The sequence below is a fragment of the Stylophora pistillata genome, chromosome 1 (assembly GCF_964205215.1).
Source record: "Stylophora pistillata chromosome 1, jaStyPist1.2, whole genome shotgun sequence".
Taxonomy (NCBI): Eukaryota; Metazoa; Cnidaria; class Anthozoa; order Scleractinia; family Pocilloporidae; genus Stylophora; species Stylophora pistillata.
Window position 1 is genome coordinate 16,307,179 of NC_142519.1, and position 144,179 is coordinate 16,451,357.

The following is a 144,179-nucleotide window of genomic DNA, read 5'->3' on the forward strand; positions in this document are numbered from 1 at the left end:
TTCCAGACTCCTGTCCAAAGTTGCATCGGAGGTAGCAAGGTATCAGTGGATGCCCAAGTTGGCTTCCGAAATTGTACAATTTTATCTCTGGTCTCTTGACTTGCACGTGACTGGTCCTTGGCGAGTGAGAATAGCTTTGTGAGCCATTTATCACCGATAAAATATGTACGCTGTTTGCAATGTTACTTGATACTTCTGCAGCGTTATGCTTGATCTCTCTGGGTAAACGTGTGACGAAAGTTGACCATCTGGCTTCGAACATGTTTCGTTTTGTTCTGTTTTTTCTTTTTTTGATCGATCACTATTTCTCCGTTCTCCGTCATGTTTCGATTCACGAGACCTTTTGATTTCCCACGCTCTTAGTGACATTTTCGTTGAACTGTGGTTTTTTGTATAGGTAGTCATAAGACCTAGTTCGAGGTTACATACAAAAAATAATAAACAAATGAAGGACAGTGATTTTTTACATAGATTTTGAACTGATCGAATCCCCAAACCGTAAGGCTGAAAATATGATGACCGCAATGATAAATTTCATCTAAAGCGGCATATTTTTTCGTGGCATATTTTTCAAAATATTGTTTCAAAGTCCATTAATTCAAAAGTAGTTCGTAACTGGAGTAGAGGGAAAACGTACAATAACAGCGCGACCCGTGCAATCCGCAAGGATGGGGCTGAAAATAAAAATAGTCAACATTGACAGCAACATCAGCAGTGGCGACAACAACAACAACTCGATAGCTGGTAAGAAAGCGATGCTACCGAGCCTTTGCCTATTGAACGCTCGTTCCCTCTTTCCCAAGCTGGCCGAATTAACAGCATTACTGGTAACGAAACCAGTCGACTTAGTCGCTATCACAGAGTCGTGGCTGCGTAGTGATATCGATGACAGCCTCTTGTCAATGAGTGCTTTCAATCTTTTCCGTAAAGATCGTGTAGCTGGCCGAGGTGGCGGAATCTGTGTTTATTTGAACAATGTGATACCTTGTAAGCGGCGCTTGGACTTAAAAAACCCGAATTTTGAATGCCAATGGCTTACTTTGTCCCAGACGCCTGCCAAGACCTCTATCTGGCATAGCTATTTGTGTTGTTTATCATCCTCCAGGTCGACCTGCCGATAGTCACAAAGAACTGAATGACTATTTAATTAATACTACTGACCGTCTGCGTAACGAACACCCTCATCATGGTTTGGTCCTTCTTGGCGATTTCAACGATTTTGATTGCAGTAACTTGATTACTCATCACAATTTAAAGCAAGTCGTCCAACAACCTACCAGAGACTCTGCTATACTAGATCTCATACTAACGAACATGCATAATTTGTATAGCAGTCCAACTACTCGTGCCTCGCTAGGCTCAAGTGATCATAACATCGTACTCTGGCATCCTTGCCAAGTGCAGAGGCGATCCCCTGGGGTTAAATCCACTAAGCGCCTGGTGCGCCACTACCCTCGATCTGGAATCGACGCCTTTGGAAGATGGGCTACTACACATGAATGGTTCATCGACCTTGGACCCAGCCCGTCTGTTGACGATCTAGCATCCTCGTTTACTATCCAACTAACGAACGCCATTAATCGGATCCTCCCCGCAAAGACCATCAAGCTGCATCGCACAGATAAGCCATGGATAACTCCTGAACTCAAGCTCATGATTAAAGACCGACAGAAAACATTTCACAGCGGCAACATCCCAACCTGGCGCTCTTTGAAATACAAAGTCCAGCAAGAAATAGCGAAGAGTAAAAAGTCCTTTTATAAGAACAAAGTACAACACCTAAAGAAAGATGACTGCCGCAAGTGGTGGAACTTTATCAACCAAATGTCTGGCAGATCTGAAAAGCCATCCCTTATTTCACTGGAGCGTGACGGGAAAATCATGAGCCAACAAGAACTCGTCAACAGTTTAAATCGATTTTACGTTTCAGTTAATGCGGACATACCGCCACTTGACAGTAATCTACTACCAGCTTTCCTCCCTGCTGAGGCAGAAGTCCCATTTGTGCAACCCCACGAAGTCTGCAAGAAGTTACTTGCCATAAAAGCCTCCAAGGCCCATGGTCCAGACAACGTACCCTGTCGCATTGTCAAAAGAGTTTGCTTACGAACTAGCTGAACCTATCACCACCATCTTTAACACATCACTCCGATCTGGCATTGTACCAGCAGCCTGGAAAGAATCTAATATAATACCCATCCCAAAAGTACATCCACCTATGGATGAAGGCGACACCAGACCTATTTCGTTGACTCCCTGTCTGTCCAAAGTCCTTGAGGACTTCGTAGTTACATGGTTAATTGACGATGTCAAGGATAAAATCGACCCAAATCAGTTTGGGTGTCTGAAGGGAACTTCAACAACGTATTGTTTACTGGACATGATTCACACCTGGCTTACGTACCTCGACTCACCCGGGCGACACCTCCGCCTTTGCTTTCTAGATTTCTCTGAGGCTTTCATCGTATCGGGTACAACGTACTGATAGAGAAGCTTCTGGGCTTAGGAGTTCGCATATTTTTAATACCGTGGATAATAAGCTTCCTGACTAACCGTCGACAACGCGTTAAGTTACCTGGCTCCATCTCTGACTGGCTTCCAACAACAGCCGGCGTCCCCCAGGGAACAAAACTCGGTCCAATGTTGCTCCTGGTGATGATAAATAACTTGAACATCTCTGATCCTGAATCCTGCACTTGGAAGTTTGTAGATGATGTATCGTTGTCTGAGGGGCTCGTAAGGAACAGCACCTCAACCATCCAAACAAGTCTCGATACTGTCGCCTCTTGGAGCTCCAGTAACTGGATAAAACTCAACGCTAAAAAGTGTAAAGAAATGCGGATATGCTTTCTCAAGGAACCCAAAGAACTCCCTCATTTGAAGATCGGCGACCAACAATTAGAGCTTGTAACTTCGCACAAAGTACTTGGCCTGGTGATTCAGAATAACTTAAAATGGAACAATCACATTGAAGCTACTGTCACCAAGGCTTCTAAACGCCTACACATACTCAGGGTACTCCGTCGAGGGGGTGTGGAGATGAATGATTTAACCACTATCTATATCTCACTGATACGATCTGTTCTTGAATATTGCTGTGTAGTAGAAACTCCGACACTCATAATAGACAAACCCGTTTCTGTAATTTAAACTTAATGTGCCCGCGTTTTAAGAGAAGTTCTGAAGGGGGTCGAGCGTTTGCTGTGCGAGCCACGAAAGAATGGAACAAACTAAGTGTGGACATCAAACGGAGTACCAGTGTAAAACGTTTTAAGCGTTCCCTTTTTAAAATAATTTTAGATAATCAAATTCTTAGCAAATTATTCCTGTAATTTTTTTTTTTATATTTTTAAATATTTTATGATGTATATAGGTTAATTATTTTATTTTAATTATTCCTAATATTGTTACGTTTGTTACAATTCCTTTTTTTTTCGAATTTTAATTTTCGAGGGCCATTAGTTTATCAGTTTCATTACTGTCACATGTTACCCTCGTTAAATAAAGTCTTACTCACTTACTTACTTACTTACAGTATGGCACCACGCCCTCCCATCCTACCTTTCACAAGAGCTAGAACGAATACAGAAGCGTGCTCTTAAAATCATAGTACCTACTTTATCTTACCCAGAAGCTCTGCAATTCCTTAATTTAAGAACATTAGTTGAAAGACGTAGTGAACTTTGTGTTAAAACTCTTGAAAATATCTCAAGAGGAGGGCCACTTTTTAAACATCTCCCGAAAGAAAGAAAGCAAGTGCATCAGTATCAATTGAGGAACGCTAGCAATTTTTCAGGGACTAAATGCAGGACCGAAAGACTGCGCCGCAGCTTTTTCCCAAGGACTATTTTAGCCTTCAACAAATAAGAGTTTCTTTTTATATATATTTGCATACCCACGTAGTTAAATGTTAATTCTTAATTATTTAATCAATTATCTTGTATTTCTAAACCCATTGTAGCCCAGTCCCTATCCACGCATGTAACTTTATATATTTGTTAAATAATTGTAACCACATTGTAATTCAGATTTTCTGTGAAAATGTGAGAAATAAACTTATCTACCTACCTACCTTGATTATCACGGGCTGATGTCAATTTTATCAATCATCGGTTTCGTCAATTTCAAGTTACGCTGAGGGTCTATTATATTTGCCTATCTAGGCTGACAAGAGCAAAATAAACCGAGTCACAATGGGTTTGCTAATTAATCTGCATAATGCTGAACACAAAGTTGTGAAGAGTATGAGAGAAAAGTGCGATAATTTTCGAAGAACGCCCTCTAATTAGAAATAAGCTAAAAAGCTCTCCAGAAAATTCCGTCAAAATAACAGATCGTACCAGGAGCTTTGGCAAAGTGTCTTTTATTCCATTCTATCTAGCATTCTTAACCACAGGAGAGCTGCTGGAGAAAGATGGGCCGTGATTAGTTTAAAATTTTATTTCAGAGCTGAAAGCTTTAAAACAAAATTCAGTTAAATTCCATTTTTCTACAATTTGATTATTGAATGCTCTAAAAAGAAGTGGGAAAATTATCCCAAAACGGCTTTTGAACAAAGCAATATAGAAACCTGGATTAAAATTTAACCCTGGGCTAGCGCTAATCGGCCTTTGAACAGCTATTGGCCATAATGCCCAAATTTTTAATGGGATATATAAAATGTGACCGCACCTAACTTATAATATTATAAATTTAGCAACAATCTAGATCAAATTTTAAATAATAAAAAAAGGAATGACAGATAAGATAAACCATACGATTTCTGGGTGGCAATGCCGGATAACCTAAGCAAAAAACATATTATTTGAATAAAGATTGTCCACAATTAGTTCCTTTGAGCTTGTTGATTATCACCGCTTTTTTTTGCTTTCTCTCCTCAGATTACACTCGCCAAAGTTAATAGTATCGTGCATACTTTTTTTGTTTTTACGTGGTCAAGGTTAAGGCTTTGGAGACCTTTTCATAATTTACGGGTAACACTGAACCTTTCCTTGTCGGCACGGCTCGTTAGAACCCTGATTATTTTATCGTCCTCAAGTATAGGATCTTCGTCTCATTTAAGATACGCCCATTCTATTTGTGACGCGTCTCGTGCAAGCCTTGATAGTCGATACCTTTGCAACGACATAAGAACAAAATGGAGGCGTAAGGCCTCAACGGCATTCCCTTATTCGTCCTTACTGCTGCCATATGTTCCCCGCGGGGTATATTTTTCAGGGTAAGGTGTATAAACACTTGATTGGATTTTAATCTTAAAAGGGCCAGGGTTTAACCATTTTTCCATTTAGATCGAGATAACTACTCCTACCTGATAAGTCTAAACAGTTCTCATTATCTGTTTGTTGGATAATGTGAAGAGATTACAAGGAGAGGAAATATAGATCGCTTTTAGGGTTAAAGAGTTAAAAACCATGTGGCTGCCCGGCCTTCCACCGTCCTTTAAAGTAATACCTCCTTCTCGCTCTTTAAATCATACCCGGAATTTCAAAGCATCCTTCACCCCGCCTTAGCTAAAGATGAAGTGCCAGACCAATGATCTCGACCAAATAGTTCGGCAAGTAGGCACCAAGATCGAAATATCAATTTCAAACTTTTCAAGCACAATCTAAAGGACGTTTTATGCCGATAATCATACGAACCCGAGGAAAGAGGACTGAAACAGTAGAAATAGGACACACCTCTTCAAAGAGATTACTTTTACCAATTTATTTTAGGCACTGAGTGAGTAAACACATCCGTTAAAGCACAATCTACTTGTGAGAATTATCTACTTTATAAATTTGTTTTAACTCGATCAGGCCAAAGAGAAAGAGGCTTTACAGGAAAGAGGACTGAAACAGTGGAAATAAGACACACATCTTCAAAGAGGTTATTTGTATCAATTTATTTTAGGCATAAATAAACACGTCTTCAAATTAGCTTCAAATCTGTTACTTGTGAATGAGCTAAAGCTGTGGAGGAACATCAAGCTGTTTTAACAGTCTTCATTTCTAAACATTTTGAGACAATGCAGTTCGAAAGCAACCTGTGGGATCACTGCAACTAGCATCTCATTCGTTAAACTACGGCAATAGCTACGGTTAGAGTGATGATATATGTTGACTAAAAGGCCTACTCTGGGGCCTTAAGTCGCCGTAACTTTGGGCGACTTTGGGCGATTTAAGGCGACTTAAGCAAATTGGTAGAAAAAACGTTGCGACTTCAGGCGACTTAAAGCGATTTTATTTGATTGAAGTGATAAAATCAAAGTTAGCAACGGTCTCTCCATAAAATTGAAAAAATATTTACAGAATCCCTTGCAACAAACACAATAAGATTAGAGTGGGGTGAATGGGGTCAATTGGGAAGGGTGGAACCCTTATAACATTTCGTAACCAATAGCGACTTAAGGCAACGTAAAGGCGACTTTAGGCGACTTAAGGCGACTTGAGACGACTTGAGAAAACTTAAGGTCCCAGAGTAGGCCTACTAAATTTCTATGTTTCTTGAATATTGTACACGCTCCTTTGGCGAGGGCGAGCAGTGTTCTTCGCTTATAGTCTTAAACTTTTATCAATATTTCTAACAACGTCTTCTCCGATAGGGAACGTGAATATGGTGATTGAATCTCGTCCTCTAAAACTGGGGGTGAAATATAGTTGTTTGTCACACCAAATAAACAAATGTGTCTAAATTGATAATGCGCATGCATTGATTTTCACACTGCACTTGGATTCGCTACCATATAATGCATTAATATTTGTGATTCACAATTATCTCGTTGCAGTACTAATATCACGATGACGTTGCGTTTCTGGAGAGCTGGGGTGAATTAATGGCTCATGAGGTGGATTTTCGGAAACCTAGATTGGGAGAATACATGCAGGACCCCTTCGAGCTTGTGTCTATGCCAGCATCCGTCAGAGGTTTCGTACTGTTCAGGCGACAGGACATCGGCTAGCTCAGGAAAGAGCTTGAACTTTATTACGAATGATGTATTTCTGTTATTAAAATACGATGGAAACTACAATTGGTAAGATTTTCAAACGATAAGAAAAGCACAAATGTAGTAATGTGGAAGGAGAAGAAGTGGGCGGGAGTATATCTCAAGCGCGTGAAGCAAACATCAATAAGAAGCCTACCATTCTTCGCTTGCGAAATGTCAATGAAAGAAAAACTAAAAATCTGAAAGATTTTCATACTGGATTGTTATTTCTCTTGCATAGGATAAGACAATCTCTTTCAGTACAAACTCTTCAAGTGTCTCGCATTTGTACAGTTCACAGAGAGAAAGCCTAACATGCTTGGTAGCAAGAGAAGCCACTGAAAATACAAGACGGCAATCATGTACTATAGCCATTTTAGTTTGAACTGTACCGTACCCAGTGTTGGCCTATAGTCCACTTTTTTTCAGCAATAAGTTCTAGGAAAACCGCAAAGTTGATTGTAGGATATTCTATGATCAATTTAGTTCTACAGTTGTACATTACTTACCTGGGACAGCCATCAAAACAAGGACAGTCAGTGTTAACAGCGAATGATTCATTTTTGTGGCTCCTTTCTTAAGTCAGAATTGAACTTAATATGTTACCTCTGGATATTAAAGTTTCGCAAATATACTCCCACGCCAAATTTATGCAAAGTTATGTATGGTCTGTTATCCACGAAGAAAATGACACAGCTATATGGGTATCCACCATTATTTTTCCAAACGAGGATTGCTCCAAATTCATTTCATATCAGAAAGATAGGATTTGGCCGAAAAAAAATTGAGCTGAAAGCAGAGAACTTTTTCTGTCAGCCGCGCGCAAAAAAGTCTTTCAAGAAGTATACATTGCATACTGTCCACGAGCTAGACATAGAAAACCATAGTTCACAGGTATCAATTCAAACAGGTGAACTCGTCCGCAAATCACCGGATAAAGGCAGTGCTCTGGGGTCAAGTGATTTTCAACATTTGAAAGCTTGATTCATACTTTTGCTAATATGAGTGGTCGCAGGTTCCCTCATAAGTTCGGTCAAAGTTTCGCTCAAAGTTTCGCTCAAAGTTTCGCTAGTAAGATTCACTCGTACAAGGTTCACCTCACTATATAATTATATAAACCCCCTGTGAGCTTGGAAGATCGACAAGCAAACTACTCGAGGAGTCAAAGTCCTTCAAAGAACTTTGAATCGGTCACACATGTGCTGACTGCGACGAGTATTATCGAAACTCTCTCGAAAAAAGTCAAATTATTACTTTGGAAATTCGATAGACGCGTTCTGGTAATATTTCGGAAAATCGATATCAACTGGTCTGCTGCTGACATATCGATTTGTTAACATCTAAAGGAGTAAAAATTTACATATTCTGACCCCTAACAATAGTCTTCCACGCCTCGCGTGTTCATGACTATAGGAGACTTTCTGCCATCTTGGATGTAAGCAAACCACTAAATATGTCTAGCATATTGAACAAAATTAACTTCAGCTTTATAAAGAATAAAACCTCGGGGAAACGATAAATCAGTTTCTATGAATTAGACTTCTTGGATTCAGCTGAAAGGCAATTCTCTTATAAATTCCAAAGATGTCCTTCCAGTCGAGCGGCTTTGACTCAGACCGTCACCCCATAGGATATGAGACCAAAGGCCCGTTTCTCGAAAGTCCCGGTAAATTAACGGGCCCGATGCCATATTTTAAAATCAAAATTTCAAAGATGGAAAAGCAGATTCTGGCACCCAAACCAGTCCTTTTCGTTTCTTTAGCTGATAGTTTTATTACATCATTTTTAAACCTTTTGAAATTCCCATCTTAAATGAAAGCCGTGACAGAACTGCTTTACGGGCCCGTTAAGTTACCGGGACTTTCGAGAAACGGGCCCCTGCTGAACACGGATTTTGGGCCGTTTGTGAAACACATTTACCTCGCAAAATGGTCTCGTCAGAAAATCGCGACTAACAAAAAACTTACAGGACATCAATTGACAGAGACGACCGTGTGACATCTAAATACCCTAAGTTCCTTGAACTGCCATCTATAGCAAAATCATGGCCGTATTTTTAGGTCATGTCTAATTAACATGTGGCTAATGAAGAAACGCACAAGGAATTACCAAAAATTGAAGGCCGTCATCGTAAGCGCATGCGTAACTCAGGGACAATGCCTTGAATTATGATTAAGGATTTCATTTAATTTAATCTATTATTAGCTTCGCCGACAGGCAGGGACCCCGGAACAGCTTACGCCAATTACTGCGGGCCCAGTACCCACCCGTCCCACCCTAGGGGAGGACACCCACCACATAGTGATTTCGTGCGTGGGAAATTAACGTGTCCCACCCCAATCCTGCAGGAGACGGGAACTACGGTTCGTTCGCCCTTATCCGAGACGACTAGAATGTCTATCCATTTCCTGATATTATATAGAAAGGTAGCACATTCTCCTCAGTAGTTTTAAGATCTTGAGTGTTGGTCCGGCCGGGGCTCGAACCCTCAACCTCCCGCTCAACAGTCCGTCGCTCTATCCATTGAGCTAACCGGGAGGAAATGCAAAGGACGTGAAGTCATCTTATCAGAAGCAAACTGGGAATCAAAGTATCATTGCATTGTTGTCTAGGATCATTTTAAAATGTTTATTCAGACTAACAGGCTTACAAATGTTAAGTCACATATCTACAAATCTACTTTTTTGTGTGCAAGTAGTATTGATTCCATCTCGCCCAACAAATCTACTATTAATCAGTGCAGGAAACACATCAGCATCTTTGCTTGGTAAGTAAGTAAGTAAGTAAGCTTTATTTGTTAAAGCAGATCAGTGGTGGCAGCTAAACAGCTGATGTGGACCTGCTATTAATTAAAATACATATTAAAGAATACAGTATACAATTAAAATTAAAATTCTCCTTTATACAACTAAAATTATACCTTATACTATTAACTATTTCAAACTAACAATATATAAAATTAATTATCTAAGTCCTCATTTTAATTTGTAACAGTTCCGCGAATGAAGATAACTTTCCGCAACTGGTTTTTGTTACGTTTTAGTGCTATTTTAAATTTCCGAACTTTTTCTATACATCTAGAAGTTCTGTCAATTAAGTTCCAAATTATCGGGCCTCTAAAATATAAACTGTTCCCCCCTAAATCGGTTTCTGTTCTTCTAAATTCAAGGAGTGGGCCTTTGTACCTTGATTCGGTAAAATTGACGAAAGGCGATAATCTGTCATTCATACCACTGTTTGTCTTGAAAATCTCAATTGGTAGTCTTCTTTTGTATAGATATCCTAGGTCCTCCCAATTTGATGAAATCAAGAACATCACTATCCAGAAATTTTTTCGGTATGAAATTTTTTCGGTATGTGGTGAATGATGCGTCCAGCTTCGATGTGCAAGCTTTCCAGTTCATTAAACATACTAACGGAGCAGCTTTCCCAGACACTGATACAATATTTGACTTGTGGGACTACTGTTTTGAAGTAAATTTCTTCAAAAAGTGACTTCGGGAGGTAGCTCATTTTCCTCAGAAAACGTATTTGGTTAACAAATGACTTTAGTAACTTGTCAACATGATCTCTCCAGAGTAATTTATTGTCTATCAAAACTCCTAAGAGCTTTGTCTTACTGGAAAATTCAATTAGCTTACCGCCACATATGACTGGTAATAAGGGACACACAAAACTATTCTTCTGGATTAACATCACTTCAGTCTTTCCAGTATGTAAAGTAAGTTTGTTTCGCTCACAACCTACTCGTCCAAGAGTAGGTTGAGTTTAACTACGACTTTGTCGGTACTGCTTCCAGTAACAAAAGCTGTAGTATCATCTGCGTACAGGTGTACTTCGCCCGTAATATACTGTCCGAAAAATCGTTTACATAGATGGAAAAAAGTTTCGGGTCTAAAAGTGAACCTTGGGGAACTCTATATCTTACTTCCAATAGAGACGATTTAACACCATTAAGCTCAACAAATTGCCACCGACTTGATAAATAACTCCTCAGCGAACGAAATAGATTTCCGCTGATGCCACAAGCTTGCATTTTATAATGCAAAATATCATAGCTTACTGAGTCGAAGGCTTTTCTAAAATCGATAAAAATGGCTCCTACAGCTTTTCCTTGATCTATTGACAGTTTCCAAGTTTCAGTCAGATACAGGAGTAGAGACTCTAGATAAACCTTTTCTGTAACCCCATTGGTTTCTCTGGAGCACCTCATTTAAATGAGAGTCAATAGTATCGCAGATGATTGATTCAGCAATTTTGCTAGGGATGCTAAACATTGTGAGAGGTCTGTAGTTATCGCACATATCACTATCATCACCCTTGTATAAAACTCTGACTTTACTAGTTTCCCAATCTTGCGGGTACTTTGCCGATTCATAGCTCATTTTGCTTATGTTGGCAATACTGTAGCTGATCTCCCTGGCAACGATTTTTATCTCCCTTGACTGAGTTATTCCATCGCTCCCTTGTGCTTTCCTGATGTTGACTTTTCTCAGCTTGTTGTAATACTCTTCATTGTTAAATACGGCATCAGATATTGTAGGAGTAATTCTTGATATATAAGACTTATCTGCAACAGTTGGAGGAAATTTGGATGCTAATTTCTCGCAAACTGTTGCGAATAAGGTATTCATGGTGGAAGATTTTTCTAAATCACCGTGAATTAGCACGTTATTTTCGTCTTTCAGTGGACCAATTCTCTTGCTGTGACTCTTGTGTTATTTTGTCAGCTGCTTTACAATCTTCCAAAAATCACTTGATCCTCCCTTTGCTTCAGCCAGAGACTTCTTCAAGTAAGCTGCTTCCGCCCTTTTCAGAGCTCTACTTAATACGTTTCTCAGATCTTTGTACACTCTCCAATCATTCGGGTTGCCTGATTTTTGAGCCTTTCTTAACTTCTTATATCTTTGGTTCATACTCTTTCGTATCTCTGCATTCATCCACGGTAAAGTTTTTGAACGAATCTTAACTTTTCTTTCTGGTAAGAATTCTTTCTTGATATCCTGATAGAGAAAATCGGACATCCAACAGTCGTCGTCAATCAGTTTCAAACACATTACAAGCATGCCACGGAACCAATGCGACTTGTTCCTTAAAAACTTCCTGATCGCAGTTTTTCCAGTAAATGATTGTTCTGACGGTTGGGGGAACTCTTGTTCTAAACAGATTCAGCGAGGTGTAAATTAATCTATGGTCGGCTATACCAGTGTCAAGAACTCCAGAATTTACAACTTTATTTCTGTTACTTACAATGGAGAGATCGATTAAAGTTCTAGTGGTCTCAGTTATCCTGGTCGGTTGCTTGATGATATTAGCCAAACTAAACTTCCTGAGTACACTGACAAGTTTGCCCCCATGTTCCTTTGAGTTATTTGCATGTGACGTATTGCCGCTTGCCCTGGTATTTTATAGGTTTGCATTTAAATCACCCACTATTATTGCATTTGTTCTGGTGCTACAAACACTGTCCAACTGTTTCTCCAACATCGAATAGAAATCTGCATCATTAGGAGGCCTGTACATAGTAGAAAACACGAGTCTTTGAGACTGGAAAATTATTTCCACCCATATGGCCTCAAGTGTATTTAGCTTATCTGGGAACAAATTAGGCCTCTCGATGACATCCAGTGTATCGATATACGGTACAACACAATGCCGCCACCGCCGTCTTTGGTAGATCTGTTTCCACGCAGAAATTTATACCCAGGAATGTCTATCTCCTTGTCCTCGTCCCTACTCGTCAATTTACTTTCAGTTATTCCCAAAAGATCGAACTTAGCTGTTTCCAATAGAAGTTGAACTTCTCGAAGCTTAACTTTTGTCAGGAAACCATTTACATTTATATATGTGTGCAAGTCTAAGGTGGCTCTTGTAAGTGGGAATTTGTGTATCCAAGAACGATAGATGACTGCTGTTCTTAGTTTGGGGGTCTGAGTTCGAATCTGTTGTTACAGTTAGATATTCGCTCAAGAAGCTTTGGTCTGTGGCGCTTGAAAAAGGCAACTGAGCAAGTGAGCAGTTAGGGCAGATCCAACTGCGCGCTTTTTTTGCACTGGTGTTCCTGACAAACCAAGAGTTAACATTGGAACAGCGAATGTGGACTAGATCAAAACACATCACACATTCCAGCCGCTTATGATTCCTCTGAACCGGTTTTACACACTTGGGACATTTCGTAGATGTTTGTTTTTAATTTGTTCTATTTTAGCCTTGAAGCATTTATATTATCACATCTTAATTATTGTTCTATCATCTGGAATCATTGCGGCAAAAAGAGTTCTGATAAACTGGAGAAAATTAATGAGAGATGTCTCCGTTTTGTCTTCAATGACTTTCACAACACTTATGATAGATTATTGGATTACATTAACCGCCCTGTTTACAAGACCGCAGAATACATGATATGTTGACTCTTACTTATCGAGCCCTTAATGGTAACACTCCTGTATATATTAAGAATCTACTCAATGAAAGAGATATTTCTTACAACCTACGTGGCCAACGTCTTCTTAATGTCCCCAGGGTTAATATTACAAACTATGGCTTACATTCTTTTATTCGTTATTCAGCCTGTAAACTCTGGAACTCGTTACCAAACTCACTTAGAACCGCTCTTACGACGAAGGCATTTAAACTAGCTGCAAATCGAGTTGAATATAATCGTGATTGTTGTTCTTTCTGTAATTTAGCTTAAAAATTTTAATATCTTATTTTTACACATAATTGTTTGGTCTATTTAAATTTTATTTCTTATCTTCGAAGATATTAGCATAGTTGTTTGCTATCTGTAATTCGAAGTTAAATAAAAGTTTTCACTTCACTTCACTTCACTTCTTGATTGTCGTCCCTTGCCTTGTTGTTGGACCATGGTTACAAGAGATATCACCCCCCAGGAGTAAAATCTGGCGGCACGCAGTAGAGTTTGGATAATACGGACTCCAATCTGCGATCGCTTGGGCTTTCTGTGTTTTTAACTCCACGATCCATTTTTTTCATAAGATTGAGGCTCAAAATTGCGAATTTCATTAATATCGCAACTAAGCGAGACCAGTGACTCCCTGTTGTATCCACGAGACAATAGATCTTGATCACAGAAACCACGGGACAAAGGCTCCTGATTACAAATTCATCGACTGGTGTTAACAATGCATCCAAGCGAGACCAGGTTCTTCGAAGAAATAGATGCAACTGCGAAAAAGACCGGCCTTCCCTCGATGATTACTCCATTTCTCTCGGCAAGAAACAGACGAGAAGTGTGTGGTAGCATTACTAATATCTCTGTTGGGTTGTTATTGTATTCAGGACTTCCTAGCAGCAACAAAATCAGAAGGAAAGCGGAACAATACACAGCGTGGTCACTCTTCATTAGTAACTGTCTGCCGGCTACTTCATTAGTGCCAGTCCCAGAACAGAGGAGACGATCAACAGGAAGAAGCTAAAGGTCACAGGTGAGCCCATGTTACAGGCATCGCTAGTACAGCAACCAACCCCGCACTCGTAGTCCTTGATATTATCTTTAAGCTTGGCACAAAGCTCTTTTGCATAGTTAGAGGTGGATTCGTTGGCGCAGTCGTTCCCCACAGCGTTCACGTCATCTTTCTTAGACCAGCTCCTAGCGCATCTGTCATAGACCGAAGAACATTCCTTCAAATAGATGGCCTGGTTACTTTCCAGTTTGCTCTTGCTGCAAGACAGTATCTTCATAGACCACTTTCCTCTTTCGTTTAAATTTAAATTAGCTCTTCTGGCCTCGCTTGAGATAATGTATTCCTTTGAATTTTGTACTGGAGAACGAGGCCAGAAGGGATAATTTAAATTTAAACAAAGGAATATTAATCCGTCAGCCATTTATGAAAGTCGTGTATGCCCAGTGCCGACACACACATAGCATTTCAAGGCACAACCTGATGACACAGAGAGTAAGATAACAACCTTAAATAAGTTCAGATATTAACTACTAAAGCCTTCGAGACAGGAAGGGACGTCAAAACAGACATTTCTTAACATAACCAAACAAAAGCAGACTACACAATTGACAAAATGAGACAAAGAGGTTTCTGTTTAGGGTAAGACATATTTGCTTATAACGTTCCAAATGAAGTCTGATTGATACATCCAAATGAATAACTCACGAGGGTGCACTAAATATTTGCCGATAGTCTAGGTTTAATGTTGATAGTCACTGATATCCAAATCTCAAGTCTTCCATAAGCTTTGAAACCCTTCTTTCAAATCTCATTAGCATATTGGATGGTTCTGAAAAGTGCGAAAAGGGCGATCGATTGATTTACTGGGGTTTTCTAAGCAAGAAACTACGACAGCACAAATATTATCATTTCATTTTGTATGAGATCCTTTGAACTTGTTCCGGAATTAAACACAACACCGCGGTGTTTGAGATGACCGTGATAGATATCTAAGCATCGCCAAAAAATAAAGGAAATCCCCATGACCCCTCTTCTAACCTACGTTTTGATGCAGAAAAACTTGAAGTAGGCAGAGTGTTTTGTTTTGTTTTTCCTCTTTCTTTAACTCGCTCTAACTGAACAGAGGTTGTGAGCAAACAAAGCTGTGTGGTCGGTTTTCACCATGTTTGTAAGCATTTTCAAACAAATCAGTTCCAAACTAATTTTGTAAGACAACTGCAACTTCTCAGTTCTTAAAACGTGGTAACAGCTTTGGTAGGAGTGATAAAATTTGCAGACTAAATCTCCACTTGTTTTGAAAACTATATGTGCTCCAAGGGAGCGCTGTCCCTTACTTACAATCCTATTCTTTTAGCGGTGAATCCAACAACTTCTCCCCTGATTCTAGGAACGTAATGCTTAGATTTCGTCTTATTTAACTGGGGGTAAAGTATAGTTTTTCCTTAGCATGAGTGGGACTCTACCAAGAATCCTAACTTTGTTTTTAATCATTAATTTCGGGCCGATACGTGGTTGCATACCTAAATCTCTAAGAACAGTTGACGTTAGGATTGAATTATCAGTTCGACACCTAACCACGTTGAGCCTAACTCTAAGCTCCATTTAGTACAAGGAAATCGTTTGCAAAGAAAGAGAACTTCTGTTCCCAAGTTTGCAAGGAACAAGCTCTACAGAACGGTTGGACTAAATTACATTCGTAATAATGGTTCAAGATGAAGCTAGATGATATCATCTTTTTCATTGCAAACAGTATCGAATGCAAGGATTATTGTGCGGCTCACACGCCGGCCTTCTTCCGTGATGGAGACGAGTGCTCAGTGTTTTCTTGGCGAAAATTATGGCCATCATCTTTTACTTTAAAGGAAGCGGAAGGCTAACCGGCCAAACTAAACATGGTGGGTTGAACAAACGATCGCGCGCTTCTTAACATTATTTCGCCCCCTGTGTGCACTGCAGGCTATTTGAAAGAGGGTAGCAAAGGTTTCTACGTGACATGTGACTGAGGCCAAAATTAACATGTAAAAAGTAAATCTTACAGATAGGTGAGCATGATTCGTGAATTTATGAACCAGCGTGTGGCGTGATTTGCCTCCTGTAATATTTGTGACGCGTGAAAACCCTACAATGTCCGTGAAATCTTGAACACGAATTTTCCCTTTGTATACAGTTACGCGTTTCTCTAAACCCTAAAACCCTCCCACCTGTTTGCTACCTTCGTCGTAACGTACCGCAGTAATAATAACCGATCTAGTGTTGTGCTTTGACTGTTTTCAGCAAAGCGATTGTTTATTTCTACTTTAGTAAGTTGTAAGCCCTTGGTTGAAGGATACCAGTCTGTCTTATCATGCCTTTAACTTTTAACACTTTTCTTCGTCCCGCCGCTTTCTGGCAGGTTAAACGCAGAAATATAGAAGTACAGTCAACGAGAAGAAAGTTTTCATATAATTAGGTTTTCACAAAATGTATTTGAATTCGTATTTGTTCACTCTTAAGACACCCAAATCTTAGGTAGGAAACATCGAAATGAATTTCTTGTTAGATAGTACTAAAAATCCTTTATTTGAACGAGATGAATTGTCAAGTTGACAGGAGCGTTGAAAATGTCAACAGAACACCCATGGGGCGGATGACAAAATAATTCTAAAAAATTATGATGTGATTTGGAGATCTTATAAAATTTCCATCGAAACAGACTCAGAGATAAGTTAAATAAGACGTGTACGGAAAGACAAATGCGAGCAAAATAGGAACCAGTATCATTGTTCTCGGCCTGTTATTAAGCCCCTTCATGGTTCTGATAACATTATTACCTTGAAAGTCAATGTCTATAGTTCTTTTCATTCTCGATTGTATTAGTCAAGATCAAACATACACTGATCGTAATTAGCTAGAACCAAACATGGCAAAAAGTATTGCCGAAAGGTACTTTGTACTCAAATGGTACATACAGTTTCTTTTGGATTGTTCAATTCGAAGCTTGTAAACTTTTGTTTTTAAGCTACTCGCTTGTAAAAGTGAACTCTTTACCTTTTTAAAGCCCGTGTATTCCACTGAAAAGACTTGACACTTCCGGTTCAAATTTCCCAACCCACCTAGGCAGGATTCAAGGCGCATTAGGCCTGCAAACTATGGTGTGATGTGTTTCTTGCAAATCTTATTATATCCATTCGAAAGTTGCAACGGGAAGCAGACGAGATGAGGAAGAACAGTTTTTTAACCGTATATATAATGTTTCAATATACGAGGTTTCTTACGTTTTAAAAAATACTTCTTAAAGTTACCTGATAATCAACAGATCATTTATGGTTACTGAAGGATAGAAAATACCCACGTAGCGGAGACTTTTGCATGTTGGAATAAAATGTTTGCTTTTTATAATTTGTGGTTTGAAATTAGAGATCAAACGTAAAATTAACATTCGCTTGGGTTTCAATGTCCGCGAAGATTCCGTTCCCAGAACATCCTGGTAATAAGAAAGAGTTTCAAAGGCTGTTTGCGGTTTGAATCCACTTTAATTTATTGACTACCAAGAACTGAGAAAGGGAAACTAACAACTAGGCAGCCACTAACTAGAAATAAGACTCACAAAGTTTTAATGCAGGTAAACAAATGTGACCATGCAACTAATATATCATAAATTTTAAAGCTATTGACAATAGTATTGTTTAAAAAAAAAGCGCTAAGCGTGTTTTCAAGATTTTTTGCCTCAAAAACTTAAGCCTGGTAAAAGTGTTTCTACGGTTACTTCAGTAGTTCCAGGCCGAGGAAAGTGCACACGGCCAACAGGATGATGTTGAGGGTGAAAAATGAGCCTGCGTTGCATCTGTCATCAGAGCAGCAGGCAACCTCGCACTGGTCGTCCTTCTGAATTTTTTTCGCTTCATCACATATTAGTTTTTCGCTGTCACACTTCGATTGCGACTCGCATCCGCTCACAACTCTGGCATCGTTGCCTTTTTTTCCCCACATTCTGAAGCAGACCTCGCCAGGAGAACACGTATATAAATAAATGGCCTTGTGGTCCTCCATTTTGCTTTTCTCACAGTCGTCTTCAGAACCAACGCAGGCGTAACATTCCAAAGCGACAGCTGACAAATGAGAAAAGAATAATAAGTGATAAATAAAACATTACTTTACACAACTAAGGATAGGACGTCAAAACAACAATTTCAATTAATGCATAAAGAAGTCTAGAATTTTGAAGCACTCCCTCTATAGCCAAAATGAATTCTTGCCGCCCAGTAGGTTATAATTGTTGACCGTTTGGTCTTTAAAAGTGCTAAGGTGTATTCGCCATTTTTACGTAGAATGGGGGAATGGGTCGAGTCAGTAGGCGCAAGGCACGCTGGGGCGGCTTTAGGGGACGCGTTTTAAGATGGCGGCGAAGAAGGACAGCGATGGTGACAACGATCGGTACTTCAACTCTTTCTATTTTTCTTCGTTCCCGGGGAACAGGACTCCAAGGAAATATTGAGGGTAGCTGAGTTCTTGACAATCGCTTTCTAAGAGGTAAATGTGCGCTACAGATGCGAGTACTAGAAGAATTTTTCTAGAGATTTTCGTTCCGTATGAGTTTCTCGTACATTCTTAGCACTTTTGAATCACTTGGAAGACTGTGGAAGCTCAATTTGGGAGAGTTTCTCCAGTTATTAGTGCACTCAGGCACAGAGCAATTCAGTTCTTTAACCATTTTGTATCTCCCAAACAGTAAATTCTGATAATGGCGTCCCCTAAAGTCGTCCCATCATGCTTTGCGCTAACCAACTCGACCCATTCCCCGGCTCAACGTAAAAATGGCGAATAGGAACGCTAGCGGTTCATCTCTTACCACACCGTCCATATAAATTACACCTCTCTCCCCTTTTTTAACCACGCCTTGCTGACTGTGCCTACATTATTTACCAATAAGATTTTTAGGACCAAAACATAATAAGGTCCCATTATTTCCCATTATTTCCTTATTTCCTTTAGATGTAACAGTGCAAAATGTTCTATGGCATTGCTATTGTCTGACAGACCGAAAGAAACTTCACATACCCATTTACCAAGTCACAATTAGTGCACACGAAAACTGAGGATTGTACATGGCCGGGTAGCCCTGAGCATGTTTGTATCTTTTTCACTATCTTTCTCCGCCACATCAAGTAGAAAGACTGAGCTGTGCGAATTTCTTCATGTGAACATGGGCGCGGCCCTGTATTGCTTACATTATACGTCAATGATTTACAAACTATTCCTACATACTGTTTTTGGTGTCTAGTGCTTTAGCGCGTAGACACCAATGGAAGGGCGCAAAAGTACCTCATATACCGCAACATATGACGTCTACAGGTAAGGCCATACTGAAGTGCCACTCCCACTAAGAGCGCGACCAATTTGAGAGCGGGACCAATTTAAAAGAAAAAATTCTCAAAATGCAGGCGTAAATCGGGCTAAAAAAAAAAATATCACAGGATAGTTTATACACCAATGAGGTCACCGATTGCTTCAAACCTGCGGCTTTCTCTCTAGCTTTCATCCACCATCATCTTGAAAACAACGCAAATCATTGTCTTTACTTATCACGTACGCGTCAAAGCTAATTTGCACAAGGTAGTTTTGCGAATAACACCGTAACATACTTGTTTGTGTGTCCTTTAAAGCTACACAATATGTCTACAATGACCAGGATGCCAAACTGGATTCTTTAATATAGATCTTTTCCTCTCTGTACTTGGCTCTAGACCTGATTCAAGGAAAATTATCGAGGAAGCGCCTTCCGATCGCCGTTGTTTATTTTGTAAGGTCTGCAAGTCATGCAAGCGGTACGACTGATCATGTTTATGCAACGTTTTAGGACAACTCGCGATTTATTTACTATTCGACTGTTATGAAAACCTAAAATACTTAACGCAGAAGATGAACAAACGAAGTTTGAACAGTCAAAGACATATCTTGGTCATTCTTCAGAATTATGCAAATTAGCTCAAACACGTGCGTGATTAAGTAAAGACAATGATTTGCGTTGTTTTCAAGATGATGGAGGATGAAAGCTAGAGAGATAGCCGCAGGTTTGAAGCAATCGGTGACCTCATTTGGGTATAAAATATCCTCCGATATGTTTTTTTTAGCCCGATTTACGCCTACATTTTGAGAATATTTTCTTTTAAATTGGTCAAATTTTGATATGCAAACTAAGATCGAAGGGAAGGGTCACTTTTGATCACGTTGATAACAATAGGATTTCAGGTGAAGTTTTCATATTTTGTCTGTGAACTGACTGAATATAGCTTGAAACTTGAAGAAAGAGAGAATCCCGTAAACTACACTATTACAGTCGCAGCGCGCTCGACATAAGCTGTGAAATTTATACTTTCGATCTTTGTCTACACCTGTGGTCTAGCCAAAAGTCAATTTTCGCTTGTTGCGAGGCAAAAAAAGAGAATTGGAAAACGAACAGACTATTTTTTAATTATGTGTCCTAAACCCTTTACATAGGAAAAAAAATTAAGGAAAAGTTTTTTGGACGGAAGGTCGAGAGGACCGCTCTTAGAGAGAGTGGCACTTAAGTATACATTTTGTGATGAATAATGTGAAAGGGGAAAGAAAATATTAGCTAAAGAATGTGTAACCAAATCGATTTATTAATCGCGAGGAGTCGGGAACGAAAAGACCATGATGAATCCCATTCAAGAATAAATAGAGCGAGGAATAGTCGGGACCAGTTGAATTAGGAAACGAAGAGAAAACAACGAATTGATGCCGGAATCCGTGTGCTTTTCGACCATGTGCCTCGACAAACCCTCAGAATTTCTTTGAGTAACGAATTATCTAAGAAAGCTGTGGTATATTTTAATCGACAAAATAATTTGAAATGTAGCAGTACTCATGAAAATGTAAGCGTCCATTTATCAAAACTGAAGGATTTGGATTTCTTTCTCTCTTCACGAAGGAGTGATAATTACAGGCATTTCAAATCAGCGAAAAGAATAAAACGATGTAGAGACCGAGAACCGTCTAGTATACCGATGAACAAGGTTTTCAGGACCACGAAGAAAATAAGATCTAGGTGCAAATTAAGGTCATTACAAGGAAATCTATTCCTAAATCTTCTTGGTTGTACAGCTATGCTGCCGACTGTAAGTTCTGCAATGTAACTAATGTACGATATCTAAACAGATGTGAGGGCGTAATTGCGGGACTGTGCGTTACAGTTGGGCTACAATTTTGCTATTTGATCGAATTTCACTTAGCTTTCTCAGTTTTCGTACTCTCCGTGTCGTTAGTTGTAGTTCGTTTCCTTTTTAGTCGTCGATGAAGTTTTTAGTTGTGCGCGCCATCGGCGTTGCGGAATCGATATGTAAGTTTTTAATATTCTGTTTCTATTTTCGTCTTGCCTTATATCCTTCTAGCCATTGTTTAATTACGTTTTCTGCATGTTATTTAGCGATGTCGCGCCCTCGTGGTCGCGTGGAAAAATTAAGTATTCTGTTATTGTAATTGAATTGGGGGGCAAGCTCACCAGGTACAATTTGGTATTTCGTTTTTTATCACATGTTTATTGTGTCGCTAAGATTTCTCTTGGTTATTTTCATTGTATTTCGTTTGTTAATCTCCACGCGTGTTCTTACACCAGGTCCTCTTAATTCATCGATTCCAGTTTAAGAGACAATATAGAAATTTAAGAAGATCAGCAGTTAAATTGCTTTGCCGTCTCCGTAACATGTCCCCGTGTCTTGGCACGTTACCACCCATATGCTCGCGATTTTTCTTGGCATTCCAATTTCGCTTTGATGTTCGCTTAGCGTTACATGGGGATTTTGCACTTAGTTACACTTAACAAACTGACTGCAAATAAAAGCAAACTTGTAACTTATGCTTTTTCAGTTAACCACAAAAAATAGCATCAAGAGTAGTTGTATTTTCACCGGTGCCCGATCAAATTAAAGAAATCGAAAAAATTAGTTAAAGAAAAAAAATTGAAAAAAAATTTTTTCCGATTTTTCCGATTTTCCGATTTTCCGATTTTCCGATTTTTCCGATTTTCCGATTTTTTTTTTGAAAAAATGATTTAAAGAAAAAAATTGATTTAAAGAAATAAAAAAATTAATTAAATACAAAAGATTTGCAATGAATAAAATGGTCGAAATAAAAGATATGATAGTACTGAAATTAAAAGCATTTGCGAAAAATCTTGGAAAAATCTTGCGAAAAATCTTGGTGACATCACCACCACCACCACCACCACCACCACCACCACCACCACCACCACCACCACCACCATCACCAACACGACGTTTTTCTGGCATGACAGGTCTCATAGTGTGTGGAGATGATGATGACAAGCGAATCATTCATCCAAACAAAGTGGACACATATGCACCGGGGCATTATAATACAGGTTTATCTTATTGATTTTCGGATTTTCGGATTTTCAGATTTTAGATTAAAAAATCTAAAATCACACACAAATTTTGACTGAGATTTTTTCTGATTGAAAATGGTTTAAAGAAATAGAAAAATAGAAAAAAAATATTAAATACGAGAAAGCAAAAATGACAAATAATGAAAACACACAGTTAACGACCGTTAATGGTTACAATCCCAAAAAACGCATGATCTTTTCTAAACCCATTTCGGGAGAGATTCCGGACAGCAAACCAAAAATCGAGTTCAAGAGAATCAACATTTCTACTCTCAACGAAGACGGAACAGAAGGTGAACTCATTCTTCCCACAGAACGTCTGTATTCATTTGGAATTTCAGAAAATACGAGTCAAGAGACAGACAAAGTCACTGGTTACACATTTCCTCTGTGCTTGTGGAACCGCGATGGTGCTACAGAAGAAGAAAAGATTTGGGTCGAGACTTTCAACGCCATTGTCGATTGTTGTATAGATCACTTGGTTGAAAATCGTGAAGAAATAGACATGTTTGAGTTGGAACGTAGTGATCTGACAAAGTCTAAAGGTGGTTTAAACCCTCTTTATTGGAAAATGCAAAAAGTCTTAGATGAAAAGACAGGAAAGATTGTTCAACAAAAAGACCCCAATCGCGGTCCGACCTTGTATGCAAAACTGATTTACTCAAAGAAAACAGATAAGTTTTGCACGAAATTTTTCGATCTAAATGACGAAGAGATAGATGCACACACGCTGATGGGAAAATACTGTCATGCAAAATGTGCAATAAAAATTGAGTCCATTTTTATTGGCGCTCGTATTTCACTGCAGGTCAGACTATATGAGGCTGTTGTAGAACCCACTAAAACGTGGATGAAACGTCTTTTGCCTCGTCCTGAAGTACTAGAGTCTGAATGTATGACAGCTGTAGATGTTATGAATGATCAAAATGATGATGAAGATTCTGATGGTGAACAAAATAAAATGCCCATTGTAAAGCCAGTACGTCGAGTAAAACGAGTAGTGAAAAAAGTAAACTGAATCTTTTGTGATGATAATCTTATACTAAATAGTATAAGATGCAAAACTTACATATTCACATCAAACCTTTTTTTAACATAATCTCTGTATTTTTTGTGATATGATGCATGCGCCAAGTTTGGAACCAAATCATTGATCAACGCTTCATACTTTTCAATCCATTCCAAATCACTCATACTCCACTTTCCATTCTCTCTCATCGAATGATTCAAGTGTGTCAATATCGAATTGTTCACAGACAAAGCGATATTGAGTTTTTCGATTTTCAAATCATATTTTTTAAAATCCTTATACTTTTTTACAATCGTCATTGGAACAAGTGCAACCAAAGCTAGCAAAGGATTCACAGCCGGTGATAGATGTCGGTACAGCCGCAGCAACACCAAGAATCACACCGGCAACATCGAGTGCAATTCCTTTCTTTTTGAACAATCCCTTCACATACTTCATAACAAAATCGAGCCTGTAAAAACGATCATGCAAAGATTGCAGCAATGACAATGTCTGTTTATCAATGGTGTAATCAATATGATTAGATGCTTGTACAATTTTTGACGTGTAAGCCACTGGCGTGTTAGCCACTGGCGTGTAAGCCACTTCCGTGTAGTCCATTTTTATATTTTACAAGAAAATATAAAAATTAATCTTGCTTTACAATCATCAGATGACTAAAATTTAGTCCATCGAGTTGAACAGTGCTGTTATCTGCCTCTATACTCAGCGATGTGTTCGCTTGAAAATACAACAAAACGGTATTAGCCGTATTAACCCATGTATTTCCACCATGTGTGTTGGGCAGCGGCATCAATATACCGTTTGCCGTGCTCACGAACGAATTGCTCAAGATAAATCTGAGATTGTATTCATGTTTAGACTTGACACCGTCGATGTATGTAACCAGATACATGCCGGCGTTGTTGATTATGAGTTTTGTATTGTCTGAACTGTTCACTGTGAAATCAGCGTTAGCGCTCTGTGAAACGTTTGTGGAATGATCTGATGTTCCATTTACATAAAATGTTACCTGTGACGCGTTGTTATGAGCACAGTTCCCTCTATACCAAATCTTTTTCGTTGCGTTTGTCAGCGCCGTCTTTGTCGCTTTTGTATCAATATTTGTCTGTAAAGATGTTTGGATATCATCAACGTACTTTTTCGTTACCGCTGAAGAGGCAACAGACGGTTGCTTTGCGAGAGTAAGCGCAGAATTTATACGAACTCCACCACTCAAAAAGCTGTACCAACTTGTCCAAACAGATTTCGGCAAGCTGTTGTGATAACCCTTTGATCCATAGACTATCACCCAGATGGGAAGTTTCTGATCGTAAGGCTGACCAGATTTGTTTTTGATCACCACGTCAAACATCAAATAATTTGGTGTTGCGTTGCTCCATTTAGTCATGTGAATCAAGGCGACGATGTGATTTTCAAATCGATTGCTACGCTGAGTTGAAATTGTTTCAACACTGCTGGTTGCTGTCAATGTCACAGAGTTCGGATCAACTTTATTCGATATCCAACAGAGCTCACAGACAACAGTGTATTCTGACTTGTCTGCTGAATACATATTTACACCAAAACGTGATGAATAATAACCCTTGGAAGTGTCGAGACTTAAATCAAACGGTTTTGTTCTGGGATTCGTGGGGTACAAAACAACCTGGTCAGTGATCGGTTTTCCTGTTATATCATCTTCATCAGAGAACTGACCGTTTCTGCTCATGATGTAAGAAAGGTTGTTAGTCAGCTGGGCCGGTGTTAAGTTGTGAGCCAATCGATCTTCGACAAACTTTTTGTTGACCAGTTCGTTATCTGCCGAAGGTGTATGACTAGAAGTGACTTTGTTGGAACCCATTGCAAGATCACCGGTCATTGTCCCACCTGCCTTGCTCAGCTTTGTATCCGCATACTTTTTGCTCACAGCTTCATCGTTATCTGAAAAAGTATCTGGGAGGTTTACGATTTTACGCTTTCTAGCGTCTAAAGTTTGCTTGTCGTTAAGGTTACGAAAGCTCGGTATTCTCTTCTTTGTATTGTCAACATATACTTGAGTAGCATTGCTGAGACAAGTAATATCGAGAAAACCTTGGAGATGTCTCTTCATTGCACCCGCTTCATATCGAGAGATGAGAGTGTTTGAGTTTTCGTAAGTAGTTTGTTGCCTTGTAGTCATATTCAGGTAATTTTCTCTCTTTGTATTGATAACATCTTTACCATTCATATCGAGATTGGCTGTCATCTTTTGAGTGCCATCCAATAGCAAAACGGATGATGTATCTGCTTTGCCACTCAAACCGTTCAACACAGTTGATGAATCGGCCTTTTTCGCCAATTCGGTGTTGAGTTTATTCTCATTTACAGCAGCAGTACCGTTGAGCGGCTGATCACTCAATCCCGTAACTTGCCGGTCTGCTCCATGTGTGCTTGTGAAAGTTATCGCCTTCTTCAAATCTGAAAGATCGATGTTACTACCTGAACCAGCAGGCCCTTGTGGCCCTTGCGACCCTTGCGGTCCTTGCGGCCCTTGCGGCCCACGAGGTCCTTGCGATCCTGTATCACCTTTATCACCTTTATCTCCCTTTGGTCCAGCAGACCCTTGCGATCCTGTATCACCTTTATCACCTTTATCTCCTTTATCCCCCTTTGGTCCAGCAAGTCCTCTTAGTCCTTGCGGTCCTCTTGCTCCTCTTGGACCTTGTGATCCTACATCACCCTTTGGTCCTTGCGATCCTTGTGACCCACGTGATCCTTGTGGACCTGTATCACCTTTATCACCTTTATCACCTTTATCACCTGTATCCCCCTTTGATCCAGCAGGTCCTTGCGACCCACGTGGTCCTTGTGGACCTGTATCTCCCTTTTGTCCTTTTGGTCCTTGTGATCCTGTGTCACCTTTTTCTCCTTTTGGACCCGGCGGCCCTTCAGGTCCTTCTTTGCTTGCACCTTCTTGTCTGTGATCGATTTCATGATAACCGTCAGAATATCCCATCTCAGTATTATTGTTTGTTTATTATATATTCAGAAAATAGTTTTTTATAAATCGTTCGTTCGAAAAAGCATCACTGTGTGACAGATGTTTTGTCACATCGTTGAAGATAGCGTACAAACTTTGATGAGCAAGAGAGGGTTTCATTCTTTTACTTGTTTCATTCAAGAAAAAGATACAATAATAACCACACAAGACGCTTGTCAATGCCTGATAATGTGTGTTGTTAAACGCATAATTAACTCGATGTTTTTTGCAAAGCGTCAACACCTCTTGTGGCGGATCAAGACCGAAACTGTCAAAGTACAAAATGAGATCGGAACCAAAAACCATCGCCACCCAGTGTGAACCAGATTCATGCGATTCGTTCAGATTGATGACGAAAGAGTGCCCCGCCTTGCAATCTTTTATTTGATCCCTGGATATCACCCCTCCAAAGTTTGGAATCTTGAGATAATCGATCCAGTTTTGAATGTCGAGGTTTGTGATCGGAACATTTTTGAAGGGCGGCCTTTTTAAAGCAGGCCTTTTTAAAGCAGGCCTTTTTAAAGCAGGGCTCCCAGTAGTGGTATTCCGTTGAAGGGAGAATCTTTGCCCAGCAACAGACCTTCTCCTTTCTGTCCTTTCTGTCCTTTTTGCTTTTTTTTACCTTTTTTATTTCCCATTCCAATTGTTGGTACAGGTTCGCCCAATCCCGGTGGAAAGAAAATTGGTTGATTATCCCAATACGGTCTGTTTTGCATGCCCTTGCCACTCTTTTTTGGAGCGCGAACGTGTAGCCCTCTTCCTCTCGTGTTTCCGCTTCCGGTCAACGCCTTTAGAAGTATCGGCACACCGATCGAAGCAAGAAGAGTTCCGAGAAAACCTCCACTCTGACTTTTTGTCGGCTTCATTTTCATGTCACCACCAGAGTTAAGAGCATTTGCAAGGTCCTGTTTCTGCTTCTTTGAAAGAGCGTCCACATACGGCAAAAGCTTCATAATATTTGAATTTGGGATTATCAGGCCACCCGACTGTTGACCAGCACCGAGAATTTTATCTGTGGCAAAATTGCCCAGACTTGAGAGGGCACCTGTAGCCAATCCTGGAAGTGCCTTTGTGGCAAGATTCATCGCTTTTGGGAGAAGTTTTGTACCAAGGGCGAGAAGTGAAGAAAATAGGCTGCCGCCTTTTTGCACAACCTTTCCCATCTGTGTTTTCGAGATCTTGAGATCAACTCCCTTTCCCAATCTCGCGGCTTTCTGAATTCGATTTATCTGAGTCTTTGTCAGCATCATCTCGTCAGGACCATTCAACTCATTGTGTGAGAGGCGAAGAGTTATAGCCGACTTCTCATTGTAAGCTTTAGCAAGCTTTTTTCTTTGATTATCACTCAGTGATACTCCATATGTAATGTAAGTCATTATCTTTTTTATTATGTATGCTACATAATAAAAAAAATTTTTAAAAAGTAAGCCTTGTAAAAGTAAGGTCAGCTCTTCGAATCGCAGGGGTGTGCGGGGTACCTCTCACATTACTTTTTGATGAGTGCTTTACCACTCATAACATCAACACTGATTTCCTCCTCATTGAGAATCAATGCATAGATGTGATAATCAGCGTTGGTGGTGTTGTTGAGACTGTACTCAAAATCAAGACGTGTTGCAGCTTTCATGATCTCTGGAGGCTGCTTTGTCAGATCAAAGTAAAGCACTCCATAGAGATCTTGAAACTGTTTCATGGTGATCGCTGGGCCGAACAAGCTGCTGTTACTTGCAAGTTTTGAATAGCTCGCAAAGTATTTCCATGCTCTTGCCAGCTCACTGCTGGGATCCAGCGCCTGATCCGGATATCGTGTTCCGTTTTCAACGCGGAGTTGTGCTTTTGTAAAGTATCTCGCGTTGGCAATGTTGTAAGTGTTAAACACAAACATGTTCTGCTCCTGATCGTCAAACTTGGACGCATTCAGAATCCAAACGAAGACATGCCTTGGTCTATCAACAGCACTTGTGATGTTGAATTTACCATTTTTTTGTCTAAGCGGACCTGAGACACTGATTTGCTCTCTCTGATAAGCCCATGTATGAGATTTGATGAAGTTATCATAATAGAGCTTTTGTCCAACGTCATTCATACTGATCATCGGAACCCACAAGCGGAATTTTGTGATGATGTATCTGCCTGCTCCAGCGGCAGCTGTTCTGAAGAGAACCTCATTATCTTCTTCAAGAGTTACATCGAAAGTAACCTTTGCATTGGGAGGTATCTGCTCTTCCAAAGAATCGAAAAAACCGAAACGGTTTAGCGGCAAATGAATGTTGTTTTCAGCACCCGCTGCAAGAAGAGTCTTTCTTGTCGCAAATCCTTCATTGTAATCTGCGTTGTCTATTGGTGTCACGTTTTGCGCATTACCATCAAGAGCGAGTGTTGTATACTTTCGTATGACCGCACCAGAGGCTGTGTCGAGATAGTGAAACTGTGGTGGTCCCACTTGATCAGAATGTTCTTTCGAAAATTCTGTGAAATTTTTCATATTTGCGGCGTGATTTGCACTTGGCAAATCAAGAACTCTCACCTTCTCAAAATCAACTTTGATGTCTTTTATCATACTAAAGCCACCGTTGATTATTGCGGCCGCATCGGCTGCGCCATAAGTTGTGTTGTCCATCTTGGTGATTTTGAAATCAATTTCAAAATATGCATTGTACCAATCGGCCACGGCCTCTGACGCTGTTTTTGTATCGACGGTAAATTTATATCCTTTTTTCTGTTGATAATTGTTATTTGCCGGTGCAGTTTGTAGAGGAGTATCGAGCTCATATGAAGAATATTCATATCCCTTTGCAAATTTTTTTGTTCGCATAGAAGACATTGCTACTTTATTATATTGTATTTTTCTTAAAAGATAAGATAAAAATTTTTTATAAAAAAAAGTTTACAAAAAAAGTTCAGCAAAATCGTCAAAGAGATCATCTTTTTCAACTTTTTGAACCCTTGCAGTCTTTGTAACTTTTTTATTTTCCGACTTATTATCTTTTTGTAATAGCTTTGCAAGCTCTTCACCTTTATTTTCTCGAGGGGGTGCGGGTAGGGGAGTCTCAAATTGCGTGACTCGAGGAGCTTCGTGTTTAGAAGGGCTAGGCCCTCGGGATGAAAACTTATCGTAAATCTTTTCACCGATCAATTGACCCGTCTTTTCACCGATTTGCTCTGCCCCCTTTTCAAACGCTTTTGTGGTTGCTTTTTTAGCCATTTCCTTTGCAGCTTTTCCTGTGACTTTTGCGGCTATTTTTGTTCCAACATTTTTGAGAGTGTCAAATATTCCCTCCCCTTCTTGAAGTGAACCATCTTCATCAATATTGTGCATTGTGTATTTGCCATCGGCATCTATTTTCATGAGTTTTCGTCCCATTTTATTTCATTCGCAAGAAATAAAATACTAAATAAAAATAATGGGGTGTGCGGGGTGCCTCTCGCATTATTTCAGGAGAAGTGTCAACGATACACTCGTTCCGTTGAGATCGATCGGTCTGTTCATTGAATCGGTGATGTAAATTTGATTTTGCCGTTTCTTTTAGTTCTTCGTGGGTCATCGATACCACTTCTTTTTTTGTAAACTTGCCAACCTCAATGTGTTTTGTGAAGCTGATGTATTTTTCTTCATTGTTTGGTATGCAATCAATGTCACCCTCTGTAACTCCGAGGTTTCGGACAAAGAGATGAGCGTCGTAGTTTGCCAAGTTGTGAAAGATGACGGGAATGAATTTTGGTTGTCGGGCTAACAGGTTGCATTTGTTATGTGCAGCTCCTCGAAATTTGCCGGTGTAATGACAATGATCGCGAACCTTTCTATATTCTTTTTTTCCCTCATCGAAACCTTTTTCACACAACCAACAACACGTTGCATTTTCAAAGATTTCAACATCGCTGTCTGTGAAGATCATCTTTTTTGGAGGATGATTTTTGTAAATCGCTTTCACTTCTTCTTCAAGCATGTTGACAAATATCTGTGCAACATCTTCATCCTCAGAATTTGCTGTGTACTCAACCTTTTTCGAATATTGATCATCAAATGAACATTTGATGTAGTAGCAAAAACTCACCGGGATATGTAGATCCTTCTTTTCGGTGTAACACTCTGCAGGATTCGGTTGAGCGGTGTTCAGAGGTTTAATGATCGATTCAAAGTCGGCATAGATGACAAACGGAACATCTATTTTTCTGTAGTAGTTTCTGAAAAAGAGAAAAGTACCAGGTTCTGGCATCTTTTCTCTCACAGCCTCATGTTCTCGACACAACTCGGTGTGTGTGTCAAGAAGTTTCTGAGAACCGAAAAAATTTAGACATCTCCTACAGATAAACTTTCTATGCTCATCTTTCGACAATTGACTCGATATGAGTTTACTCAATGATTTGATAAGGCAGTAATGTTTTTTATCACCTTCAGCGAACAAAAGAAGATCAATGTAGGTATTGGATTCCTCAACATCGCTCACTCTCAAGGGCCCAAATTTTTTGTCTTCACAACTGAAAACGTTGACAGAAATACCCGGATTCAGATTTTCAAAGCGGTAAATATCTTTCACCTCCATCGGAAACTCAAGCCCAGACCATTTCAATTTTTCAGCCTGCTTTCTCAAAATCTTTGTTACTCGAACGGCATTATTCTTTACAGGATTTAACGCTCTTGTAACACACCATTTAAAACATTCATTGTCTTTATTCTGAATGTTTATTATGGTGTTTTTATTTTCAATAAATTTTGGTAGCTTGATATAGCTTGAACCTTTCAGTGGATTGTATTTTGCCGTGTGAATCTCTAAACTCGCAACCGAATGCACAACCCAACCACTTCCATTTTCTGTAAACGTTGCCAAACTCTCCATCATTTGATCGACAGCTCTCTGATAAAGTTTTTCTCGATCAGTATGTTGAAAGACAAAATTTGTAATAGATAAAAAATACGCATGTTGTAGCTCAGTCTCACCAGTCGCAATGTTTGTCTTTGACATATTACATCTCAAAACAAATGATATTTTGATATTTTTCTGCGTTAATAAAAACTTGATAACGACCGGTTTTACAGCTTGAAGAAAATCTTTCGGCGCATAACCTCCAACTCCATCAATAGTATACATTTTTGCAAAATCATTTAAGAAAGACTGACTCTCAACAAGTGTCCAATGGCGTTGGTCCCTTTTGTAGTCTCTATTGATGGCTTTAATGAGTTGTGCTTTATTCATACGTGAATAACCAATAACCCCACGGTGTCTTGCGTATGCTTTTAACTCAAGCACTGTTAGTGACTTCAATTCAGTCTTATTTAAATATTTTTTTTTGCTCTCATCAAGTATCCAATGGTTCTGGTCTATTTCATCGAGTTCATCGATGTTCCTAATGAGATCTGCTTTTCTCATACGTGAATAACCAACAATTCTGTTGTGTTTTGCGTATGCTCTTAACTGAATCACTGTTTTTGCATTCAATTGTGCCATATTTAACTAATTTTTCTATTCCTTTAAATCATTTTTTCAAAAAAATCAAAATCAGAAAATCGGAAAATCGGAAAAATCGGAAAATCGGAAAAATCGGAAAAATCGGAAAAATCGGAAAAATCAAATTTTTTTTTCGATTTTTTTTTTCTTTAACTAATTTTTTCGATTTCTTTAATTTGATCGGGCACCGGTGAAAATACAACTACTATCAAGTACTCATTGTGGAAGATTTTCTGTGTCAAGAATGAAGCTTTTGACTTCAGAGGTTCTTGAATTAAATCCAGGTCCTCTTCAAGATGTCAACACTCAAACTACATTGTCAGTAGGCATCACCATGTTGTTAAATTCTCGATCTCGTCAGCTGAGATTGAGACCCCTTGGTGTGGGTGGTGCAGGTAACTGTTTCTTTAGAACTCTTTCTCATCTGTTATATGGCGATCCACATCACCACTTGCAAATCAGACAAAATGGTATTAATTATCTCAGGACAAACCCAGAACATTTCATTGAAAGCACTGAACCACAGTTCATTAAATGACTTTTTGGTTAATATGTCACGGCAAGTTTCATGGTGTGATGCACTCATTGTCTAAGCAGTTGCTAAGTCACAAAACTTGAGAATTCATATTGTAGAATCCCATGAAAATTTTTCTGACGTAGCTTTAGTTGAACCAGCTCATCTATTGAAACAACTTTCGACAACAATTTATTTAAGTCATATAAATGATGTGCATTATGTATCAACAGTGACTTTTACGTGTACCTCGAGTTCATTAGAAAGTCAGCATACTGATAATTTAAACAAAATAGAACAAAATGTTGTCTCTGAAGAATCACAAAACACCAGCCTACAGAGGAGACCCAACAGGTACATGGGGGAATATAGGGAAAAGAAAAAGGCCGATGAAAGTAGGAAGCAAGCATCTAAGATCAATGAGGTAAGTGTCAAAGGGGACTGCAATGCTTACCTAAGGGATAAATGAGCTTTGTTCTCAAATTGTGTTCAATTTCAGCTAAATAGTAGAAGGCTGTGCCCGTGTTACTTCCAGTTTCACAATATTGAACAGTTCCAGTTAGCTTGTCCTTCGTCAATTTATTAAGAAAACATTGGCGAACAAACGTTTGATTTAATTATAATGATTATACTGAAATGTCACTGATACCCTTGAACTGTATCACTTTCCTTGTTTCCGCTTGGACGGCAATATGTCTAGCACTGTGTATATTGTAACAAGCATTTTTATTTTTTATAAGAACAGAGCTAACTGAAAGATCTGTATCAGAAGTTTGTGTTGAATGCAATCATACCAGTTCCAGTTACAGAATATTGAGTTTTTTCCAGTTTCGTTGCTTAATTCACTCTGAACCAAAGTTTTAATGGAACAAGTGTTTTCCATTTCTCCAAGTAAGTCCATTATTTAGCTCATGAAAGGCCGTTATCCGTACTTTGTAATCAATTACAATACAGTTTCTGGTTAATGAAAGTGTTACTTTCTACTTTCCTTGTTTGTTAGCAGTGTTCATTCCCTATGTACTTTCTTACAATTGCAATGGGTAAATATGTTACAAAACCCCACAATGAGAATCAATTCAGCACAAAGCTTTGGCAACAATACACTATATCACTAGCGGTCCCAAAGACTGAAACGTTGCTGATAACTGCAACAGTTCAAAATGCACACAAACAACCAGCTAGCACTAGACATATGTATACCTTTGCATACCTGTTTTGATAATTATTTTGCGAATTTTATGCTTGTAGGCTGGAGCTTTTACATTACCAGCAAACCACGATGGCGAAGGCAACAAGCACGTGGCAACGATTATATGCATAGAACAATAGAGCAGCATGTATGTTTTAGAACTTTCTACATTTTTAGTCGTCATCTGCAAAACAACATCGGGAAATCATCAAAATTTGTTGGGTATTGCCGTCTTATTTTCTGAGGGGGCAGACGTTTTGGACCTCTGAATACTGCAAAACCGCAAAAAAATTCTAGAAAAAAACCGTATCACCGCGCGAAAAGTCGAGAGAACAGCGACACAGCAGTAATCACTTTATTCACGCCTTATTTACACACGCAAATGAACAATTCACGAAGGTGCACTAAATATTTGTTATATTGTCGATAAAGTCTATTCACTGATGATCATGTGGATCTAATGTTGATTCATCGATATGTAGATTTCAAGTCTTCCAAAGTTTGAAACCCTCATTGGCATATTGGGAGGTTATGAGAAGGGCGAAAGGGTTGATCGACTGATTTATTGGGGTCTTCTGGGCAAGAAACCTTGAGGACTTGTTCTCAAACACAACACCGCAGTATTTTACTGTCCTCCTCTTCTACCCTAAGTTTTGATGCAGATAATACTGAGGTAGACAAAGTGATTTTTTCGTTAAAATGCTCTCACTGAAGAAAAGTTGTGTAGAAACAGAGCTGCTTGGTCGGTCGTCACTACGTTTCGAATTTTCAAACAATTCAGTTCGAAACCAATTTTTTTAAGATAACTACGACTTCTATCTCAGTTCGCGGTGACAGCTTTGGCGAGAGTGATAAAATTTGCAGATTAACTTTCCAAATGTTGCGAATAGTATATGTGCTCTGGGCGAGTGGTGTTCTTCGCTTACAATCTTCTGCTTTTATAAGCATTTCTAGCAACTCCTTATTCTAGGAACGTAATGGAATTAGAATTCGTCTTCTTTAATTGGGGTAAAATATACTTTCTCCTTTGCGTAAGTGAAACTCTACCGGGAACCTTAAACATGTTTCAAATCAGTCATTTTGGCCGGGCTGATATCGTCTGATATGTGGTTGCATACCTTAAGATCTCTTAGAGCAGTTGCTTATACGCTTTTCGCATTAAAAGAACTTAATAATTATATTGCCTTTCCTGTTTGCACTTAGTTTCCTCGCCCATTCTGATCCAGCTTGCGACAGCAATCTCAAAGATTTAGTCCTATATTCACCTGAAAACAAGCTTGACAAAGCGATAGGTTTGAATTATGTTCGAGACCTAACCACATTGAGCCTAAATGTGGGCTCCATTTATTGCAAATCGTTCGCAAAGAAAGAGAGCAAAGAACAAGCTCGACAGAAAGGTAGGACTGAATTACAATCGAGCACAAGTCTCATCCAGCCTAAACTATCAAAATCGAATCGAAATCGTTAAAAAAAAAACTAAAGATCTAAACGACTGTCATACTGGATTGTTATCCCACTTGTTCCAGATGATCTTATCTTTTTTACTACGAACACCTCGAGTATCCCTCGTTTACAAGAATTTTTGTGTAGCTCACAAACCATCCGTTATGGAGAAGAAAAAACCACTGGCAACACTAAAATCTGACGGTTATCATATCATACACGTAGTCGTTTGTGTTTGATTTGATTTATTGTTTGCCGCCTATGAACTACCAGCGATTTGTGTGCAAAACTGAAGAAACTGTTTTACAGTGCATTCAGTTTCGAGGTTGTACAGTACTTGCCAGGTGCAGCCATCAGCACAAGAACAGTCAGAGTGAAGAGTACTTGATTAATTTTTGTGATTCCTACCTTGGGTCGAAGTTTAACTTTTCGCGTTTTCCTGAAAATCTACTGCCACCCCAAATTTATGCATACCAAGGCCAAACGCAAGACAAAAGCTGGTTCTAGTAGGAAAAAGCCTATCGTGCTGGGGACCAACGCGTCGAAAGATATTAAACGGTATTTTGCAACCATTTGATCTATTTGAGAGTCGTATCGTTCAGAGATGTGTTTCACAAGACAAAAAATTGCCCGTGGGATAGATCTAAAAATGAAATTGCAAAGTTGTAATGTACTCACCATGTGCAGCCATGAGCACAAAAACAGTCAGAGTGAACAGCAAACGATTCATTTTTGTGGCTCCTATCTTGTGCTGAGGTTTAACTCTTCGTGCTATACCGAACTTAAGCATGATACGGTCTCTAAGGGCGCTGGAAAGACAGAAGGACAAACATGGTCCGGAGGGCAATATACATCCCCTATGGACCTAGTCCACCAAACACTACATTCAATTGTATTGGTGTTATTATGTTACTTTTGGGATTTACATGGCCGAATAGGAACACAAAATATCATACACCTGGTCATCTGAGTCAGATGTGAAATATATTTGCTCATCTTCAAAGATTAGAAGTCTTCCACAGAATTGATCCACGAACTGTGCGTATGGTGATAAATAATGGACCCCCGGTTCATGTCTTGTAGATTTCCGGTCCTTAACAAAACGCTAATGTGTCATTGATCTCTGTACAGAGTATGACGCATAGAGCTGGCATAAAAAAAAGTTTGAATGTTATTGCGTACGGTGTAACCACGAGGCTGCGCCTCGTGGTTTCATTTTAGTTTTGAATAGTGTTGACGTCATTTCTATGATATATAAGGTTATAGACAATGGAGAATTGTGGTTGATTTGCTATATATTCATAATAGTTACTAAAAACAGTGAGTAGCCTAATAGTGTACGGCTGTACACAAAATGGAAAAAAAAATGATGAACCATCTCAGTTGTTACGTTTTGATCGACTTGTGTAGATCTATACCTGAACAATTCCGTGATGCATTATGGCGGATTCGCGCTTCACCGTCATCACTCCATGAGTACAGTAGAAATCTGGAGCTAATAATTTATCGTTTAATAACAGAGACATTTTTCTCACAGTACATGCTTTCATGTGAACTTTGCGGGCGCATGAAATCTAAGGACGAGACTGTTTCTGGTCAAAAATCTGTCAGCATTAATTGCAGAATTTATGACGTCAGAGTAAATGTTGAGACGACCTGCACGTAAACACGACATGTTTAAAAGTGCCATGAGTTTCGAGCCCACTAACTTATAGCCAATCGCTCTGTGACAAAATGTGTACAAGTTTTGAACAGCCCTGGGTTTTAAGCCATAGTTTTGAGTAAATAAGACTATTTTAAGTAAGCCCTAACGAACCGTGCCGGTCACTATAAAGCTTACGTCAGAGTTGGTTCGGTCTAAGTGACATACTAGATTTCCCGTTATCTCTGATAAGCCAAGCTAACAACTAGAAAGCCGCTATGATTAGAATTCAGGCCCACAAATTTTTAAGGCAGGTATAAAATGCTACGATATGCAACTGATATATCATAAGTGTAAAAGCTATTGAAAATGCTATTGTTTAACAATGCGTTAACTGTGCACTAGAGATTCTTATAGCTCAAAATCTTTATATAATCTTGAAGACTGCGCGAATGAAGAATTCCTCTGTCATTTAACATAAGCTATCTAAAAAAAAGCAAACGAAGCAAACAAAAAAAATAAATAACAAACCAAAGCAAAAATTGATACAAAGAGGATGAAAAAGTCAAAAGTCTTGGCGTAAGTGACAAGCTATGAGAACAGCAGCCTGGTAAAAGTGTTTCCAGCTTACTTCAGCAGTTCCAGGCTCATCACGTGAAAGCAAACGGCAAACGGTATGATGCTGAAGGTAAAAGATGAGCCTGCGTTACATCCGTCATCAGAACATCAGCCAACCGTAGTAATCCTTCAAAGTATCTTACGCTTTATCACACTTTGAATTTTAACGCTATATTCACTTGACTCTGATAATGACTTCCGCACAGGTTTTCAAAACGTCAGTCACTACCACCGACAAAAGTCCTTCTCAGGACTACACTCACCCGTACGATCACACTACACTTTCACTTTGATTTTAGGGTGTCACAGCTTGATTGATAAGAGCATCTGTTCGAAACTACGACATCGTTATCTTTGGCTTTTTCCCAGGTTCTGAAGCATTTATCACCAAGCAAATACGTTTTTAAATAGCTGGCCTTGTTTGTCCTCCAATTCACTTATCTTACAGATGTCTTCAGAACCAACGCGGACGTAACATTTCAAAGCAACAGCTGACGAGTAAGAAGAAAGATAAATAATGAATAAAGATTCATTTTTCACAAATAAGGAAGCACTTTTTCGATTAGCCAAAAGCGTACTCGGCTGCCAAGCAGGGCAGGAACATGAACAGATTTTGTCTTTAAAAGGGCCAAGGTGTATGAACCCTGGCGGTCATACTCCAACCGACCGTCCCTTTAACTGACAGACCAAAATAAACTTCAAAGGCCAATTTATTCAGTCGCCCTAAGCCTATATAACCATAGATTTTTGCCAGGTTTGAGGACTCAGCCGTCACCTTTACTGACCATAATAAAAAAAAACGTATCTTCTCGTATTATATGCCGTATTATCAATTACATTGTAGAAAAAAAAACGATTATTGCAATTTTAACAGCTAGGACTGTCCTAGTGAGATTCCTGCACTGCAGGCTCAGTTTGAAAGAGGGTAGCAAAGGTTTATACGTGACATGTGATTGACGCCAAAATTAACATGTGACATGTGAATTTTACAGAAAGGTGAGCATGATTCGTGAATTCATGAACCAGCATGTGGCGTGATTTACCTCCTGAAATATCTGTGGCGTGAATACCCTACGATGTCCGTGAAATCCTGAACACGAATTTTTCCTTTGTATACGATAAGCATGAATTTCTCTAAACCCCAAACCCTGAATTCCTAAACCCCTCTCGCCTGTTTGCTACCTTCGTAATAACGCACAGCAGTAGTAATAATCGATCTAATATTGTGCTTTGACTTTCTTCAGCAACCACTATTCATTTCTAGTTTAGTTAATTGTATGCCCCTGGTTGGAGGACACCAGTCTGGCTTTATCATGCCTTTAACTCTTGATACTTTTCTTCGTCCCGCCGCTTTCTCGCAGTTTAAACGCAGAAATATAGTGATACAGTTAACTAAAAGAAATTTTTCATATAATTAAGTTTTCATATAATGTATTTGAATTCGTAATTGTTCACTCCTTAGGCACCCAAATCCTAGGTAGGAAACATCGAAATAAATTTTAACCGTATATATAATGTTTCAGTATACGAGGTTTCTTACGTTTTAAAAGAAATACTTGCTAAAGCTAGCTGATAATCAACAGATCTTTTATTGTTACTGAAGGATAGAAAATACCCACTTAGCGAAGGGTTTTGCATGCTGGAACGAAATGTTTGCTTTTATAATTTATAATTTAAAATCAGACTTGAAACTAACATTCGCTCGAGTTTCAATGTCCGCGAAGGTTCCTTTCCCAGAACACCCGCTGGTAATTAGAGTAGGTTTCACTACCTGCTTGCAGTTTCGATCCACTTTATTGATTACCAAAAACTGAGAAAGAGTAACTAACAACTACGCAGCCGCTACTTACAAATAACGCTCATAAAGTTCAGTTAATGCAGGTATAAAATGTGACCCTGCAACTAATATATCATAATTTTAAAGCTATTGACAATACTATTGTTTTAAAAAGCATTATGCGTGCTCTAGAGACTCTTTCAGCTCGAAAACTTTACATCATATTGAAGACGGTGAGAATGAGGTAACACGTTGTCATTTAAACTACCTGAAAGAACAAAAAAAAAAATATAGACGAAAAAAGAGAGAAAAGGTCAAGAGTCTTGACATGAGTGGCGAGCCCTAAGAACAGCAGCCTGGTAAAAGTGTACCCACAGTTACTTCAGCAGTTCCAGGCCCAGGAAAGTGCACATGGCCAACAGGATAATACTAAAGGTGAGAGATGAGCCTGCGTTGCATCCGTCATCAGAACAGCAGCCAACCGCACACTGATAATCCTTCAGAGTATCTTTAGCTTTATCACATGCTGATTTTTGGGCGTCACAGTAGTCTTCGGTAGTGCATCCGCTATGAACTATAGCATCGTTATCTTTGGTTTTTTGCCAGTATCTGAGGCATGTATCGGCAAGAAAACACGTATTTAAATAGGTGGCCTTGTTGTCCTCCAATTTGCTTTTCTTACAATTATCTTCAGAACCAATGCAGGTGTAACACTTCAAAGAGACAGCTGAAAACATAAATATAACATTGTTAAACACAACTAAGGATAAGACGTCAAAACAACAATTTTAATTAATGTATAAAGAGGTCTAGAATTGTGAGGCACTCCCTCAATAGCCAAAACGGATTCTTGCCGCCCAGTAGGGTATGATTGTTGACCGTTTAGTCTTTAAAAGTGCTAAGGTGTATAAGAACGCTACCTATTCATCTCTTACCCTACCGTCCATATAAATTACACCTTTCCCCCCTTTTTTAACTACACCTGGTTTAGTTAGCTTGAGGCTCTTACTGACTGTGCCTACATTATTTACCAATAATATTTTCACCAAAACATAATAAGGTCCCATTATTTCCTGTTGTTTAGATGTAACGGTGCAAAATGTTCAATAGCATTCCTATTGTCTGACAGACCAAAAGAACTTCGTAAACCAATTTATCAAGTCACAATTAGTGCACACAAAAACTGAGGATTGCAGGCGGCCAGGTAGCCCTGAGCAGTTTGTATCTTTTTTGCTATCCTTCTCCGCGACATCAAGTAGTAAGACTGAGCTGTGCTAATTTCCCCTTGTGAACATGAGTGCGGCCTTGTATTGCTTACATTATACGTCAATGATTTACAATCTATTCCTACATACTGTTTTTGGTGCCTAGTGCTTTTGCACGTAGACACCAAGAGAAGGGCGCAAAAAATTTCGAAAAGTACCTCATATACCGCAACATATGACGTCATACAAGTAAGGCTGCACTTAAAAGTATATGTGTGATGAATGATATGAAAGGGGAAAGAAAATGTTAGCCAAAGAATGTGTAACCAAATCGATTTATTAATCACGAGGAGTCGGGAACGAAAAGACCACGACGAATCCCATTCAAGAATAAACAGAGCGAGGAATAGTCGGGACCAGTTAAATTAGGAAACGAAGAGAAAACAACGATTTGATGCCGGAGGCCGTGTGGCTTTCGACCATGTGCCTCGACAAACCCACGCGAGCCAGTAAATGTGCTGTCGTTGAACTGAGAATTTCTTTGAGTAACGAACTGTATGAGAAAGCGGTGGCATATTTTAATCGAAAAAGTAATTTTAAAAGTAGCAGTCATAATATGGGGCGCCAAACCAGTCAATATTCCCTACTGTATGTATATCTGTGACCCTGTTTACTTTTGACATGCCGGATCAACTTGACTTTTTAAATGCTCAACGTTTACTTTCTCTGTGGTCAAATTGACTTTTTATATGCTCAACTTCTTACTTTTTCTACGGTCAACTTTTTACATTTTTAATGGTCAACTCGACTTATTATATGGTCAACATTTTACTTTTCCTATGGTCAACTTGACTTTGTGACCTCCACAGTGCATTGCGTTAAGACTCTAACAAAATGACCGACAATAACGAAAACTTGCGGCACATCTCCTCGGCGTGCGCCATAGCTGAGCAGGCTCTCGAAGCCTTCGGCAATCTTCAGGATAATGACATTCGAAATGTGGCAGCGTTGGCGGCTACCGACATTGCTTCGACTTCCTCTGTTCCATCGTCAAGCCCTTCGACTGCAGCAGAGCTCTCACGCCGATTTCCAACTTATAACGCATGTGGGGTAACCGCAACTAGAAAATGAACTTCAACGAGTGCTTTGACGAGTTCCAAGTTACGAAAAAACGAAAACGAGTGCTTTGACGAGTTCCAAGTTACGAAAAAGTTGGTTATACAGCTTTGCTACCGACTATAAGTTCTGCAATGTAAGATATCTAAACAAATGCGAGGGTGTAATTACGTGACAGTTGAAAAACAGCCATGAACGATGATTGCTTCAGCAAACCGCAGATGTTTTCTTTTACTCTTCCTTGGAAAAAAGTTCAATAAACATTTATAGCATTTGCTTTCTTTTGTCTGAATGACGAATTATAAATTAGATTACCCATAATGATTTCGGACGGCCCCTCCCCCCATTCAGTTGAAATACCGAACAAGCGCTTCTCATAATAGAAAAATAAAGAAAAATAACTGAGATCTGAATGACTTTTATACTGGATTTATTCCCCTCGTTCAAGTTAAGATTAACTATTTCAGGATAAACACATAACAAAAGCCGGTGCCTACATTTTCGAGGATAAATGTATGGTTCACGGAGAAACTTGAAGGCCCATCATAGTGGGACAAAAAGCCACTTAAAATACTCGGCGATTATTTTTCAGCCATTTGATCCGCTTCAGTGTTGCATTGTTCAGTGATGTGTTTCACAAGACACGAAGTTTCCTGTGCAGTTAATCCACCATTTAAATTCAAAAGTTGTACAAGACTCACCAGATACAGCCCTCAGAACAAGAACGGTCAGAGTGAACAGCAAACGATTCATTTTTGAAGCTCCTATCTTGGTCGGAGTTTAACTTTTCGAGTTATACAGAAAATTATAATGTAGTGTCACGCCAAAGTTATGCACAGTATGGTCTCAGGCCGGACGTAAGTGAAACATGGATCGGATGTCCGAAAATGAAAAAAACCTGCCTATTTAAGGGCATAGGCTAAAATATGGACTAGACAAGACTATTTTTGGACCATTTTTTGGACTATTTTTTTTACCATTTTTTGGGACCATTTTCTAAGGGGGAAGCACACCATTAGTACTCAGGGAGGGGTGGGTGCAGTCTATAAGTACTGAGGGAGGGGTGGGAGGCAGAGTGTCATTACTCAAGGAGGGGTAGGAGTTGGTTGTAATTGTAAACACTACTGGTTAATAGAGCATTAACTCGATCGCACAAGTTATTTTAATCGGTCCTAAACCGGTTGCTATAATTATGGAATACGCGCGTTTTGATTTCCTGCCATTCGATATTCGAAATGCTGCATTTCCTCGACAGTATACAAGCAGGCGAAGCCTTTCAACATTTATTACCACTTTTTCCCAAGGAAGTAATTGATATCGCCGAGGGACTTGAATTTTTGCATTCAAGGAATGTGGTACACTGCGAAACCAGGGAATGTCTATTTCAGAAACCACATATGGTTTTGTCCCGCGCGTTGGACGTGTGCGCGTGAACCAAGGCTCTCTTCGAAATGTCGAAAACAAATTTTCGAGGTTTCCCTTACTCGAAGTCTGCGTTTTTGAGGTCTGCGTTTTCGAGGTCTGCGTTCTGCGATCTGCGTTTTCGAGATCTGTGTTTTCGAGACTCCCGAAAGAAGGTTGCTTTGTACGATTGTACAAACAATGATTTTATATAGTAAACGCATAAACGTTAAAATTGTGATAGCGCTTGTGAATTCTATATGCTGCTAAGTAAAGGGCCAATGACCAGAAATTCCGTGATCTCGTCTGATAACATCAGTGACAAAGGAAGATAGATGCACAAGTCGACTCAAAAGGAACACGCATAACTCAACAGTGGAGGATCGCAAACGCGATATTTCAATAAAAGTTAGAGTCCAGTGTTAACATGGCAGGTTCGCTTTTGCATTACAAAAAAATTAGAGAAACGCCGCGGCCCAGCGCAATAAATTTTGATATACAAAAAGTTAGTCGAAAAATCGATCATAATTTGCACGATCGAGTAAAAGCACCATTAACCAGTAGTGTTTACAATTACAACCACCTCCCACCCTCCCTGAGTAATAACACTATGCCTCTCACACCTCGCTCAGTAATTATAGACTGCACCCACCCCTCCCTTAGTACTAATGGTGTGCATCCCTCATTATTAAGTGGTCCAAAAAATGGTTCAAAAAATGGTCAAGAAATAGTCCAGTCCTGTCTATAATTACCCTATGCCCTATATAAGTAAGATGTGAAAAAAGTATTTGATTACAATGAATGAAGAAAATCATATGTACTGCGGTTTCATAAAATGTAAATGTATGAAAGCGATTCTCGCAGTAATGAGCGCTACTCATTTAGTAGTGGAAAATAAGGCCTGGAAAAAATATTATTATTATCATTATTATTATTATTATTATTATTATTATTATTATTTCACAAGTTAAAGATGGTCTACAGACGGTCTGATCCACGCACTAGGAGCATAATGGCGCTCCATGGATCCCCGAGAGGGGCATTGGGGTCTCTTAGAAACCGCAAAAACGCAAACTGAAAAATTCGCTCGAGATCGAAAGTTACACAATAATAAGCGGAGATAATTTTGATGTTCGAGCACCAAGAACACATCTTCTTACCAACGTGTAACATCTTCTTCTGCGAAGTTTTCGATTGAGTTGTCTTGTGACTCGAAAATATATAACTATCACAAACGTGAGAAAAATCATTTCCAGTTTTCTTAGACATTGCCTTAAATAATGAAATAACTTTCTTCAGTCAAGTTTTTGGATTGCTTCTTGTGGCTTCAGTCGGTAAGTAATGCATCGCCATCAAATTATTTGATTTCGAAGTAAAATTTTAAAATTACAATTATGGTAAAAAGTATGACGGAAGGCGAGAATATAATTCAGTCCTAGGTGAAAATGTATTCTGTGGTATTGATTTTAACACGATTACCAACCATGAGGATAATTAGCCAGCAGAATCAAAAAGTAGCAAAATTGAATCGTGTATGAAATCTCTGATATGAGTCCTTCTTGCTGTTTTGATTGTAGAATCACTAATGTACTATGAATTCGTACAAGTATTGCTTTAGTAATACATAATTTTCACTCTCGATTGTCTAAGATACCAATGCAACAACAGCAGCGACGCGCATTAGTTTTTTTTTTTTTAACCTAAAATTGGAACAAAATGGCATGTTTAAAATGGAATATATTTCGTCATTTTTCATTGAGTTCTTTTCAGTTTCTTCAAGGTAGTCGCGGCATTATTTTCGCACGGATAAAAGCGGCTTTAAAATTCAAGGAAAAGTCAGTTATTCGCCAGCTGACCGCAGCGGAATACTTTAGTTGTCAGTTGATAATTCCCGACTCTTGTAACTGGAACGCTGAAAATCTTAAATACCAAATGCATCACTGCTCGTTTCTGTGTGACTCAAGTTAAAACATGGACAAAGAACAGAAATAGGTGATACCTTCCTTTCACGATCATTGATTTTTTTTAACCTCAATTACTCATCACAGTAATTGAGATATAAGACCAACAATCTAAGCTGGCTTTTGGCTCATGACTTCATTTTGAAAACATTACTCTTGAGATCATCATAATGGCCGTAAACGTATTTACGGAAAAAAAAGCCTCGCGCTGACTTATCGAGTTTCTGACATGATATTGACGCATCTAGAATGACGCATATTGACGCAATATTGACGCATCCAGAATGAAATTACTGACAACTTCTACACAAGATTACTTAAGCTCACTATTTAAGAAACGACAAGGAAGGATCACTATCATTAAGTAAAATACGCGAATTCAGTCAATTCATAAGTCTTGAACCCTTATTTTGCTCATTCCAGCACAGGCAGGCCACTGGTCAAAATGGGAGCCCTGTTGTAAGACATGTGGTAGTGGGATACAAATTCGGACACTTAATTGTAGCAGCATGAGGCAAAACACGCAAGTATGGCGAGACTACTTCAACAACAAAGAGATTCAAACGAGAAGCTGTCAAAAAAGACCCTGTACAGGTATGAAACTCGAAGCCCTACTTAGTAACTTAGTTTTTTAATCTTTTCTGATCTTTTTAGTGAGTATTCCACAGAGTCTAAGAAAAGAGCTTACATCCTCAGTTATTACACGGTACAAGGGCGTTTCCGAGAAAACGACACTTATGGTAAAACGTTTTAAAGACTTTGGTGGCATGAGGCACTGCGAGAAGTTGTTACAACCTGCATGATTATCACTACATGTTGACACAAAAACATCTATTACCTAGTACTCACAAAGTTCCAGATTGATATTGGTTACACCATGAAGTAAAGCAAAAAACGCTTGATAGACCCTGGGGCTTATCGGTATGCTCCTTCTGGCACCACAAGCCTATGAGCCGACCGGTTTTTGCCCCCGCACAACAAGTAACTCATCACAGAGTTTCTGAGGCTTTTTAAACAGTGGCCAAGCGTACAAGCGCGGAAACCGGAGGTCTAAGTTTTGATTCCTCAAGGGGACTTTCCTTTGTCCCGCGCTCGTGACAAGAAATACAAACGTCTTTGTCTTAATTTTTACTCTATTTTTCAGTTACAAGAGTTATTAACCTCTTTCTCGATAAAAATTTTCTGTAATCTAACATAAACTAAGTGCAGTATGTAGTTTGTATACAGGATATGCAGTCGACTGTGTTGTGTTATCGTCTGCGTGAGAGTAGCTGTGAAGAACCTCGTTACTATTCTGAACTGACAAACCGAAAAAACCTTCTAGTAAATTTTTTAAGTCACAATAAGCGCACACGAAAGCTATAAAATGTAAAGGGTCAGGGAGCCCCAAGCATAAATAATAGTGCCGTTATTTCCATCTCCGCTTTTTGTCAGTTTTGATAACCTGACGGTCAACTTTTAACTTGATATGTGTTATCGGTTATTTTGCACAAAATAGCTAATCATGGCGATAATAATGGCTGGATGTGTCATTTTGAAACTTAACACAAGATCTTTTGTTATGCAAATAAAAAAAAAGAAACGAGTTTCAGGCTTCTGCGCTCAAAGCATACTTATGCCCTAATACTTGGCTTATTTTGTTTAAAAGAAATGTATTAGAAAAAAGCAGTTAAAATTGACGGAAAAAGACGCAAAATCGTTTCTGTTCTGCGTAAGAGATCCTCGCTCAGCTCTTCCATTCACTTAATCAACTCACTTCATAAAACCAAATTATCTTGTGTCGAAGTGAAACTCTTCGTCCTCTACCGAACATGTACTGCCACGCCAAATTTATGCATGGAACGGTCACTAAGGTAACAGACAGATAAACATGGTCCAGAGGGCCACATGTCAATCCACAAAACACCGCATTCAATTTTATTGGTGTTATCCTGCCACTTTTAACAATTTGCATGGCTGAATAGGAACGCAAAATATCATACACTTGCTTATCTTAGTCAGTTGTGAAAGATGTTTGCTCATCTTCAAAATTTGAACGTGTTCTATACCAGTCATCCACGAACTGTGCGCATAATGGTAATTCATGGACCCACGTTCATTTCTTGTAAATTTACGGTCCTTAACATGCAAAGCACTAGCGTGTCATTGGCCTGCGCACAGTGTATGACGAAACCGGTTTATCCATCTAGAGGCCCTACGAAATCACTCTCTGTCGCATTGAGCTGGCATAAAAAATTTTCGATGTTATTGCGTGCAAAGAGACCACTCGGTTGTGCCTTGTGGTTCCACTTTAGTTTTGAACATTGTTTACCGCATTTCTTAGATTGTTCTTTCTTGTTTTCCCGGAGATTTCTTTGGTATGTTCTTTTAGTTAGGTTTTTTGTACCTTGCTACGCAAAACGTTCAATATGTTTTCTTCATACTATTCTGAATTGACAAACAGAAAGAACCTTCTAGTGAATTTGTTTAGTCACAATGATTGCACACGAAAACTAAAGAATGTATACGGTCAGGGAGCCCCAAGCATAAATATCAATAGTGCCTTTCTTAGATTTGTTAAATTTTAGGATAGTTTTTAAGAACGGTGAATAGTCTACGGTGCAGTTATAACCAAAAGGACCAAAACTAATGAACCAGTTCAGTTATTACGTTTTGATCGACTAGAATGTGCAGTTCTATACCTAAACAATCTCGTAATGCAAGATCAATAGAAAGTAACCTCGCGTCCTCTCAGGTGACTCTTTCTAGCATTACGGTACTGTGCGCTCCTATGGGCTTACTTGTAATTTAACAAGATTTCACATTGAGCTAAAACACCAAATCATCTAACATCTTTTAACTTGGAAAAAAAGCTCTCTCAAAATTGAAATTAAAGGGAAACAACATACACTTGATCTATTGTCCACAGGGAAACAGCTAGCTCTGTTTTCCCGAGAGTCCTGGACTCAAAGGAAAACAAATCTAGCTTGTTTCTCGAAAGCACACGAACATTAAAGATTGTATGCGGTCGGGACGTCCCAAGCATAAATTGCCGCTCCATCTTTGATTTTTTGTCGGCTTTAATAACCTCTCAGTCAACTTTGCTAACCCGATAATCAACACAAACTTTCTTTCTTGTTTTCCCAGAGATTTCTTTGGTATGTTTTCTTTGGTAGATTTTTTGTACCTTGCTAAGCAAAACGTTCAGTATGATTCCTTGATACTATTCTGAACTGACAAACCGAAAGAACCTTCTAGTGAATTTGTTTAGTCAAAATGAGTGCACGCGAAAAGTAAAGATTGCATGCGGTCAGTGAACCCCTAGCAAAAATAATAGTGCCTTTGTTTTCATCTCCGCTTTTTGTAGGTTTGAAAATCTGGCGGTCAACTTTTAACTTGATATTTGTTATCGGTTATTTTGCACAAAATAACTAATCATGCGATTCTAATGGCTGGATGTGTCATTTTGAAACTTAAGACAATATCTTTTCTTATGCAAATAAAAAAACAAAAGACGAATTTCAGTCTTCTGCGATCAAAGCATAGTTACGCTCTAATACTTGGCTTATTTTGTTTAAAACAAATGTATTTGAAAAAAGCAGTTAAAATTTACGGAATTAGACACAAAATCGTTTCTGTTCTGCGTAATAGATCCTCGCTCAGTTCTTCCATTTACTTAATTAACTCACTTGATAGAATCAAATTATCTTGTTACAACCCTCACCGATGCAACATTACAGTTTCTTTATAAACGTACCTCCTTTAATCACGGAGAGGATATATTAGATGACAGAGACAAATTGTAGTCACTGAAAACACAAGACGAACTCAGTTTCGATGCCATTTTTTTTTATCTGTTTCTGCATCGGTCAGCGGGGATGAGTATCAGAGCAACTACAAAATTATGTTCAGGGTGGTTCAACGATTCATTTAGTTCAAAGTTGTACAGTACTCACCAGGGGCGACCACCAGCACAAGAAAAGTCAGAGTGAACAGCAAACAATTCATTTTTGAGTCTCCTATCTTGTGTCGAAGTCAAACTCTTCGTGCTATACCGAACATGTACTGCCGCGCCAAATTTATGCATAGAACAATCACAAAGGTAACAGACAGACAAACATGGTCCGGAGGGCCATATGTCAATCCACAAAACACCGCATTCAATTTTATTGGTGTTATCGTGCCAGTTTTAAGAATTTGCATGGCTGAATAGGAACACAAAATATCATACACTTGGTTATCTTAGTCAGATGTGAAAGATGTTTGCTCATCTTCAAAAATTGAACGTGTTCTATAGCAGTGATCCACGAACTGTGCGCAATTATGATAATTCATGGACCCACGTTCATTTCTTGTAAATTTACGGTCCTTAACATGCAAAGCACTAGCGTGTCATTGGCCTGCGCACAGTGTATGACGAAACCGGTTTATCCATCTAGAGGCCCTACGAAATCACTCTCTGTCGCATTGAGCTGGCATAAAAAATTTTCGATGTTATTGCGTGCAAAGAGACCACTCGGTTGTGCCTTGTGGTTCCACTTTAGTTTTGAACATTGTTTACCGCATTTCTTAGATTGTTCTTTCTTGTTTTCCCGGAGATTTCTTTGGTATGTTCTTTTAGTTAGGTTTTTTGTACCTTGCTAAGCAAAACGTTCAATGTGTTTCCTTGATACTATTCTGAATTGACAAACAGAAAGAACCTTCTAGGGAATTTGTTTAGTCACAATGATTGCACACGAAATGTAAAGAGTGTATTCGGTCAGGGAGTCCCAAGCATAAATATTAATAGTGCCGTTCTTAGATTTGTTAAGTTTTCGGATAGTTTTTAAGAACGGTGAATAGTCTACTGTGCATCTGTAACCAAAAGGAACAAAAATAATGAACTAGTTCAGTTATTACGTTTTGATCGACTTGAATAGGTAGATCTATACCTAAACAATCTCGTAATGGAAGATCAATAGACAGTAACCTCGCGTCCTCTCAGGTGACTCTTTTTAGCATTACGGTACTGTGCGCTCCTATGGGCTTACTTGTAATTTAACAAGATTTCACGTTGAGCTTAAACACCAAATCATCTAACGTCTTTTTCCTTGGGAAAACAGCTCTCTCAAAATTGAAATTAAAGGGAAACAACATACACTTGATCTATGGTCCAGAGGGAAACAGTTAGTTCTGTTTTGTCAAGAGTCTTGGACTCAAAGGAAAGCAAATCTAGCTTGTTTCTCGAAAGCACACGAACGCTAAAGATTGTATGCGGTCGGGAAGCCCCAAGCATAACCTGCCGTTCCATCTTTGATTTTTTGTCGGCTTTAAGAACCTCTCAGTCAACTTTGCTAACCCGATAATCAACACAAACTTTCTTTCTTGTTTTCCCAAAGATTTCTTTGGTATGTTTTCTTTGGTAGATTTTTTGTACCTTGCTAAGCAAAACGTTCAGTATGATTGCTTGATACTATTCTGAACTGAAAAACCGAAAGAACCTTCTAGTGAATTTGTTTAGTCAAAATGAGTGCACGCGAAAAGTAAAGATTGTATGCGGTCAGGGAGACCCAAGCATAAATAATAGTGCCGTTGTTTGCATCTTCGCTTTTTGTCAGTTTTGATAACCTAGCGGTCAACTTTTAACTTGATATTTGTTATCGGTTATTTTGCACAAAATAACTAATCATGCGATTCTAATGGCTGGATGTGTCATTTTGAAACTTCAGACAATATCTTTTCTTATGCAAATAAAAAAAAAAAAGAAAAAAATTTCAGTCTTCTGCGTTCAAAGCATAGTTATGCTCTAATACTTGGCTTATTTTGTTTAAAACAAATGTATTGGAAAAAAACAGTTAAAACTTACGGAATTGGACACAAAATCGTTTCTGTTCTGCGTAATAGATCCTCGCTCAGTTCTTCCATTTACTTAATTAACTAACTTAATAGAACAAAATTATCGTGTTACAACCCTCACCGATGCCACATCACAGTTTCTTTATAACCGTACCTTTTTAAATCACGGAGAGGATATATTAGATGACAGAGACAAATTGTAGTCACTGAAAACACAAGACGAATTCAGTTTCGATCTTTGGTATCGGTCATTTTGCACTAAATAGCTGATAATGACGATCATAATTGCTGGAGGTGTCATTTTGAAACTTAAGACAAAACTTTTCTTATGCAAATAAAAAGAATAGAAACGAATTTCAGTCTTCTCCGCTCAAAGCATAGTTATGCTCTAATACTTGGCTTATTTTGTTTAAAACAAATGTATTGGAAAAAAGCAGTTAAAATTGACGGAATAAGACACAAAATCGTTTCTGTTTTGCGTAATAGATCCTTGCTCAGTTCTTCCATTTACTTAATCAACTCACTTGATAGAATCAAATTTTCTTGTTACAACACTCACCGATGCAACATTACAGTTTCTCTATAAACGTACCTCCTTTAATCACGGAGAGGATATATTAGATGACAGAGACAAATTGTAGCCACTGAAAACACAAGACGAATTCAGTTTCGATGCCATTTTTTTTATCTGTTTCTGCATCGGTTAGCGCGGATGAGTATCAGAGCAACTACAAAATTATGTTCAGGGTGGTTCAACGATTCATTTAGTTCAAAGTTGTACAGTACTCACCAGGGGCGACCACCAGCACAAGAAAAGTCAGAGTGAACAGCAAACAATTCATTTTTGAGTCTCCTATCTTGTGTCGAAGTCAAACTCTTCGTGCTATACCGAACATGTACTGCCACGCCAAATTTATGCATGGAACGGTCACTAAGGTAACAGACAGACAAACATGGTCCGGAGGGCCATATGTCAATCCACAAAACACCGCATTCAATTTTATTGGTGTTATCATGCCACTTTTAAGAATTTGCATGGCTGAATAGGAACACAAAATGTCATACACTTGGTTATCTTAGTCAGATGTGAAAGATGTTTGCTCATCTTCAAAAATTGAACGTGTTCTATAGCAGTGATCCACGAACTGTGCGCACAATGGTAATTCATGGACCCACGTTCATTTCTTGTAAATTTACGGTCCTTAACATGCAAAACACATGCGTGTCATTGGCCTACGCACAGTGTATGACGAAACCGGTTTAACCATCTAGAGGCCCTACGAAATCACTCTCTCTCGCATTGAGCTGGCATAAAAAAGTTTCGATGTTATTGCGTGCACTGAGACCACTCGGTTGTGCCTTGTGGTTCCACTTTAGTTTTGAATATTGTTTACCTCATTTCTTAGATCGTTCTTTCTTGTTTTCCCGGAGATTTCTTTGGTATGTTCTTTTAGTATGTTCTTTACCTCTTTTCTTGAGGTAAAGATTCGTGCAGTGATGAATAAGTTTATGCCGCAAAAATCTGTACGCATGTTATCGCGTGACCCAGTTTGGATGTCCCTGTTAGTCAAGTGTATGCTGAGGACTAAGTCCCATATATCTTTAAACAACAAGGAACGTCTGTCTTTATTTAATAAGCGCATTTCTGAGCTGATAACCGAGAACAGAAGAAAACTGGCTGCTATTGGTAGCGGTGAGTGGTGGAAGGGCGTGGACGCCCTATCGCAGCGTCGCAGGTCATCGTTGATAAATTTGGACAAGAACTCTCTAGTTCGTCTGAACGACTACTTCGCCGACCTGTGCTATGATGACACTTACGTTAGACCTAGTGATATGGATATCCCGGACAGTGTAAAGCCCCCGAATATATCTGAGCGGTGTGTCTGGAACACCTTAGTTCATGTAAAGAAAACGGCAACGGGACCAGACGACCTCCCGTACTGGATCCGGAAAGACTGTGCTGAGCTACTCACACCAATCGTCACTCACGTTTGGAATCTGTCGCTGTCTACTCATACATGGCCAGACTCCTGGAAAAGGGCAAATGTTAATCCTCTCCCCAAAGTGAACATGCCTATAGAGGACTCAGACTACCGTGGTATTAACGTTACTCCCGTTATTGCCCGGTTGTTCGAGAAGGTCGTTTATCGTACACAAGCACAGTCAGTCATTGAGAGCAACCTGAGCCACACCCAATTTGTATATAGACAGGCGGGTAGTTGCACAAGTGCCTTGCTCGCTATCCAGCACCAGACATACAAGTATTTAGATAGTAGTGACTGTAGCGCAGTGCGAGTTTTTACCATGGACTTCAGTAAGGCTTTCGATTTTGTGAACCATGCTATTTTGTCTGCCAAACTGAAACAGCTACCTCTAAATCCGTACATTATCAATTGGTATCATAGTTTCCTCTATGCAAGACAACAACGTGTTGTTAGTCATAATTTTTTAGGACAGTGGAAATCTGTCAATAGAGGAACCACACAAGGTAGTGTAAGCGGACCGTATCTTTTTAATATATTTTTGAACGATTTGGAGATTTTTTTTAATGGTTGCCCCGTGCTTTTTAAATATGCCGATGATTACACTATTCTTTCGCCTATCACTAGGAATAGTGACCCGTCTGCCGACTTAGTAGGACAGTTCTTAACATGGTGTAAAGACAATAGGATGGTCTGCAACCCTTGCAAATGTAAAGAGCTGGTTGTTAGAAAGAAAAATCATAATGTACTCTACTCTCCAATTAATAATATTCCCCAATGTAATAGCTTGGTTTTACTAGGAGTAACTTTACAGAGTGACGGAAAATTTGATGAGCATGTAAGAACTAAGCTTGTCAAAGCAAACAAGTGTTTACACGTCCTACGAACATTGAGAAAGGAACATTACTCTCAGGCAGAGATTGATCATCTTTTTATATCCATTGTTTTGGCTAATTTTAGCTATGCACTTTCAGTCTATGGGGCATCTGAGTCCGATCTTACGGTTGTACAAAATTTTTTAGACCGATGTCATAAACGCGGTTTTATCTCATTTCCAGTTTTTATCAAGAACCTTTTAAACAAACAAGACCGAAACATTTTGAAGAAACTAAAATCAACGGATTGCCACCCCCTGAAAGACATCATTCCTGTCCAAAAGACATATATACACAATCTTAGGAAAAAAGGCTGCGCGCGCCCGAAAATTAATACACAGCGCTTTATGAACACCTTTGTAAATAGGTTGATATTTAAACTCCATTTATTGTAATGACATACTTTTTAATTCATAATATGTATGTAGATTTCTGTAGTTTTTTCAATTCATTGTAACATAAGATATGTAGTTTTATCTTATGATGGAATAAAGACTTTTTATTTTTAATTTATTTATTTATTACTTGATACTATTCTGAACTGACAAACGGAAAGAACCTTCTATTTAATTTGTTTAGTCAAAATGAGTGCACACGAAAACTTAAGAATGTATGCGGTCAGGGCGTCCCAAGCATCAATAATAGTGCCGTTGTTTGCATCTCCGCTTTTTGTCAGTTTTGATAACCTGGCGGTCAACTTTTAACTTCATATGTTATTGTGTGAACTGAGACCACTCGGTTGTGCCTCGTTGTTCCACTTTAGTATTGAATATTGTTTACTTCATTTCTTAAATCGATAAGGTTTTAGACAAAGGAACATTGTGATTGATTTGTTAAATTTCGGGACAGTTTTTGAGAACGGTGAGTAGCCTAGTGTGCGACGGTAACTAAAAGGAAAAAAACCTGATGAACCAGTTCAGTTCTTACGTTTTGATGGACGTGTGTAGATCTATACCTGAACAATCTCCTAACGCTCGCGTCCTCTCAGGTGACTATTTTTAGCATTATGGTATTGTACGCTCCTACGCGCTTACCTGTAATTTAACAAGATTTCACACCAAATCATCTAACATCTTTTCCCTTGGAAAACAGTTCTCTCAAAATTGAGATTTAAGGGAGACAACATACACTTTATGTATGGTCCAGAGGGAAACAGTTAGTTCTGTTTTCCAGAGAGTCCTGCACTCAGAGGAAAACAAATCTAACTTGTTTCTCGAAAGACCATACATGAAGTACTTTGTTATACATTTAGACTTTCCCTTAGACAGTCATAAGGCAAGAACATGCTGTTGTATTCAGTGCGCGGGAAACCACTGCGCAATTGTATCCCGGTCGGGATACATTTGATTTTGATCAGGGGCACGTGACGAAGAATGAACCAATCACAGTGCTCGTTTTGTTGAGTGAAAGTTTAGGTATGTAACAAAATTAATTATTTCCTTTCCAACCAGTCGTTAGGAGTTTAAAAATACTGCACGGTAAACAAGAAAAATACTGCCTTTAGATGAATAACTCAAAATGCAACTGGTAACTTTGAATACGTAAAATGAGCTCCTTCATACTAAATATCAATATGATAGGCTGACTAAAGATTCATTATTTATCATTAATAAACTGTAGCCTTCATGAACTTTGGCAGGATACCAGAACTATGTACGTAGCCTGAAAAAACGTAGCATCAAAAATCAGACAATTCTAAAATCAGACACAAATGTCCACAATCTGACATTAGTGTCTCAAATATGACGCTAGTGTCTAAAATCAGACCTAATTGTCTAAAACTGACACTTGTGTCCCAAATCGATCACAAGTGTCTAAAATCAGACATTAGAGTCAAAAACGGACAGTGGCGTCTAAAATCAGACACTAGGGTCTAAAATAAGACTTACTGTCTAAAACGGTTACCAGTGTCTAAATTCTGACATTGATTGCAAAAATGGGACATTTAAAGCTAAAACCAGACAATAGAACTAAAATCGCACAGAAATGTCTAAAAATAAGACACAAGTTTCTAAAGTCGGACCTTGTGTCTTAAAACCAATTACTGATGGCTAAGATCGAACACCAGTGTCCGAAATCGAACACTGCTGTCTAAAACTAGAAACTAGTGTACAAAATTGAACACCACAGTTATGGAAAATATTAGTTGCAATCATTATTTTTCATCTTTGCTATTCTTTAATGACGAAAAAATACTTAGTTTGAGTTTGACTAATACTTAGTTTTGAGTTTAGCTTTTGTGAAGGCCAGCGTCAGACAGCGGTTTGTTATTTTGACAGGAAGATTATTAATATATCAAATTTCAACATCTATGGCCGAAGTGGCAGACTAAAAGGTGGGCTCTTAATTTTGCAAATTTCAAATAAGGAAAAAGACACCAAAGCTTTTAACCACATTTCAAAAACTGGAAATGGGCTCTCTTTTTCCAAATGAGAAGAAATTCATTATTTCACTCGTCACGAATTTAATCTAGATTAACTGCCTTGATTAACAACAGCAAGTTGTAATTATAGTCCAGTAATTTCGTCAACAAAGTCAGAATGGATTACAAATGATCAGAAATGGCGAAAACCAGCCTTACAAACTTCTTATGGTTTTTCATTTCCTTTTCCTCATCACTAACTGGGAAAACCTGCTATACTTAAAAGAAGGCTTTCTAAAAATATTTTGGTGTTGTTGAGCATGAACAGCGCGTACAGAAAGCTACTGAATTATTTATTCATCTGTCATCAGCATTATGAATTGTGGCCAGCAGCACTCTGTCTTTTGCTTCCATCCTGACTCAAAGATATTAACAGTGTAAATTGCACTTTCGCTACTCTCTTTACACCTGTAAGCCGAGACAAGAGTCGATCCTACTGAAATTATTTCTTCGGAAAGTTTGATTTCGAATTTCAATCCAGATTTCCTAAAAAATTAAGATTAAATGGCATTTACGATCCTTCTGGAAGAGGGAAGCAAAGGTTTGTACGTGACACGTGATTAGATCATTATTAATGTGTGACACGTGAATCTCGCAGAAAGGCGAGCATGATTCGTGAATTTATGAACCTGCGTGAGGCGTTATTTGTTTCCCTGAAATATCCGTGACGCGCGTGAAAACCTTAAGATGTCCGTGAAATCAAGTACACGAGTTTTCCCTTTGTATACGGGATGCGTGAATTCCTCTAAAATTCGTGCGTGAAACGGAATCAGGTCCCCCACCCTCCTGTTTGCTGCCTTGGTCGTAACGTAGAGCAGTATTAATAATCGATCTAGTCTTAAACACTATTTAGTTACAGTTTAGTCAGCGCTAAGCCCCCCCCCCCCCCCCCCCATGTTAGAGGACACCCGTTTGGCTTATCAAGCCTTTTAACTCTTGATGATTTTCCTCTTCCCGCGTCCTCACAGCTTTACACGCAGAGATATAGAAATACAATCAACTAAAAGAAGTTTTCGTATAATTAAGTTTTCATAAAGGCCAACATTATGACAAAAGCGTTGTGTGATTTTATCTCGAGGCCCGTCATATGTAGAGTTAAGTATTTAGGTGTGCCTTTCCATGGGGCAAGGAGCGTTGTCAATCACAGATCTTAAGCCTATCAAATGAGGTCAGATCAAGTAGCACCAAGATTATAGGCAAGGTCAGTTTCTCTCCTGGTCCTTCTCGCCTTCATTTCCATCGTGTTAACATCCAAACACAGATTTTCGGTACTGTAGAAGGATTTTTTCAGGCAAGTCTAACTTTCTTCTTTCCTTCGTTTTTCTTTTCTATTTTCGGTCCCTTTTTAGTAGAGATACGCGGGTTTCGAGAAAAAAAAAATGTATTTTATATCGTAATCGTTCACTCCGAAACATCGAAATGAATTTCTTTTTAGATAGCGCTGAAAATCCTTTATTTGAACGAGATGTATTGTCAAGTTGACAGGAACGTTGAAAATGTCAACAGAGCACCCACGCTGTGGATGATAAAATAATTGTTTAAAATTATGTGATTTGGTGATCTTATAAAAGGCATTGAAACTGACTCAGAGGTAAGTTAAATAAGGCGCGTATGGAACGACAAATGCGAGCATAAAAGGAACCAATATCCTGATTGTTCTCGGCCTGTTTTAAGCCCCTTCACGGTTTTGATAGCATTATTGTCTTGAAAGTTCATGTCTGTAGTTCTTTTCAATCTCGACTGTATCAGCCAAGATCAAACATATACACTTATCGTAATAAGAACTTGAGTTACTCGCTTGCAAAAGTGAACTTTTTACCTTTAATGATAAAACATGTGTATTCCACTGAAAAGACTTGACACTTCCGGTTCAAATTTCCCAACCCACCTAGGCAGGATTCAAGGCGCATAAGGCCTGCAAACTGCGGTGTGACGTGTTTCATGTAAATCATATTATATCCTTTCGAAAGTTGCAACGGGAAACAGACGAGATGAGGAAGAGCAATTTTTTAATCGTCTATAAGATGTTTCAGTATACGAGGTTCTTAAATTTTAAAGAATACTTTCTAAAGCAAAGACTAGCAAAAACTAACGATAAAAACCGACGTTTCGGTGTCATCATGACGCCATTGTCAAGGAGAAATAAAAATAAAGTTTGTGGCAAGGTGTAACACTAAATTAGCATAAATATGTTACGAGCTAATTAAACAAATACTTTTGCGCGAATTGAATCGCTTTGCACGTTCAGAGTTGGTTTTAAGTCTCCGATGAAAAGCATTTCGTTCACCAAACAATCGAACTTGTTACTACACTTTTTCAGAATGCTAAAACGTTTCAGTAAGTCTTTCGGGACTTCGCTGTGCCGTTCGTGGTAGTGTTTAAATATTGAAGATGCCTTTCGTTTATGTCCATCCACGCGTGTGTGTAAGTGTCCGCGTGTATAGCCCACATAACCCGCATCACACAGGTCACATTGAAATTGATAAACGACGCGTTGTTGGTTGACAATCTGTGGCTTGATTTCTCGTACTTTAAGATCTTGGCCAGCTTTGCGGCTAACAAATACTGGCTGGACAGTTGTCTGCACCTTCATGCTAAGATTCTTGAGCTCTTTCTTAACATAATTTGCTGATTCCTGATCTTTGAAAGGTATGACCACACGAACAATGGATATTGGTTCTTTGGGCGTCTGTGTGGGCTGCGTACCAACAATTCTTGATTGTAAGAAGGTGTTAATGGTAGAATTTACCAGGCGTTCCGGGTATTTAAGCCGTGCGAAAACTTTCTTTAGGCGATCACACTCATCAGAGAAATGGGCCCAGGAGGAAGATAATCGGTGTGCGCGATCCAGCATAGTTTTCAGCAAGCTCCGTTTGTAGCGATTGTCTACATGGCTTTGGTAGTGTAATAGTAGGCCCGTGTTTGTTGGTTTCACATATACCTTGGTTTCAATCCGAGGTGCATGGTTGAGTAGTTCGGTGCCAAGGAAAGGAAGCTTGCTGTTCTTCTCCACCTCCATGGTGAATTTGACCGAAGTGTGGGCGCTGTTGAGGGTATGCAAGAAGGTAGATGCTGTTGCTAGATCAGGCATTACAGTGAGTGTATCATCAACATATCGACGATAATAGGATGGGAGTTTTCTTTGTCGCTCAAGGGTATCTTCGATGGATGACATGAAGACGTTTGCTAATAAGGGCCCGAGAGGGGACCCCATAGCAACGCCATCTGTCTGTTCGTATAGAGCTCCGTTAAATTGAAATAGTTGGCCTTTGGTGGCTACGTTTAGGAGGTCAATAAGATCTGTTCTGGTAAGGGCAAGATTATGGGTAGTATTGAACCAATTGTTCGAAAAGGCTCTGTTAACCAAGATCTCTATTGTTTCGTCCAAAGGCACGTTTGTGAATAACGAGGAGACATCATACGAAACCAAGATTTCACCGTTGTTGATCTTCAGCTCGTGAATCTCTTTTGTGAAATCAAAATTATCAGTTACTGTATACTGATTAAGGGACAAGGGCTTCAATTTCTCGTCGAGCCATTTAGCAAGGGGAAAGTTGTACGTGTCGGTGGCTGATAATATAGGCCTCATAGCCAATTGTTCTTTGTGGGTTTGTCCAGGGGAACGGCACGGAACTTGCTTGTATCATTGACTGAGGCTTCAGAAAGTAATCGCAAGTATTCGGTTTTGTCTAGAACCACAACACCAGACCCCTTATCGGGTTTCGTGATAACTATGTCGTCGCGCCCTTTTAACTCCTCTATAGCTCTCAACAATGTCTTTGGAGGTTTCGGACTCTTGCGTTCGATGTAATTGAGTGCAACGAAACGTAATGTTGTTGCAGATAATTCCTTTAAATTAACATCATTGAGGTGGGGTTCAAGGCTCCAATAGGCCTTTTGAAAGCTTGCTTTAACGTCCATGGGAGACACACGTTGAGGAATGGCAAATTTTAATCCTCGGCAAAGGACCAGTTTCTGAAAAAAGGAGAGGTTGTAGGATGACAGGTTCAAAATATGTTCGTCAACATCCATTTCGATGTTGAGCAGCCGTGAGATCTTCTTCGTGTGAGTATTCATAACTTCCTGATGATATTTCTTTTTAAGGCTAACCATAGTGCGTAGAACACAGGTGTAGCGAAGCAAACTACAGCTCCGGCGAATCTCATCGTAGATGGAATTGATCTCGCGTTTTTGATAAGCACTCTGTTTGATCTTTCCATTTAGTTCCTCAGAGATGACATTCCTCGTAAAGGTTTCGGAAGAGTGCTTCCATTTAGAACGCCTTGCTTTGTCGACCTTAGCGAAAGTTGGAGTTAGGTCGAAGTTCTGACAGAGTCTGAGGAATTCGATTGAGCCATCGTAGTTAATCTGTTTCTTGCTGCATTGTTCAAGTCTCCTGAACAAATGTAGCTGATTATCGCGTTTTAAGATTCTTATCAATAAAGATTTAGAAATACAAAGACTAGCAAAAACTAACGATAAAAACCGACGTTTCGGTGTCATCATGACGCCATTGTCAAGGAGAAATAAAAATAAAGTTTGTGACAAGGTGTAACACTAAATTAGCATAAATATGTTACGAGCTAAACAAATACTTTTGCGCGAATTGAATCGCTTTGCACGTTCAGAGTGGGTTTTAAGTCTCTGATGAAAAGCATTTCGTTCACCAAACAATCGAACACCAACTTTCTAAAGCTACCTGATAATTAACAGATCATTTATGCGTATGATGCACGATCCTCGCAGTAGATAGCGCTATAGGTGGTTTGCAACCAACCTCTAGAGACACAGGTAACAATGGTGAAAGGAACAAATGCTGGTGGACGAACAATAAAGCTAATGAGATATGCATATGTTTACGTCCACCAACATGGCGGCAATGACGTAACGTGCAAACCACCTATTAAAGATCATTTATGGTTACAGATGGATAGAAAATACCCACTTAGCGAAGAGTTTTGCATGTTGGAACAAAACGCTTGCTTTTTGTAATTTGTGGTTTGAAATTTGAAATCAGACTTGAAACTAACATTCGCTCGGTTTTCAATGTCCGCGAAGATTCCTTTCCCAGAACACCCGCTTGTAATTAGAGTAGGTTTCACTAACTGCTTGCGGTTTTAATCCACTTTATTGACTGCCAAGAACTGAGAAAGCGAAACTAACATCTAGGCAGCCACTAATTAGAATCAACGCTCACAAAGTTTTATTGTGGGTATAAAATGTGACCACGCAACTAACATATCGTAGATTTTAAAGCTATTGACAATACTATTATTTAAAAAAGCGTTAAGCACGCTCTAGAGACCCTTTCCGCTCGAGGACGTTACATCATTTTGAAGACTGTGCGAATGAGGTAACATGCGTGTTGTAATTTAAACTACCTGAAAAAACGAAAAAAGAGAGAAAAGATCAAAAGTGTTGACAAAACAGCATACAAAACAGGGACTTGAAGTCCGTATATCAGCCTTGTGAATCCACTAAACACGATCTTCAATATCATTGTAGTCAACACGTTACTTTTGGGAAGTAGGAGTATGGTGATGGTTCGAACACTCACTCGGTTAATTCAATGATCGAGTAACTTTTGTTAAGACGCTTTTCCATACTAACTAACCGAGTATTGCCTCAAACATTATTTTGTTTGCGTTGAAAAGCTCTTTCTCCTCTTACAAGATAGTTTGGGTTGTATCAACTCATCCACGGAAACCCAGGAGCTGTGAGTCGATTTGAAGTTAGGGCGGAAGAGCTCTTCCGCCCTAACTTGAGATCGACTCACAGCCCTGGGTCTCCGAGGATGGTATCAACTGAGTTGATATAAATTGGCTACCGTAAAGAGTTTCAAAGCTGTCGTTTCGAGCGTTAGCCCTTGGTCAGAACGAAGGACGAAGGGCTAACGCTCTAAACGTCAGCTTTCATGTTCTTTACAGTGGCCATTTCACATTATCAACTCAGTTGATAAAATCATAATTACCTTTTATTACTCTCCCACCCACTTTAACGTTTTTAATAAAATAATAGCCCATTTCCGAATTAACCTTGGCCTCTTTTTCAAAACGAGGTCTGGTGCTCAACCATTCTTGTGAAAGTTTAGTTTAATTTGCATGTGAATGAAAACTTATTATCGTATGAAAAGATGAGCACCAGGACTCGTTTTGAAAATGAGGCCAAGGGCAATTCGAAAATGGGCTATTATTCCACTCGCGCTTGTTGGATATGAGATGATTATAGCCAACAGGGCGCGTAGCGCCGAGTTAACTGTCTATCATCTCATATCCAACAAGCGCGAGTGGAATAATTGTTAAATAGACAATGGAAAATTGTGGTTGATTTGCTATATATTCGTAATAGTTACTAAAAACAGTGAGTCGCCTGATAGTTTACGGCTGTACACAAAATAAGATTTAAAAAAATGATGTACCATTTCAGTTGTTACGTTTTGATCGACCTGTGTAGATCTATACCTGAACAATTCCGTGATGCATGATGGCTGATTCGCGCTTCGCCTTCATCACTCCATTGTCTTCAAGGGAATCGGTTTGATTCTGGAATCCCGATTTCGAAAATTTTTTAGCAAATTGGTGCGCAAATCAAAGCAGAGAAAAGTGCTTCCAAAGCTTTCTTACAAGTAGCTTGTAAGCGTTACCAGAAGCGCGGGGCGCCACCTTGCTTGCTGTGAACTTCAGGGGTTCTGAGAAGGCGCGGTCTAAAACACGCAATTTTATTTCGACCAGATGTCTCCTCTTCAAATGAATGAATAGAGTACATGGAATCGACTGAATTCCTTAAAATTTGGCTTCCATGTGAACTGAACAAGAAAAACCAAAATTGTGTCGGTTTTTTACTTATTAATCTATAATCTCGAGCTGCAACTCGAGGCTTGTATTAATGACATTTGCCGGTGGATGGTTTTCAATTATTTGAAACTTAATCAAGAAAAGACTGAGGCATTGGCTATTCATTCCAGTTATCGTTCCTGTCCGTCGCTGTCCGGTCTCCGTGTTGGAGATGTTGACGTTGCTCCAGTGAAAGCCGCTTCCAATCTTGGCGTTCTCTTCGATGATACTATGTCTTTTAAATCACGTATTTCTGATGTTTGAAAGTCTTCCTTTTATCATCTTAGGAATATTTCGAGAATTAAAAAGTATTTAACCCGCGATAACCTCTGAAATGGTTGTTCGAGCTTTTTTCACCTCTAAACTTGACTATTGTAACTCTCTACTTTATGGACTTCCTAAGTTCCTTTTTGCTAAATTACAATCTGTTCAGAACTCTGCTGCGCGTCTAGTTTGCATGACTAGGAAGTTCGATCGTATTACTCCGATTTTAATTGATCTGCATTGGCTTCCCATCAGGCATCATATTGTTTTTAAGATTCTTCTTTTAGTTTATAAATCTCTTATAGGTAAGGCCCCTTCGTATTTGTCTGATCTTTTAACTTATCGTAGGAGCTCTTATTCTTTGCGATCTGTTAGTAATGGCGACCTTGTAGAGCCACCTTAAAAAATGCGAACTTATGGAGATCGATCGTTTGCAGTATGTGCTCCTAGATTGTGGAACTCTTTGCCTCTTTCAATACGTAGGAGTTCTTCTGTTGACGTTTTTAAAAGCGTTTTGAAAACTTATCTTTTTAAAATGTTTGTTAGTGAATGTTAGTAAAAGTAGTTTGTTATAATTTATTTTTATTTCTTGTAAAGCGCCACAGGCAATTTATTGGAGTTGTGCGCTATAGAAATACTCTTTATTATTATTATTATTATTATTATTATTATTATTATTATTAACTCCTCGCCCAACAGCCTCAGAACTTATCACTTACGTAAGCTCGGTCATTTCACTCTGTTTACCAGCTTAATTGGTTTTGACTGTGCTGCGGAAACTCCTTCGTTACTACAGCTGAACTAATCCAAGGAATTGCACATCACTAGCCTGGGGCAGCTATTAACACAAGAACAGTCAATGTAAGCGCCAAAAGATTCATTTTATTGGCTCATTTCCTATATCTGTTTCGGAGTTAAACGCCTCCTGCCTGGTACAGTTTGGATTCTGACGTGCTAGTCTGTGAAGAGCGCGTGACAAGCCATGTGAGACCAACGATAAAAATTTTGTATGGGTGCATTGCGGTCAAGGAAATGATCAATGCAACTTTAACTCACCTTGCTCTCGCGTGGCGTTTTTTACTCTTTCAGTCACTAAAACGACGTTTTTCCGATGTATAATCTTTGGGAGTCAGGTACGGTCGAGTTGGACTTTGAGTTGGACTTTGGAGTTGGACTTCAAGTATTGTCTCGAATTAGTTAAAAGATTTTCACGGGCCTGCAAGCGATTCCAAATCTTCCACCTCTAAAGTTTAGCTATGACCAGGATATCTTTTGCAATATGATAATAGGGTGACTACTTGAATATTTTGTCTCGCGGAAAAGGAAAAAACAAAGTAACTAAAGTTAAACGCAACTTAAGATGATCCGTGACCTTGTGTGAAACCGAAATGGATCTTTCGTAAGTTGTGATCACCGATAAACCATTCCTCGTTAAACAAGGCCCTAAAACCTTTTGCTTGTGAGTTGTTTTAGCCATACATTTTAGAAGCTTTCAGTCTTTGAGGCATGACAATGACAATGACAATTTCGTGGCCAAATATTTGTATTAATTAAATTTCCGACCCTAAATGTTGCATTCCGTCTAAAAGATTTTAGTGGCGTTTTTCTATCGCCGGGCGGCAAATGAAGGCCACGAGAGCTAGAAAAGGAACGCGAAAAAGTGACATATTTTCCTCCCCTCACGTGTTGAGCACAAGACGCGGTACAACGAAACTCGAAGATCTGTGACATATTCACCAAAATCTTCTTCAGACGACAGCAATATAGCATCAACAAGAATGAAAACTACTCCGGGAGTGCACCGAACAATCATTACACGTCATCAGCCCAGAGTGCATTACGCGCTATTCAAGATGACTGCAAAGTCCTTCTTTGAAAAAAAGAAAAAAAAAAAAAGTCAGACCGTTCGGTAAAGCTTTTTTTTCATGTCAGATCTATTAAGAAGTACATTTGGAACAGTTCGAGCGCTATTTGTTAAAAAAGTGGAGGTTCCCTTTAACACATTATATTTCTCGCGTTTATTAAGATTAACATCTGCTATTTTTTTAATCTTTTTTGTTAGTTTTTTTTCTACACACGCGAACGCTTAATCTAATCTAAATTTATCCCACAATCGTGTCATATTAAGGGAATATCGAGATCATTGAGCTACAAAGTGATTTGATTCCAATGGACAAAGGGATAGATCTCATACCGAGGACATTTTAACCTGTACTACTCCAGTTATACACATCTCTTCAGCATTTCAGATATTCCTTTTTATGATAATAATAATAATAGTTCATTTCTTATAGAGCACTATTTACAATGACAGATCAACAGCGCTTTACACTCAATGTATAAACCCACCCATCCCACCCCAAGCGAGGACATCCACCACACAGTAATCTCGTGTGTGGGAAATTGATGTCTCCTACCCCCAACCCTGCAGGAGACGGGACCTCCATTTATTCGTCCCTATCCGAGAAGACTAGAATATCTAACCATTTCTTGATGTTATACAAAGGTAGCAAATTCTTCTCAATTATTTCAAGACCTTGAATGTTGGTCCGGCCGGGGCTTGAACCCTCGACCTCCCGCACAACAGTCCAGCACACTATCCATTGGGCTAACTGGGCAGCGGTTGATGACCTTTAAACCCCGAAAACACACATAGCTTCTTTGGACCACCTCGGATAAAAGTAACAAAATTAAAACTACCACGAAAAATAAACATCGCTCTAGTCATTGAAGGATCAGTTAACAAGAGCCAGGCCTGTGCCATAGCACGCAATGAACAAGATAATGTTAATGACGATAGTGGAGCCTCCGTTGCATGCGTCTTCAGAGCAGCAGCCAACTGCACATTCGTGGTCGCTATCCTCACAGCGCTCTTTCGCTTGTTTGTAAAGGGATTGTTTTGCGCATGAGCTAAACACCTCAGTAACACCGTCTTTGCCTTTTGTCCAAGTCCTCATACACCTGTCAGACCCTGTCAAACAGGTTTGCAAATAGAAGGCCTTATTGCCTTCCAACTTTCCCTTGCCACAAGATTCATCATTACCTTTGCACGTGTAACATTTCAAAGCAGCGGCTAGAGAACATGGGCAAAAAAGTATCAATTTTTCTTGACTAGCTTTGTAGTTAACTGAAATCTCACCAATCTTAAAAACCAACGCTGCGACTATCAAACATGACACATTCTACTTTTAAAGAAGCGACATGGGCCCAGAAGCGCATGACAACCTAGATATATTTGCTGTCTCCTGGATAAAAATTTCGGCGAGAGAGAATGGGGGGAGAGAGAGAAGGAAGCTCCTGGTTCAGGCCATGAGGATGCCCTAGGTATTTTAGTAGAGATAGTCGCTCTAGTCTCTCTCCAACGGATGGGCTCTCTGAGATGTCCGCGTGAAAACCCCGGCATCAATTTTGCTTTCTCTACAAGACCCAGGTTTGCTATAAGAGGACGAAGTTTTTTTCACCTCGGCGAAATGTAACGAGGGACAGAAAATGAAACATGACACGTGTAGCCATCGCGTTTATTTCGCGTTCATTCGCAGCCCGACCCAAACTTCCCTCGTTTTTTCACTTGTCCGCTACTATCGCACGTAACTCGGATGTGTCGAAAACGAAGACCCAAGTCAAATTCAAAGAGTTTTCAAGTTTGGTGTATGACATCATCTTACCTATATCACAGCCGCGACAGTTCTATAACTGGTTTTCGTTTTTACACTTGCCCAATATCTAATCAATTACAAATTTTCCCGGGGACATTGCATGTGCTGTTTTTGATTGTACAAGATTATTCATGTAGCTTTGCAAGTCACGCACAGATGACCTTTGAGTCGGGCGTTTAAAACGGCTCAAGCGTCTATCAAGCGGTAGGTACAGTCACAGCATGACGCAGTATTATTAAAGTCACGTCATTGTCATTTGCTCGATATGCATTTGAAAAATCTAAAATTTAATGTTGGTGACGAGGAAATGTACTAAACTCGTCACTTAAACGCACATTTCGACACTCTAGGAATTTGACTGCGTTACACAATTTGACACTTGTTGTGTGCGCTCAGATGTAGCGCTCTCAGATGACATTTTAATTTAATATGCGCTATAGAAATGGGAGCAACTTAGCATAGTGTATATGGTTTTACACCAGTGGGTCTTCGTTTTAGATGACAGGGTCTTCGTTTTAGACCATAGGGTCTTCGGTCTTCGTTTTGGGTCTTCGTTTTCGCTATTTACAATTGAACTTCGTCTTACTCTCCGGCTAACTGTGAGCCTGGAGCAGGCGAACTGCCCGGCCAGCAATCACTTCCATGAGCAACGATACAAGAAATGCGTTCCGCCTATTCAAACGGTTTCTTTTAAGTTGTTTATCTTCACACGTACACGGGGTGTTACGAAAACGAAGACCCTCGAAAACGAAGACCTAAGACCTAAGACCCGGTCTTCGTTTTCGTACTACGAAAACGAAGACCCTGTAAACAGAAAACCGTAGAAATTACAACTTAAACAGACATTGAACAGCAACAACGCTTAGTAGTATAATACAGTATACTTCACGCGTTTCTTCCCATTGTTATCCGTATTATCATACGGCCCGTCTTGTCTGTTCTGTTTCGCTATGCGAGCCAATTTGGTGTTGATATTCTCGAGGGTTTCCTCGGGTAAACTTACAACACATACTATTATTCTGGAACAGCAGGCAGAATTCGAACGCTAGCCGCCTTTGATTATAGTTAGCATTGCGTGACAGAATAACAGAAAACATCTATGGTGAAATCGACGTAAGTCGGCCGACACCCTGATTATCGATTTCTGTCTTCTTATTTTCTCTTTCTAAAAAGCAATATCTCTTTTATTATCTCTATTTAGTTTTGGGATGTCGCACTTTTCTCTCATACTCTTCACAAGGTTATGCTCAGCCTTATGCAGATTAATTATGGACTTTAAGCAGTCAGGACGGCAACGCCACGGAACACGTCGTTTAAAAAATGAGTTTCTACATTTAGTTAGAATTTCGACAATGACTGCATGCGTTTACCATCTCATAGGGCGCCAGACCTCGAACTCAACATATCGCATAAAAGTAGCGTTGAGTTCCAAATCACGGTAAATTAAAATAATTCGTCGCCGCGGTTTCGCTTCGCAGACGACGCAAATTTTGGGGATTTCACGTGCTTCTTTTGCAAAGGACGGCTAAGAAATGTACAAAGTTTTAGAACGCACGTGCTGGGCTATTGTTATGCCAATTAGATCTATTGTTTTTCCGCGTTCTCGTTGCCGTAGCGGTCGTGGTTTGCTTAAAGTCCCTAAGAGCAAACATAAACACATTGTTGCGGTGAACTGATTGAGAACGCGTAAGCGCTCCGAATGGTCACAATCAGAGTCGATTTATTTTGCCCTAGTCAGCCTAGGTGGGCGAATATAATAGACCCTTATAGCTTAGCGTAACTTGAAATTGACGAAACTGATGATTGATAAAATTGACATCAGCCCGTGATGATCAGTGTTGATTATTTTTATTTTCAGCCCCGTCCTTACAGATTGCACACTCTGTTATTGAACGTTTTCCCCCTACTCCAGTTATGAACTACATTTGAATTAATGGTCATTAAAACAATTTTTTGAAAAATGTGCCACGAAAGAATACGTCGCTTTAGATGAAAATTAACATTGCGGTCATATTTTTAGCCTTACGGTTTGTGGAATCTTCGTGGTTCGATCAGTTCAAAGTCTATAAGGCGGGGGGGGGGGGGAGGAGTCCCTGTCGTTCATTTGTTTATTTTTTTTTTGTCTGTAACCTCGAACTAGGTCTTATGATTACAAAAAACCACAGTTCAACGAAAATGTCACCAAGAGTGTGGGAAATCAAAAGGTCTCGTGAACCGAAACATGACGGAGAACGGAGAAATAATGATCATTAAAAAAAAAAAAAACAAAACAAAACAAAACATGTTCAAATCCAGATGGTCAAATTTCGTCACACGTTTACCCAGAGTGGTCAAGAACAGCTTTACGGAAGTATCAAGTAACATTGCAAACAGCGTACGTATTTTATCGGTGATAGATAGCCACAAAGCTATCCTCACTCGCCATGGACCAGCCACGTGCGATTCAAGAGACCAAAGATAAGATTGTACAATTTCGGAAGCCAACTTGGGCATCCATTGATGCCTTGAAAAGTAAATCTCCGAAACAACTTTGGACAGAAGTCTGAAATATGAGCCGCTTTCAGCTTACACTGACCGTTCTTCTGTTGATAGCTGTCCATGCATGAACTGTACATGAACTGTGCATAATTTTTAGAACTGTTCAATGGTAGTTTCAATCGAATATCCACAGTATGGTCAAACACTACCCCTTGTATACGATCAAATATATCACACACTTCTAACTGCAAAATTACGATAAATCTTTTTTGATCCATTTTATATTTTCCACTTACGCTATCCTTAACATTTATTTTTCCTTATGCACACCAATCAACCCCCATTTTTATGATGTCTTTGTGCAGTCACTAGATTTCGACACAAACTATCAGTAAAATGATTACCACTGAAAGAGGGGGTTTTGCCAAATTTTCATGTTTTTGACAAGCTGAAAAAGAACCAATTATTTAGCCTTTACAACTTAGTTTTTTAAATCACCACTAGGGATCTCTCTGTAATTCATAAACTCAAGCTCAAGATGATCCACTTCAAGGAAATAATTCCACTCTTCTTTCAAGTGTGACTAATATCATAAAGGTCAGAATTTAGCAGAGAATTTTTGTCGCTCTTCCTGACGTTTGATACCTCCTTAATTGTCGGTCAGTCATCGACAAATTGTCGTCGGTACAAATTGTCGTCGGTACAAATTGTCGTCGGTACAAATTGTCGTCGGTACAAATTGTCGTCGGTACAAATTGTCGTCGGTACAAATTGTCGTCGGTACAAATTGTCGTCGGTACAAATTGTCGTCGGTACAAATTGTCACCATCCCACTTCTGTTCGTTCTGGTTAATTTACACCAATCGTGGCCGTTAATAAAGAAACCTGGATTAAAATTTAACCCTGGGTTAGCGCTAATCGGCTTTTGAACGACTAGGCCATAATGCTCAAAGTTTTAGTAGGGATATATGAAATGTGACCGACCTAAATTAGAATAATATAAATTTAGCAACATTCTAGATCAAATTTTAAATTTAATAAATATCTTCTGCTTTCAATATGTTGGTGCATCTAAGATAAACATTGAACGCTGTGCCAAAGAAGTATTGCAAATTACACAGTCAATGAAGCTATCTAAAAAATATGGAATAAAAAACGTAAAGAAAAGAGGAAGAGGAAGTATTTGTATAAGTGAAAAGCCAGCAATAGCCTGGCAAAGCCTTTCTTGGCTTACTTCAGCAGTTCCACGCTCAAGACTGAGCAAAAACCTAACAGGATGATGCTGACGGTAAAATATGAGCCTGCGTTACATCCGTCTTCAGAACAGCAGCTAACTGCGCAGTGGTAGTCCTTCTTAGTATCCGTTTAAGTGTTCACACGTTTTTTGGTAGCCTTCGCATAGCGACCGGAAAGTGCAATCTATCGTGACTCCAGCATCCTTGTCCTTTTCTTTATACCAGGATCTCATTCAACTGTCGCCAATCAGACACGTTTTTAAAAAGCTGGCCTTGTTTTCCTCCAATTTGCTCTTCTCACAATTGTCTTCAGTGCCCTTGCAGTCATAACATTTTATGGCAAAAGCTGAAAAACAGAAAAAAAATAATGACAGATGAGATAAACCGTGCGACTTCTGGTTAGTAATGCAGTTCTAACCTTGGCAAAAAAACGTATCATTTGAATAGAGATTGTCCTTGGTTAGTTCCTTTAAGCTTGTTGACTAACGTCGCTTTGTTCTACTTTCTCTCCTCAGATTACACTCGCCAAAGCTCATGGTATCATGCATGCTTTTTTGTTTTTACGCAGTCTAGGTTAAGGTCCAATAGGCATAAGACCTTTTTATAATTTACGGGTAACATTTAACCTTTCCTTGTCGGCACGGCTTGTTAGAATCCCGATCATTTTATCGTCCTCACGTTTAGGATCTCTGTCTCATTTAAGATACGCCCATTCTATTCGTGACGCGCCTCGTACAAACCTCGATAGTCGATACCTTTACAACGACATAGGAACAAAATGGAAGCCTAAGGCCTCAACGGCATTCCCTTATTCGTCCTTACTGCTGCCATATGTTCCCCGCGGGGTATATTTTTCAGGGTAAGGTGCATAAACACGTGATTGGATTTTTTATCTTAAAAGGGCCAGGGTTTAACCCTTTTACTCCCAAAATGTGATTGTTGATTCTCCCCTCTAGTGATTACACATTCCTTGTAGATTAGTTACGTGAATTTGGTGTTAGATCAAGATAACTACTCCTACCTGATAAGCCTGAGCAGTTCTCGTGACCTGTTTTTTGGATAATGCGAAGAGATTACGGAGAGAAAAATGTTGATCGCTTTTAGGAGTTAAAGGGTTAAAAACCCTGTGGCCGCCCGTCCTTCCACCGTCCTTTAAAGTAATACCCCCTTCTCGCTCTTTAAATCATACCCGGAATTTCAAAGCATCCTTCACCCCGCCTTAGCTAAAGGTAAAGTGCCAGAACAATGACCCCGACCACTAGTTCGGCGAGTAGGCCCCAAGACCAAAATATCGATTTCAAACTTTTCAAGCACAATCTAAAGGAAGTTTTATGCCAACAATCATACGAACCTGCTCGCTGTTGAAAGCACAATTTATTTGTAAGAAATATCTGCTTTATATTTTTCTCGATCAGGCCAAGAAGAAAGGGCCTAACCGGAAAGAGGACTGAAACAGTGGAAATAAGACACACATCTTTAAAAGAGACTATTTGTATCAATTTATTTTAGGCGTAAATAAACACGTCTTCAAATAAGCTTTAAGTCTGTTACTTGTGAATGAGCTAAAGCCGCCACGGAGGAATATCAAGCTGTTTAACAGTCTTCGCTACGTTTCTAAACATTTTGAGACAATTCAGTTCGAAAGCAACGTGTGGGATCCCTGCAACGAGCATCTCACTCGCTAAACTACCGTAATAGCTACGGTTAGAGTGATGATATTAGTTGACTAAATTACTATGTTTCTTGAGTATTGTACATGCTCTTGGCGAGGGCGAACAGTGTTCTTCGCTTATAGTCTTAAAATTTTATCAATATTTCTAACAACGCCTTCTCCGATTCGGGAATGTGAATATGGGGATTTGATCTCGTCCTCTAAAACTGCGCGCTTTGACGATTTCTCACCAATTAAATACTGAAACGAAATGTGTGTTGTAAATTAATATTGCGTATGCATCAATTTTCACACAGCACTTGGATTCGCTATCATATAACTCATAAATACCCGACGGGGAGCGTTGCGTGACTCCGGCCCGAGCGGCTGCGAAGGAGACTAAGGATAAGACAATCTCTTTCAGTAGAAACTCGTCAGGTGTCTCGCATTTGTACAGTTCACAGAGAGAAAGCCTAACATACATGGTAACAACAGAAGCCACTGGAAATACAAGACGACAATCATAGAGTGATTTGAGTTTAATTTGTACCGTACCCAGTGTCGGCCTGCAGTCCACATTTTTCAAGAGTAAGTTTTAAGAAAACCGCAAAGTTGACTATGGGATATTCTATGATTAATTTAGTTCCCCAGTTGCACATTACTTACCTGGGACAGCCATCAAAACAAGGACAGTCAGTGTTAACAGTGAACGATTCATTTTTGTGGCTCCTTTCTTAAGTCAGAATTGAACTTGATACGTTACCTCTGGATATCAAAGTTTCGCAAATATACTGCCACGCCAAATTTATGCAAAGTTATGCATGGTTTGTTATCCACGAAGAAAATGACTCAGCTATATGGGTATCCACCATTATTTTTCCAAACGAGGCTTGCTCCCAATTCCTTTCATATCAGAAAGATAGGATTTGAACGAAAAAAATAGAGCTGAGAGTAAAGAACTTTTTTCTGGCAGCCGCGCACAAAAATTTCTTTTCAAGAGGTATATATTGCACACGGTCCACGAGCTAAACTTAGAAAACCGTATTTCACAGACATCAATTCAAACAGGTGAACTCGTCCGCAAACCTCCGGATAAAGGCAGTGCTCTGGTGTCACGTAATTTTCAACATTTTAAAGCTTGATTCATACTTTTGCTGATATGGCCGCTCACAGGTTCCCTCATAGGTTCGATCAAAGTTTCGCTCAAAGTTTCGCTTCTAAGATTCACTCGTACAAGGCTCATTGTATATGTAAACCCTCTGTCAGCTTGGAAGATCGACAAGCAAACTACTCGAGGAGTCAAAGTCCTTCAAAGAACTTTGAATCGGTCACACATGTACTGACTGCGACGAGTATTAATCGAAACTCCCTCGAAGAAAAGTCAAATTATGTTTCAACGTCGCGGTATTTCTTTAAAAAAGTCGATAGAGGTGTTCTGGTATTATTTTGGAAAATCGATATCAACTGTTCTGCCGCTGACATATAGATTTGTTAACATCTAAAGGAGAAAAAATTTACATATTCTGACCCCTAACATAAGTCGTTCCACGCCTAGCGTGTTCACGACTATATGAGACTTTCTGCCATCTTGGATGTATGCAAACCATTGAATACTTATGAAAGATTGAACAACTTCAGCTTTACAAAGAATAAAACCTTGAGGAAATTATAAATCAGTTTCTATGAATTAGACTTCTTGGATTCGGCTGAAAGGCTAGTCTCTAATAAATTCCGAAGATGTCCTTCCAGTCGAGCGGCCTTGACTCAGACCGTCACCCCATAGGATATGAGACCTAAGGCCCGTTTCTCGAACGGTCCCGGAAACTTAACGGGCCCGAAGCCATGTTTTAAAATCAAAATTTAAGGATAGAAAAGCAGATTCTGGCACCCAAACCAGTCCTTTTTGTTTCTTTAGCTGATAGTTTTATTGCATCATTTTCAAAACTTTTGAAATCCCCATCTTGAATGAAAGCCGTGACAAAACAACTTTACGGGCTCGTTAACTTACCGGGACTTTCGAGAAGCGGGCCCCTGCCGAACACAGATTTTGAGCAGTTTGTCAAACACATTAGTAAGTAAGTAAGTAAAGGCTTTATTTAATGAGGGTAGCACTAAAATAGTAAAGAACACTAATAAACCAGTGGCACTCCTAGCACTAAAAATACAATAAAAATATTAGAGATTTTAAAAACTATTGCTTAACTATGTCGGAAATCGTGTGTTTACATAATCAAAACCTGTTTAACGCGTTTAAAATTTCGTTGTTTAGTCCACCGGAAAGGGATAGGGATCGAATCTGTCATCATTAGTAACTGTAACCAATCAAAGGAAACATTCACCGATTGTATATCCTTTGTTCTAAAATACACCGCGTGTGTTGTAAAAAAAACTCGGCACGTTGTGAGAGAAAAATATATCTGTTAAAAAATTATATCGTGAGTGACTGATTTTAGCGCGAGTTTATCGGGAAAACCGCTGTGTTGTCAGGCAATTATCTAATTCCCAACAAGTACATAAAAATAAGCTATGAAAATTATCACAGATAGCTGTAAAGCGTGTCGTGTACATGCCTCTCAATGACTTTTGAAAGTACTGACAACACAGATATCGGACGATAGTTGTTCACGTTTTCCGAATCTCCACCTTTAAATAATGGAAATACTTTCGCAGTCTCCCAGCGTTGAGGAAAAACCGATTCGCTGAAGGAATAGTTGATTAACTTGGCAATGGACGGGGAAATCATTATAGGAGCTGCAAATTTAAGCATCACCGCGCTTAATTTGTTAATACCGCTAGCCTTGTTTGAACTTATATTTTTGAGACAATCGATAAGCTTTCTCTCTGTAACAGGCGGAATAGAGAAATCGATGCCAGCATCTTTTCTTGAATCGACAAAATGAATACGTTTGGAGATGTCTAAGTTCATTTGAGGAAGTAATGATCTGAGTTGATGCGCGATAGAGGTAAAATGAGAATTAAACTTGGAAGCCATTTGTTCATTGTCGTCTAAAAGACATTTACATCGCAAAATGGTTTCGTAAGAAAATCGCGACTAACAAAAACTTACAGGACGGACATCAATTCACAGAGATGACCGTGTGACATCTATATACCTTAATTTCCGCCTTAAATTGCTATCTACGGCAAAACCATAGCCATGTTATTATGTCATATCTAATTAACATGTGGCTAATGAAGAAACGTACAAGGAATTACCAAAAATTGAAGGCCGCCGTCGTAAGTGCATGCGTAACTTAGGGACTGATTTAGGTGGAAATACAAACGACGTGTAGTCATCTTATGAGAAGCAAACTGGGAATCAAAGTATCATTGCTGTCTAGGATCATTTTAAAATATTTATTCAAATTAACAGGCTTACAAATGTAAGGCACTTATATCTACAAATCTACTTTTTTGTGTGCGAGTAATAATGACTTTCCATCCTGCCCAATAAAACTACTATTAATCAGTGCAGGGAACACGTCAGTATCTTTACTTGGTCTGCGTCTACTTCATTAGTGCCAGGCCCAGAACAGAGGAGACGGTCAATAGGAAGAAGCTAAAGGTCACAGGTGAGCCTGCGTTACAGGCATCGCTAGTACAGCAACCAACCCCGCACTCAGAATCCTTGATATTATCTTTAAGCTTGTCACAAAGCTCTTTTGCATAGTTACAGAAGGATTCGTCGGCGCAGTCGTTCGCCACAGCGTTCACGTCATCTTTCTTAGACCAGCTCCTAACGCACCTGTCAAAAACCGAAGAACATTCCTTCAAATAGACGGCCTGGTTACTTTCCAGTTTGCTCTTGCTGCAAGTATCTTCAGTGCCAGAACACACATAGCATTTCAAGGCACAACCTGATGACACAGAGAGTAAGATGACAATCTTAAATGAGTTCAGATATTAACTAGTAAAGCCTTCGAGACAGGAAGGAACGTCAAAACAGACAATTCTTAAAATCGACTAGCGTTCACAGCTGCTGCAATCTGATTGGCCATTAGTAGTGGTCACCTACTCCATGATAGATAGACTGTGAGCAGTCCCTCCTTTTCGGCAAATTCCGTCGCGAGAGTAAAAATAAAATCAGTGAAAAGTAAAAATGATGTTAGCACGCTTCGGGCAACTCTTACGCCGGTGTGCCGCTGGAACTCAGTGAGAGAGGCACTCGAAAAGTAAGGATGAGAGACTAAACTCAAGAGTTGAATTCTGTGTTGCTCTCACAACGCAAAAATATGTTTGGCTATCGGCTGAAAGTCTTGTCAAGGCTGATGACCTTCAGGTTTTCAACAATTCGTTCAGAGCAGACTGGTACTGAGGCGCTAGAAGCTCTTATCGCTGGCAAAGAAGTTCTCGTAATTTTGGCAACCGATTTGGGAAAGAGTATTTTATACCAGATGTTTTTTTCTGCAAAAATCCTTAAAGCGTGTGTCCTCGTAATTTCATCGCTTTACTGCATCGTGGTGGAGCAAGTCGACAAACCCAACGCACTTGGCCTTCCAGTGGTTCAGTCATCAGAAAAGGTCGAAGACTGTATTATCTTTGAAGACAAATTAGAAGCACACACATAGCAAAAGCAGTTTTGTTCCTAAGAGTCATCCTTATTGATACATTTTACAGATTTTCAGTGAATTGTGCGCCTCAAAATTTGAAAGGGTTTAATTTTCTGAGTCACCCTTGTGTTGTGATAACATGAAGATTGACTGGTAATTGGTTACTCTTGATTAAGATTAAGATTTGACACCTGAAAACCACTCAGTCGTGCAAGGTCAAAGCCTTGGGCCTAGTCCGTTGTCCCTACTTTTCGAACTCTCAAGGAGTCCCAGCGGCGCATCAGCGTTACTCCAAGAATTCCCCCTTGGCGCGCTAACATAAATTTTTTTGACTTTTTTTTTTTACTCGGGCGACGGACTTCGCCGAAAGGGAGGGACTGCCCGTAGTCTTCATGATAGATAGTGAATAACAAGAGTTACACGTGGTGTGAATCATCATTCAATAAAAAAACGTGAGGGTATCAGGCTACAAAGTCTTCAAGGTGTAGCTCATAAACCACTTTCATAAATGGCTGCCGGATTAATATTCTTTTGTTTAATTTAAATTAGCCCTACTGGCCTCGTTCTCCAGTACAAAATTCAAAAGAATACATTATCTCAAGCGAGGCCAGTAGGGCTAATTCAAGTTTAAACAAAAGAATATTTGTACGGCAGCCATTTATGAAAGTGATCTATACGCACTCGGTTTCTATGCGTAATTTTGGCCCCGTGGACTCCAAGCTCGTTGAATATCCCGAGAGAGAAATATCAAGCTCATTATCTCATTATTTAAGAGGCAGACCGAGGAAGGGGAGTATTTCTGAAATGTGGAGGGTGAAAGGGGGGCAACCAGCTAGCCAAGAATTTTTAAGGAATTTAAGGAATTTAATTTGTTCGCCACGGGAATGGCAGGTGAAAGGAACAGAACTTTCGTCCCAATTGACACCTAACCTCTTTAACCCACCTATCCCACCCCAGGGGAGGAAATCCATCACACAGTGATCTCCTGTGCGGGTACTTAACGTCTCCTACCCTCAACCCTGCAGGAGACGGGACCTCGATTTATTCGTCCCTATCAGAGAAGATAAGAATATCTAACCATTTCCCCGACTAAGATTTGAAATATCCTCTGCCTAGTTTGTTGTCATAAGCATACCTATTTGTAATCTTGTATGTTCAGAATGTCCCTAATCGGTTTGAAAAAATGCCAGCAAAGTGCGGCTTATCCACGGTGTAAAAACCCGTGAAGCTCACGAGTGACGTAATACAAAGATAACAAAACATTATAAACAATAGCGTACAGCAAAACAATATCTCATGAAACAAAGAAAATCTCGTCAGGTTTTTACACCGAGAATGACCCCAAAGTTCGGTATGTTGAGAATGTAGAGCTTAAGTAGCATGTGTGCACATGGCAATACTCCATAAATATTGTTGTTATTGGTAACTTATACCACCCGCATTTTCCTTCTTGTTCAGGGCGGAGAATCATATCGTGACAAAAAAACAAAACAAAACAAATACCGAAAAAACCGAACAGAACCACAATAGCTCCACTGCATTGCGATAACTTGGATTACACAACATAAAAAATTAAAAAAAAGAAAAGAAAAAAAAAGACAGACAAATCATTCAGTTGATTATATCATGCAATTCTGTGAGCCAAGTTGAAAAACAGCCATGGACGACGATTGCCTCGGCAAACCGCGGATGTTTTAAGTCATAAGTCATAAGTCATTATTTATTTAATATGACACCACACTTAGCTACAAATAATTAAAATTGAACATAAATTGCTAAGAACCCCAACTGGCCGGAGGCAAACCAGTTGGCTATTTACAAGCGTGGCCGAGGATTTGAACTCGGAGCTACCGTGAAGCAAATCCAGGTAGTGGTCAGAGCGGGACTCGAATCGACGGATTGCGAGTCCGACGCGCTAAACACTCGGCCACGCTGCCCCCGTTTTCTTTTACTTCTCCTTGAAAACAAGTTCAATAAACATTTAGAACATCTGCTTTCTTCGTCTGAATGACGAATTATAAATTAGATTACCGATAATGATTTTGGACGGTCCCTCCCCCACTCAGTTGAAATGCCGAACAAGCGCTTCTCGTAATAGAAAAAAAAGGGAAATGAGAAAGAGACGAAGAAACAAAAATAGATCCTTGTGGTGATAGGAACACTTTTTTTCTGAGTTTCTATGAATGGGACATCAAGGAGCTTAAAATATCAAACATCGTAACACAGCAAAAATGTGCAAAAACACCGCATCATAGCACCCTAGATCAAAGACATTTGCGACCAAGTTATGTTAAATTTAGCTATGACAAGGACAAAAAAATTCAGTCGAAGGTTGTCTTGGAAGGGTGTACTGAACAAGATACCTCAACAAGGCAAATAGATTTGTTTCGCTGATCACGGGATCTTCCCAACATAAACAACACACACTGCAATATTTGGGATCACCACAATGGAAATTAAGTAACACTACAAAAACGCAAATCTACGAGTGCCCCTGCTCTAATTCAGTTTCTAATGCATGTAGTTGTCCTGCAAAGTACTCATCATTTGTACGGGTACTGTGGCAAGAATAACATTTCTTGGCTTCGTGCCTAGCAGCCGGGCATGATCTTAAGTTGATTAAGGCCCAGTAGTCCGAAATTTCCACTAAATGTTTCTCTCAACTTTCCAAAAATCGCATGACCTAAACCACTATTTTTTCCGCTTTGTAAAGCGCTTCTTTCACAAAGGTTTCCTCGCCGTTTCCGCTATGGCTTGCTTTTTGTGACTACAAATACTAAGCGAAGGACATGCTTGGTTAGACTAAATGACGTTTGAGAGACATCTATTGGAGCCTAAATCAAGGTCCATCCACCCTTTTACAGAAATCATTCCTAAAGAAAGAAAGCTAAAGATCTGACCAATTTCTAGCAAGATATTTCTCCTACTAGCTCAAGAAGAGATAATTCATTTATTCCACAAACGCAACAAGTGTTTCGCATCTACAACGATGATTTTACGGTTGAGGGAGAGAAACGCTAACATAGTAGATACACAAGCCATTGAAAATACTAAAAGGTAACTTCGCAGCCATTTTCATTCTATTTGTTCCAGTTTTGGCCTATAAACTGCATTGTCAAGCGATGACTGTCACAAATATCTCAAACCTTACCGTAAGATAATTCTACAATACATTCTGCTCTAGAGTTGTGCAGCCATCAGCACAAGAACAGTCAGAGGGAACAGCAATCGATTCATTTTTGTGGCTTCTGTCTCTTGCCGCAGTAAGACTTTCCGTGATATCTCTAAAGGGTACTGCCACGCCAAATTTATGTATAGTAGGGTATTTGATAGGAGGATTAGAAGGTCTTCCCAGGAGGCATTGCGCCTCTTGCCACGCTCATCAAGAAAGATACTCATGTTTCACAGATATTACCCAAGCTCACACACAGCGTAAAGAATCGCATTTTTAACTTGAGAATCTACGAAATTCTATTAATATCACATAAAACGATGGTGATTCACGCTTGTGTTCCACGTTCGGATTTCATGTAAAATTAAATGGAATTAACCTCTGCCTAGTTTGTTGTCATAAGCAAACCTATTTGTAATCTGGTATGTTCAGAATTTCCATAATCGATTTGAGAAAATGCTAGCAAAGTTCGGTATGTTGAGAATGTAGAACTTAAAGTAGCATGTGTGCACATGGCAATACTCCATAAATATTGTTGTTATTGGTAACTTATACCACCCACACTTTCCTCCTTGTTCAAGGCGGAATGAATCATATCGTGACAAAAAAAAAAACAACAAAACAAAACAAATACCAAAAAAACCGAACAGTACCATAATAGCCCCACTGCATTGCGATAACTTGGATTAGACAACAAAAGAAAAAGAAAAAAAAAAAGAAAAGAAAGAAAAAGACAGACAAATCACTCAGTTGACCCGTTGACCCATCATCACCACGGAGAATTTTTATGTACAGAAATCTAGATTGCACGTAAAATCTAAGTCTTTCTCTGCGTATGGTACGAGGTTAGGGAACTGTCTAAACCCTGACTTGCGTAAGCTCACGAAAAGAGCATTTAAAAGGAAAATTCATAAGTTGCTTTTGACTATACTTGGGATTGAGGACTATTATGTTGACGCCCATTCACTAATATTGAAATTCAATACCAATGATTATCGAAAATTATATCTGTAGTACTTCGCTCACATCCGTATATTACAATTCTCTCCTCTCTACTTTCCAGTCTGCTCTGCCTGTATTTGATCATTATGTCTTGTTTTAACTCATTAGTAATTTTATTGTATTTAATTTGTATGACAACTATACGTATCTTTTAGCTTATAATGTAGTAAACTAATGCATGGCTTATAACCCCAATAATATTGTTAGTAGTAATGAAATCTCTTTAGTTTATTGTAAAATCTCTTTAGTTTATTGTGATAATGAAACTTCTTTAACTTGCAATGTTTAGTATTTACTTATTTATTTATTTATTTATTTATTTATTTATTTTTTACTAATACCCGCCAAGACTAGCTAATGCTATATGCGGGTTGTGTAAATTTGCTTGTAATGTTCTATAAAATAATAATAAACAAACAAACTTGAAACAAACATATGGTTTTGTCCCGCGCTCAACGTTGGACGTGTGCGCGTGAACCAAGGTTCTCTTCGAAATATCGAAAAAAATTTTCGAGGTTTGCGTTGGTCGAGGTCTGCGTTTTTGAGGTCTGCGTTTTCGAGGCCTGTGGTCTGCGATCTTCGTTTTCGACGTCTGTTTTTTCGAGACACCCGAGAGAAGGTTGCTTTGTACGATTGTACCAACAATGATGTTATATAGTAAATGTATAAACGTTAAAATTGCGATAGCGCTTGTGAATTCTATATGCTGCTAAGTCAAGGGCCAAGGACCACAAATTCCGTGATCTGGTCTGATAACATCAGTCACAAAGGAAGATAGATAAATTTGGTAATTGGAAAATTCGACTCAAAAGGCACACGCATAACTCAACAGTGGAGGATCGCAAACGCGATATTTCAATAAAAATTAGAGTCCAGTGTTAACGTGGCAGTTTCACTTTCGCATGACAAAAAAATCAGAGAAACGCCGCGGCCCAGCGCAAAAATTTTGATATCCAAAAAGTTAGTCGAAAAACCGATTAAAATAATTTGCACGATCGAGTAAAAGCACCATTAACCAGTAGTGTTAACAATTACAACCACCTCCCACCCTCTTTGAGTGATAACACTATGCCTCCCAACCCTCGCTGAGTAATTATAGACTGCACCCACCCCTCCCTTAGTACTAATGGTGTGCATCCGCCATTAATAAGTGACCCAAAAAATGGTTCAAAAAATGGTCAAAAAATAGTCCAGTCCAGTCTATATTTTACCCTATGCCCTATATAAGTCAGATGTGAAAAAAGTATTTAACTACAATGAATGAAGAAAATCATATGTACTGCGGTTTCATAAAATGTATGAAAGCGATTCTCGCAGTAATGAGCCCTACTCATCTAGTAGTGGAAAATAAGGCATGGAAAAAATATTATTATAATTATTATTATTATTATTTCACAAGTTAAAGATGGTCTACAGACAGTCTGATCCACGCACTAGGAGCATAATGGCGCTCCATAGATCCCCGAGAGGGGCATTGGGGTCTCTTAGAAACCGCAAAAACGCAAACTGAAAAATTCTATCGAGATCGAAAGTTACACAATAATAAGCGGAGATAATTTTGATGTTCAAGCACCAAGAACACATCTTCTCACCAACGTGTAACATCTTCTGCGAAGTTTTCGATTGAGTTGTCTTGTGACTCGAAAATATATAACTATCACAAACGTGAGAAAAATCATTTCCAGTTTTCTTAGACATTGCCTGAAATAATGAAATAACTTTCTTCAGTCAAGTTTTTGGATTGCTTCTTGTGGCTTCAGTCGGTAAGTAATGCATCGCCATCAAATTATTTGATTTCGAAGTAAATTTTAAAATTACAATTATGGTGAAAAGTATGACGGAAGGCGAGAATATAATTCAGTCCTTGGTGAAAATGTATTCTGTTGTATTGATTTTAACACGATTACCAACCATGATGATAATTAGCCAGCAGAATCAAAAAGTAGCAAAATTGAATCGTGTATGAAATCTCTGATATGAGTCCTTGCTGTTTTGATTGTAGAATCACTAATGTACTATGAATTCGTACAAGTATTGCTTTAGTAATACATAATTTTCACTCTCGATTGTCTAAGATACCAATGCAACAACAGTAACGACGCGCATTAGTTTTTTTTTAACCTAAAATTGGAACAAAATGGCATATTTAAAATGGAATATATTTCGTCATTTTTCATTGAGTTCTTTTCAGTTTCTTCAAGGTAGTCGCGGCATTATTTTCGCACGGATTAAAGCGGCTTTAAAATTTAAGGAAAAGTCAGTTATTCGCCAGCTGACCGCAGCGGAATGCTTTAGTCGTCAGTTGATAATTCCCGACTCTTGTAACTGGAACGTTGAAAATCTTAAATACCAAATGCATCACTGCTCGTATCTGTGTGACTCAAGTTAAAACATGGACAAAGAACAGAAATAGGCGATACCTTCCTTTCACGATCATTGATTTTTTTTAACCTCAATTACTCATCAGAGTCATTGAGTTATAAGACAAACAATCTAAGCTGGCTTTTGGTTCATGACTTCATTTTGAAAACATTACTCTTCAGATCACCATAATGGCCGTAAACGTATTTACGGACAAAAAAGCCTTGCGCTGACTTATCGAGTTTCTGACATGATATTGACGCATCCATAATGAAATTACTGACAACTTCTACACAAGATTATTTAAGCTCACTATTTAAGAAACGACAACGAAGGATCACTATCATTAAGTAAAATACGCGAAATAAGTCAATTCATAAGTCTTGAACCCTTATTTTGCTCATTCCAGCACAGTTAGGCCACTGGTCAAAATGGGAGCCCTGTTGTAAGACATGTGGTAGTGGGACACAGATTCGGACACTTAATTGTAGCAGCATGAGGCAAAACACGCAAGTATGGCGAGACTGCTTCAATAACAAAGAGATTCAAACCAGAAGCTGTCGAAAAAGACCCTGTACAGGTATGAAACTCGAAGCCCTACTTAGTAACTTAGTTTTTTAATCTTTTCTTATCTTTTTAGTGAGTATTCCACAGAGTCTAAGAAAAGAGCTTACACCCTCAGTTATTACACGGTACAAGGGCGTTTCGGAGAAAACGACACTTATGGTAAAACGTTTTAAAGACTTTGGTGGCATGAGGCGCTGCGAAAAGTTGCTACAACCTGCATGATTATCACTACATGTTGACAAAAAAACATCTATTACCTAGTACTCACAAAGTTCCAGATTGATATTGGTTACACCATGAAGTAAAGCGAAAAACGCTTGATAGACCCTGGGGCTTATCGGTATGCTCCTTCTGGCACCACGAGACTATGAGCCGACCGGTTTTTGCCCCCGCACAACAAGTAACTCATCACAGAGTTTCTGAGGCCTTTTAAACAGTGGCCAAGCGTACAAGCGCGGAAACCGGAGGTCTAAGTTTTGATTCCTCAAGGGGACTTTCCTTTGTCCCGCGCTCGTGACAAGAAATACAAACGTCTTTGTCTTAATTTTTACTCTATTTTTCAGTTACAAGAGTTATCAACCTCTTTCTCGATAAAAATATTCTGTAATCCTAACATAAACTGAGTACAGTATGTAGTTTGTATCCGAGATATGCTGTCGATTGTGTTGTGTTATCGTCTGCGTGAGAGTAGCTGTGAAGAACCTCGTTACTATTCTGAACTGACAAACCGAAAAAACCTTCTAGTGAATTTTTTTAGTCACAATAAGCGCACACGAAAACTATAGAATGGAAAGGGTCAGAGAGCCCCAGGCATAAATAATAGTGCCGTTATTTACTTCTCCGCTTTTTGTCAGTTTTGATAACCTGGCGGTCAACTTTTAACTTAATATGTGTTATCGGTTATTTTGCACAAAATAGCTAATCATGGCGATAATAATGGCTGGATGTGTCATTTTGAAAGTTAACACAAGATCTTTTGTTATGCAAATAAAAAAAAAAAGAAACGAGTTTCAGGCTTCTGTGCTCAAGGTATACTTATGCCCTAATACTTGGCTTATTTTGTTTAGAAGAAATGTATTATAAAAAAGCAGTTAAAATTGACGGAAAAAGACACAAAATCGTTTCTGTTCTGCGTAAGAGATCCTCGCTCAGTTCAATCAACTCACTTCATAAAACCAAATTATCTTGTGTCGAAGTGAAACTCTTCGTGCTATACCGAACATGTACTGCCACGCCAAATTTATGCATGGAACGGTCACTAAGGTAACAGACAGACAAACATGGTCCGGAGGGCCATATGTCAAACCACAAAACACCGCATTCAATTTTATTGGTGTTATCATGCCACTTTTAAGAATTTGCATGGCTGAATAGTAAACACAAAATATCATACACTTGGTTATCTTAGTCAGATGTGAAAGATGTTTGCTCATCTTCAAAAATTGAACGTGTTCTATTACAGTGATCCACGAACTGTGCGCATAATGGTAATTCATGGACCCACGTTCATTTCTTATAAATTTACGGTCCTTAACATGCAAAGCACTAGCGTATCATTGGCCTGTGCACAGTGTATGACGAAACCGGTGTAACCATCTAGAGGCCCTACGAAATCACTCTCTGTCGCATTGAGCTGGCATAAAAAAGTTTCGATGTTATTGCGTGCAATGAGACCACTCGGTTGTGCCTTGTGGTTCTACTTTAGTTCTGAACATTGTTTACCTCATTTCTTAGATCGTTCTTTCTTGTTTTCCCGGAGATTTCTTTTGGTATGTTCCTTTTGTTAGGTTTTTTGTACCTTGCTACGCAAAACGTTCAATATGTTTTCTTGATACTATTCTGAATTGACAAACAGAAAGAACCTTCTAGTGAATTTGTTTAGTCACAATGATTACACACGAAAACTAAAGAATGTATACGGTCAGGGAGCCCCAAGCATAAATATTAATAGTGCCGTTCTTAGATTTGTTAAGGTTTAGGATAGTTTTTAAGAACGGTGAATAGTCTACTGTGCAGTTGTAACCAAAAGGAACAAAACTAATGAACCAGCTCAGTTATTACGTTTTGATCGACTAGAATGTGTAGTTCTATACCTAAACAATCTCGTAATGCAAGATCAATAGAAAGTAACCTCGCGTCCTCTCAGGTGACTCTTTTTAGCATTACGGTACTGTGCGCTCCTATGGGCTTACTTGTAATTTAACGAGATTTCACATTCAGCTAAAACACCAAACCATCTAACATCTTTTCCCTTGGAAAAAAAGCTCTCTCAAAATTAAGATTAAAGGCAAACAACATACACTTGATCTATGGTCCAGAGGGAAACAGCTAACTCTTTTTTTCCCGAGTGTCCTGGACTCGAAGGAAAACAAATCTAGCTTGTTTCTCGAAAGCACACGAACACTAAAGATTGTATGCGGTCGGGAAGCCCCAAGCATAAATTGCCGTCCCATCTTTGAATTTTTGTCGGCTTTAATAACCTCTCAGTCAACTTTGCTAACCCGATAATCAACAGAAACTTTCTTTCTTGTTTTCCCAAAGATTTCTTTGGTATGTTTTCTTTGGTAGATTTTTTGTACCTTGCTAAGCAAAACGTTCATTATGATTCCTTGATACTATTCTGAACTGACAAACCGAAAGAACCTTCTCGTGAATTTGTTTAGTCAAATGAGGACACGCGAAAAGTAAAGATTGTATGCGGTCAGTGAGCCCCAAGCATAAATAATAGTGCCGTTGTTTGCATCTCCGCTTTTTCTCAGTTTGATAATATGGCCGTCAACTTTAAACTTGATATTTGTTATCGGTTATTTTGCACAAAATTACTAATCATGCGATTCTAATGGCTGGATGTGTCATTTTGAAACTTAAGACAATATCTTTTCTTATGCATATAAAAAAAAAAGAAAAGAATTTCAGTCTTCTGCGTTCAAAGCATAGTTATGCTCTAATACTTGGCTTATTTTCTTTAAAAGAAATGTATTGTAAAAAAGCAGTTAAAATTGACGGAATTAGACACAAAATCGTTTCTGTTCTGCGTAATAGATCCTCGCTCAGTTCTTCCATTTACTTCATTAACTCACTTGATAGAATCAAATTATCTTGTTACAACACTCACCGATGCCACATCACAGTTTCTCTATAAACGTACCTCCTTTAATCACGGAGAGGATACAGTAGATGACAGAGACAAATTGTAGCCACTGAAAACACAAGACGAATTCAGTTTCGATGCCATTTGTTTTTATCTGTTTCTGCATCGGTCAGCGCGGATGAGTATCAGAGCAACTACAAAATTATGTTCAGGGTGGTTCAACGATTCATTTAGTTCAAAGTTGTACAGTACTCACCAGGGGCGACCACCAGCACAAGAAAAGTCAGAGTGAACAGCAAACAATTCATTTTTGAGTCTCCTATCTTGTGTCGAAGTCAAACTCTTCGTGCTATACCGAACATGTACTGCCACGCCAAATTTATGCATGGAACGGTCACTAAGGTAACAGACAGACAAACATGGTCCGGAGGGCCACATGTCAAACCACAAAACACCACATTCAATTTTATTGGTGTTATCATGCCACTCTTAAGAATTTGTATGGCTGAAGAGGAACACAAAATATCATACACTTAGTTATCTTAGTCAGATGTGAAAGATGTTTGCTCATTTTCAAAAATTGAACGTGTTCTATAACAGTGATCCACGAACTGTGCGCATAATGGTAATTCATGAACCACGTTCCTTTCTTGTAAATTTACGGTCCTTAACATGCAAAACACTGGCGTGTCATTGGCCTGCGCACAGTGTATGACGAAACCGGTGTAACCATCTAGAGGCCCTACGAAATCACTCTCTGTCGCATTGAGCTGGCTTAAAAAAGTTTCGATGTTATTGCGTGCACTGAGACCACTCGGTTGTGCCTTGTGGTTTCACTTTAATTTTGAACATTGTTTACCTCATTTCTTATATCGTTCTTTCTTGTTTTCCCGGAGATTTCTTTGATATGTTCTTTTAGTTAGGTTTTTTGTACCTTGCTACGCAAAACGTTCAATGTGTTTCCTTGATACTATTCTGAATTGACAAACAGAAAGAACCTTCTAGGGAATTTGTTAAGTCACATTTATTGCACACGAAATGTAAAGAATGTATGCAGTCAGGGAGCCCCAAGCATAAATATTAATAGTGCCGTTCTTAGATTTGTTAAGTTTTAGGATAGTATGTAAGAACGCTGAATAGTCTACTATGTATCTGTAACCAAAAGGAACAAAAATAATGAACTTGTTCAGTTATTACGTTTTGATCGACTTGAATATGTAGATCTATACCTAAACAATCTCGTAATAGAAGATCAATAGACAGTAACCTCGCGTCCTCTCAGGTGACTCTTTTTAGCATTACGGTACTGTGCGCTCCTATGGGCTTACTTGTAATTTAACAAGATTTCACTTTGAGCTTAAACACCAAATCATCTAACGTCTTTTTCCTTGGGAAAACAGCGCTCTCAAAATTGAAATTAAAGGGAAAAAACATACACTTGATCTATGGTCCAGAGGGAAACAGTTAGTTCTGTTTTGCCAAGAGTCTAGGACTCAAAGGAAAACAAATCTAGCTTGTTTCTCGAAAGTACACGAACACTAAAGATTGTATGCGGTAGGGAAGCCCCAAGCATAAATTACCGATTCATTCGTTGCATCTTTTTTTTTTTTGTCGCCTTTAAGAACCTCTCAGTCAACTTTGCTAACCCGATAATCAGCAGAAACGTTTTTTCTTGTTTCCCCGGAGATTTCTTTGGTATGTTTTCTTTGGTAGATCTTTTGTACCTTGCTAAGCAAAACGTTCAATATGATTGCTTGATACTATTCTGACCTGACAAACCGAAACAACGTTCTCGTGAATTTGTTTAGTCAAAATGAGTGTACACAAAAAGTAAAGAATGTATGACGGAATAAACCACAAAATCGTTTCTGTTTTGCGTAATAGATCCTCGCTCAGTTCTTCCATTTACTTCATTAACTCACTTAATAGAACCAAATTTTCTTGTTACAACACTCACCGATGCAACATTACAGTTTCTCTATAAACGTACCTCCTTTAATCACGAAGAGGATACAGTAGATGAGAGAGACAAATTGTAGCCACTGAAAACACAAGACGAATTCCGTTTCGATGCCATTTGTTTTTATCTGTTTCTGCATCGGTCAGCGCGGATGAGTATCAGAGCAACTACCAAATTATGTTCAGGGTGGTTCAACGATTCATTTAGTTCAAAGTTGTACAGTATTCACCAGGGGCGACCACCAGCACAAGAAAAGTCAGAGTGAACAGCAAACAATTCATTTTTGAGTCTCCTATCTTGTGTTGAAGTGAAACTCTTCGTGCTATACCGAACATGTACTGCCACGCCAAATTTATGCATGGAACGGTCACTAAGGTAACAGACAGACAAACATGGTCCGGAGGGCCACATGTCAAACCACAAAACACTGCATTCAATTTTATTGGTGTTATCATGCCACTTTTAAGAATTTGCTTGGCTGAATAGGAACAAAAAATATCATACACTTGGTTATCTCTGTCAGATGTGAAAAATGTTTGCTCATCTTCAAAAATTGAACGTGTTCTCTTGCAGTGATCCACGAACTGTGCGCATAATGGTAATTCATGAACCCACGTACATTTCTTGTAAATTTACGGTCCTTAACATGCAAAGCACTAGCGTATCATTGGCGTGCGCACAGTGTATTACAAAACCGGTGTAACCATCTAGAGGCCCTACGAAATCACTCTCTGTCGCATTGAGCTGGCATAAAAAAGTTTCGATGTTATTGCGTGCACTGAGACCACTCGGTTGCGCCTTGTGGTTCCACTTTAGTTTTGAACATTGTTTACCTCATTTCTTAGATCGTTCTTTCTTGTTTTCCCGGAGATTTCTTTGGTATGTTCTTTTAGTTAGCATTTTTGTACCTTCCTACGCAAAACGTTCAATGTGTTTCCTTGATACTATTCTGAAATGACAAACAGAAAGAACCTTCCAGGGAATTTGTTTAGTCACAATGATTGGACACGAAATGTAGAGAATGTATGCGGTGAGGGAGTCCCAAGCATAAATGTTAATAGTGCCGTTCTTAGATTTGTTAAGTTTTAGGATAGTTTATAAGAACGGTGAATAGTCTACTGTGCATCTGTAACCAAAAGGAACAAAAATAATGAACTAGTTCAGTTATTACGCTTTGATGGACTTGAATATTCCGGACCGTTCCATTTCATACATTTAAAAAGTAAAACCAAGGAAATATAAAATCGCCTATGTTCTAGAGTTTTCATGTTGCTTTTAGCTAAGATTGTATTGTAATCAACATTATTGCCGAGATTAAGCAAAGTTTTGAGTGCGTACTTATTGACTGACTCAAGTTTAGAGCTCAGTGTTTTATTTATTCCAAGCAATAGCGGACTACAGTACTCCAGGTGATGAAGTATTTAAGCCTTGTAGAGTGATAGGGAGACATCTACAGGTGCAAGTTTTTTGAGTCTCCTAAGGGCACCAATCTTGACATAGACCTTTTTTATGACACTCTGAATGTGATCAGCAAATGTTAACTTGTCGTCAATTGTGACCTCAAGGATTTTGAGTGAGTTAGATAACTCGACTCTAGAGTCACCAATGATAAATTGAGGGTCGTAAGCAATATCTCCGATCATCATAGCTTGGGACTTTATGTTGTTGACCATAATTAATCATTATAATGATTATACTGAAATGTCATTGTTACCTTTAAACTGTATTACTTTCTTTGTTTTCTGTTGGACAGCAATATGTCTAGTGCTGTGTGTATTGTACCAAGCATTTTAATTTTTATGGGAACAAAGCTCGCTGAAAGATCTGTATCAGAAGTTTGTGTTGAATGCAATTATTCTAGTTCCAGTTACAGGAAAATTAGTTTCAAGTTTCGGTGCTTAATCGCTTCCTTCAGCCCTCCCCTTGATCCTTTCCTGCATAGTATGACCTCTGAGCGTGCATAGCAATAAACAGAGATCTGAAGTTCATACATCAGCTGTTACTTATGGACCTCATCCACAAAACACGATCTTCAATTTTTGGAAACTTAGGGCCTATCCGCACTAGCGAGAAAATGTTTATTTAGACAAATTTTCTGTCATCACCAACACTTTACAAGTGCGGATGGTTTGTCGCGACTTGACAAATTTTGTTCGAAGCGGACACATTTTTAAACGTGCCGCCGACAAAATTTGTCCCGGGTAATTACCAAGCTGAGCTAAATTAGATCAAAGGCTCCTTAGAGCAACCCCATGGTATGAATTTTTGGCGCCCTTGACGTATCCTGCGATCTGGCTTTCTCTGGAAAGTATTTTTGATCGTGAGCAACACGTGCTGGCACAATTATTAGGGAGCTTTAGCAAAGAGAGCGGCAACGGCAACGAGAACGGCAGAAAACAACAGGCTTAATGAGCAAAAACAATCGCCCTGCACGTGCTTTAACATTTCGGTACATTTCTTTGCCGTTCTCGGCAAAACAACAACGTGAAATAACCAAATTTTAGGTTTTCTCGAGAACGTGAGCGGATGACGGTTAATTTTTCTTTCTTTTTCCTTACTTTAACGCCGTTCGTATTGATATAGTCTCAGAATTAGTGAATTCAAGAATTAATTAATTAAAGAATTAGTGAATTAGTGAACTCAAGAATTAGTGAAGTTTCTTTCGAAACTATCAGCCTTTAGTCTCTGAATAGTTCGCCAGCATTTTCCCAGTGAAACACATCGGAATAATCTCGAAAGAGTTACAAAAACGAAAAGTTAGATTTCAACACGACGTTTTCGTTGCCGTTGCCGTCGTCGTTGCTAAAGCTCCCTAATGTGTTTGTAAGCGTTTTGATGAAGACAAATTGTCTTAAATTACGAATGTGTGAAGAATTAGTGAAGATACCGGCACTGCTAGTGTTCAACCACTACGGTATCAGCTCCTTTATTCACATTCTTAATAGACGGCTAGGACTGAATCTGTCCTAAAGAGGAATGAGCCTAAATCCAATTGAACATCCGTATGTCCCCAATGTAGCGAAGAACAAACTTAAAGAGTGACAGGGCTGAGCAACGATTTTGAACAAATTAAGTCGTGCCTAAATCGAAGTCCATTACACAGAAATCGTTCCATACAAAGAAAACTAATTAAGATCTGAATGATTTTCATACAGGATTTCTTCTCCTTGTTCAAGTTAATTCATCAATCTCAGTATAAACACATAACAAAAGCTGGTGCCTGCATTTTCGAGGATAAATGTATGGTTCACGGAGAAACTTGAAGGCCTAGCATAGTGGGACAAAAAGCCGCTGAAAATACTCAACGATTACTTTTCAGCCATTTGATCTGCTTCAGTATCGCATTGTTCAGTGATGCGTTTCGCAAGGCACGAAATTGCCTGTGGAGTTAATCCATCATTTAAATTCAAAAGTTGTAGAGTACTCACCAGATACAGCCATCAGAACAAGAACAGTCAGAGTGAACAGCAAACGATTCATTTTTGAAGCTCCTATCTTGGTTCGAAGTTTAACTTTTCGTGTCATACAGAATATAATGATGTAGTGCCACGCCAAATTTATGCACACTATTGTCTCATGGGACGAAAGTAAAACACGGATCGGATGTCCGAAAACGAAAACGAAAAGGAAGACGGGGTCTTAGGTCTTAGGTCTTCGTTTTCGTAACACCCGGTGAAATATAGTTTTTTCCTTTCGTGACTGGATGTCTGCAAGAATTCTGAACATAATGTTGTTTTCACTCACTGATATCAGGCCGATATACAATTACATACCAAATTTATGGTCTCAAAGGACGTAAATAAAACATGGTCGGATGTCCGAAAACGAAAACACCTTGTAGTTTGGAAAACACCTGATAGTTTGGAAAACACCTGGTAGTTTGGAAAACACCCGGTAGTTTGGAATACATGGAATGCCGGAATTCTCTGCCGGAATACCCGGAATACCCGGAATTCCCGGAATGACCAAAAAATAATAAATTGAAAAAAATATTATCTTATAATTAAAAATGATAAGTTTGAATAAATAATTAAAAAAATTATTAATTAAAAGAGTAAAAATGAAGTGCAAACAGAAATTAAAAAGAAAAAAAAATCAGTTCTCTAGAAGTAAAACCAAAAAAATGCAAAATTTTCTCTCAATAAAATGCAGAGACCACGTGACGTAAAAAATAACTACCTATGGCACTGTTCACGGAGATGCACATACTAGAACTACATGTAGCTTACAGCCTACAATATACAAACTGATGCCGAAGATTGCTTCAAGGTAAATAAACCAGAAGTGTGATTTATTATTGACAAACCTAAAGCACTGTGGGTTCTAAGTGGAAAAGGAGATGTAAATACGATAAGTACTAGGCGAGGAAACCTAAAGTGCGACCGCACTTAAAATCTGTCAGCACAAGCATTTTCTAATGCCACCCAATTTTTGCGATTTTTTATAGATTGCGATAAAAGTAATTTATTGACTGCAATGATTGAGATGAGATCTTTTGATAGATTGAGACATTAACATTTGTTTTTTTTTTTCCATTTAACTTCAGTTTAAAGTTGATTTCTTTTTAGTGGCTCATTAGATGGTCTCCACGAATATAAATTTATAGCAAGGCGTGACAATGTCGTTAATTCATTGTATGTCTTGGTCAAATCCCGGATGTCAAATCCATACGAACGCGTCTTAAACATTTCATGAACCTACCAGATATTTCTGATCTACTTGACTTCGAGTTCTTTCTGTAACGTGCATGAATGGGCTTAATGGTCATTGCGCCCTAGACATCCTACAGGTGTGTAAACGTGTGGAGGCGAATTTAAAACGGGGAGTAACCATGTGATGGACTAACATCCCATCCAGGGGGAAGGGAGAGTACAAATATTTCGTCGCTTAGGCTGTATGGGCTACTGGCCTGACGCAGACTTTTTTTTAATTCTAATACCTGCATTTCCGGTAAGTGTTTTTTTTTTTCGGGACCCTCAGAGACCCTCAGAGATAAATTTCGCATTAAATTATTTGATTAAGCTGTGAATTTACCATTAATTTTTAATGATAAATATTCTTATTTATTTATTTACTTTTATTTTTTTTAATTTATTATTTTATGGTCATTCCGGGAATTCCGGGTATTCCGGGTATTCCGGGTATTCTGGCATTCCTTATTTTCCAAACTACCATCTTTAACTTGTGAAACAATAATTTTTTTTTTCCAGGCCTTATTTTCCACTGCTACATGAGTAGGGTTCATTACTGAGAGAATCGCTTTCATACATTTTATGAAACCGCAGTACACAAATATGATTTTCTTATTTTTCGAATTCATTGTAATCGAATACTTTTCACATCTGACTTAATTAGGCAGGTTTTTTTCATTTTCGGACATCCGATCCATTATTTCGTCTCGTCCCTTGAGACCATACTGTGCATAAATTTGGCGTGGCACTACATTATTATTCTCTGCAAGTAACACGAAAAGCTAAACCTCGACCCAAGACAGGAGCTTCAAAAATGAATCGTTTGCTGTTCACTCGACTGTTCTTGTTCTGATGGCTGTATCTGGTGAGTACTGTACAACTTTTGAATTTAAATGGTGGATTAACTCCACAGGGAATTTCGTGTCTTCTGAAACACATCACTGAAAATGCGAAACTAAAGCAGATCAAATGGCTGAAAAATAATCGGCGAGTATTTTCAGTGGCTTTTCGTCCCACTATGATGGGCCTTCGAGTTTCTCCGTGAACCGTACATTTATCCTCTAAAATGCAGGCACCAGCTTTTATTATGTGTTTATACTGAAATAGATCTTCTTAACTTGAACAAGGAGAAGAAGTCCAGTATGAAAATCATTCAGATCTCAATTAGTTTTCTCTGTATAGAACGATTTCTGTGTAATGGACTTCGATTCAGGCACGACTGACTTGATTTGTTCAGTCATTTCTCAGTCCTATCACTCTTTTAAGTTTGTTGTTTTTTATATTCGGGACATACGAATGTTCAATAGGATTTAGGCTCAATTTTCTTCAGGACACATTTCAGTCCTACTCGTCTTTTAGGGAGCTAATATAGTGGTAGTTGAAGAACGCTAGTAGCGACGAATGGGGCAAGGAAAACTTGATGGAGAAAGTGCTTTGCAACGCAAACATACCTGGTCATTTTGTGTGGAAAAGCGTCAAATGTTATTCGAGACTCTGTTATGTATTTGTATATCGGCCTGATATCAGTGAGAGATTGAAAAACAATCAAATGCGATAACATTATGTTCAGGATTCTTGCAGACTTCCAGTCACGAAAGGAAAAAACTATATTTCACCCCCAGTCTAAGGAGAAGACATTCTGACTTCCAACTTAAGATGGAGTCGATAGACATACTTTTATAGGCGTAAGGTTATATCGTAGAAAGCTTCCATATACACGGAACATTAGAAAGGAAATCATCTCCACGTGCACCGTGGTTGTCGCCCTAGTTCATGGGCTGAAAGAGTGATGTATTTGGCACAGTTTTCGTAAAAATTGGCCTAGCTTGAACTGAATTGTTTGAGAATAGATGAGAGTGTCAGGGTGTTACGAAAACGAAGACCCTCGAAAACGAAGAGCTAGGACCTAAGACCCCCGGTCTTCGTTTTCGTAGTACGGAAACGAAGACCTTGTAAACAGAAAACCGTAGAAATTACAAGTTAAACGGACATTAAACAGCAACAACGCTTAGTAATATTATAATACATTACACTTCACGCGTTTCTTCCCATTATTATCTGTATTATCATACCGCCTGTCTTGTCTGTTCTATTTCGCTATGCGAGCCAATTTGCTGTTGATATTTTCGAAGGTTTCCTCGGGTAAACTTACAACACATATTATTATTCTGGAACAGCAGGCAGAATTTGAACGCGAGCCGCCTTTGATTTATAGTTAGCATTGCGTGACAGAATAATAGAGAAGGCGTTCTGTACAGGAAAAATTACTCTTGGATTCTGTCTGTATTTCGTAGCTAAAATAGATTCTTACGGTCGTTCAGCTTTCTCTGCTGGAAAATTCTCGTTAAAAAGTAAGCAATTCTTTTGGCTAATGCAGGGTCTTCGTTTTCGTAGTACGAAAACGAAGACCCCCGGTCTTTGTTTTCGTAGTACGAAAACGAAGACCCTTTATTAAAAGCAGACAATCTTTTGAAAGTACGATTGTAGAAGTACCCCGAGCACTAGTAATTGTTATTTCAGCTTTTGATATGTTAAGACAGTTTGCGCGTGATTTTTCTTGGTCTTTCTTCAGCCACCACTGCTTTCGGCTCTTGGATTTGTTTTTCTATACATTGAGTCCAAGTTTGGAACAGACATCCCTGACGAAGGAGCGATCGGAATATTTTAGGGCCTCAATAAGGTTACGCAGGCTTTATTCGGGCGCGTTCTCTCTTTTTCGGCCTAGCGCGCATTGCGTGACGGACGTCTACAGTGAGAGAGCACGATCTTGTTGTTGGCGGTGTGATCGAGCACTTGCAGCATTTTTTTAACGACAACGGTATGACACTTCCTATCTCCGGAACTTTTGTATTCGGTTGTGTAAACATCTCCAAAGGAACCTTGTCCTATTCTCTGTTTTACCGGCAATTCATTACATTTGAAGCGTGGAATCTCTTCTGCAATTTCAATGCCAGGTGACCCTCTTCGTATTAGCTGAGGAAGCTTAAACTTTCGAAAAACCGACATAGTTGAATTTTTCACCGCTCTTTCTCAACATGTGGCTTAAGTTTCGCGCAAAAATGTTTCCCTCGGCCGCACGTGCGATAGTGCCTTAGACCTAAATTGTTCAAGGGAAGCCATTGTTTTGTCACACCGCCAACAACAAGATTGTGTTTTCTCAATGTATACGTCCGTCACGCAATGCGCGCTAGGCCGAAAAGGAGAGAACTCGCCCGTGTAAAGCCTGCTTAACCTTATTGAGGCCCTAAAATATTTCGATCGCTACTTTGTCAGGGATGTCTGTTCCAAACTTGGACTCAGTGCATAGAAAAACAAATCCAAGAGCCGAAAGCAGTGGTGGCTGAAGAAAGACCAAGAAAAATCACGCGCAAACTGTCTTAAAATGTCAATAGCTGAAATAACAATTACTAGTGCTCGGGGTACTTCTACAATCGTACTTTCGAAAGATTGTCTACTTTTAATAAAGGGTCTTCGTTTTCGTACTACGAAAACGAAGACCCTGCATTAGCCAAAAGAATTGCTTATTTTTTACCGAGAATTTTCCAGCAGAGAAAGCTTAGCGACCGTCAGAATCTATTTTAGCTTCGAAATACAGTAGAAATCGATTATTTATTCACATAAACCAAGAGTCATTTTTCCTGTACAGAAAGCTTTCTCTGTTCTTCTGTCACGCAATGCTAACTATAAATCAAAGGCGGCTGGCGTTCGAATTCTGCCTGCTGTTCCAGAATAATAGTACGTGTGGTAAGTTTACCCGAGGAAACCCTCGAGAATATCAACACCAAATTGGCTCGCATAGCGAGACAGAACAGACAAGACGGGCCGTATAATAATACGGGCAGTACAATAATGGGAAGAAACGCGTGAAGTGTAATGTATTATATTACTAAGTGTCGTTACTGTTTAATGTGCGTTTAACTTGTAATTTTTTAAGCCAAACGTGGAGAGCAAAAGTTATAGAGGAACAGAGCCGTTTGATCTATCTTCGGCCACTTAGGACTGTTGACACTCTCGGGTGTTACGAAAACGAAGACCCTCGAAAACGAAGACCTAAGACCTAAGACCCCCGTATTATTATACTGCCCGTATTATTATACGGGCAGTATAATAATACGGGCAGTACAATAATGGGAAGAAACGCGTGAAGTGTAATGTATTATATTACTAACTGTTGTTACTGTTTAATGTGCGTTTAACTTGTAATTTTTACGGTTATCTGTTTACAACGTCTTCGTTTCCGTATTACGAAAACTTCGTTTTCGTACTACGAAAACAAAGACCGGGGGTCTTCGAAGACCCTGCATTAGCCAAAAGAATTACTTACTTTTTAACGAGAATTTTCCAGCAGAGAAAGCTGAACGACGGTAAGGATCTATTTTAGCTACGAAATACAGTAGAAATTGATTATTTATTGACAGAATCCAAGAGTAATTTTTCCTGTACAGAACGCCTTCTGTGTTATTCTGTCACGCAATGCTAACTATAAATCAAAGGCGGCTAGCGTTCGAATTCTGCCTGCTGTTCTAGAATAATAATATGTGTTGTAAGTTTACCCGAGGAAACCCTCGAGAATATCAACACCAAATTGGCTCGCATAGCGAAACAGAACAGACAAGATGGGCCGTATGATAATACAGATAATAATGGGAAGAAACGCGTGAAGTGTATAATGTATTATATTACTAAGCGTTGTTGCTGTTTAATGTCTGTTTAACTTGTAATTTCTACGGTTTTCTGTTTACAAGGTCTTCGTTTTCGTACTACGAAAACGAAGACCGGGGGTCTTAGGTCTTAGGTCTTCGTTTTCGAGGGTCTTCGTTTTCGTAACACCCGAGAGTGTCAACAGTCCTAAGTGGCGGAAGATAGATCAAACAGCTGTGTTCCTCTATAACTTTTGCTCTCCACGTTTGGCTTAAAATGTAAGCACGTGACGGTTCTGTAGATCGTTCCGACAGTTCCACTTAAAGCAATTTGACAAAGAAGAGAGATCACTTTCATTTGTCTATGTGTTCGCTTGTTGATAGATGCATTAGACTATGGCAAGAAGAAGGGGACAGCAGCGTTAATGTTAATTGGCGGTGATGCATGGTTTAATCGTGATGATCTCAAACACAGGGATGTGCGTTGTTTGTGCTCAGGCCGTTAATTAATTAAATGATTGAAATTGATGTACCTTTTAAAACTTGAGACTGTTGCTGCAATCCGGAGTCACAGTGTAAATTGCACGTGGGAAAAATCATAATGCCAAACGTATCACTTTTTAATAACTAATTTCTGTTCAGTCTCAAGATCCCAGATAAGGAGAAAAAAAAAAGTAACATGGCTCTGGTTTCTTGAACTTTATTAGTTTTGTCTGAGTTAATTTAAGCACCGTGATTCTAGCAGCAAAATTCAATTAAAGTAGAGATCCATTGTCTTGCTGATGTTCATAAATTTTTAATGCAGTGATATGGTGTTTAAGAGCAAGATAACTTTTATTGTACAGCGTTACTCAGAGCTTCGTAGATAGTATTTGTTTTCTTCGTAAATATTTAGACCGCAATACCTAGGTCATGTGAGAATGTAGATCTCCCTACATCATCCACTGATCGGTAGTTTAGAATGCCGGAATACTCGGAATACCCGGAATGACCGAAAAATAATAAATTTTAAAAAAAGAAAAGTAAATTAATAAATAAATAAGAATGATAAAAAATTAATAGTAAGTTCACAACTTCATTAAATAGTTTAATACGGAATTTTTCTCTGGGGGTCCCAAAAAAAAAAACACTTACCAATTACCAGCACTGTTCATGGAGACAGTGTCAAGACAAATTTTTTCTCCTCTATTGCATCCGCACTAAGTTTCGAAGCTGCCAAAGCCGTCAAATTCGGTCAAGAGCCAAAAATAACACCGACACTATATTCCATTGTACTATATCAATTAAGCTTTTCCTTTCCCTTTGCTTTGACTGGGCATTTTTTAATCTTGTGCTACCTATACTGCTTCATTGTTGAACTGCTAAAGTGGCGACTGTATAATCACTCTAATGTTGAAACTTGACTCGGCACAGATGTCCCAAGGTCACGTCTCGAGGAAAAACAAAGGATTATTTCATGAAAACGTCACGCGTTGCGTGACGCGGTGTTAAGTTTCGCGAGCAACCGTTGAGAATTTGAATGCGTTATAAGGAATAGTATGAGGGTTCATCTCCGCCAATATCCTGTTTCAAATTCTGTTCTAAAGAACCCGTATGTACGGTGGCTCATAAGTGCCATGCAAAAATTGTGATTTTTTTATCGTTTTAGCGACTTTTTTAGCGACTTTTTTAGCGACTTTTTTAGCGACTTTTTTAGCGACTTTTTTAGCGACTTTTTTCGCGGGCTCAAGTTGCACATTGTGACTGACCCACGTGGTAAGTTGAAATTCATACACGTCGTTGGAGGAGAAGAGCCGATCATGAAGATTTTCTTTATATTCAGCGTTATTTTTATACAAAGTTCTTCCCTGGAAGCTGTCATTCCCGAGTACTTGCCTGTAAATCAAGCTACGGTGGCTCATAAGTGCCATGCAAAAATTGTGATTTTTTTATCGTTTTAGCGACTTTTTTAGCGACTTTTTTAGCGACTTTTTTAGCGACTTTTTTAGCGACTTTTTTAGCGACTTTTTTAGCGACTTTTTTAGCGCTTGATTTACAGGCAAGTACTCGGGAATGACAGCTTCCAGGGAAGAACTTTGTATAAAAATAACGCTGAATATAAAGAAAATCTTCATGATCGGCTCTTCTCCTCCAACGACGTGTATGAATTTCAACTTACCACGTGGGTCAGTCACAATGTGCAACTTGAGCCCGCGAAAAAAGTCGCTAAAAAAGTCGCTAAAAAAGTCGCTAAAAAAGTCGCTAAAAAAGTCGCTAAAAAAGTCGCTAAAACGATAAAAAAATCACAATTTTTGCATGGCACTTATGAGCCACCGTATCAAGCGCTAAAAAAGTCGCTAAAAAAGTCGCTAAAAAAGTCGCTAAAAAAGTCGCTAAAAAAGTCGCTAAAACGATAAAAAAATCACAATTTTTGCATGGCACTTATGAGCCACCGTACGTATGCTATTGCTTTTTATCAAATTCTTTTCAGAATAGAAATTGGCGAAACAGAAGAGAAATTGGCGAAACAGAATAGGAATTGGCGAAACAGAATAGAAATTACGTATGATGTGCGATCCTCGCTGTAGATAGCGCTATGCAATAGCGAAAATCAGACCTGAAAAAAATCAGGCCTGTACGGAACTCGAACCACTGACCTCTGCGATACTAGTGCAGCGCTCTACCAATTGAGCTAACAAGCCAACTGGGAGCAGGCCGTTAAGTTGATTCGTAATAAACCCGTGAAAGTGATAAATGAGATGCAATGAATATATGAAGTTCATATATTTTGAACTGCGGTATTAGATACGTATGATGTGCGATCCTCGCAGTAGATAGCGCTATCTACTGCGAGGATCGCACATCATACGTATCTAATACCGCAGTTCAAAATATATGAACTTCATATATTCATTGCATCTCAGAATAGAAATTGGCGAAACAGAATAGAAAGGAAATAAATTCTATCGTAACCCGGCCATCCACAGGCGTCTAAAAAGGGCAGATCCATACACGTCTTGATATTTGTGGAGTTGAGATATCAGTCCAACTTAACGCTTTTAAAAGCCTGTAGTCCGACTTAAAATCTCAGATCGTCTTGTTTATGAAAAATAATTTCATTCTTATTCGTCAGGTGTTGCTTTGAAATGTTACGTCTGCAATGGTTCTGAAGACACCTGTAAGAAAAGCAAATTGGAGGACAACAAGGCCACCTATTTAAAAACGTGTTTTCTTGGCGATAAATGCTTCAGAACCTGGGAACTCAAAGATGACGATGCTAAAGTTTCGAGCGGATGCGGTTACCAATCGACCTGTGACACCCTGGTTGTGATAAAGCGAAAGATACTCTGAAGGACTACCACTGCGCGGTTGGCTGCTGTTCTAGTGACGGATGTAACGCAGGCACATCTTTGACCTTCAACCTCATCCTGTTGGCCGTTTGCTTTCTCGTGAGCTTACAACTGCTGAAGTAACCTGGAATCACTTTTACCAGGCTGCCATTCTTATGGCTTGTCACTTATGTCAAGACTTGTATTTCCTTTATGCGTCAATTTTTTTGCTTTGTTTTGTTTTGTTTTTTTTTTCTGATAGGTTATGTTAAATGGCAGTCGATTACTCCAATCGCGCTGTCTTGAAGATTAAGTAGAGGTTTTGAGCTATAAGAATCTCTAGTGCACGTTTAACGCGCTGATAGACAATAGCATTTTCAGTAGCTTTTATACTTAAGATATATTAGTTGCATATGGTGGCATTTTCTACCTACATTAAAACTTTGTGAGCTAAGTTGTAATCATAGCGGCTTTCTAGTTGTTAGCTTCGCTTTCTCAGCTGGTAGTAGTCAATAAAGATTCTCTCAATGGGGTTAGCCGTTAGCCGTAAAATGGCCAAAATATTTATCCGTTAGGCGTACAAATTGACGAATCACGGTAGCCATGGTAAAAAAACTCGGAAAGAAATTAATCGATAACCGTGAAATGGTCAAAGTTTTAACCCGGCGTTGGTTGTAAAAGCCATCTCCCATCGAGTCCCCCGGTCAAGTGAATTAAAACTGCGAACAGAAAGAGTACAAGTGGTATTTCACAGTTGATTTAAAATTTCAAAATGAAAACCTCAAGAACAATTGTTTTGCTACAACCAGTTCACAATTCTTCGCTCTTGGTGACCGATTCCGAGAACACCTTGGCGACGTAGAAAGGAGTGACAAGGACGCATTAAAGCCAGTCGCTAGACACTTTAATCTACCTAATCATTTTCACCAGCATATGGCAATTGCGGTTTTTCCTTACATGCGTTCTCTACAATGGCAAATTATTCAAAGCTTTTTCACTCACCTTTGATTTGTGGTTAAATTTTGAATCATCAATTTCAATGATGAAACCCGGTCCACCAAGTCTTGGGATTGGGTGTAAGATTAGAGGTTGCCGGGCCACCTCTCTACACTTTCTAGCCATTTTGATGAGAACTGTGCGCGAAGCAGTTCCCTCAAAGTGCATGGCTCTCAAGGAATCTCTTTGCGACCATTTCCAGAGAAACTGAACATGCCGCTGTAGCGAGAGCCTACTGCCTTCAAAAAACGATCCGCTCCGGAGCGATTTCAGTTGTATACATTGGTTGCATTTCCTGTGAATCCAGTCATACTCGCTGTCACAAAACAACCCTTTCCATATTTTCTTATGGCTATGAATGGATACCTCGCGAATTGTCTGCCATTTACTGGCTTTTACCTACCACAGATACCCATCGGGTTTCCTTCGGCAAACAATAATATTCATCCGGCCTGCAAACTATGGTGTGATGTGTTTCTTGCAAATCTTATTATATCCTTTCGAAAGTTGCAACGGGAAACAGACGAGATGAGGAAGAGCAGTTTTTTAACCGTATATATCATGTTTCAATATACGAGGTTTGTTACATTTTAAAAAATACTCCTTAAAGCTACCTGATAATCAACAGATCATTTATGCGTATGATGCACGATCCTCGCAGTAGATAGCGCTATTTATGCAATAGCGAAAATCAGACCTGAAAAAAATCAGGCCTGTACGGGACTCGAACCATTGACCTCTGCGATACTAGTGCAGCGCTCTACCAATTGAGCTAACAAGCCAACTGGGAGCAGGCCGTTAAGTTGATTCGTAATAAACCCGTGAAAGTGATAAATCGGATACAATGAATATATGAAGTTCATATATTTTGAGGCTGCGGTATTAGATACGTATGATGCACGATCCTCGCAGTAGATAGCGCTATTTATGCAATAGCGAAAATCAGACCTGAAAAAAATCACTAGTATCGCAGAGGTCAGTGGTTCGAATCCCGTACAGGCCTGATTTTTTTCAGGTCTGATTTTCGCTATTGCATAAATAGCGCTATCTACTGCGAGGATCGTGCATCATGCGTATCTAATACCGCAGTTCAAAATATATGAACTTCATACATTCATTGTATCAGATCATTTATGGTTACTGAAGGATAGAAAATACCCACGTAGCGGAGACTTTTGCATGTTGGAATAAAATGTTTGCTTTTTATAATTTGTGGTTTGAAATTAGAGATCAAACGTAAAATTAACATTCGCTTGGGTTTCAATGTCTGCGAAGATTCCGTTCTCAGAACATCCTGGTAATAAGAAAGAGTTTCAAAGGCTGTTTGCGGTTTTAATCCACTTTAATTTATTGACTACCAAGAACTGAGAAAGGGAAACTAACAACTAGGCAGCCACTACCTAGAAATAAGGCTCACAAAGTTTTAATGCAGGTAAATAAATGTGACCATGCAACTAATATATCATGAATTTTAAAGCTATTGACAATAGTATTGTTTAAAAAAAAGCGCTAAGCGTGTTTTCAAGATTTTTTGCCTCGAAAACTTAAGCCTTGCAAAAGTGTTTCCGCGGTTACTTCAGTAGTTTCAGGCCAAGGAAAGTGCACACGGCCAACAGGATGATGTTGAGGGTGAAAAATGAGCCTGCGTTGCATCTGTCTTCAGAGCAGCAGGCAACCTCGCACTGGTCCTCCTTCTGAATTTTTTTCGCTTCATCACATATCAGTTTTTCGCTGTCACACTTCGATTGCGACTCGCATCCGCTCACAACTCTGGCATCATTGCCTTTTTTGCCCCACATTCTGAAGCAGACCTCGCCAGGAGAACACGTATATAAATAAATGGCCTTGTGGTCCTCCATTTTGCTTTTCTCACAGTCGTCTTCAGAACCAACGCAGGCGTAACATTCCAAAGCGACGGCTGACAAATGAGAAAAGAATAATAAGTGATAAATAAAACATTACTTTACACAACTAAGGATACGACGTCAAAACAACAATTTCAATTAATGTATAAAGAAGTCTAGAATTTTGAAGCACTCCCTCTATAGCCAAAATGAATTCTTGCCGCCCAGTAGGTTATAATTGTTGACCGTTTGGTCTTTAAAAGTGCTAAGGTGTATTCGCCATTTTTACGTTGAGTGGGGGAATGGGTCGAGTCAGTAGGCGCAAGGCACGCTGGGGCGGCTCTAGGGGACGCGTTTTAAGATGGCGGCGAAGAAGGACAGCGATGCTGACAACGATCGGTACTTCAACTCTTTCTATTTTTCTTCGTTCTCGGGGAACAGGACTCCAAGGAAATATTGAGGGTAGCTGAGTTCTTGACAATCGCTTTCTAAGAGGTAAATGTGCGCCACAGATGCGAGTACTTGAAGAATTTTTCTTGAGATTTTTGTTCCGTATGAGTTTCTCGTACTTTCTTAGCACTTTTGGATCACTTGGAAGACTGTGGAAGCTCAATTTGGGAGAGTTTCTCCAGTTATTAGTGCACTCAGTCACAGAGCAACTCGGTTTTTTAACCATTTTGTATCTCCCAAACAGTAAATTCTGATAATGGCGTCCCCTAAAGTCGTCCCATCATGCTTTGCGCTAACCAACTCGACCCATTCCCCGGCTCAACGTAAAAATGGCGAATAGGAACGCTAGCGGTTCATCTCTTACCACACCGTTCATATAAATTACACCTCTCTCCCCTTTTTTAACCACGCCTTGCTGACTGTGCCTACATTATTTACCAATAAAATTTTTTGGACCAAAACATAATAAGGTCCCATTATTTCCTTATGTTTAAATGTACCAGTGCAAAACGTTCAATAGCATTGCTATTGACTGACAGACCGAAAGAAACTTCACATACCCATTTATCAAGTCACAATTAGTGCACACGAAAACTGAGGATTGTACATGGCCGGGTAGCCCTGAGCATGTTTGTATCTTTTTCACTATCTTTCTCCGCGTCATCAAGAAGTAAGACTGAGCTGTGCGAATTTCCTCATGTGAACATGGGCGCGGCCCTGTATTGCTTACATTATACGTCAATAATTTACAATCTATTCCTACATACTGTTTTTGCTGTCTAGTGCTTTAGCGCTGAGACACCAATGGAAGGGCGCAAAAGTACCTCATATACCGCAGCATATGACGTCTACAGGTAAGGCCATACTTAAGTGCCACTCCCACTAAGTGCGCGACGAATTTGAGAGCGGGACCAATTTAAAAGAAAAAATTCTCAAAATGCAGGCGTAAATCGGGCTAAAAAAAAACCTATCAGAGGATAGTTTATAAACCAATGAGGTCACCGATTGCTTCAAACCTGCAGCTTTCTCTCTAGCTTTCATCCACCATCATCTTGAAAACAACGCAAATCATTGTCTTTACTTATCACGTACGCGTCAAAGCTAATTTGCACAAGGTAGTTTTGCGAATAACACCGTAACATACTTGTTTGTGTGTCCTTTAAAGCTACACAATATGTCTACAATGACCAGGATGCCAAACTGGATTCTTTAATATAGATCTTTTCCTCTCTGTACTTGGCTCTAGACCTGATTCAAGGAAAATTATCGAGGAAGCGCCTTCCGATCGCCCTTGTGTATTTTGTAAGGTCTGCAAGTCATGCAAGCGGTACGACTGATCATGTTTATGCAACGTTTTTGGACAACTCGCGATTTATTTACTATTCAACTGTTATGAAAACCTAAAATACTTAAGGCAGAAGATAAACAAACGAAGTTTGAACAGTCAAAGACATATCTTGGTCATTCTTGGGAATTATGCAAATTAGCTCTAACACGTGCGTGATTAAGTAAAGAAAATGATTTGCGTTGTTTTCAAGATGATGGAGGATGAAAGCGAGAGAGATAGCCGCAGGTTTGAAGCAATCGGTGACCTCATTTGGGTATAAAATATCCTCCGCTATGTTTTTTTAGCCCGATTTACACCTACATTTTGAGAATAATTTCTTTTAAATTGGTCAATTTTTGATATGCAAACAAAGATCGAAGGGAAGGGTCACCTTTGATCACGTTGATAAGAATAGGATTTCAGGTGAAGTTTTCATATTTTGTCTGTGAACTGACTGAATATAGCTTCCCACTTGAAGAAAGAAAGAACTCCGTAAACTACACCATTACAGTCGCAGCGCGTTCGACATAAGCTGTGAAATTTATACTTTCGATCTTTGTTTACACCGGTGGTCTAGCCAAAAGTCAATTTTCGCTTGTGGCGAGGCAAAAAAAGAGAATTGGAAAACGAACAAACTATTTTTGAATTATGTGTCCTAAACCCTTTACATAGGAAAAAAAATTAAGGAAAATTTTTTTGGACGGAAGGTCGAGAGGATCGCTCTTAGCGAGAGTGGCACTTAAGTATACATTTTGTGATGAATAATGTGAAAGGGGAAAGAAAATATTAGCTAAAGAATGTGTAACCAAATCGATTTATTAATCGCGAGGAGTCGGGAACGAAAAGACCATGATGAATCCCATTCAAGAATAAATAGAGCGAGGAATAGTCGGGACCAGTTGAATTAGGAAACGAAGAGAAAACAACGAATTGATGCCGGAATCCGTGTGCTTTTCGACCATGTGCCTCGACAAACCCTCAGAATTTCTTTGAGTAACGAATTATCTAAGAAAGCTGTGGTATATTTTAATCGACAAAATAATTTGAAATGTAGCAGTACTCATGAAAATGTAAGCGTCCATTTATCAAAACTGAAGGATTTGGGTTTCTTTCTCTCTTCACGAAGGAGTGATAATTACAGGCATTTCAAATCAGCGAAAAGAATAAAACGATGTAGAGACCGAGAACCGTCTAGAATACCGATGAACAAGGTTTTCAGGACCACGAAGAAAATAAGATCTAGGTGCAAATTAAGATCATTACAAGGAAATCTATTCCTAAATCTTCTTGGTTGTACAGCTTTGCTGCTGACTATAAGCTCTGCAATGTAAGATATCCAAACAGATGTGAGGGCGTAATTGCGTGTCTGTGCGTTACAGTTGGGCTACAATTTTGCTATTTGATTCAATTTCACTTAGCTTTCTCAGTTTTCGTACCCTCCGTGTCGTTAGTTGTAGTTCGTTTCCTTTTTAGTCGTCGATGAAGTTTTTAGTTGTGCGCGCCATCGGCGTTGCGGAATCGATATGTAAGTTTTTAATATTCTGTTTCTATTTTCGTCTTGCCTCATACCCTCCTAGCCATTGTTTAATTACGTTTTCTGCATGTTATTTAGGGATGTCGCGCCCTCGTGGTCGCGTGGAAAAATTAAGTATTCTGTTATTGTAATTGAATTGCGGGGCAAGCTCACCAGGTACAATTTGGTATTTCGTTTCTTATCACATGTTTATTGTGTCGCTAAGATTTCTCTTAGTTATTTTCATTGTATTTCGTTTGTTAATCTCCTCGCGTGTTCTTACACCAGGTCCTCTTAATTTATCGATTCCAGTTTACGAGACAATATAGAAATTTAAAAAGATTAGCAGTTAAATTGCTTTGCCGTCTCCGTAACATATCCCCGTGTCTTGGCACGTTACCACCCATATGCTCGCGATTTTTCTTGGCATTCCAATCTCGCTTTGATGTTCGCTTAGCGTTAGATGGGGATTTTGCACTTAGTTACAAACTGACTGCAAATGAAAGCAAACTTGTAACTTATGCTTTTTCAGTTAACCACAAAAAAATAGCATCAAGTACTCGTAGTGGAAGATTTTCTGTGTCAAGAATGAAGCTTTTGACTTCAGAGGTTCTTGAAATCCAGGTCCTCTTCAAGATGTCAACACTCAAACTACATTCTCAGTAGGCATCACCATGTTGTTAAATTCTCGATTTCGTCAGCTGAGATTGAGACCCCTTGGTGTGGGTGGTGCAGGTAACTGTTTCTTTAGAGCTCTTTCTCATCTGTTATATGGCGATCCACCTCACCACTTGCAAATCAGACAAGATGGTATCAATTATCTCAGGACAAACCCAGAACATTTCATTGAAAGCAATAACCACAGTTCATTAAATGACTTTTTGGTTAATATGTCACTGCAAGTTTCATTGTGTGATGCACTCATTGTCTAAGCAGTTGCTAAGTCACAAAACTTGAGAATTCACATTGTAGAATCCCATGAAAATTTTTCTGACGCAGCTTTAGTTGAACCAGCTCATCTATTGAAACAACTTTCGACAACAATTTATTTAAGTCATATAAATGATGTGCATTATGTATCAACAGGGACTTTTACGTGTACCTCTAGTTCATTAGAAAGTCAGCATACTGATAATTTAAACAAAATAGAACAAAATGTTGTCTCTGAAGAATCACAAAACACCAGCCTACAGAGGAGACCCAACAGGTACATGGGGGAATATAGGGAAAAGAAAAAGGCAAATGAAAGTAGGAAGCAAGCATCTAAGATCAATGAGGTAAGTGTCAAAGGGAACTGCAATGCTTACCTAAGGGATAAATGAGTTTTGTTCTCAAATTGTGTTCAATTAATTTCAGCTAAATAGTAGAAGGTTGTACCCGTGTTACTTCCAGTTTCACAATATTGAACTGTTCCAGTTAGCTTGTCCTTCGTCAATTTATTAAGAAAACATTGGGGAAAACATTGGGGAACAAACGTTTGATTTAATTATAATGATTATACTGAAATTTCACTGATACCCTTGAACTGTATCACTTTCCTTGTTTCCGCTTGGACGGCAATATGTCTAGCACTGTTTATATTGTAACAAGCATTTTTTATTTTTTATGAGAACAGAGCTAACTGAAAGATCTGTATCAGAAGTTTGTGTTGAATGCAATCATACCAGTTCCAGTTACAGAATATTGAGTTCTTTCCAGTTTCGTTGCTTAATTCACTCTGAACCAAAGTTTTAATGGAACAAGTGTTTTCCATTTCTCTAAGTAAGTCCATTATTTAGCTCATGAAATGCCGTTATCCGTACTTTGCAGTCAATTACAATACAGTTTCTGGTTGATGAAAGTGTTACTTTCTACATTCCTTGTTTGTTAGTAGTGTTCATTCCCTATGTACTTTCTTACAATTGAAATGGGTAAATATGTTACAAAACCCCACAATGAGAATCAATTCAGCTCAAAGCTTTGGCAACAATAAACTATATCACTAGCAGTCCCAAAGACTGAGACGTTGCTGATAACTGCGACAGTTCAAAATGCACACAAACAACCAGCTAGCACTAGACATATGTATACCTTTGCATACCTTTTTTTATAATTATTTTGCGAATTTCATGCTTGTAGGCTGGAGCTTTTACATTACCAGCAAACCACGATGGCGAAGGCAACAAGCTCGTGGCAACCATTATATGCATAGAACAATAGAGCAGCATGTATGTTTTAGAACTTTCTAAATTTTTATTCGTCATCAGCAAAACAACATCGGGAAATCATCAAAATTTGTTGGGTATTGCCGTCTTATTTTCTGAGGGGCAGACGTTTTGGACCTCTGAATACTGCAAAACCGCAAAAAAATTCTAGAAAAAAACCGTATCACCGTGCGAAAAGTCGAGAGAACATCGACACAGCAGTAATCACTTCATTGATGCATGATTTACACACTCTAATGAACAGTTCACGAAGGTGCACTAAATATTTGTATATATTGTGGATAAAGTCTATTCACTGATGATCATGTGGATCTGATGTTGATTCATCGATATGTAGATTTCAAGTCTTCCAGAGTTTGAAACCCTCATTGGCATATTGGGTGGTTATGAAAAGGGTGAAAGGGTTGATCGACTGTTTTACTGGGGTCGTCTGGGCAAGAAACCTCGAGGACTTGTTCTCGTACACAACACTGCAGTACTTCACTGTCCTCCTCTTCTACCCTAAGTTTTGATGCAGATAAAACTGAAGTAGACAAAGGGATTTTTTCGTTAAAATGCTCTTACTGAACAAAAGTTGTGTAGAAACAGAGCTGCTTGGTCGGTCGTCACTACGTTTCGAATTTTCAAACAATTCAGTTCGAAACCAATTTTTTAAGATAACTACGACTTCCATCTCATTTCGCGGTGACAGCTTTAGTGAGAGTGATAAAATTTGCAGGTTAACTTTCCAAATGTTGCGAATAGTATATGTGCTCTGGGCGAGTGGTGTTCTTCGCTTACAATCTTCTACCTTTATAAGCATTTCTAGCAACTCCTGATTCTAGGAACGTAATGGTTAGAATTTGTCTTCTTTAATTGGGGTAAAATATACTTTCTCCTTTGCGTGAGTGAAACTCTACCGGGAACCTTAAACATGTTTCAAATCAGTCATTTTGGCCGGGCTGATATCGTCTGATATGTGGTTGCATACCTTAAGATCTCTTAGAGCAATTGCTGATACGCTTTTTGTTTTGAAATAACTTAATAATTATATTGCCTGTCCTGTTTGCACTTAGTTTCCTCGCCCATTCTGATCCAGCTTGCGTCAGCAACCTCAAAGATTTAGTCCTATATTCACCTGAAAACAAGCTTGACAAAGCGATAGGATTGACTTATGTTCGAGAGCTAACCACGTTGAGCCTAAATCTGAGCTCTATTTATTGCAAGTCGCTTGCAAAGAAAGAGAGTAAAGAACAAGCTCGACAGAAAGGTAGGACTGAATTACAATCGAGCACAAATCTCATCGAGCCTAAACTATCAAAATCGAATCGAAATCGTTCAAAGAAAAAGAAAAACTTAAGATCTAAACGACTGTCATACTGGATTGTTATCCCACGTGTTCCAGATGATCTTATCTTTTTCATTACGAACACCTCGAGTATCTCTCGTTTACAAGAATTTTTGTGTAGCTCACAAACCTTCCGTGATGGAGAAGAAAAAACCACTGGCAACACTAAAAGCTGACGGTGATCATGCACGTAGTCGTTTGTGTTTGATTTGATTCATTGTTGGCCACATATGAACTGCACTGACCAGCGATTTGTGTGCCGGCAAAACTGAAGAAATTGTTTTACAGCGCATTCAGTTTCGAGGTTGTACAGTACTTACCAGGTGCAGCCATCAGCACAAGAACAGTCAGAGTGAACAGTACTTCATTCATTTTTGTGATTCCTACCTTGGGTCGAAGTTTAACTTTTCGCGTTTTTTCTGAAAATCTACTGCCACCCCAAATTTATGCATACCAAGGCCAACGCATGACGAAAGCTGGTTCAAATAGGGAAAAGCCTATCATGCTGGGGACCAACGCGTCGAAAGATAATAAACGGTATTTTGCAACCATTTGATCCATTTCAGAGTCGTATTGTTCAGAGCTGTGTTTCACAAGACAAAAAATTGCCCGTGGGATAGATCTAAAAATGAAATTGCAAAGTTGAACTGTACTCACCATGTGCAGCCATGAGCACAAAAACAATCAGAGTGAACAGCAAACGATTCATTTTTGTGGCTCCTATCTTGTGCTGAGGTTTAAATCCTCGTTCTATACCGAACTTAAGCATGATACGGTCTCTAAGGGCGTTAGAAAGATAACAAAAGAACAAAAATGGTCCGGAGGGCAATTTTATTGGTGTTATTATGTTACTTTTGGGATTCACATGGCTGAATAGGAACACAAAATATCATACACCTGGTCATCTAAGTCAGATATGAAATATATTTGCTCATCTTCAAAGATTAGAAGTGTTCCACAGAATTGATCCACAAACTGTGCGTATGGTGATAATTAATGGACCCCCGGTTCATGTCGTGTAGATTTTCGGTCCTAAACAAAACGCTAGTGTTGCATTGATCTCTGTAGAGTGTATGACGCATAGAGCTGGTATAAAAAATTTTAATGTTATTGCGTGCGGTGTAACCACGAGGCTGCGCCTCGTGGTTTCATTTTAGTTGTGAATAGTGTTGACATCATTTCTATGATATATAAGGTTATAGACAATGGAGAATTGTGGTTGATTTGCTATATATTCATAATACTTACTAAAACAGCGAGTAGCCTAATAGTGTACGGCTGTACACAAAATTGAAAAAAAAAATATTGAGCCATTTCAGTTGTTACGTTTTGATCGATTTGTGTAGATCTATACCTGAACAATTTCGTGATGCATTATGGCTGATTCGCGCTTCACCGTCATCACTCCATGAGTACAGAAGAAATCTGGAGCTAATAATTTGTCGTTTAATAACAGAGATATTTTTCTAACAGTGCATACAACACGTAATTTTTTAAGTGCAGATTTTCTGAAGTAAAGAAAATTTGGTAAAAACCACAATGAAAGAGATGCTTCCTTGCCATTTCAGTATATGTTGGGTAACATGTGCTCTACAATGTATCATTCTAACCAGGACACTCAACTACATTGAAGGAAAAAGAGTTTAATAGTCTATAAAAGCCACTCCACAGTTGAATTGATTACAACAACTTTTACAACAAAGACAGAATTTCTTTTGAGAACTATTTACTGAAATTTATACATCCGTGTTTTAAATATACAAAATAAGATATGGCGTATCTGACAGCGATTTTTCTGAGAATCTTTTTTACAAAAGTATATGCAGACATTACCATAGAGATGATAATCCAAAAGGACTAAAAAAAATCATGTTACATTATACCATGTCACTTAAGCAAATCTTTGGAAATTTCCATGGACATTTCTGGATCGATTGGAACGTTAATGAACATTTACATTTTACCATGTCCATAGAAGATCTATGGAAATTTCCATGTACATGTCAAGATCGATTAGAGCTGAACATGTTACATTTTACCATGTTAGTAGAAGGTCTATGGAAATTTCCATGCACATGTCTAGATCGATTACAGATAAATATCTTACATTATACCATGTTAATGGAAGGTCTATGGAAATTTCCATGCACATGTCTAGATCGATTAGAGCTGAACATCTCACATTGTACCATCTTAATGGAAGGTCTATGGAAATTTCCACCATGTCAGGATCAATTATAACCGTACATCTTAAATTTTGCTGTGTTAATGGAAGGTCTATGGAAATTTCCATGCACATGTGTAGATTGATTAGAGCTGAACATCTTACATTATACCATGTTAATGGAAGGTCTACGGAAATCTCCACCATGTCAGGATCAATTAAAACCGTACATCTTAAATTTTGCTGTGTTAATGGAAGGTCTATGGAAATTTCCATGCACATGTCTAGATTGATGAGAGCTGAACATCCTTACACTATACCATCTTAATGGAAGGTCTATGAAAATTTCCATGCACATGTCTCGATCGATTACAGCTGAATATCTTTCATTATACCATGTTAATGGAAGGGCTTATGGAAATTTCCATGCACATGTCTAGATCGATTAGAGCTGAACATCTTACATTATACCATGTTAATGGAAGGTCTATGGAAATTTCCACCATGTCAGGATCAATTATAACTGTACATCTTAAATTTTGCTGTGTTAATGGAAGGTCTATGGAAATTTCCATGCACATGTCTAGATTGATGAGAGCTGAACATCCTTACATTATACCATCTTAATGGAAGGTCTATGAAAATTTCCATGCACATGTCTCGATCAATTACAGCTGAATATCTTACATTATACCATGTTAATGGGAGGTCTATGGAAATTTCCATGCACATGTCAAGATCGATTAGAGCTGAACATGTTACATTTTACCATGTCAGTGGAAGGTCTATGGAAATTTCCATGCACACGTCTAGATCGATTACAGCTGAATATCTTACATTATACCATGTTAATGGAAGGTCTATGGAAATTTCCATGCACATGTCTGGATCGATTAGAGCTGAACATCTCACATTGTACCATGTTAATGGAAGGTCTATGTAAATTTCCATGCACATGTGTAGATCTATTTATAGCTGAATATCTTACATTTACCATGTTAATGGAAGGTCTATGGAAATTTCCATGCACATGCCTAGATCGATTAGAGCTGAACATCTTACATTTTACCATGTTAGTAGAAGGTCTATGAAAATTTTCATGCACGTGTGTGAGTCGATTGCAACTGAATATCTAAGATACGTCATTTTGTCATACAGAAGATCTATGGAAATTTCCATGCACATTGTTTGGATCGATCATGACTGAAAAATTCTTTCATTTGAGCCATGTTGCTGGAATATCCATGGAAATTTCCATGCACATTGTGTGAATTGATCATAGCTGAACATCTTAAATCTTGCCATGTCAATGGAAGATGTATGGAAATTTCCATGCACAAGTGTAAATTGATTATAACTGAAAATCTTATATTTTACCATTCTACTGGAAGATCTATGGAAATTTCCATTCACAAGTGTGAGTCGATTATAACTGAAAATCTTATATTTTGACAATCTACTTTCCAAATTCTGACCTGAGCCGTTGATGCTCAAGCTTCTCTGTATCTGGAATAACATAATCTGGGGGGGACATCAACATTTATTTCTGCATCAGCCTGACATAAATAAAGAAAAGCAAGCTTAAAAAACTGTAGCAAAAACGCTTATTCCAGAAATTTAATATTTGAAGGACATGAACCAGACAGTAGAGAATGAAATGACCTCAACAATAAATAAGCTTCTAATTTAAGTAACTTACAGCTGTATACCATCAAGCTGTAACAGAGATCAGTTTGTGATTTTTCTAATAGTACTTGTCATTGTTACTAATATTATTGTTATTTACAATTATTATTATCATTATTGGTCTTGTATAATGCTAAGAATTAAAATGTAAGATCATCACACTCCATCTGAGCAAAACAGATATCTTCAGTGCATGAACAAAGTATAATTGTTAATGGAAAGTATTGTTGAGATTTTTTGTTTCTATTTATTCTCCATTGTACAGCAGATATTTCCACTTACTTTCACTACAGTTAACCACTGTTCTCAGTGGATGAGGGTTTACCGGTTTCCAGTTTTCCTTTTTGCCACTCCCCCAGTGAAATGGGCAACATCCCCTCCTTCACAGCAAAAACATGCTCAACCTCGGCAGCCTTTGGAGTTGGGGTGTAACAACTCTCAAAGGAGGTCACAAGCTCTATCAATTAACAAGAGAAAACATTTTAAGATATTGTATCCATCCATGTTGTCAGGAGAGGATAAACATCAATCAATTGAAGGCTTAAAATATAACTACACGACTGTCTCAATAGTTATACAAATCTACTCTGCTCCTCTTGAATTTTATATATATTTTTTAATACAAATCCATAATTAGTAAACTATAGATTTTCTCTTAGTTAACTAATTAATATATATACCTCTGTAAATAGCTCCTAGTCTTTTTTCTTTTTTAGTGTCCCCAAATTAGTAAGGGATTTTTCCCTAGCTTAGGATGGCTCTTCATGTAATGACAATTTCAATAAAGTTTTACTACTACTACCACTATTAGTACTGCTGCTGCTACTACTGCTGCTACTGAGGCTGCTACTACTACTACTACTACCACTACTACTACTACTACTACTTCTACTACTACTACTACTGCTACTGCTACTGCTACTGCTACTGCTACTGCTACTGCTACTGCTACTACTACTACTACTACTACTACTACTACTACTACTACTACTACTCATTTTCTAAGGTAGAAGTTTACTGATTGCATTCCTCCTAACAGTACCTATAGAGGTTCTTGTGTCCTTCTTTACCAAAAATTCAGAAAGCCTGTAAGACACAATTTAATATGACTAACAATTAACAACAACATTTAGTATTTTGAAGCTGGCAATTAAGCATCCCAGCAGTGAAACTTTGACTGAAATCGGCAGCATTAATAAGATGGTTCTGCAATGTAACTATTCTCAAAGAGAGTTTTCCTCTCAACTGAATTCAATGAAAATGAAACTCTGATTCTTACTTGTTAAACATCTGGTCAGCAGCTTCATGAGTGTGTCCAAATTTAGTTTTACCTATAAAGACAAAAGTTAGATTTGAAGGAATTTTTTGTTCATGAATCACGTTATAAAAGGAATGGTTACAAATTCGTTTTATTTAATTTAGTCTGATTTATGATTTAGACTATATACGAGAAGAAGCTTGTTGGTGCAACTAAAGGACAACATAAGATGTACTGTACCTTTCATTTAGTTTGGCGTGCATCCATAGCCCATCAAGTACGATTTACCTTGTTTGCAGCGAGTTATTGCCCAGAAGATTCCCACGTATCATGCACATCTCTGCGAGATCCACGGCTTCTAAGCATTTCTCAGCACATCCAGATTTTGTTGCCTTAAATATACAGAAACCCATAGAATTGATGAATATTTCGTAACTTTGAGTCGATATTAGCCTAAATCTCAGACGGTCTGAATCCAGTTTCTCAAATATCCGTCAAAATCACGAGGGCGCCTTGTATCGTCAGAGAACCAGGCTAAATAATCGCCTTCGTGCCTTCATCTTGAAGTAAAAGACTGTAACTCGTAAACAACAAAACAGCGAACGGCGGAAACAAATCACCCAAGCAGCCTCTTTTCCTCTCTCTACAAAAAACGACCAAAACGTTTACTCTTCCCCACTTCTTCTGCTCTATATGGCATAGCCAGCAACAAAATAATATCGATTGATTGGTTTTTTTTTTAAAGTCGTTACGCTGTTGGCTGTTTTGGTGTTTACGTCCACTCTGTAATGGCTATTTCGAACCCAGTCTCTCCAATAAACGACACTAATAGTTTATACGTTGCGCTACAGTCGAATTTAATTCAAGGTCGCACAAGCAATTAAATTCGACGATAGCGCGACGTCTAAAACGAATTAAATTCGTCTCGTGAATTAAATTCGTCCTTGACGTTTTATCCGTCTTGGTAAGACGGATAAAATATCGATAACGCGTCTTCAGTTTTAACGTCGCACCGAGAGTCGCGTATAATGAAATGCATGCATTTTCTTGATGTATTTCAATTTATTTCAAAATGACACCTCTGACCAGAGGCACTGCATTTGGGAAGAGAAATAAATTCAATCCAACTGATTTCGACGCATAAAACCACGCCACGATTTACGTCGACGGAACGACGAATTCGTCTGAATTAAATTCGACCGTAGCGCGACGTATAAACTAGGCCTAAGGAATGCGTTACGATATGTCACTGCGGGAGTTCGTGATACTTCCTATCTAATTACCACAATTATCGCTTTGGATTTTAGAGCCTTTCCTTCTTTCAAAGAAGCAGCATGACACTTCTCGCGATCGCAACCTCCAGGTTTTATCACTTTTCGAACTTTTCCTACGACAGATACGTCTCTCTTTGTTTACTAGATTAGAAATATCAACTTATCCTTTTTTAATTTGGTTAAGATGACAACTAAGAAGTATGATGAAACTTTCTAAATTGCAGACAAAAATTACGTAAACTCGGCCCTTCTGTTACAATTCTTGTTTACAAAAAATTTATCAAAATACATCGAAATGAAAACTGCCTTTTTTATTGATCCTCTAATTTCCCAATAGACGGTAGTTTATAGATTAGGGCGTCAAGATTGTTCCACTATCCTAGTTGCTGTATTATGGATTTATGACGCTCCACTTTGCAGTGCAAATCCAGCTCACTAATACGTGTTCTTCACAATGTTCACAATAAGCCTTTTTTACTTGCTTTGGATGCGCCGCCCAAAGCCCGATTGAATTCCCGGTCTTCCTCTACGTCTAAAGTCGGAAACTTGTCAAATTCTTTCAAAATGGGGCAAAACCTCCTGGACTGATCTTCAACTTTGATAAAATGAAGTTTTAGTTCTCTCATTTTTGCGCGTTTCCGGCGTTGGGTTTTTGAGGTCAGTTCGTTCCTATCTCGTTTTTCACTTTGGATTAGTCGGAAAAATTAACTTTTGGAATACACTGATATCCTTTTTTTTTTTTCAGCCACGTCCACGATTTTAGCATCATTTTAAACACTGGAGGAGAAACACTTGGAGGAGCTCTTAATTGCTCCTTGGCTGCGTGAATAGGTATTGAATTGTACGGACGGTATAAGCTGGCAAACAGTTTTCCGGCTATTCATAACGAGATCTGTTACTTTGAGAACATCAAAGAATTCCTCTACTTTTCCCCCTATATCAACTGCAGTGTTTCTGAATTGAGAATTATTATCCTCAAACAGAAAGAAAAACGTTCTGTTTTTGAGGTTAGGGAAGAGCTGATTAGAAATTTACCTTCAAGGTTGCCGCTTTGCGCCTTGTTGCCGCTGAGGTTTTCATTTTCAGAAAGGACCACATTGTCATCGTCCTCACAACCTGCAGCGCTAGAAGTTTCTACTTCTCACTCTTTGGAAGCTGTGTGCTCGGGCGAGAGTGGTGTTTCAGCTCTTGAAGAGTCTAACGATTCGGTAGTCGATCGAGGCCTCCCTTTTCCGTTTGGCAGGCGTGCTTGCTAAGAGACGTTGAAATACCTCCACGGCTGACTCTACTATTCTCGTAGCTCGGCTCTCAAAGCTTTCTTCAGTAACTGATGTTTCTACCAAAGGTTCTTCGGCGAGACTTGAAGGAATCGAGAGTGACAGTGGCTCTTCTGCAACCGAACTAGAGTAATCCATAATATCCATAGCCGTTCATGTATTCCTATTTCAGTTTGAAAAAACTAACAGTTTCCTCAACAGCGTGATGCGGCTGTCGGAAATTTGAAAACTCCTACGTCATCGGGCATACAAAAGAATTTCTTATGGGGTGTGCATATTAACCAATAAACAAACGATACGGCTTAAATGATCTCAATTCAAAATGGTGGTCGCACATTCTTTAGGGTTCATGCAGGTCAGCTATTTGACAAGCCAGGCTCAAAAAACTCAGTTAGTGAAAAGATATGGCAACAACACGTGGTAGAGGGTCCTCGCTACCTTACTCGAAAGAAGGAAAAAGGGAAAAGCGGCACTATTCCGACAGAAAGTGGTACTTCGCGAAAACAGAAAACGGAGAGGTGCGCCGGCACACTGCATCATTACAATAAATCATCCATTCTAGCGCAGGATGGCACTGATCCTGGGTCTGTTGTTCACATGAAGCCTGCGAGTGAAGATCGAAGGAAACTCAAGGTACGTTTCGTTTCGAGAATTCTGAAAAATTTAAGCTTCAGTCAAAAGAAAAGAGAATTTGCTCTAAGAAAGATCATTTTGAGTTTGTACGAGATAAGGATCATTTCCTATCGTGCAATAGAAAAATAAGTTTGGAGGAAAAAATATTCTTGTGTCTTAGATTAGCTGCATTTGATTTGGCTTCCAAAAAGGTCCGCACTGAGTAAACTTGGCCTGTCTATGGCAATGGATTTCCCTCCTTTCGGCGTTTAGCTTACTCTGACCATTCACTCTCAATTTTTACTACCTTTTACATGAAATTTCCCACACAAATTTAAAGCATTTCGCAATGCGAGCACAATAGCAATCAATCTGTAACACTTTTCAAAAATGCCGCAAGAAAGTTCCGCTTCTGGTCTCCGTTTCTGCTAAATGTGTTTGGACGGAGCCGGCGATGCCGCATTTTCAATCGAATTTACTTTTCACACCAATGTAATTCGTAAAAGATACGGTAAAATGGTTTTATGATATTTCAAACGGCATTCATTGTTTCTTAGGTAAAATAAACCTCGGAAAAAGTCTTCTCCCGGACGTTTCAAGTTGTTCTTAAATCCCACCGACGACCTCAATAAACTGTTGTACCGAGAATTTTCTGACATTTCAAGATTTGGAAAACAAGTCAGAAAATTACTAGAAGTAGAATTGTTCCCCACGTCAAGTTCTGACAAACGACCTGCAAATAGTTCCTCTACCAGTGGCTGCGAGGAAAATCAAGGCAAAAAAACGGTGAGGTGAGAATGAGTCAAACACTATTTCCGTACAACTAAGTGAACCATTTTCTTTTGATGCTGAGACCTTGTCGATTACGATGTTTACGACGACAAACGTAAACGTAAGAGCCAGTGTCATTATTGTTGGCACACATCGAAAAGTGCCACAAATTGGTTTGTGGCTGAGAATGAGGTGGACCTCATGCAGCACATCATAAAGCTTTTCGTGCCTCCAAGAGGGATTGTATTATTGTTTGGAGACTCGTATACTCTAGGTAAGACACAATTATACAAATAAAATGTACTTAAGCTGCACATTTTACAGACATTGACTCCTTTATTTTCTATTTGCTAAAAGAAGTGAGACAAAATTGCTGACTTGCAGTAACCGGCAGTCAAACCATCTGTAAACAATGCCAATACCTGCAAAAAGTAATAACTTGTTTATCCCTTATTTTTATGTGTTTCAGTGAGTTTCTGCCTCAAACTGACGGTTCAAAGGAACGTGAACTTATTATCCGTATATAAGGACGAGAAGCCTGTTTCTGGTTTTAGGAAAGAAGCTGTCACGCTGAGCCGTTCAGCATGCAAGCCGTGATCAGGGTCCAAAGATAACGACGAGTGGAGAATTTGTTTAGCAAAACATGAAACAGATACTATTTTGAATATTCGAATGAGTATTACATGAAAATTTCCATAAACTTGTTTTGAAAAGGAATTTCGGACACTATAAATATGTCACTATAAAATTCCATACACCCATTTTGGGCCAAGAAAGTTTGAAATTATTATTAATTTTTGCGTGTGAAAGGGTATTACATGGATATTTCCACGTACCGGTACCGCTTTGGTCAGGACTGTTTGATACTGTTTGTATACGAGGATAAATATTTCATGGAAATTTCCATAGATCATTTTGGTGAGGCACTATCCGGCACAATGAAATCGTATAAGAATTGCATGAAAATTTCCTTGTACCTGTTTAAATTGGTTCTGAATGGTTGATACTGTTTGTATACGTAAATGAGTATTACATGGAAATTTCTATGTACCTGTTTTGATTAAGAATGTTTGATACTGTTTTGTATACGCGAGTAAGTATTACATGTACATGGAAAATTCCATGGACCTGTTTAATGGCCAAAGGTGTTTAAAATTTTTTTTTTTACGCGCAAATGGGTATTACATGGAAATTTCCATGTACCCGTTCAATTTTGTTTAACAATGATTGATAATGTTAAGTATACGTGAATGAGTATTACATGGAAATTTCCATTGCCTTTTTGTGTGGCACAATTGTATTGAAATCATAAATACTGCTGACAAGTTTTCTTCTCTGAAAAATAAATCGAATTTTAAATGGTTTACTTAACCATTCGAGGGATATATGTGCTGCTGTTTGGGCGAGTTATCATAATATTAGGGTACCGTTCACCACTGATAACTGGAAAAGTAGACGCCAACATGCTCATTTTTTACTGTTTAGTAACAAGTTGAAAGAAACCGATTAAAATGTTTTGAAATTAACTGAAACAAATATAAATTGTGATGGCCGATTGAGTCACTGAAATTGTTGATTGAGCCGTAAGTCTTAATTCATAGACAGCCGCTCGGTGATGTTGGCGATTCTTTGCTTTAACCTTAGTAACTATACCATGGCAAAGTTTGATTTTTTTCCAAATTTCTTACTTCAGAAAATCTGTACTTAAAAAATTACGTGTTATACTTTCATGTGAACATTTCGGGTGCATGAAATCTAAGGACGAAACTGTTTCTGGTCAAAAATCTGTCAGCACAAATTGCAGAAATTATGACGTCAGAGTAAATGTTGAAACGACCTGCACGTAAACACGACATGTTTAAAGTACCATGAGTTTCGAGCCCACTAACTTATAGCCAATCGCTCTGTGCCAAAATGTGTGCAAGTTTTGAACAGCCCTGGGTTTTAAGCCATAGTTTTAAGTATATAAGACTATTTCAATTAAGACCTAACGAACCGTGCCGGTCACTATAAAGTTCGTACGTCAGAGTTGGTTCGGTCTAAGTGACATACTAGATTTCCCGTTATCTCTGATAAGCCAAGCTAACAACTAGGAAGCCGCTATGATTAGAACTTAGGCTCACAAATTTTTAATGCAGGTATAAAAATGCCACCATATGCAACTGATATATCATAATTATAAAAGCTATTGAAAATGCTATTGTTTAACAATGTGTTAAATGTGCACTAGATAACCGCCTCCCAGTTAGCTCAATGGATAGAGCGCTGGACTGTTGTGCGGGAGGTAGAGGGTTCGAGCCTCGGCCGGACTAACACTAAAGGTCTTAAAATAATTGAGAAGAATATGCTGCCTTTCTATCACATCAAGAAATGGTTAGATATTCTGGTCTTCTCGGATAGGGACGAATAAATGGAGGTCCCGTTTCCTGCAGGGTTGGGGGCGGGAGACGTTAATTTCCCACGCACGAGATTACTGTGATGGATGTCCTCCCTTAGGATGGGATGGGTGGTTAACAGGACCCCCATTTATACCAGTGTTTACTGCACTGAAAGGGCTATCCTGTGTAAATATAGATGTATACTCTACTCTACTCTACTCTAGAGATTCTATATCTAATAGCTCAAAATCTTTACATAATCTTGAAGACTGGGCGAATGAAGTAGTCCTCTGCATTCAACATAAGCTATCTAATAAAATGTAAACTAAACAAAAAAAAAAGAACAACCCAAAGCAAAAATTAATACAAAGAGGATGAAAAAGTCAAAAGTCTTGACATAAGTGACAAGCTATGAGAACAGCAGTATCACACTTTGATTTTAGGGTGTCACAGCTCGATTGGTAAGAGCATCCGTTCGAAACTACGACATCGTTATCTTTGGCTTGTTCCCGGGTTATGAAGCATTTCTCACTAAGAAAATACGTTTTTAAATAGCTGGCCTTGTTTGTCCTCCAATTTACTTATCTTACAGCAGGTGTCTTCAGAACTAACGCGGACGTAACATTTCAAAGCGACAGCTGACGAATAAGAAGACCGATAAATAATGAATATGCAGAATCATTTTTCACAAATAAGGAAGCACTTCCTCAACTGGTCAAAAAGCGTACTCGGCTGCCAAGCAGGGCAGTAACATGAACAGATTTTGTTCAACAGAGTTGACAGGACCGTTGAAAATGTCAACAGAGCACCCACGTAGCGGATGGTAAAATGATTCTAAAAAATTTCATGTGATTTGGGGATCTTATAAAAGCCCATTAAAAGTGAGGTAAGTTAAAGACAGTGTGTTTGGAAAGATAAATGCGAGCATAATAAGAACCAATATCATTGCTCTCGGCCGGTTTTAAACCCCTTCATGGCTTAGATAGCATTACTACCTTGATAGTCAGTGTCTGTAGTCCTTTTCAATCTCGACTGTGTTAGTCAAGGTCAAACATCAGTAATTAGAACAATACATGGCAAAAAGGATTCTAAAGTTACGAAGGTCATGGATATTATTCTAATTGGTATATACTGTTTCTTTGGTATCGAGCAATTCAAAGCTTGTAGAACTTTCTTTCTGAGCTACTCGCTTGCAAAAGTGAACTCTTTACCTTTACTGATAAAACTCCTGAAAAGACTTGACACTTCTGTTTAAAATTTCCCAACCCACCTAGGCAGGATTCAAGACGCATTAGGCCTGCAAACTACAATGTGATGTGTTTCGTGTAAATCAAATTATATCCTTTCGAAAGTTGCAACCGGAAACAGACGAGATGAGGAAGAGCAATTTTTTAACCGTATATATGTTTTAGTATACACTGCGGAGACTCTCACGGTCAGCTAACCCAAACAGGTCTACGCTTTTCCTACGTGAAGTGTTGGTTCCTCACGCTATAGCATGATGATGATTATTAGATGCATAGAGCGTTGCTGTAGTAGCTCTGCAGAAGAAAATAAAAGAGGAAAAGTACAGAGCCCTGGTACTTCTCGTTAATTCGTCCAAGCGGGTTGGTAAAACCCCCCAACACAGGTATAAGATGTGACCACGCAACTAATATATCATAAATTTTTAAAGCCATTGACAATACTATTGTTTAAAAAAGCGTTATGCGTGCTCTAGAGACTCTTTGAGCGCGAAAACTTTACACCATCTTGAAGACTGTGCGAACGGGGTAACACGTTGTCATTTAAACTACCTGTAATAACAAAAGAGAAATATGGAAAAAAAAAAAAAAAGAGAAAAGGTCAAGAGTCTTGACATGAGTGACAAGCCATAAGAACAGCAGCCTGGTAAAAGTGTTTCCACAGTTACTTCAGCAGTTCCAGGCCCAGGAAAGTGCACACGGCCAACAGGATGATGCTGAAGGTGAGTTATGAGCCTGCGTTGCATCCGTCATCAGAACAGTAGCCAACCGCACACTGGTAATCCTTCAGAGTGTCTTTCGCTTTATCACATGTTTATTTTAGGGCGTCACTGAACGATTTGGTAGTGCAACCGCTCTGAACTGTGGTATCGTTATCTTTGTATTTTTGCCAGCTTCTGAAGCATGTATCGGTAGCAAAACACGTATTTAAATAGGTGGTCTTGTTGTCCTCCAATTTGCTTTTCTTACAGTCGTCTTCAGAACCAATGCAGGTGTAACACTTCAAAGAGACAGCTGACAAATGAGAAAAGAATAATAAATGATAAATAAAACATTATTACACACAACTAAGAATACGACGTCGAAACAACAATTTAACTTAATGTGTAAAGAAGTTAAGAATTGTGAAGCACTCCCTCAATAGCCAAAACGGATTCTTGCCGCCCAGTAGGGTATAATTCTTGATCATTTTTGTCTAAGTGCCATAGGAAGTGTATAGGAACGCTAGTGGTTCATCTTTTACCCCACCGTCCGTATAAATTACACCTTTCCCCCCTTTTTTTAACCACGCCTGGTTTAATTAATTTAAAGCTCTTACTGATTGTGCCTACATTATTTATCAATAAGACTTTTTTGGACCAAAACATAATAAGAACCCATTATTTCCTCTTGTTCAGATGTAACGGTACAAAATGTTCAATAGCATTCCTATTGTCTGACAGACCAAAAGCAACTTCATATACCAATTTATGAAGTCACAATTAGTGCACGCGAAAACCGAGGATTGTACATGGCCAGTTAACCCTGACCTCATATACCGCAACTTATGTCGTCATACAGGTAACGTCGCACTTGACCGGTATACATTTTGTGATGAATGATATGAAAGGGGAAAGAAAATGTTAGCCAAAGAATGTTTAACCTAATCGATTTATTAATCGCGAGGAGTCGGGAACGAAAAGACCATGACGAATCCCATTCAAGAATAAACAGAGCGAGGCCGAGGAATAGTCGAGACCAGTTGAATTTGGAAACGAAGAGAAAACGACGAATTGATGCTGGAATCCGTATGGTTTTCGATCATATGCGACTCGACAAACCCACGCGAGCCAGTAAATGTGCTGTCGTTGACCAGAGAATTTCTTTGAGTAACGAATTGTCTGAGAAAGCAGCTGTGGCATATTTAATCGACAAAATAATTTTAGAAGTAGTAGTGCTCATGAAAATGTAAGCGTCCATTTATCAAAATTGAAGGATCTGGGTTTCTTTCTCTCCTCCCAACGGAGTGATAATTACAGGCATTTCAAAACAGCTAAACGAATAAAACGATGTGGAGACCGAGAGCCGTCTAGAATACCGATGAACAAGGTTTTCAGGACCACGAAGAAAATAAGAGCTAGATGCAAATTAAGGGTGTTATAAGGAAATGTGTTCCTAAGTTTTCTTGGTTGTACAGCTTTGCTGCCGAATATAAGTTCTGCAATGTAACTAATGTACGATATCTAAACAGATGTGAGGGCGTTCCGTGACTGTGCGTTACAGTTGGGCTACAATTTTGCTATTTGATTCAATTTCACTTAGCTTTCTCAGTTTTCGTATTCTCCGTGTCGTTAGTTGTAGTTCGTTTCCTTTGTCGTCACCGATCAAGTTTTTAGTTGTGCGCGCCATCGGCGTTGCGGGATCGATATGTAAGTTTTAATACTTTGTTTCTGTTTTCGTCCTGCTTCATATCTTTGAAGTCATTGTTTAATTACGTTTTGTGCATGTTATTTAGCGATGTCGCGCGCGCCCTCGTGGATCGCATGTTTATTGTGTCGTTAAGATTTCTCTTAGTTAGGGCCCGGACGCACTGGGCAAATTTTTGTTTGTTTTGCGAAAAAATCTGTCATCAGTTCCTTGAGACAAGTGCGCCCGGTGATTTTTAGATCCACCAAATTTTGTCAAGGCGTACCAAACTTCAAAGGCGCCGTGCTCCTGCCACGGAGCAAGACAAATTTTTGTCAGGCGTGAAATCGGACAGCTTTGTCAATTTTAATAAACGCCATGATTTGAATCAAGAAAAGCTGATCTCTGTTCTTAGTCGTAGTATTTCAGACATCACTGAATGGTTCACGAGCAGTTGCTTTATTAACATTCATCGCAGTGCCTGCATTTTCGAATGACCCACCGTGTGCTAAGCGATATATTCCGATGGCCAAGAACTTTGTAGCTCATGACAAAGAATAGCCCACAGTTATGGAACGCCATAACTGTGTTATGATACTTGTGGTCATGATATTCGGTTCTTACATCCTTATATTGGGTGCTTACATCCTTATATTCGGTGGTTAAATCATTATACGTATGATGCACGATCCTTCGCAGTATATAGCGCTATTTATGCAATAGCGAAAATCAGACCTGAAAAAAATCAGGCCTGTACGGGATTCGAACCACTGACCTCTGCGATACTAGTGCAGCGTTCTACCAATTGAGCTAACAAGCCAACTGGGAGCAGATAGTTAAATCAGATAGTTATCATCACGGGTTTATTACGAATCAACTTAACGGCCTGCTCCCAGTTGGCTTGTTAGCTCAATTGGTAGAGCGCTGCACTAGTATCGCAGAGGTCAGTGGTTCGAATCCCGTACAGGCCTGAAATTTTTTTCAGGTCTGATTTTCGCTATTGCATAAATAGCGCTATATACTACGAAGGATCGTGCATCATACGTATTTAATACCGCAGTTCAAAATATATGAACTTCATATATCCATTAAATCATTATGTTCGGTATTTACTTCATTATATTCGGCGCGTACTTTGTTATATTCGGTGCTTACTTTGTTGTATTCGGTGCTTAAATCATTATACTCGGTGTTTACCTCATTATATTCGGTGCGCACTCCATTACGGCATATAGTATTTCGAAGACTGGACTGGACTGGACTGGACTAGTAAAACGCGGAGTAGTAAAACGCGGAGTAGTAAAACGCGGAGTAGTAAAACGCGGAGTAGTAAAACGCGGACTAGTAAAACGCGGACTAGTAAAACACGGACTAGTAAAACGCGGACTAGTAAAACGCGGAGTAGTAAAACGCGGAGTAGTAAAACGCGGAGTAGTAAAACGCGGAGTAGTAAAACGAGGACTAGTAAGACGAGGACTAGTAAAACGCGGACTAGTAAAACGAGGACTAGTAAAACGCTGACTAGTAAAACGCGGACTTACCAACAACAACAAAAAACAATTTCATACGAAGGCGATCACAAGACTTAATGGCGAGCCAATTCAGTGAGTGACAATCCCTGTTTGACCTATAAGCTACAAATGGGTTTGACATGCGCCAGATACAAACGATTTTATAAGTTTAGGCTAACAAAGAAAGAATTTTATTCAGCAGCAGTTCATAATCTTAAAATACACTTTCGTCGTAAATTTCACGGCAGAAACGCAGGAATTCGATGAATAAAAGTCGCATTAAATCTCCTTGTATCTAGGTAGAAAGAGTCTCATTGACTACAGCTTTTCGGTGGAAGAAACACCGATTTACACACGCCATTACAGAAAACAAACTAGAAGACTGACAACTCCAAAACACATACTTGCATTCACTTACAATTTGACTTTCCGTGACATTTTAAAACGGAAGAGAGGTAAATCTTCGAAGATTAATCGCTGTTAGAAATAAAAAATACTTTCCGTAAGATCTCTGTTTTTCTCTTTACGAGAAAATCGTCGCATGATCAGTTAACTCGTGTGTGTTTGTCACACCAGTACTGCTATTTCTTCAAAAGCGTATGCTTCTTTCCTCTTTAATTGACAGGTGTCACATCGTGACAGTTACTTTTCAAAAAAATGTTTGAAAATTTGTTCGGAAGCCTTTTAACTACCTTTACAAATAAAAATGTTTCGGCGAAAGCTTTCTCTTTAATTTGAATAACATTTGTTTTCTTTATAACTCACTCGCTAACAATTTGTTAAGTTCAAGGAGGATATTCCCGTAATTAAAATCGTAATTGTAGCCCTAAATCATTCAGGTTCTTCAAATTTTAAGATTTTGAACTGCTGCTGAATAAAATTCTTTCTTTGTTAACCTAAACTTATAGAATTGTTTGTATCTGGCGCATGTCAAACCCATTTGTAGCTTAAAGGTCAAACAGGGATTGTCACTCACTGAATTGGCTCGCCATTAAGTCTTGTGATCGCCTTCGTATGAAATTGTTTTTTGCTGTTGTTGTTGTTGTTGTTAAGTCCGCGTTTTACTAGTCAGCGTCTTACTAGTCCGCGTTTTACTTGTCCGCGTTTTATTAGTCCACGTTTTAGTAGTCCGCCTTTTACTAGTCTGCGTTTTACTAGTCCGCGTTTTACTAGTCCGCGTTTTAATAGTCCGCGTTTTACTAGTCTGCGTTTTACTAGTCCGCGTTTTACTAGTCCGCGTTTTACTAGTCCGCGTTTTACTAGTCCGCGTTTTACTAGTCCGCGTTTAAGTAGTCCGCGTTTAACTAGTCCGCGTTTTATTAGTCCGCGTTTTACTAGTCCACGTTTTACTAGTCCTCGTTTTACTAGTCTGCGCTTTACTAGTCCGCGTTTTACTAGTCCAGTCCAGTCCAGTCCAGTCCTGGAAATACCATATGCCTTACTTTATTATATTTGGTGCATACTTCGTTATATTCGGTGCTCATTTTATTATACTGGGTGGCTTATTCGTTCAGTGTTCACTTCATTATATTCGGTATGCATTTCATTATATTCGGTGTTTATTTCATTATACTCGGTGATTAAATCATCCAGTTCGGTGCTTCCGACAACTGGTGAGCACTTCATTATCTTCAGTCCTACCAACATTATACGTGGTGTTAAAATCATTATCTTCGGTGCAAACTTCGTTATGATCGTCACCAGGCTCCTAAAAACATTGTTCGCGGTAATAACCCCACAATACAATTCTGCGATTTTCCGCGTATTTTCAAAGTATTATGAAAATGGCGGAAAAGACTGCATTGGCCTCCATTCTGAAGCGACGAAACTTAAGTAATCTAACAGAAGTATTTGAAAAGGAGAAAATCACACCTGATGCACTTCCTCTGTTATCGGCAAGGGAAATGAAGCAGCTGGGTGTAAGTAATAGTTCTGACATGATGAGTTTGCCTTGCAGATCGGTATCATGGCTTGCCAGTGTAAGTCGAACATTATCTGTGAATTTTCCTTTGCAACAACATTATAGTCAGAAGGGCCTTCAGCTATTCATTGATGACATGAAAAACAGATATGTTTTCCTTATAAATATTTCATGAAATTTTTTCTCTATGACACCCTGCGGGTGTTTTTCAATACCTCTATTGCACCCTAAAACAACTGCCAAAAACGCTTGTTGGTACGCAAAGAAGAACCCAATAACTATATTGCAGATACAGTTTGAGGATAGACGTTCTCAGACATACTTTCAATTTTTTGGGATAATTTTTGGTTTTTCAGTAACCCTTGTTTGAAGTTTGCTCATTTTCGAGATTTGCCGCAGCCGCCATATTGAAGTTTCAACTAACTTGACTATCAAAAAACACTTGATCGCAGGTCGAAAGGTACATTTGAAATTAAAACACGATAAGCTAACTTAAGATGAGACTTGGTTTCTGTTTCTTATCTAGAAAATTACTTAGATTGGTGGAAGACTGGCATATTTTTGCTTGTTGTCAGTTTGTTTACACAAGATATTTGGTGACTACAGTACCAAAAAGTTGCGTTTTGTTGATACTTCGGTTTCGATGGCAAATCTACTTTCTGGGCACTGCAGTTATTAGTTTTACTTTTCAGAATGATCAATCTACGTAAACTCGTTTCCATGACAAACACCGGTCAAATGATAAATAATTTAAACTATGTAGCGTGTGAAACAACCTGCTTCTTAATGTATCCGTCAGCAGACTGTCGGCTTGCTTGTCCAAAGATCAGTATCACTGGCATGAGGAAGTTCGCTGATTTAAACCTTATTAATATTTTAAAAAGCAGGATATGTCCAAGTTTTATTCATTTAGTTATGTCTACAATGTTTATCTGAATGTAATTGTACGTATCCTACTCCAGTAATAGTTCTTTTTGTCTGCTTGCGTGACACTGTGAAGTGTGAATTCTGGAGCTGTCAATTTCAATTTTCTCTGAGAACTTTTCAGAAAATTATCTCATAACATTGCTTCATTAAAACAATAAATCTTTCTCAAGCATGGATTGTAGGTTTTTATTGATGATCGGGAGAATGTGGACCTGATCCAAGATCGGAAAATCAATCTTGTCAGGGAATCCCCCTCGTACCTTGCAACAAGAATATGCGATCTGCGAAATAATACTTCCACAATATCTCTTCCTTATTTTCTGATGAAGAGTAGCTTTAATTTTGTTGATGAAAAAGTCTCCGTAAGAATATAATTTATCTTATACTAAGGGTTTTTTTACCGTCAGAAAACGGCCACCAGGGATTGAATATCGTTTATACCATAATCTACGTTAGTATCAACTGATAAAAGGATATGTTATATGAAGTAGTTTTTGGGCTTTCCTAGAATCCTCGGGAGTGTAATTAAAAGCATGGCTTCGTTTAATGTCCTTTATGTTTACTCGTCTCTTTGAGTATTGCCACCCTCCATAGTGATAGACAGGATAGCAGTACTGAAACTTATTCAAATAGTGTTCAAACTTTAGGTACTGAAAAGTGCTGGAAACCAGTGCAAGCTATGACGCTTGATGAGAAGAGTCTATTTATTCATATTTCTGTTTGTTTTGATAGAATTTTGTGCCCCAAAGGGGCCATTACCCCTACGCGGGATGGTTGAACGGTTTGGACAGAGTTTTGTACCCGGCCGTGTTCACTTTCACCCGTGTTTGGATCATGTCGTGGGAAGTTGGGACACGAATGAAGTGTACTTCGCCGGCGAGAATACGGAAGATCGTCATCCGTGCAAAATACGATGCTTGGCAGCCAATTTTTATCTTTTATTCCATTTGCGTTTTTTATATAGAATCAAAACGAATTTGGCTGGTTTATATAAACTATTCAAACGTTATTAGTTCCAGCATATCAGTCAAGCAATTGAATATTATTCAAACGCTAATAGTATCAATCAATTAATTCTCCCTACAAGAGCTACAATTTATTTCCAGTTTATAACATTACGTGACCTCACTTGTGTCAGATCAGGAGCTACGCCTCCAAGAATGATGGAAAAATGGAAAAGACAGGGTGAAATTGACCTTTTAAGCGTGGGTTTTTATGTTACACTGTAATAGTAAGAAAATAAATGGGTTTAGATGGAAAGGAAGTTGCTTTATGATGACTTATTGTAGTTGAAATTCAAAGTGCGAAAAATTCCGACTGCGTGTCCACGTCTATGAATAATTGGCAATATGTTGCCCATTACGGGATATTCTTGTTGCTTGTCGAGAGAGCCTACCTGAGCAAGTCGCGCAAAAAGCAAATCTTTGGGACCATAACATTCAACTTTAGAACGTCACTATGTTTAAAAAGAAATTTGGGTTCATTCTTTGCACGCTATTGATATGTGGGTCTTTTTACATATTACTTCCAACATGAAAAAGAGTGCAGTCATGGATTCAATGATGCCTGTTATGCGTGACAGATCAGACAAGTGATCGAACCGCGTCGAACGTTCCTCGATTGTTGCAATGTGTCAGGTGATTTTATGTCTACCAGTGCAACACCGAAAAGTGTTCTGATAGTAAACGTCGCCAACATGAGCCGACTTAATTAGCAAAGGTCGCTTGTGAAAAGGAGAAAGCAGAATTTAGCACGAAACAAACTAACATGTCAAGACGAGCCAAACATGTAAAGACGAGGTCAAGAGGTGAGTCACAGCAGATTTTGTAAACGTTTCTCGACAAATTTCTGTTACGTGTACCTCTACATTTTTCTATGGTCCATATTTAGCTTATTCAATTGATTTTGCTTCGCTTAACAATTTAGAGGAGCTTCACATTGGAAACTTTTAACTGCAAACATGTGAAGTGTTAATACCTCAAAATGGCGGATATTGAAAATTGGCTTACTTCAGGAATAAAGGCTGATAGTTTCGAAAGAAACTGTTTGGGGCTGCGTCGGTGGGAGTACTTCAGGAATGTCTTGTTGTACAGATACGAAAGATCCCAAGGAAATAAAACGGTAGAAAGTCGAAGCTATCCTTGAACATGGCTCAGGAGATTTCCTGGTCGACTTCATTGCGTACCGCGGGCATTTTTGGCACGTTTGTTTGAAGCACCAACGAAATTATTTCAGAGTAGCCGTAGGTGCACTTGAAAAAAAAATCATATTCTACTTTTTAAGAAAAGGTCATGAGTTGGTGGTGCTGCCAATCAATTGCAGAAGCATCAGACGAATAGGATTAGTGTGAAAATAATTTAAAACTTGCGATGAACTGACTCGACAGCGCCACGAATCAGAACAATTTCAAAGGTTTGTTAAAGAAAATATGGTAAACCGTTTCAAGTAGATTTCTCCTTTACAAGCGAGAACTTTAACAAACGAACATTGCTGTCCTATGTATGGGACTTAAGCCTACCAATTGACGAAGTATGGGCGAGAATGAATTTTGAGCTGTGTCCGCGATTTCTTTGATTTTTACTGACATTTACTCTTACAAGGTGCACGGGAGTTTCCGAGAAAACGACACTTGGGTAAAACTTTTTAAAGACTTTTGTAGCATGAGGCGCTACGAGAAGTTGCTACAACCTGCATGATTATGACTACATGCTGACACAACAATATCTATTAACTAGTACTCGCAGAGGTCCAGATTGATATCGTTTCCACCATGAAGTAAAGCAAAAACCGCTTGATGCACCCCGGAGCTTATCGGTGTGCTCCCTCTGGCACCACGAGCCTAAGAGGCATTTAAGAAAAGTCGCCGACCGGTTTTTGCCCCTGCAAAACAAGTAACTCATCACAGAGTTTCTGTGGCAGATTATACAACCATGGAAGCCGGAGGTCTAAGACTAGGTTTACACTAGAGGAAATTGTTCCGGATTTGTGATGAATCCGACACGTTTTAGTACCGGATTCATTCTGCCGTTTACACGAAAGTGGACGAATCCGAAATAAAAACTTCCCGGTTTGGTCGTGTCTCCGGAGATTTTGAATCCGGAATTTAAAGTGGGAACTTTGAATCCGATAACTTTTGAATCCGGAAAGTTTTGTCGTGTAACCGCTTTTTTTCTCGAATCCGGATATTATTTCTACCTGCAATCATTTGAGTTTGCGGTGAAACCAAAATGGATCTGGTGCTAACATTGCTGGCGGTCTCCGGTTGCCTCATCCTCGGAGACCCAGGGGCTGAGTCGATTTCAAGTGAGGGCATGAAGAGCCCCTGGGGACATTGTCTTACAAGACAAGTTCCAAACGGTCGCAGTCGTTCTGCCATCTGATTGGTGCCAGAAAGTCTTTGTGTTTTTCTGCCCAATCAGAGTGAAGTGTGCTTTAGAGTCCTTTCGTGTGTTTTAACACGGACATATACTTGTAGCCCAGTTGCTCGCTATGTTTGTTTGAAACGTGCGACAGAGATGTGCTTGAGGTGAAAAGTTTCAGTCTCGGCACACAACTTGAGAGAAATCGATCAGATTGTCCGCGAAAATCTTACCGGAAATTATACTGAATACTTTCGCAGGTATCACTAGAGAACGTGTTTTAAAGTTTGCGAGGTTTGTATACCAAACGATGGTTGCAGTCATTGATATGTCGCTTGAAACGATAAACGAGATTTAAGCTAAAATCTTTCTAGATTTTTTGCATAATTTACTGACTGAAACTTTGCCAATCATGTGAAGTTATTTCGTCGCACGGGCCACGCAGCTATGTCGAGCAACTGGTACTTGCGGAACTTTCTGTGCATGCCAAAATCTAATCTCATCTTCGCTCGAAAAAAAAGAAAAGCTAAGCGTGGAAACATTTGCTTATTAGATGTGGGTAGATGACCCTGTACTACTAAGCAGACATTTGCAATAAAGCAAACCCACTCTTTCCATCCAATATTTCTTGGTCTTTGGTTTTGTTTTTCCCATTGAAAACAGCATCGGATTGATTCCCAATGATCAAAGGTATTTAACTTGGTCTTCAGCAATCGACAGACTGAGGTGACATGACAATGACCAAGGGACTAGAAGAGAATCCGTGGCCTTCCTGGCTCAAGAATTTCAACACTCTAGACAGCAGTTGAAAGATTAAGCTCTTTCCAAACCCCTTCGGTAATTGCCCGAAAACATCTCTCCTTCCCACGATGTTCTCGTTAATAAGTTTTTGTTCAGATTTTAATTAGCTAACCGGAAACACAGCTAAGCTTTCTCTTAGCACTTGCTGGAGGTCATCCACGAACTTAACGTTCTCTGCAACCTTGGCCGTATTGTGAACGACTTTACTACTAAGATTAGATTTTGGCGCGCAGAGAAAGCGGAAAGCTAGGTAGGCGAAAGCGCCAGTTGCTCGACATACCTGCGTGGCCCGTGCGACGAAATAACCGCACGGGATTGGCAAAGTTTCAGTCATAGCAAATTATGCAAAAAATCTAGAAAGATTTAAGCTTAAATCTCGTTTATCGTTTCAAGCGACATATCAATGACTGCAACCATCGTTTGGTATACAAACCTCGCAAACTTTAAAACACGTTCTCTAGGGATACCTGCGAATGTATTCAGTATAAGTTCCGGTAAGATTTTCGCGGACAATCTGATCGATTTCTCTTACGTTGTGTGCCGAGACTGAAACTTTTCACCTCAACCAAATCTCTGTCGCACGGTCCAAACAAACATGGCGAGCAACTGGGCTACTAGTATATGTCCGTGTTTTAAAACACACGAAAGGACTCTAAAGCACACTTCACACTGATTGGGCAGAAAAACACAAAGATTTTCTGGCACCAATCAGATGGCAGAACGACTGCGACCGTTTGGAACTTGTCTTGTAAGACAATGTCCCCAGGGGCTCTTCAAGCCCTTACTTGAAATCCACTCAGCCCGTGGGTCTCCGAGGATGCGGTTGCCTAATCTTGTTGCAGGTTCAGGCGATAAATTTTATCATGTGTACCGCAGTATTTCTGAAGAAACGCAAATTATTATTGCAAGGAAGTTTAACGTCAGCCACACTCAGTAATCGCCGACGACGTAAACTGCTTGGCATCTGTCCAACTCAAATTTGCCTCAGTGGCATCTGGATCTACCACACTGCCTTTTTTGGGGGAGGCATTTTCACTTTGTCGATCGAACGACGAAACAACACTGGGCTTGGTAACCATTCCATTTCGAACGTTCCCGGAGTTGTCGTTGTGTGTAAACGGTCAGGAATCCGAATATCCTTTCAGTGTAAACGCCGACGAATCCGAATACTCCAAAATTGATGAATCCGGAAACATTTACGAATCCGGAAAACTCTCCTCTAGTGTAAACCTAGTCTGAGTGTCGATTCCTCTAGGGGACTCAGAAACTTTTCTTTGTCCCGCGCTCTTGACAAGAAAAAAACGTCTTCCTCTTACATTATACTCTATTTTTCAGTCAGGAGAGATATCAACCTCTTTCTAATTCTAACATAAGTTAGGTGTAGTATGCAGTTTGTATCCAGGATATGCAGTTGATGGTGTTGTGTGATCGTCTGGGTGAGAGAGTAGCTGTGAAGAACCTTGTTTCCCGAGACGGTCAGTATGTGTAATTTTTTTGACTGACTTGAAGTGAGGCCATAATCAGAGTCAAGTGTGTGTTGACTATCATGATCAGGCTCAAGTTTTTGAAACGTCACCAACTTGCACTATTTAGTAGAGGAAATTTTAAACGTGAGTCGTGGAAAAAGTTATCCGTAAACTGATTGTTGCTTTCCACAAAGTGTCACTTTGGATTAACCGTTAGCCGTAAAATGGCCAAAATTATAACCGTAAGCCATAAATGCCATGATCCCATTGAAACCCTCTGAATATGTAGTCCTATTTTAACTGACGACTACTCTCACCTGCACGATTGCACAGCTTCTCCCTTCCGCTAAATAATCAAAGTGTCACATGAGTATCCGGCTCATTCAGGTGAATGGTTCCCCTTCTCAGCATGGACTTTTCCATTTGTTTAATTTATATTTTCAGACATTGCTTTAAAGTGTTTCCAGTGCAAGGGCTTAGAAAAGTACTGCCTTCAAGACAGACTCAAGCGCAACCGAACACAAGACGCTTGCAATCAATACGCGGACAGATGCAACATAAAAACGTTTATGCTTGATATTGGGAAAAATGAGGTGACCACAGGCTGTGGAAGGAAAACTGAGTGTAGATTAGATGCGCAAGATTGTGGGAGGAAGCCGGGAGTTCCCACTATAGATGTCATGTGACCTGCTGCGAAGGAGATTATTGTAACAGCAGCAATCAAATCTTCCGCAGAGTGCATGCTAGCATCATGTTTCTCATGTGTGGTTTTTATCTATTATGATAAATCTACAGTAATTCAATTTATAACATCAAGAACTTTCCATCAATATTATGCTTATCAGTTATTCAGGGTGAAGAACGTGGATGTCCTCCCCTGGGTGGGATGGGTGGGTATTGGCCCTGAAAAGCCCCTATGGGGAGTGGTCAATTAACCTATGTATGTGTATGTAAACCTTTTAATTACGAAACATTATGGCACCGTCAGTCATAAGGGACCGAAGGAGGTCATTGCAGGGTTTTGGTTGTGTTACGATAACAATTACCTGATCCCCCATAAGGCTCTGTAATATTTTTATAACCTCCCGTCGCCCCCTCCTATCAGTGGCAGTTAGTTGGCGGTCAATTTCTTTAGTCTCCCCCTTTAAACTCTGTTAGTGGCAAATGATCCCCCTCCATTCCACTTGTAAACCTTTCCTTAAATTCCTCCACACCCCACCCCCACCCCCACCCTGGCGGAAACAGTAACTTGTCCCTAAGTATTCCTCTCTATTTCAAAAGCGAGATTATTCCCTTTCACTCATAATCTGCTGTCCAGGTGGTCGTTAAATTCTTTCAAAGATATACTTTGCAACGCAGCTTTACCGTGATTTTGTACACAGATGAAAACGTCGATCAGTCTTTTATAAAACGATGCCATCAACAGCTTAGTCAGTTTCTTTCCTGCTATATGGAACAAGTGAACCCCTAACTCGCATGAGTGACCAAAACAGAACTTCTCCTTACAGCATCAATATACAATGTTAACCCGACAAGTGCTGATAATAGCCGAAAAATACATCACAACATGGTGACTATTTATTGATCCAATACCAATTTCTCCGAACCTACATCACGAGTATTGTATCGCAGGCAGTAAGGAGATTTATTAATCAGACTTTAGGAGTGAATAGGTTAAGCAGGCAGTATGTTGCTATTTGACTGACTGATTAAATTTAAAGGTCGCACTTATGGAAGAAGCAAAAGAGTACTGTTGGTTTTTTTGTATAATAAGTAAACAGACTTTATTCTGTATAATTTTTCCACCAAACCTAGATAAAGATTAACATTAAATCGTATTATTGTCCTTAGTTTGTTCATCACTTTTATTGTTTTTAACTGAAACGAATTGAAAATAAATTTTTTGATTGAAACGAACAATCTCAATAAAATGCCTTTATGTATGGTTTTATGCAAAATCTGGAAACATTCTCTACAACAGTGCTGTAATATATTCACTCACACCTTAAATTAGGGACCTTAAACAGCCACGACGGCGACGGCAACGAGGACGTGGAAAAACAAGAGATCTAATTGACAGAAAAATAGGTCAGCACATGCATTTTGAAACTTTGTACATTTCTTAGCCGTCCTATGGAAAACAACAACGTGAAATCGCCAAAATTTGCGTCGTCTGCGAACCGAAACCACGACGGCAAATTATATCAATTTCCATTTGGAATTCAACGCTACTTTTATACGTCATGCTGAAGTTGAGCTCGGGCGCCGTATGAGACAGTAAGCTCATGCAGACATTTTTGAAATTCTAACTAAGAGTAGAAATTCATTTTTTAATCGAAGTCTACCTTGGCGTTGCCGTCCTGACTGCTTAAGGTCCCTATTATCAACACAACACGGGTGACTTTTATCAGCTTGTTCAAACGATACATTTCCTTACAATATAGTCTTAATTTCATCTGGTGCTTGACATAAATTTCTAACCACAACACGCTAGGTAAAACTCAATGTTACACTCTTCTACAAATAAATTCTATACATCAGGTTAGCGCACAGAAGTCCTGACATCATCACAAGATGTGCTGGAGAGACACGTGACCCAGGATTGCACCAGTCTCCTTCACAGCACCATGCATGACAAATCTTCTCGGTCTGAAGACCCCCCTTGGTCGTGCGCTCACTTCCATCGCAGCGAGAAATTTCTCTGTTGCAGATCCGTTCACTTGCGCACCGTTTATTAAAGATCTTTCTTCCATCTTGCTCCAGGAAGATTGTCATACAGTAGATATAGTCTCGCGCGCATCTCACCGTATACTTTGCAATATCCGAGTGCATCATTGCCAGACTACACTGTTCATTGTTCCCATCGCATTTGTAGCAGTTCCCTGCCTCCCTGTAGGCTTCTGAAAGTCAAACAAAATCGAACGAAAGTAAAGTGACTCAGTGATCACTGTGCGACTTAATGCTGGCCATATGACCACTATGCAGAATCTAACAAGTACAGTTTTTCTGTTGGGCAGATGATTTCTTATGGAAATTTCTCGCACGCTTTCAGTTTGACAAGTCTGTTTACCATATTCATGATTTATACACTTTACTCATTATGCATTCTGGTGTAAATAATTGCTTGAATTACGTATAGCGTATGGGATTCTTATTAAATTTTTAGAGAAAAGGCCATCTTTAAATGAAACGCAGCCTTCGTTTGATACCAGGCGCTGGCTCGAGCTACTGTTGTATGTGGAAGTTAAGAATATCAAAATATATTCAGTTGCTATGACATCTAATCCCTGAGTTACGTTTGCTCAAAAGTAAACTAAATTATACCCAATTCGCACCAGCAAAACACTTAGTTAAACGAGGTATAAAAGAATGAAAATCAGCGATAGAGAACTGGAAAAAAAAACATTTTCCATAGGATTCAAATAGTCGCTAACTTGATTTTTCAATGTGTTACATTTGAAGTCGACAAACATCGGTTTAAGAAGCTTCTAAGACTATAAAAAACAAATTTAAACCGTGTCTAACAAAACAGCTTTAAAACATGTTCAAGCTTTGGCGGGTGTGAATCGAGTATATCACATCTAATCCTAAGCTACGCTTATGCAAAAGTAACCCAAGATAAATTTAAACTCTAAATTCTGGACTCCGCATAATGACAAAGAAGATATGGGTCTGAGTTCGATTACGAGAGTCTACCGCGGGCAATAAATGAAATTCATATGTCATTAGGTCTAAAAAAACTTCAACTCTCAGTAAAATGAACAATTCCTAGGCCTTCATAAAGACCTCTCTGAGTTGAGCCCAAATGAACTCCCAACACATGCATGCATGCAAGCATTTATCCGCAAGTAAAAAAAAATTATATGGGAGTTTTACTTACCAATAGTTGCTGGCACTACAAATATCAGAAAGTGAACGAGAGGATTTTTCATCGCCACCAAATGAAAGAGAATGTAGTGCTTATTTTCCTTGGAGGGCGAAAAGTTTAGGCTCAGAAAAAATTCAAGGCAAAGATGGTGGCTGAGTTTCTGATGAAAATGTCTGCTCGTACATAGCTGGACGAAATTTGCATAGAGAACAAGATGTTTTCCTTATGCTAGATTTTAAAATTTATGATTTCGATCTAGATTCATGATTTTGATATACATAACTGACCGGCTGTTTGATGCATGTTTATGTGGCTTTTCTGATTTTAACGGATGAGCAACAGCCATTTTGAATCCCTTTCAAACCATGGAGACTTGTGTGAATAAACCAAAACTCTGAGAGATTTTGAGAAACTGGTTCATCATGTGGGGGTATCCTTCCGAAGAAAAGAAGGCCTGAATAAAACGAACATCTTACGTGAAAAGAGGCCGTAAAAGTTTAAAAGAAGCATGCATCTCTTCACAGTTTTGAAAAATAAGATTACGAGTGAAACCGTTCGTGTTTTTCATACATAAGATAAGCAAAGAGAAAAATCAACACAATAAATAAAACGAATGACATTCGTGCGCTTGCGCAGTACTTCATAATAGTGACAGGAATAACAGATGGATATCACATTGATGAGACTGCATTTTGTTTGTAATATCATTTTCTCTCCCTTCAGTATTCTTTAGACAAGGGAGAAAAAATCTTTTGCGGGGGTAATGGCGTGGGAGGGGTGGGGGGGAGGGAGAGGATACCAGGGGCGGATCCAATAATTTTTGATTGGTGGGGTCCAAACTTTGGTTCAGAAACGACTGTTGGACTATTTTGAGGCAAATTACCTCTCCCCCACACCCCCCATACCCCCTCCCACCAGTCGCGGTTGCATGTTATTCCTTGGTCGCTTACTGTTTACTTGGATTCATTAAAAAGATCAGCTAGTTAAAAAGTGATGTACGCTCCTGTCGATGTAACAATTTCAATTTCAAAGCTGTAAGCGTCAGGTCTGTTAGGGGGGTCCGGACACCCCAGAACCCCCTGGATCCGCCACTGGATACACATCTCGCGAGTGTCACAAGTGTCATAGCACACTTGTCCGGGTTCTAAAATAAGAACTGGGTTCCAAGCACGTGATTACTGACGCTTTTTATCTCCGCTGACCAGTAAAACACTAACAAAATGGCGACCTAGAATTTGGGAGAAATTTTGGCAGACTAACAAATTCGCAACCTTGAACCCTATTTCATCTGGTTGATGGCTCTAAAATAACTGTAAATCGCTTGTTCAACACACATAGAATGCCTGAACACGTAAAGCACATCGAATGGGAGGACATGGACAAGAGAAAGTTCTATTTATTTGGTCCGACATTCTTTCTTGGTATTCGAGCTTTGCTGTATCCGGCGAACCTTGTGAAAACCCGACTTCAAGTTCAGCGGAAGAAAGCTCTTTACAATGGATCCTTCGATGCGTTTGTGAAAGTAATACGTTTTGAAGGCGTGAGAGGACTTTATAAAGGATTTATGGTGAGCAGCTTTGGTCTTTTATCAGGGCAATTTTACATCACCACTTTAGAGTTGATTCGAGCTAGGACGAAAGAATACAACAATGCTGTTAGAGGCCTCCTGGCCGGTGGTTGTGCCTCGTTAGTTGGACAAACGATAACGGTCCCTGTAGATGTTATTTCTCAGAAGCTCATGGTACAGGGTCAGGGTGAAAATACGGCCAAACTCAAGGGAGCATCGACTATCATTAGAGAGATTATACAATCAGATGGACCGTTAGGGCTTTACAGAGGGTACTTGATCTCTCTAATGACTTATGCACCCAGTAGCGCAATATGGTGGTCCACATACGGACTGTACACTGGACTAGTGGGTAATATTGTTATAACAGGAACACCTCATATGCTTGTTTTGGCAATGGCTGGCACCATGGCAGGGTTCACCACTGCAACACTTACAAATCCCTTGGATATAATGAGAACTAGATTGCAGGTTTGTTGTTGTTATTTTTTTCTTTTAATAATTGTTCTAGATCCACCTAAAGTGAAATCAACCAAATTCAGAGGCCCTTTTTAAAGTTCATCTTGTTTCTCCTAGGATAAGATTATAAATATTCTTACTTGTAACTCGTTAAGATGTAGGCAGGGCTGGATATCAAGATTTTCAGTTAACTTGCATCATCTTATGAGCAATATTGTGAGTTGATGACTGAAGTTGTGGGCCAAAGACCAGCATAGTAGTCAGTTGAGGTCACTAACTCCGGCCTCTCGTTGAGTTTTGAAGTAGGAGGCTAGGAAGGTACAGTAGAGGGCTGCATGAGTTAGCACAGAAAGCACGAGCTTCAATTCTGGGAGGCTGAGGTTTTTTCACCTTCATCATCATCATCATCATCATCATCATCATCATCATCATCATCATCAAAAACTTTATTTAGTAAAGTAGGTTACAGTGATTATTGGCAGCCAGTGAGGTGGATGTGGACCTACAATTAAGTAATAAAATGTGAAGTAATAAACAAAATAATTTACAAACAGGGCTGTGGTCTAGCAGTGCCCAGTAGCCCCTGGCACATTACTTTTACTCTTAGGTGATTCAGGAATCTTGAAAAGCATATGCTGGGCACCTTGGATTTTACAGTTTCAGAGCACTGGGCTCCCTTCAATTTTTCCTAGAGCACAGCCTTAATAAAAATTACCCTATAGTATTTAAATATACAACTGGCCATGATTAGATTAAAAGTAAATTCAGTATCAAATCAATAAAATAAAGTCATAGACTATTAAAAATTCAAGCTGATCTAGAAACTTAGGTACAATGTAGTAATACTTAAAAATATACAAAATCTTGGTCTTTCATAGCTATCATGGATGATTTAAATGAGAAGCTACTTATGTCTTGTGAGAGCCTACATAAAACATTTTTAGAACTGTCTTTTTGAATGTTTGCATCGAAATTTACCAGCCTATTAATAAAGTTCCAGATTACTGGAACCTCTGTATTGTGCTGATTCCTTTCCCACTTTGTACTTCATCTTAGGGATTTCAATCTGTAAACTGCCCCTATGTGATGGTCTGTTGTTCAACCTCAAATAAAAAGGGGTATATTTAACAATTATTCCATGAGCGCACATTGGATATGAGATGATAGATAGCCAATGAGGTGCGTAGCGCCTTGTTGGCTATAATCATCTCATATCCAACAAGCGCGAGTGGAATAATTGTTTTATCAAAAATGTTAAATTAAAATTTTAAATTTTATCAAATTTTATTAAATTTTTAGCTCCCTTTTAATTTTAAGCTGACATGTACGCTCGCCATGTTTGTAGATTTTAGTATATTGGCTGATATACCATAATGGCTAAGCCTATAAAAAGTCTTGAATTGCATTATTCAATGATCTAGTTTTTAATAAAAGTCTTCATTGTTCAAAACACCATGCAGAAAATAATGTGCATTGTTAGGGGCAATTGTACAGCAGATTCCCAATCTTAAGTGATAATGAGTGTAAGCAAATTCATTCTTTTTTTAGAAAGAAAAATTCCATAATTTACAGATCAAGTTCTGGGCTAGAAGATCTGACTAATAAGGCTATTTACTATATGGCTGTGTCTCACAAGGACTGGGAACAACTGAATTCACAAATTTGATTGGCTGAAATCACTATTGAAAGTGGTCTATCTAGACCAGCATCTAGACTAGTCTAGAAAAAAAAGTTACAAAGAATATAAAAAATTGGCATATAAGATACAGCCCTATAATAAACATCTTATTAACCAAGCTAGGTCGGTCTGTATGGGAGAATCTTGACCTCGGTCGCTCCTACAGACCTCACTGCATTCAGTCTGTACTGGCGACCTCAGTCAAGATTCTCCCGTACAGA

General features: G+C 39.0%; 8 protein-coding genes, 1 long non-coding RNA gene and 2 pseudogenes across 19 annotated transcripts in view; 4 read left to right on the top strand and 7 right to left on the bottom strand.

The window, feature by feature from the left end:
* Positions 1-668: 668 nt before the first annotated feature.
* Positions 669-2,118, top strand: LOC148741424 (uncharacterized). The gene is made up of 2 exons (XM_088731684.1): positions 669-987; positions 1,106-2,118. The coding sequence occupies exons 1-2, from the start codon at positions 669-671 to the stop codon at positions 2,116-2,118; spliced, it is 1,332 nt and encodes a 443-aa protein (XP_088587810.1).
* A 15,765-nt stretch (positions 2,119-17,883) lies between these two features.
* Positions 17,884-98,987, bottom strand: LOC148741425 (uncharacterized). Of its 3 annotated transcripts, none has more exons than XM_088740865.1 (2): positions 98,917-98,987; positions 17,884-18,479 (listed from the first exon to the last, which is right to left on the bottom strand). In XM_088740865.1, exons 1-2 carry the CDS (start codon positions 98,981-98,983, stop codon positions 18,133-18,135), a joined length of 414 nt encoding a protein of 137 aa, XP_088596991.1. In that variant the 5' UTR covers positions 98,984-98,987; the 3' UTR covers positions 17,884-18,132. The 3 variants fall into 3 exon arrangements, with proteins under 3 accessions (XP_088596991.1, XP_088596989.1, XP_088596995.1); XM_088740863.1 differs by lacking the exon at positions 98,917-98,987 and adding an exon at positions 36,098-36,222; XM_088740869.1 differs by lacking the exon at positions 98,917-98,987 and adding an exon at positions 35,761-35,893.
* LOC111345489 (uncharacterized) lies at positions 36,947-92,785 on the bottom strand. Of its 3 annotated transcripts, none has more exons than XR_002696288.2 (2): positions 49,075-51,115; positions 36,947-38,170 (listed from the first exon to the last, which is right to left on the bottom strand). XR_002696288.2 is itself a non-coding variant. In XM_022952772.2 (2 exons), exons 1-2 carry the CDS (start codon positions 92,575-92,577, stop codon positions 39,834-39,836), a joined length of 447 nt encoding a protein of 148 aa, XP_022808507.2. In that variant the 5' UTR covers positions 92,578-92,785; the 3' UTR covers positions 39,246-39,833. The 3 variants fall into 3 exon arrangements, 2 of the variants coding, with proteins under 2 accessions (XP_022808507.2, XP_022808508.2); XM_022952772.2 differs by lacking the exons at positions 36,947-38,170; positions 49,075-51,115 and adding exons at positions 39,246-40,183; positions 92,481-92,785; XM_022952773.2 differs by lacking the exon at positions 36,947-38,170 and adding an exon at positions 39,246-40,183 and having other exon boundaries at positions 49,075-49,220.
* On the bottom strand, positions 58,040-59,836 carry LOC148741426 (uncharacterized). Its single transcript, XM_088740701.1, has one exon. It carries the CDS (start codon positions 59,819-59,821, stop codon positions 58,436-58,438), a length of 1,386 nt encoding a protein of 461 aa, XP_088596827.1. The 5' UTR covers positions 59,822-59,836; the 3' UTR covers positions 58,040-58,435.
* LOC148741427 (uncharacterized) lies at positions 70,478-73,726 on the bottom strand (annotated as a pseudogene). The gene is made up of 2 exons (XR_015993942.1): positions 73,016-73,726; positions 70,478-71,044 (listed from the first exon to the last, which is right to left on the bottom strand). The product of XR_015993942.1 is annotated as an uncharacterized LOC148741427 (transcript).
* Positions 75,693-111,831, bottom strand: LOC148741428 (uncharacterized). 3 transcript variants are annotated; one of them, XM_088740885.1, is made up of 2 exons: positions 111,673-111,786; positions 75,693-76,206 (listed from the first exon to the last, which is right to left on the bottom strand). In XM_088740885.1, exons 1-2 carry the CDS (start codon positions 111,722-111,724, stop codon positions 75,857-75,859), a joined length of 402 nt encoding a protein of 133 aa, XP_088597011.1. In that variant the 5' UTR covers positions 111,725-111,786; the 3' UTR covers positions 75,693-75,856. The 3 variants fall into 3 exon arrangements, with proteins under 3 accessions (XP_088597011.1, XP_088597005.1, XP_088597016.1); XM_088740879.1 differs by lacking the exon at positions 111,673-111,786 and adding an exon at positions 87,349-87,501; XM_088740890.1 differs by lacking the exon at positions 75,693-76,206 and adding an exon at positions 104,011-104,605 and having other exon boundaries at positions 111,673-111,831.
* Positions 94,543-102,227, top strand: LOC148741429 (uncharacterized; annotated as a pseudogene). The gene is made up of 2 exons (XR_015993948.1): positions 94,543-94,608; positions 101,496-102,227. The product of XR_015993948.1 is annotated as an uncharacterized LOC148741429 (transcript).
* A 1,148-nt stretch (positions 111,832-112,979) lies between the features above and the next one.
* Positions 112,980-117,246, bottom strand: LOC111322146 (uncharacterized). 2 transcript variants are annotated; one of them, XR_015993962.1, is made up of 5 exons: positions 116,749-117,246; positions 116,482-116,533; positions 116,245-116,288; positions 115,485-115,659; positions 112,980-115,072 (listed from the first exon to the last, which is right to left on the bottom strand). It is a non-coding gene; the product is annotated as an uncharacterized LOC111322146 (long non-coding RNA). The 2 variants fall into 2 exon arrangements; XR_015993961.1 differs by having other exon boundaries at positions 116,701-117,243.
* Positions 117,247-118,354: 1,108 nt separating this feature from the next.
* On the top strand, positions 118,355-121,777 carry LOC148741430 (uncharacterized). Of its 2 annotated transcripts, none has more exons than XM_088740904.1 (3): positions 118,355-119,644; positions 120,181-120,414; positions 120,864-121,777. In XM_088740904.1, the coding sequence occupies exons 1-2, from the start codon at positions 119,318-119,320 to the stop codon at positions 120,187-120,189; spliced, it is 336 nt and encodes a 111-aa protein (XP_088597030.1). In that variant the 5' UTR covers positions 118,355-119,317; the 3' UTR covers positions 120,190-120,414; positions 120,864-121,777. The 2 variants fall into 2 exon arrangements, with proteins under 2 accessions (XP_088597030.1, XP_088597036.1); XM_088740910.1 differs by having other exon boundaries at positions 120,181-120,409.
* A 16,366-nt stretch (positions 121,778-138,143) lies between these two features.
* On the bottom strand, positions 138,144-140,461 carry LOC111338047 (uncharacterized). The gene is made up of 2 exons (XM_022944449.2): positions 140,267-140,461; positions 138,144-139,286 (listed from the first exon to the last, which is right to left on the bottom strand). Exons 1-2 carry the CDS (start codon positions 140,316-140,318, stop codon positions 138,904-138,906), a joined length of 435 nt encoding a protein of 144 aa, XP_022800184.1. The 5' UTR covers positions 140,319-140,461; the 3' UTR covers positions 138,144-138,903.
* Positions 140,462-141,457: 996 nt separating this feature from the next.
* LOC111338046 (solute carrier family 25 member 44) overlaps positions 141,458-144,179 on the top strand; it is a 5,505-nt gene continuing 2,783 nt past the window's right edge. Inside the window, exon 1 of the mRNA XM_022944448.2 lies at positions 141,458-142,292. Within this exon, the coding sequence (XP_022800183.1) occupies positions 141,594-142,292 (699 nt within the window). The 5' untranslated portion in view covers positions 141,458-141,593. The remainder of the gene's footprint in view (positions 142,293-144,179) is intronic.

Bases quoted from the DNA above. Each gene is read 5' to 3' on its own strand.
- LOC148741424 (XM_088731684.1), top strand. From the start codon at position 669: ATGGGGCTGAAAATAAAAATAGTCAACATTGACAGCAACATCAGCAGT. The intron at 988-1,105 runs GTAAGCGGCGCT...ATCATCCTCCAG, and splicing joins TTTGAACAATGTGATACCTT to GTCGACCTGCCGATAGTCAC.
- LOC148741425 (XM_088740863.1), bottom strand. From the start codon at position 36,209: ATGCTTAAGTTCGGTATAGCACGAAGAGTTAAACCTCAGCACAAGATA. The intron at 18,480-36,097 runs GTGAGTACATTA...CTCATTTGTCAG, and splicing joins TGTGCTCATGGCTGCACATG to CTGTCGCTTTGGAATGTTAC.
- LOC148741426 (XM_088740701.1), bottom strand. From the start codon at position 59,821: ATGAGGCCTATATTATCAGCCACCGACACGTACAACTTTCCCCTTGCT.
- LOC111345489 (XM_022952772.2), bottom strand. From the start codon at position 92,577: ATGACACGAAAAGTTAAACTTCGAACCAAGATAGGAGCTTCAAAAATG. The intron at 40,184-92,480 runs GTGAGTACTCTA...TTATGTTTTCAG, and splicing joins TGTTCTGATGGCTGTATCTG to CTGTCTCTTTGAAGTGTTAC.
- LOC148741428 (XM_088740885.1), bottom strand. From the start codon at position 111,724: ATGAATGAAGTACTGTTCACTCTGACTGTTCTTGTGCTGATGGCTGCA. The intron at 76,207-111,672 runs GTAAGTACTGTA...CTGTGTCATCAG, and splicing joins TGTGCTGATGGCTGCACCTG to GTTGTGCCTTGAAATGCTAT.
- LOC148741430 (XM_088740904.1), top strand. From the start codon at position 119,318: ATGATCTCAATTCAAAATGGTGGTCGCACATTCTTTAGGGTTCATGCA.
- LOC111338047 (XM_022944449.2), bottom strand. From the start codon at position 140,318: ATGAAAAATCCTCTCGTTCACTTTCTGATATTTGTAGTGCCAGCAACT. The intron at 139,287-140,266 runs GTAAGTAAAACT...TTTGACTTTCAG, and splicing joins TGTAGTGCCAGCAACTATTG to AAGCCTACAGGGAGGCAGGG.